Source organism: Micropterus salmoides, unplaced genomic scaffold (genome assembly GCF_014851395.1).
Source record: "Micropterus salmoides isolate LMB-PRFRI ecotype aquatic unplaced genomic scaffold, ASM1485139v1 Ms_hic_scaffold_19, whole genome shotgun sequence".
In the NCBI taxonomy this organism is placed as follows: Eukaryota; Metazoa; Chordata; class Actinopteri; order Centrarchiformes; family Centrarchidae; genus Micropterus; species Micropterus salmoides.
The window spans coordinates 1,450,432-1,578,827 of NW_024041039.1; the positions used below are offsets into that span (position 1 = coordinate 1,450,432).

Here is a 128,396-nt window from a genome sequence, read left to right on the forward strand (position 1 = left end):
CTCCTCTCGGTAGGAGCTCGTAGAGGGAAGGGACCTACACCGGCAGCCTCAGCTGCCTGGGGTGCAGACCGGCGAGGGAGGTACCGGCGGAACGCATCGCCCTGCGTCTAACGCTCCGTGGTTCTGCGAGGCTCCGCCAGATCTTCCCTAGAGGGACCCCCCCTCTGAACCATCTCCTGTAGCAGGTCGGCTTGGTAGGCTTGAAGCACCGCCATGGTGTGCAAGCTCGCACCTGCCTGGCCCGCTGCCATGTACGCCTTCCCACGAGCGTGGATGTGGTGCGACATGGTTTGGATGGTAACGCCGGCTTCTCCAGGGAGGACGCAAGTCGAGGGGAGAGATAGCTCGCAAGCGCATCCTCCACCCGAGGCATCCTCCCATAACCACGGTCCCTAACCCCCATCACATTACTGTAGTTCAGTGATCGGGTGTGGAAAGCCGTGTAGAGAAGGGTCTGCCCCATGATTTACTCAGTTCATCATGTAAATCAGGAAGAGATCGGCGTGGAGGTGGTGCGTGGTGCTTAAGAAACCTTTCATCAAGCTTACCACTAGCCTGTGGTGTCTGCTCCTCCTGTCTCTTGGCCCTAGTTGATGTTGAGCTTAGCCACGGCTCTAGTCACCACCTCCAGCAGCACGTCATAGTCGGGCGCGGCCAGATGTCGCCGCCCCGACACCCGGAAGTCATCGTCCACTGCGCTGAGCAGGTCCGCCTCCTCGGAGTCGGATTGCTGCCGCGTCTCCGGATCCAAACCGCGAGCGGGAGAAGCCGAGAACGGGCTCCCGAACGAGGAAAGGAAGCGTCGGAGCCAGCGGATGAAGGTCGGGAAAAAGCCTCCGACAGATCACGCTGTGAACCCATGAGTGAACCCGCCGGGCCGCCTCAGCGGCCGCATGGCCCGCGCCACGGGGAAAACACATCCGACCATCCTCGGAAAAGAGAGCCATGCTGTACCTCAGTACCCGCACGGAAAGGGCTTCGCAACGGGCGCAGGCAGCCCCCTCGAGAGCTGCCCGGGCGTGCTCCATCCCCAAACATGAGACACACATCTCATGAGAATCTCCATCCGTGATGTACCGAGGGCAAGAAAAAACACACCTTCTGTACATCTGGTTGCCGGACATGCTGGTAGACTTCTTCTTCAGGTAAGACACACTGCTTGTAGGACTGGAGCTTCTTCAAACAACATACAGAGCGCCTGCTGAATAGAAAAAGCTAATGATGAGTGTGTACAGGTGTGCTTTATACTCCTCCGGTTATTCCGTCACACCTTACCGTTCTAGCAACAAGCCAATAGGATTGGAGTGATTTCATTCACGTTCAGACCTGCTTCGCCTAGAGGCGTTCCCATAGTGTCGTAACCGACGCAGTTCGAGTTCCCTCGAAGGGGAACAGGTAAATTCAACACTCAAGAAATTCACAAGGGTGCACAACCAACAACAAGGCGAACTGATCACTGGCTCACAGTCGCCTTGAACTGCAGGAACACAAACTATTTGTAAGCCAGCTGGTGTTGATTGGCGAGTCCTGGTTGGCAGGTTCAGTTGGATCTTCAGCCACACCAATCAGACGCCAGCAAACAGCAACCAGGAAGTGGGTGGGTCCAGGTCCAGAGGAACCAATCCTCAACAGGTGCTCGCAGCGGGGATTTGCATACTGTTCAGAGAACTCCAGAACACAACTACTCTAAGGCAGCCAGCAGCGGCCGTAACAGTGTATGTATATATATATATATATGTGTGTGTGTATGTGTATATATATGTGTGTGTGTATGTGTATACTGTATATATATATATACATACATACTACATACATACATACATATATATACATATGTGTGTACTAGTCCATTTAATGATTTAAAAACAAGCATCAAGATTCTAAAATGTATAGGAAGTGAAGCGGTAATTCAACTTGAAATGAGGGTTGCGAAGGTGTAATCCGCTGCGTCCGCATGGTCCTAAAGCCTTCATTTAAGTTGATCATGTTATCAATGTCTTTTATTAATTATAGCCTACATGTAATTACGGAGGTCCGGACCTCGGTGAGCTCATAGCTGGTTACGGCCATGACTCATGACTACTCGGGTGCACGCTACCTGAGTACATGTGGTTAGTTACTCAGAGTTTACTGATTTAGTCTTCCCTCCTCTTTTGTCATTTTCAAAGGGAGAGAACGGAAAGAGGCCCAAAAGATACTGTGTCAAGAAGTTGTTTAAGTTACTGATTCGTGCTGCACGTTTTGGGTCATTTTATAATCAGTAGCCTTTTTTTTCTTTAGCTGAAGTGCATTTGTTTCTTCTATATTTTAATTGCATTGTGTGTTTTCTTAATGTGCAAATAAACATTTTTAAAGGCTTTTTCATTTGTTGTTTAACGGCAAACTACAACCCCAATTCCAATAAGTTGGGACGTTGTGTGAAACGTAAATAAAACCTGAATACAATGATTTGCAAATCCTTTTCAACCTATGTTCAATGAATACACTACAAAGACAAGATATTTAATGTTCAAACTGAAACTTTTTTGTTATTTGCAAATATTTACTCACTTTGAATTTGATGCCTGCAACAAATGTCGTCCCGACTTCGTTGGAATTGGGGTTGTATATTTCAGAAAGTTAAAAAAATAAAAATAATGGTTTAAAAAGTGGTGGGGAAAAAAATAAATGACACCTATGGATTTTCCATAAAAACACATGTGAAAAGCTTCTAAAATACTCGACTCTTATTCCAGATTATCATTTTTACACTAAAAAGTCTCCGTCAATGGCCCCAGGGAAAAAATAAATATTCAAACAATGTTCAGTATTTTTTTCCGTATTAATTTATTATATAATAATGATTCACTGACCTGAGAGACACAAGACACCCAGTAGGATCCTCTCCATCATCGTGCTGCTCTGAGGTTTGCGTGTTTGTCCATTTAAACCACTAGAGGATTTTTGCATTTTAGATGCAAAAAGCAGTGTGAAGGCAGACTTATGAAAATGTTTGTGTCCACAGTGTGTTTTCAGTCCTTGGCATGTTTATTTGTTGGGGTCAGTTCACCTCAGTTAAAAAACAATTATGTTCTCACTTATCTCAGGTGGGATCAAGCCATGAAGACGGTTTGGTTTTTATTTACCTGCATAGAAAGAGATTTCTGCCTCCATCCCAACACATTGAAGGTGAACAGAATTTATTTTTTAGCGAATTTAAAAGATTCCACAGCTTCCAGAGACAGGGTCCCCATTACTTTGGGGTCCACATTATCCAGAGAATTCACTGTCAGCAGATTTCATTGGGACTATGTCTTCAGTAGAAAGTAGTTCCAGTGAAACCTGTTACAGAGAAGCTGGATGTTTGAAATGTTGATTTATTAATAAAGTAAAAAAAAAAAAAAGAAATGAAGGAAATAACATACTTAATTTGTCACGATAATCCAAGTTGATCTTTAAACACAGAATGTGAGTAAGGAACCTGCAGCCATGCAAATATATTGTATTTGTTATGCAAAGGCAGAGTGAAGAAAAGGAGACTGTGTGACTCCATCTGTGTTTGACAAACAAATATAAGAACATCCTGAGGTTTATACAGGGTGACAAACAGGAAATTAAAGACCGAGATTAATGAAATTTATTTGTTACTCACGCTGAATGAAGGCAACTTTCATTCGGGCGCCAGATGATTTGAATATAAACTGTAATACACCAAAATAACAGTCTAAGATTGTTAAGGTCCACTATCAGGACATGTATGTTCAAACTGGGGTAACCTGCTCCTACATAAACACTAATACACAAAACCATGTGCAGTTATTTACAGGCTCCACTTGATAAATTATAAAGATTACAGTGCCACTCTCTGACTTTACAGAGCTGCTGTGAGATCAGGTGAGTTTTTTACTCCCTTTCAATGACACGAAACATTTTAAAGGATGATAATCAAAAGCATAGTGTAGGCTATTAAGGTGGGCTGACCAAGATCCAGTCCACCCAGCTGCTCTCTGTCACTGACAAAGGTCACAGGTCTGTTACACCCTCTTTCATTTTAAAGGTTCAGTATGTAGGAGTAGGCTCGGCCAGAGCGAGACAGCCAAGGCCACGCTCTCCAGTATAGCGGGACGAAAGAGCTCGCTGCTTCGGTCGGGTTGGTGAGAAGTCATGTTTAAGACTTGCTGCTAAACAAAACGCTCGTTTTTCGGTCCAAAAATTGGAAAAACACCGACTTTTTATGAGGAAAATTCAAAAGAAGTGACCAGAATACACCAGAGGAGAGAAAAAGAGGGAAAAAGGAGAAAGAGAGAAGGAAGGAAAAGAGATGCAGTTTGAAGAAGGAGCTCAGAAAACAGCATCAAGCTGAAGAGAAACAAACAAGAAGAGCAAACTGCTGGACACTGAAATCAGTAAGTTTTTGCATTTATTACCAAAAAACAGTCCCGACTGAAACACTCAAGCTAATAGCTAACAAGCTAACACTGGACTGTGGTTACCTAGCAACAGCATCAATAACAGCAGAACACAGAAGCTTGAAGATCAACACTGTTTCATGATGTCTCCACACTCTGAAACCATCGACTACCCCCCAGCTATCAAAAGCAAAACTGCAAGAGGAAAATCTAAACAAACATTACTCAGAGAAAGACCAGAAATCCTGTTCCTGGACCACTACAAAGATGAAGATCCTGCAATTTAATCTTCTGGACGGATGAACCGTGTACCCAGAAATAAAGAGAGCAGGCATTTGTAATGGATGGAAGAAAATGACTCTGACACCAGCAGAATAACAGTAAACCTGTTCAAACATGGAACTGCCACGATACAAGGAGACCTGAGACAGTTTGAGCTCGACTTTCCTGCTAAGGAGGTCCTCGCAAGCATCGCTCCAACCGTCCTGTTCTGTCCCTGCTCCAGACAGACAGCCTGCAGATGCTGACACTGATCCTGTCCTGCTCCAGCACTCTGAGGCCCTGGACATCATGAGAGAACAACAGAACTGGTCCAGATCAGAGAGCAGCTGGACCAACAGCAGCCTACCTCTCCTACTGTCAGTGAAAGAACAGGACAGTATCAACTCACAGCTGAGAGAGCTTCAACAAGAACTAACTCGTCAGAGAAGACAGCTGGATCATCTCAGTGAGGAGGTGAAGGAACTTAGGAAGGACAGAGACAACTGCACAACTGAGTTGGCTACTCTGAGAGAAGAGCTACAGGACCGGGACAGGCTCAGTCTACAAGCCAGACTGAACTCCACACAACCTCCTGTGCCCGCCTCTCAGATCCAGACCACATCCAGCCAAACTCCCACTACACCTGCTGAAGGAGCCCCCCCCCTCTCACACAGCCTGGTGCAGATCTATTCCCCCCCTGTACCAACCAGCTGCCTCCATACAAACATCCCAAGCCAAGACGCCAGTCACACCCCTGCACCTGTCCAAGGACCGGCCTCTAGCCAGCCTCCAACTAGGAGCTCCAGACCTGAAACCAGCACCACAGCTCCACATCCAGACCCGACAGCTGAGTCTGAACAAACACACAAAGGCAGAAGGGCTGACATTATCCTCCTCATGGACTCTAATGGGAAGTTCCTGGATGAAAAGACCTTATTCCCAAGGCACAGAACGGAGAAGATCTGGTGCCCCAACACCAGGAGAGCCCTGGAGCTGTTAACAGCGCCTGAGCTGGGCTCACCCAGCCACATCATCATCATCCATACAGGCACCGACGACTTCAGGTCCCAGCAGGAGAGACCGGACAGACATCATTGATCAAGCCTCCACCAACCAGCGAGATAGTCCTCTCCACGCTGCTGCACAGGAGAGACTTCCACCCACACTATTCACAGAGTGAATATCAGCCTCTCCAGGGACTGTGCCCTCAAACCCAACGTGTTCTTGGCCCCCCACCCGACCCTGCACCTGGACTGCCTGTATGATAACATACACCTACACAGAAATGTAGTCCCTGCCCTTGCTAGGACCCTGAAGGATGTTGCTCTTGGAAAAGGGTAACCACACAACACAGACCCCACGCAGACCTCTTAAGGACAATTCACACATGACACACTCTAAAATGTCACTCAAAGTTTAATATTTTATTATATTTTATTTACCTACAACACTATTTTCCTCTTTTTACACCTTTTTTTCTCTTTTTGTTTGTCTAGTTTACTATTATTTGTTTTTTAAGGTGTTTAAGGTCTAATTTTTGAACAGATTACACTTGGAGATGAAATCGTTTACAATAACATGTTGGAACATTCGAGGTCTGAGATCATCAGCTTTTGGTTTAAAGAGCATAAATCCAGATTTTAATAGAAAGTTAAAGACTCTGACATCATAGTTTTACAGGAGACATGGTGCAGAGAAGATGTTTCCACTGGTCGTCCTCACGGCTACACTGACATTATTATACCATCAACAAAAAATCCCACAATAACCCAAGGCAGAGATTCAGGAGGCCTGATTATATGGTGTAAATCAGAACTGAGCCAGTCCATCAGTTATTAAAGAAGAAGAAGCTAATATATGGTTGAAAATGAACAAACAGAGCAACATGTCTACATGTGTGCCATCTATATACCTCCATCAGAATCCCCTACTACAACCCAGATACTTTCTCTATTCTTGAGGAGGAACTTAACCATTATAAAACCATGGGAAATGTATTAATGTATTAACGGCGGGCTACGAGGGGACTCTCTGGGTCTGTACAGAGTCGACGGCGGGCTACGAGGGGACTCTCTGGGTCCGTACAGAGTCGACGGCGGGCTACGAGGGGACTCTCTGGTCTGTACAGAGTCGACGGCGGGCTACGAGGGGACTCTCTGGGTCGTACAGAGTCACGGCGGGCTACGAGGGGACTCTCTGGTCTGTACAGAGTCGACGGCGGGCTACGAGGGGACTCTCTGGGTCTGTACAGAGTCAACGGCGGGCTACGAGGGGACTGTCTGGGTCGCTACACTTACAGCTCAGCTCTTGGCAGTAGTACGGTAGATTATTTCATTACAGATCTAGATCCAGTGTCTTTCACAGTCAGCCCCCTCACACCCCTCTCAGACCACAGCAAAATCTCTATCTATCTGAAAAGGGCTCAGTCCAAGTCTGGGGCCTCTAGTGCCTGTGAACTGTTTAACAGATGGAGCCCAGACAGCATGGGGGCGTACCAAAAGGCACTGGAAAATCAAAAGATACATGATTTAACTCATTTATTTCTAACTGAAACATTTTCCCTGAATAATTCTGGTGTAAATTCTGCTTCAATATTCAATATTTCATCCTTTGGCTTCATTGTCTAATTTGAAAGCCTCCAAACCAAAACCTCAACAAATGAACAATAACAAATGGTTTGACACTGAATGCAAAAACCAAAAAAGGAAAACTTTAAGGAAATGATCAAATGAAAAGTGGGACCCAGATAACCACAACATACGCTGTCAATATGAGACAATACAAGTGCACCCTAAAAACTAAGAAAGAACAACACAGCAAGAAGCAGCTCTGTGAAACTGAGGAATCCAACCAGTTCTGGGAGAAATGGAACAACCTAAAGAAAACCCAGCAGGATGAACTGGCGATCCAAGACGGAAATACTTGATTAATCACTTTAGTGAATTATACAGTAATATTACAATAAATTATGATCAGTACAAGATATTCACGAAATGGAAAACTCTGGAGGTGGTGATAAAAAATAACCAAAACCCTCTAGATTCCCCTGTAACAGAACAAGAATTAACAGAAGTCCTCCAGTCCCTGAAAGGAAAAAAGGCCGGTGGTATTGATGGGATCCTCAACGAAATGATCAAATACTCAGACCATAAAATCAGATTGTTTTACTAAAACTATTCAATACTATTCTAGCAACTGCAGAGAAAAATAAACCGTCAAAAGTTTTCATATCACAATCTAATATAAAATAGGTGTTTGAATTGTTAATTCACTGTAAATAATTCATGCAAACAAATACACTCAAATTAAAAAACTTCAGAACACAAGTTAGTAACTTTTGTGCACAATAAATCTTTTTTTCCTCTCGGGCTTTAAAAATATTAAAACTGAAGTGCGGGAAAATCATTTTACATTATGTTTTTGTTTTAATGTCCAGTGTTTTAATCTGTGAGTTTATCAGGCAGAAACAGAACACAGGTTTGTTCTAGTTTTGTAGTTTTATTTATTTAAAAGCATTACATTTCGTTTACAAAGGTCTGTAGGAAACTTTTGTAGGGCTTCTTTTGCTGCAACAACAAATTAATAACCAGTATGTTTTGATGTTTTATGTTGTTACAAACATTGATATTAATGCTGTTTTCTGTAGTTCGTCTTTCTGTTTGAGCACTTTATATAAATGTGTTCAGCAGCTGACGCCACATATCACCAGCAGGAGGCAGCAGTCACTCATTTTTATTTATCTATGTAGAGAATAACTCCAAAATCAAAAAGCAACAATAGACCGAATTTATTTTTTAAACCTATAAATTATTGACTGAATTTTGGCACTAGAATCTATATTACTTTATTAATTTATTTTCCCTCTACAGCTTTATTCTACTGAATACTTTACAGATTTGTTTGCTTTTAATTCCTCCTCCTCCTGTTCACAAACTATTTCTGGCACAATTTCCATGTAAGACAAGAAAGAACAACTTTAGAGATTTGCTTCTTTAATAAATATAAAGATTCAGAAAAACTAAATGCTTAAAAACAAGGAGCCTTATTACAACAACTGATGCAGAAAGACTTCAGTTTCTCTTCTTCAGGACGAGGAAACTCGAGTTTTGGTTGTTCAGGCCGTAACGTCTGATACTTTACATAACTGTGGAAATCTGAGACATTATGTTTATAACGTCTTCCAGTGTCAATTCATTTTTATCATCCTCTAACCGGAAACAAGTTTGACAGTAAGAGGATGAAGATTAGAGGGGACGCTGTTTGGATCCTCTGGACCCTGCAGACCTTCACTCCCACGGAGAGTCTGCTTCCTGCAGCAGCATTTAGTTTACTTTGGTTGCTTTTTGCTCAATTGAAAATAGATTATATAGTAATAGAAGATTTTTGTGGTTTGTCTGATTATGACAGTTTTGTGTACTGAACTAGTTTCTGTTTATTTACATTGTAGAATATGTTCATGTACTATGACTAAAAATGAATAAAGAAATGTCCGTCCACTTGTTGTGAGCGCAGCAGGTAGAGAAAAGGCCACATTCCTGCTTAGTGACGGGGAAACAAAGCTTTCTGAACTTTCACTGCAGACAAAGGGTTGAAAAGGTTCGTTGTTAGGCCGCGACTGGCGCTGACTTATCTCTTAACTCAGGAACCTTAGAAACAGCTGTAGAACCAGATACATGTTTAGACTGTTTTGCTTCCCTCAATCTTTACCAACTAACTTCAATAATTTCTTCATCTAAACCATCAACCTGCCTCTTAGACCCCATCCTGACTAGGCTGCTTAAAGATGTTTTACCCTTAGTCAGCACTTCTATACTAGATATGATCAATCTATCTCTATCAACAGGCTATGTACCACAGTACTTTAAAGTAGTTGTAATTAAACCTCTTCTGAAAAAGCCCAAACTTGATCCGGATGTTTTAGCCAACTATAGACCTATATCTAACCTTCCATTTCTCTCTAAGGTTCTGGAGAAAGCAGTTGCTAAACAGCTGTGTGACTTTCTACAGAGCAATAGTTTTTTGAGGATTTTCAGTCAGGATTAGAGCTCATCATAGCACAGAGACAGCACTGGTGAAAATTACTAACGACCTCCTTATTGCATCAGACAAAGGACTTGTCTCTGTACTGGTTTTATTAGATCTTAGTGCTGCATTTGATACCATTGACCATCAGATCCTAGCAGACTGGAACATTTCATTGGCATTAAAGGAACCGCTCTAAGCTGGTTTAAGTCCTATTTATCAGATCGATTTCAGTTTGTACATGTTAACGATGAGTCCTCCATGCACGCCAAAGTTACTCATGGAGTTCCTCAAGGATCTGTCCTGGACCAATCCTCTTCACTTTATATATGCTTCCTTTAGGCAATATTATCAGGAAACATTCCATAAGCTTTCATTGTTATGCAGATGATACTCAGTTATATCTATCGATCAAACCAGATGAAACTCATCAGTTAGCTAAACTTCAAATGTGCCTTCAGGATGTTAAAACCTGGATGACCTGTAATTTTCTAATGTTAAACTCAGATAAAACTGAAGTTATTGTTCTGGGGCCTAAGCACCTCCATGACGCATTATCTAAAGATATAGTTTCCCTGGATGGCATCGCCCTGGCCTCCAGCACCACTGTGAGGAATCTTGGAGTTATCTTTGATCAGGACATGTCGTTTAAGTCTCACATTAAGCAAATTTCAAGGACCGCCTTTTTTCACCTACGTAATATTGCAAAAATCAGGAACATCCTGTCTAAAAATGATGCCGAAAAACTAGTCCATGCATTTGTTACTTCTAGGCTGGATTACTGCAATTCCTTATTATCAGGCTGCTCGAAACTCAGGAACCGTGTTGGGCAGTATCAACAGTAGTAATATTATTACAGTATTAATATAGTATTACAGTAATGTTACTGCAATATTACCAATCCCAGTAACTAATTGTGTAACGGATTACTTTTCCAAAACAGTTATATTACAGTTACTAATCCACGAAACGCTGTGTTACCTGAACGCACCATCCTTGATGTGAATGCGCGAATGTGTTCAAGTCAGCTGTAAGCAAACAAGCTAACGGAACAATGGATATCGAGGAAGAGAGGCGTTCTTTCCACAGCTGGAAGTGTTGCCATTATGGTATCACAGTCTGTACGATAGTACGGTAGTAACTTGCTTAATTTTTTTATTTCAGTTGGTAGCGTAAAGAAACATTAGACCTGTATGTTTTGTAAAAACCAAACTCCTTGCTGCTGTTATGAATATAATACTAGTTAAAAAGTCGGGAGAGACAGCTTTGTTTGGTATTGAAAGTACTATAGTAACTAACAAGTAACGTAACTTGTAACTTATAACCCAGTAAAGTAAAGTACTAATATTACTATTTTAGGAGTAATAAATAACTAGTAAGTTATTACAATTTCTGAATTATTTGCCCAACAGAGCTCAGGAGACTGAGGATCAAGTCCCGTGTGAAAGAAAGTAAAGTTTCTTGTTGCAGGATATCTTTAAGAACATTTTTAACAAATGCTTTTTAAAAAGCTATTGGGACAAAAATTAGCCATTTAAATAGTGGTGGTGACATGTCCCCTGCGCCCAATGACAAGACCGACATGGTAAATTATATTATGGAAAACAAAATTATTAACATGGATGTCAAAATTATAAACAAAGATGCCGAACAGGTCTAATCAGAACAATCATTATTTCACGTACAAAATCTGCTTCGACGCCGCTTATTTCTAAAATATGTCACGATTTACCCAGCAGCATATAAAGTCATTAAAATGAGCTTAATTTTTACCAGCTGCAGCATTAAAGTGAGGATGCATCAATAATAATAATCCAAATATTCAGCATAATGAGTGCTTCTGGTATTGAAGCTAATACTTAAGTTTTAAATGCAGAACGTTTTCTTGTAACAGAGTATTTCTACACTGTAGTATTACAACTTTTACTGAAGTTAAAGATCTGAGCTCTTCTTCCAGCTGTGATTCAGGAGGAGCTTCAGTGTGTTTTGAGTCTGAGTTAAGATGAACAGCTGATCCTCACACCGTCACACCTCCTCTTATGAAGCGTCGGGTTCAATCAGGTTAACTGACAGATCAGAGAGCAGCTTTGTGTTCAGACGACAGCCGAACTGTGCTGCTGTAAAAGCTTTTCTGATCAGAACAAGACGACGGAGATGTCTCTCCGCCTCCACAACGCCGACTCCGCCGGGAATTCGCCGCCACGACATGCTGTTTGAAATCACTGTTCAAAGGAAATAAAAGAAGTCGAAGCCGATTGTTCCCACATCAGCAGACAACCTTCATCAGAAAAGAGTCGAGACTCAGCTTAAAGCATCAGCAGCTCGACGTCTTGTTCCCTGCAGTTGGTTATTTGTTGGACCTGGAACAGAACTTTTTAAGAAATACAGAAAAAACTCACATGAACAATGTTAAAAATGTGAACTGGAAAGAAAACAAAAACCACAATTGAAAGCTAAACCAAGTACTTTCTCTACGGAGCAGGATTTCATCTTGTAACCCACAGACTTTTATGTTTGCTGTGGTGATGTGGAGAAACTGTTTTTACAGCGATATCGCAGCCATGAAAATAAATGGGTTTAATTTTTCTGCCAAAGTACAAAATTTAATTTCAGTCCGACATTAAACAACATCGGGAGGAGACACGAGATCCCTCGGCCCCGAGAGGCTCGGGTTCTGATGTTCAGATCCATCTCAACCCAAAACTGTCCGGAGACTAAGCTAAAAATACATGAAGCAAAAAGTTCCTAAACAGCCAAAAAGATTCAGCTTCTCCTCAGCTTTTTACACATCAAGCTCAGTTTTTAAAGATAAGTACCATTTGAAAACCGTAACCGAGCCACGCTGAGCCGAACCGGCCAGTGCAGGATCAAAAACACGTTAAAGTCTCCACCCAGTCTTCTCCTCAGGGCTTTTAACAGGCCCACTTATATCCACTCCAGAAAATAGACTGGCCCGACTCTGATCTGCTTAAGACACTGCAGCGCTGCAATTGAAAATCAATTGAGGGATGATGAATGGCGTCCATTAGGCTGCTGTGGCACCGGGCTGGATTCAGTAAATAACGGCCGGCGATAAACAAGGCGTGCTGCGGGTCGGAGACGTTCGTTAGCCGGCAGCAACGTGTCACAGCTGATGAATGGTCCGGCTCTGAGAAGACCCCCAAAGACTATAAATTATATTTCCAATGTTAACTTAATGGAAAAACACAAATCATCCACAGCAGCAGCAGCAGCAGCAGCATCAAGCCCGGGTCACCTGAGAGTCCTGGACCAGAACCAGGAAGAGTTCATCTTCAAAAAACTCCTTATTGATTCACTGTAGAAGAGAGATGTTTCCTCTAAACTGAAAACAAAGATCCAGTCTGTTGAAACCCCAGCAGGATTACTTGTAATGGAGTATTTTCATATTGTAGTACTGTTACTATCTGAATACTCGTAACTTTCTTCAGGGTCATCGCTTGTATTATTGTCTTTGCACTTGTTAAAGCACTTTGTAACTTGTTTTTGAAAAGTGCTCTACAAATAAAGATTATTATTATTATTATTTTAAATTCTAGGCCAAGACCGAACGTGTCAGGCTGAATTTTGGGTCTACAACGAGGTTTAATTTTGTGCCGACAGTCATTATGTCACGCAGGGCTTCGCTTCATCCAACAGAAACACAGCAGGTCTGTTTGAAGCCGGCTCTTTGTGATCTGTAATTTCCATCCAGATGGTGAAAGTTTCTCATTCAGCTCCCTGTCGTACTCTGCAAACTCTCATCAGCAGGTTCCATTCTGAGCTGTCAGTCTGTTAAAATGAGAAATTTCATTCTGTTCGTTCAGACTGAAATCAGACAGCCGCTTCTGTCATCTCAGTTTTTATGTTTTATCACATCTGAATATTAAAGAGCTACCAAACGCCCCAGTTTCAGCTTGAACACGCCGCCTTCACAGATGAAAAAACGCTTTCATCCCCTCCAGATCACACGCTGTTTATAGTCTAGCCCTGTGACTAATTCACAATTATTATTATATATTTATTCATGTGCGTTGATGTCTGCGTCACCAAAACGCTAGTGGGCGGTGGCGTTTCCATGTTCCAGAATCAGAAAGTTGCACAAAGTTGGAACCACCTTTTGGCTGATCTCGCTGATCTCATTTGCCTTCGCAAATGCCGCAAGATCAGCCATTGTTCCAAGTTCTGTGTGGGAAACAGAATGTGTGCCTGACTGGACGTTTTTATACCGCAACCCTGCAGTCGCCGGCAGCTCACCTTTGACTATCAAGTCAGCGAAGGTCAGCGAAGGTCAGCGAAGGTCAACTCAAACTCACCTAATGGCGACTGCATTGATCAGCTAGCTAAAAAGCAGAAACGAGAGAAGGCGTCGGAGGAGATGTTACGCATGAACGTTGAACCGCTCGAGGCAGAAGAAGCTGGAAATGCTACCGTGCCGACCAATCACAGGTCTTGCGGCCTGCGTCGCCACAACATGTAGTTACATCTTTGTATGTCAGAGTGTAAACAGGTTTCTGTCTGTCCCACATCATGAAAACCAGTGCATGCACACAGCTTTATATCTTGTGAAGACAATACATCACTTTATACTCATTAGTTAGAAGCTGACAAAACCAAGTTTGTACTAAAAGTTTTATTTTTGACCTTGTGAGGACCTTTTAAGAGGAGAGTCCCCACAAGGAGATATGAAACATAATGCAGCATGAAGACAGAAAACCATTTAATGTTACATATGGAGTGTATTTATTCATATAATAATATAATAATAATAATATTAACCAGAACGCAGTGTAACCTTCAGTCAGTCCAACTGATCTGAGAATCTATTGCAGAGAATAATCAGTTATAAAAATATCTGTCTTCACACGTCCACAGAGTCGTCATGTTGGTGGCTTTTTAAAAACTTTTCTTTATTGCCCCTCGCTCCCAAAAAATCCAAATATAAACAACACAGACGTCGGACGTGACAATGAAGACGTGTTTTTCCACTGCAGGGAGGCGACAACAGAAGCTTTGACCAGCGGAGGCGACTTTCATCGAAGGAACATTTGAAATGTAGATGAGTTAAGATGTTTTACTGTAAACAGAGATGGGAAAAAATAAGTCTGAAGTCCTGCAATTGATAGAAAGTCCCTCCTGGACCTTATCTTAGAATAAATATGTACGGCAGTCAACGGCGACAGATAATTAATGTTTTTGAATTGTGCCATTAATTACACACATGATGTTTGTAAATTTAAAAGATAATTTAATTCAATAAAGTCGCAGTTTGTCATAAAACAGTAAAGTAAAATTTTGTTTTGAGTGAAACCGCTGAGTGAACTACATCTCTCAAATATGTTAGCCCATAATGCTAAGCTAATGTTCACTGCTTGATTGTTACTAGCTAGGTAGCTTAGCTATGTTCTACACACAGATGTATCTATACTTTCATCACATCATGTGCAAATGGAAGCTCTTGGACGTTAGCTTCAGTGGGGCGGCAGTAGCTCAGTCCATAAGGATTAGGCAGGGAACCGGAGAGTCGCCGGCTCAAATCCAGCTCGGACCACAGATATGGAGCATGGACTGGTAGCTGGATCCTGGGCGCTGCCGAAAGAGGCCTTGAGCAAGCCCCTGACGGATTCATAAAGTATATCTTCTTCTACAGAGACGTTAGCTTGAGTTACTCAGAGAGACAGTTATGACGTCACATACGCGATTTTTGGGTTTGTGGTCTGGTCACAAACTGCAACTTCTTTGACTTAAAGTATCTTTTAAACTGAAAACATCATGTGGACACAATTTAAACAGGGATCAAAACATCAGCCGTCTCTCACCATTGTCTACCAAAAATATTTTTTCCAAAGTTAGGACCCATAGTGGTCCACCCGAAGGGGAGAGACAGGCTCGCTGTAGACTTTTAAGCAACAAGACTTCTGGGAAATGTGGTCTCTAAGTCTGGAGAGACCATCAATCCGTTAACCATCTTGACTTTTGATTATCTGTCTTTTCCTGGCTGTATTTGGCTTCTATACTATTGTTTGTTTGGGTAGGGAGGGTGGGATGTAAGCAACAGCTTATTTCTGTAATCACCCGTGAGTGGGGTTGAATTTGGACACTTTTTTAAAAAATTGCAGAAATGAGTAAATGAATAAATAAACCCACATCAGAGGCGCCCAATCATCCGCTGTGTTTCCACCGAACAGAGTTAATGACGAGGCAGTGGAGGAAAAACTGATACCCAGAGGAGCTTTAATAAAGATCTGATTATCAGCTGCAGTGGAAAAACACAGTGAGAGGAAACGTGTCGCCACAGGGAGGAAAACAAATCAACAAAACATTAAAAAGAATTGATATTTATCTGAGTGTGAGTTATCTAATGGATCCTCGGATGAGCGAGATGGAAATCAGGCTCTGTCATTATTGAGTCGTGAGAAATGTATGATTTTCCTCAAGAAAGACTTTTTAAAGACAGTGAATCATATAAAAACACACTTTTACTGTGTCTCAATTTGCGGACTTCCGTATCACACTTCTGAGTGACGGTTCTGGCAAAACGCAGTGCGCCACGAGTACCCGGATGGTGTTCTCATAACGGTCAAAAGGTTGAGTGTGGAACGGTTTTTATTCAAAGTTAATTGAAGTTAAGTGAGCAAACAAGCCGGCAGGTATTTTGGCAGGAGACAGTCGCGATCACATGTTGGCGATAATGATCCGCCTAGTTACAATTCACAATTAAAAATGCGGAGAAGCGGTCAAACGTTGCAATCTTCATTTCCAGGTAGTGCACAACCTCCGTGTTTGATCTGAGACAACACTACCCTGTTGAAACTAGGCAAGTAAGTTCATTGTGTACTTACATAGTGTACACAGTGTACTGCACGTCTGTATCCGAGGTATCCGAATTGAGACACAGCTTTTATCTTACAGAACCTGAAGTCGCTGTAAACTGTCTCTTTAAATGTCTTTTCAAGTTTAAAATATTATTTTCTCACAGACGCTGTGAAACCACCTGAATCAAAACGGCAGTCGATGGTTTTTCTGTGACAGCATGTTTGCGAGCACAAGTACGGAAGCCCATTTCTGTCACAAATGTCAAATAGTCAGTTTCTGTCATGACCACTTACATTTTTATTGTCCTCACTTTTTTCTATTTTCTTCTTCCTCGGCAGAAATGGGCTTCCGTACGCTACATGGCGCAGCAAAACATTCTCACTCCCAACTCGTCACACGTGGACCGCTTGGTCGAGACCCCTTGGCGTCACTTTTTAATGCCCTGTGTACCCTTTAGTGTCGTTCTTTTGAGCAACAAAACCACTTGGTCAGGTTTACGTATGTCAGTTAATTTCCAGTAAGTAATGTTACTTGCATAACTTACGCAACCTTTAAAAAACATTTAATGTTGACTTTATGTTTCACACAGGAAAACAAACAACCGTCTGCTTGGTTTCTGGGTAACCGTCCATCGCAACCGCCTCTTTACTCTGATTTATCTGTTAAATATCTTTACCATTCATAAATGACGCTACAGGGCTTCCCTCAGTGTATTACAAACTGACGCCAACGGGTCTGGACAAAGCGTCCATATGTGACAACTTGGGAGTGAGAACGGGTTGGGCGCGGACGTGATGAATTTGGAAATGTGTCCTACAGCAGTTTCCATACAGGTGACTCTGTTGAACTAAACATTTGTGTGTTTTTGTGCTTTTTAAAAAAAATTAATCCGTTTAAAACCACCAATTCCCTAAAAAAAAAAACTAAAAAAACATTAACGCTGGATTTTTTAACCTTTAACATTTTCCTTGGAGTTTTTCCACAAAAAAAAACCAAACGACCAAAACAAAGACACCTGAACTTAAAGTCCCACCATCGTTAAAACGAACAAAAGAGATGCGACGTGTAAAGATTCCCCCCCCGCCTTTATAATATAGGAACAATATAAGATACATTTTTCTGTGTTTTTCCAAAATTTGTTTTTATAGGTTAAGGTAACTGATGATCTCAGGTAACGTCAAAGTTCCCGCCTCCTCCTGAAAACTCTTATTTTTAAATACTAAAATAGTTCCGAGAGATCAAATGCTCGAATCCCATTGGCTTAGGGCTGAAAATCGTCCAACAACAGGAACAGTCTTTTTTATTTTTAAATATCCAGTCACACTGATTGCATGTTGTTGTTTAAAATTGTTAAATAAATCAGAGTCTATTTCCTGTCCATGGCTTCTTTGTTTGCTGCTGCCTCTTCTTAACGCCATTCATCATGGCTTCCTGTTTCCCAGAATCCTCTTTTCTTCTTAAGAACAAAACCAAAAGGAATAAAATCTGTAAGAAACTGATTCTCTGCATAATCAAACCGGGAGTTATTTCTGTTCCTCGGTGGTCATTAAGACATAACGATGTCCGAATCTTTGTCTTTTTCTTTTCGACGGCGGTCCTCGGCCCGGCGATCTTTTCCCTCTGTGAGTCTGAAGGCACTTGATGTCATGGCAGAGGGTGAGCTTTCCTCCGGCGTCCGACGCAGACAGACACACGTCAAAATAAAAGTCAGTCCGCACGCTGTAAAAAGTTACCCTCCCCTGACGCCGTTTGTCCGTCAGCTCGTGGTACAGTACTGTTGATCTGTGGATGGGGGGGTTGGGAGGGTTTATGAGTGGGGATGGCGGGACGGGGGGGTCAGGAAAGATGACATTCAAACTGTTATTTACTTTTTTTCCTTCTGACTGATACGCCGTTTTCTTCGGCACTCTGTGGCGTCAAGCTGAAAACAAAAGGTCGACGTTTCGCTGGACAAAATCTATGAAACACCACAAACGGCGATTTTCAGAAGATCATCTGAAAACACGCCGACGCATGATTGGCAGCTGGTCTCTATTTTAACTGTTGTCATGGTGAATAGCTTTAAATCTGAGAATTTGAATTTTTCAGTGTAAACAAGACACCTGGCTTCTGTTATTAAGAGCCTTAAACCTGCATTCTCTCGAACAGCCAGCAGGCTTTAGGGCGGGGCTCCAAGGTGATGGACATGTCACTACCATGGCGACCTGTCAATCAGGATAGAGGCGACTCGTATCCGCTGCTCTGTGTGCGTTTAAACCAGCGAGGCTGAAAAATCGTATCAGGAGTCCGCTGTTAATTTTTTACAGTAAGCACATTTTGTTTGAAGTCTGTTTGTCGCTAGCCAAAACTAGCATCCCAGCTAATACACAGATGCACTTTACCAAGCTAGCTAGCTCCGACCTCTCGTCCAGAAAAGGTCACATCTGGTTCCCAATAACTAAGATGGCGACGACCAAAATGCCAAAACTTGAGACTTGAAAACGGTACTCCGGAACGAACACGTGACATCACGCCGGCTTCGTCTGTTATAACGTCTCCGTTACACGTGCAGAGGGGAAAACCATGTGACCTGCATGAACAGTGTGCTTTTATTAAATTTAATGTACTTGTTGACCTTTCAATAATAAACAGTAGTTACTTTATTCTCATTCTTTCTGAAAGCGAGATAGCATCAGTTAGTCTGGAAGCAGGGGGGGGACAGCAAGTTCTGTTGAAAGTCTTGTTCCAGCTGTTACTACAGCTGAGTCCAGACTTTGTGCTACGCTAAGCTAAACGACCTCTGAAGCCAGACAACCGGTGCTTCTCCATGTGACCGCTTTACCTTTTCGGTCAGCCATCTTGGCAGGAAGTCTCTCTGTAGTTCTAACCGTATCTTTGGTTGTTTGGGTGGGGGTGGGGGGGTGGTGGTGATGGGATTGGATGGGGAGGTGAGGACAGGCAGAAGAGTCAAAGGTCTTGATGTCCTGTAAAGGAGGGGAGGGTGGGTCACCTCTGCCGGCCAATCAGAGCCAGACTCAGAGTGATGCACAGCTGCCATATATGGGGCACGGAAGGCGGGGCGAGCGACCTTAGATCTGTGAGGGATGGAGGGAGAGAGAGAGAGAGGGGACATGTTTAATGCCGCTGGTTCAAAGGAATCAAAGTTATTTCACATTTTCTGGATGGAAACTGCGGTTCCCAACATGAGGTTTGGGACCCTACAGGAGGTCGTGAGATGATTACACTGGCTGAGATCGAACAGGCTGCTGAAACAACTCTGGCTGCAGCAACACGTCCGCTCAGATGAAGTCGTTTGGGGTAATTAAAGGATCAATGAAGTGAACTCACTGTTGGAGGGAGGGTCTTTACATTCGCCCTCCTCGATGGTGACATCATCAATGGCGATATCTCCCTCGATACCAGAACCTCGGACTCCCTCCATCACCATCTACCAGAGAGAAAGACAGGAAACAAGTACTCAGATCCTTTACTGGAGTAAAAGTACTAATACTACAATGTAAAATACTGTTTTGATGTTCATCATAATTTCCAGTGTGTGTGAATGGCGGACTCCATCCTACTAGAAAAATATATACTTATGTACTTAATATAAATAAGAATGACTTTCAGAAACTGGGTTTGATAACTTTAAGAAAAGTAGGGCTGAAACAATTAGTCCATTAATCAACTGATCAATAGTTACAGCTTCTGAACGTAACGCTGCTTTTATTTTACTCCTCTTGTGTGAACGGAAACATCTTTATTCTATTATCTGTTATAAACAAATCTAATCATTTAACAACGTCACCTTGGACGTTATGACATTTTACAACAAACAACTAACTGATCAATGAAAAGAACAAATCTGTACTGAATCAGTACAGATTACAGTTCATCCAACTGTTCTCAAAAGCTGGGCTAGTGGGTGGGGCCTGCAATAAAGGAGGTGTGGTCTTTAGTAAAGGGTTTGTACCTGGAAGGCTGCAGTTGGGTGGATGTTGACTTTGGCTTGCCGCCAGCGGTCTCCTTGGTTTCCTGTCAGACTCCAGACCGAGGTGTCCGTCACTGTCTGACCTTTCTGCCGCAGAAACACGTTCAGACCTCCTGCAGACACAGACCAACAATGTTCAGTACTATTACCTGTTCTATCCTGCGCCCGAGGCTGCCGGCCTACCTGTTCTACCTGTTCTATCCTGTTCTATCCTGCGCCCGAGGCTGCTGGCCTACCTGTTCTACCTGTTCTATCCTGCGCCCGAGGCTGCCGGCCTACCTGTTCTACCTGTTCTATCCTGTTCTATCCTGTTCTATCCTGCGCCCGAGGCTGCCGGCCTACCTTTTCTACCTGTTCTACCTGTTCTACCTGTTCTATCCTGCGCCCGAGGCTGCCGGCCTACCTGTTCTACCTGTTCTACCTGTTCTATCCTGCGCCCGAGGCTGCCGGCCTACCTGTTCTACCTGTTCTACCTGTTCTATCCTGCGCCCGAGGCTGCCGGCCTACCTGTTCTACCTGTTCTATCCTTTGCCCGAGGCTGCCGGCCTACCTGTTCTACCTGTTCTATCCTTTGCCCGAGGCTGCCGGCCTACCTGTTCTACCTGTTCTATCCCGCGCTCGAGGCTGCCGGCCTACCTGTTCTATCCTTTGCCCGAGGCTGCCGGCCTACCTGTTATATCCTTTGCCCGAGGCTGCCGGCCTACCTGTTCTATCCTGCGCCCGAGGCTGCCGGCCTACCTGTTCTACCTGTTCTACCTGTTCTATCCTGCGCCCGAGGCTGCCGGCCTACCTGTTCTACCTGTTCTATCCTGCGCCCGAGGCTGCCGGCCTACCTGTTCTATCCTTTGCCCGAGGCTGCCGGCCTACCTGTTCTATCCTTTGCCCGAGGCTGCCGGCCTACCTGTTCTACCTGTTATATCCTTTGCCCGAGGCCGCAGGCCTAACTGTTCTATCATGTCCCCAAGGCTGCCGGTCTACCTGTTCTATCCTTTGCCCGAGGCTGCCGGTCTACCTGTTCTATCCTTTGCCCGAGGCTGCCGGTCTACCTGTTCTATCCTGCGCCCGAGGCTGCGGGGCTACCTGTTCTATCCCATACCCGAGGCTGTGGTCGTACCTATGTGTTTCCCGTACATGTGGTAGTAGAAGGCAAAGCAGTAGGTGGGGTTGTTGGTAACGGAGGAGGAGGAGGAGCTCTTGGAGTTCATGTTGAAGGTGGGAGACAGCAGCCGGGCCTTGTCTCCGTCCAGCCTCGGCCTCGACGTCTCGATGTACATATAGAAACCTGAGAGACCATCACAAGACAGGCCGGGGTCAAAGGTCAGCTCAGGAGTTAAACTATTCAGACCCTGTAGGGTTTTTCAGAAAAGCTTCTGCAAAATAAGACATTTTAGGCTGCTGAGCTTTAAAAATCCAAATAATTTCAAAGGTATTTTTCTGTCTGTCAATCAATATGATTCTTGTCTCATTAATTTAATATTATTGTACACTTTGAAGCTCCACAGAGTACCATCAAACGCTGTAAAAACAGGATTAGAAAAGGACAGAAAATGTAAAACAAATTACAAAAAAGCTCTAAGCTTTAATTTAATTTCCCAGGCTGTACGGGGAACTGAACCCATAACACCACCTCGCTCTCCTCCCATTTGATGCAGAGCTGCGGCAGAATCCAGATCAAATCCTCCTCCAGCAGAAAATAAAATCCTCACAAATCAAACTGTACATGAGCGTAGAAAACATAGTCGCACGTTTCCTGTCTGACAACAGCTCACCCTGAGGCGCTCTGTAACGAGACGCGACCTTGCAGAGGAAACGAGCTGCAGAGGAAGAAGAGCGGGAGGAAACGACGAAGAGGAGGAGACGAACAACAAACAGCTGCTTAAACTCTGATCATCCTGCTGCCAGCAACTATTTATATTAACACTCTTTTAATATTTATGAGCAGGGGTGGAGGAAGTGTTCAGTAAAACTACTAATACCACTAAATACTACAAGTACAAGTCCTGCTTTGGAGTATGCATCAGGAAAATGTACTTAAAGTATTAAAAGTACTCAAAGCAGAAAAATGTCACTGTGACTGTTATACTGTTGGGAGTTTGTACTTCCTGTAAGTATCTCTCTCTCTCAGTCTGAGCGGCTGTCTCTCTACCTCAGGGCGAGTTCTGATGGCCAGGCGTCGACAGCCAATCACATTTGATTATTTAGCGTCTTCCAGCCTGAAGGAGCTGCACCAGGCGGCCTCTGAGACAACAGGCTGCGACGGACGCTAATTGGACGGTAGCTGCTGATCAGACATTTCCAAAGACGCATCGACCACATATTCAAAATCTAAATAGTCACTTTCTCCAAATATCAGAACTTAGTGACTATATAGCAGCCGAGCTCCACCTTCACCGCTGGTTGATGTGCAATGCATTCTGGGATCTTTTGGAAGTCAGCTCCAAAAGTATCCTGAGAAAACAGGCGGTGCTTCACATCAGGTCATCTGGGCTGTACGTGGCGGATGAGGACGTTTCACATCAGACAGAAAGGCTTCTCGTCTCATGGTCAGCAGGTTCGTATCTCCATAACAACTCCCGCCCTTCAGAACGCCGCTTCAGGTGTTTCATGGTGTAAATGAAGAAATGCTTTTTCATGAACACACGAAACAGTCAGTACTTTATTTGCTTTATTATTTATTTGTTTTGTTAACGGTCAGTTGAAGGTATTTGTAGGTGGAAAACGAAGGTTTGCAGTTTCACAGTGAAGCTTTCTGACCGCCGGAGGCTGCAGCCTGAAGACGGGACTCCATCCTCCGTCTGCACGTCACCACTGTCTTTATGTTCCTTCTCCTCTGACGGATTTCTTCCTTTATCATTGATGAACGTCTGTTTCAAAATGGCAGCTCTAGAAATAAGCTCTTGCTGTCGTTTGGTTTTAACGTTTTAGACGGCGGAAAAGATTTCAGCTGTCGAACTGAAAATATCTGGATGTGACAGCTGACTGTTGTTTCATGAGTGTTAGTAAGAAGCAAATTAACAAAGAAAACTCTCAACTCTGAACTGTCATTCTATTTTTTGCTCCAGGACAGATGCTAAAGTTATCTTTCTCTAACTAAAGGCACATTGGACAGTTTGACAGGTCGGCTTACTACGCCCACTTACAGATCCAGCGTCAGTGTTGACAGTGCAGAGATAATTCAGTCAGACGTTTTCCTCTCTCTAATAAGTCTGCGACCGTCAGCCTGACAGTCACTTCATAGTCAGTTTGTATTTGTGACATCCTGCTTTTTCCTGATAACGTCCCTCTGTCTTTATGCGAGGGAGATGTGCCAAACTCCATTGGAAAATGTGGCGATTTAAGCAGAGTGTGTCCAAGTGTATTTCCCTCTGGCAGCCACAGTGGAGGCGTTATTCTCTCTGTCTCCTTATTTTGGTTTATGATAATTAGCCAACTTCCAGCTAGCTGATGAAACAAAGTACGTAGCGGAGGATAGCAAGCCTAGATGCCTTTTTCTATCGTTAGTTTACAAGTTAACACATTAAGGAGATCAGGCAGGAAAACTCAATGGCCTCTTTGAATCTCTCCTCAAGTCTAACTTTTATCTTATGGTCTTTTTTTTAAATAACTGTTGTATTTAATGGTGTTATTGTATTATTTATTGTTTCATTCATATTGTTTGTTTCTACTCTACAGCACTTTGTGTTAATATTACTTTTACTACTATTACTATCAGTATTATTGTTATTATTTCATTAGCAACACTGGTGTTGGGTGTGAGGAGTAAATTGTCTGTTTTAAACCACAAGAATACAATTTCTACATGATGAGAGAGCCAATAACTCGTTTGAAAACTGACCTCCCTCTTGAAATGGAAATTATACTAGCTGGAGCGTTGATTCTTTTTTGTCTTTTGCAGCAGCATGTTGCACACGTGACGTCATTACGTTAAGTTACGTGTGGTGAAAAATCACGTGACAGCGGGGGGATGGCCAGATGAGTGGCGCCAGAGGAACAACTAAGCAGGTCGTCAGAGAGAGATTAAGAGAAACAGTAAATCAGTAGTTTAGCACAGTTAGCATAGTTTAGTATATAAACTACTAAACTATAAACTAGTTAACACAGTAGTAGTAGTATTAGTATGAAGTAATAGTTGACAGGAACCGCTATGACGACTACCACAAGTGAACATACAGCACGTTTGCAAAAACTAAATAGTGTATATCGTTCAAATAACTTATGGAGTGTTGAGAAATATTTTGTTCATCTTTCTTTCTTTAGAAATCTTTTGGATCAATTTGTTTTGTGTGTTTATTTTTGATAGTTTTAGGAGAAAACACGGCAGAAATTGTATTTATTTATCACACAATTTCAATATTTTAAATTGTTTATTATATTTTTTAATCAATAATTATGGTTTATTGACTTACATAACCTTTTAGCTGAGGTTGTACAGATTTTAGGTAGGTAAAGTATTTGAAGATAGTCGAAGAAATGACATCGCAGTTACCAAAAAACTGTTATTTGAAGATGGTCACTCTGATTTCTAACTTTTTCTCTGTATCAAATAAACAGCCAAACATTTATTTATGTTTTTGTAGCACTTAGTTAACAAATTAAACTAGAAACAAAGTTTTCTGTTAACTTTAGGTTTGAGTTAGATATAACTAGTGGTGGGCATAGATTTATTTTTTTAATCTAGATTAATCTCACTGTAATCTTGGAATTAATCTAGATTAAAATGGCTCATTTGAATTCTGCCGAAGGCATTCAGAATACGTGTGCTTCCCAAATAATGACTAAAAGTAAGTCTTTGAGAACGGGTTTATCAAGCCAGGTGGCGCATCAGACCAGGGGCTCATCTCCTGTTTCCAAAATGCATCACAAACAGCTTGAGAAAACCATTGGGCTGCTTCTTAAAAATAAAATTTCCTTGAAGCAAACCCGGCGGCTTCATAGCTGCATCGTTCTCGCCCCCTACAGTGCAATTCGGCCAGGCTAAAATATCAAGGTGAATGTCGTCATAGCTTGCGTAGTAGGCCTACATCTGCAGCCTGTTTTCCTGGTCTACTGTGAAGATCCTGTTATTTGGCCGATAACGGCCCACCACTAGCTATAACACATGAAAGCAGTAAATGATGGTATCTGTAAAATTCAGTTTTTAAAGGATATTAAAGAGGTTTCGTTATTATTCTGCTCATTTTCAGGTTCAAAATCTTATTTATGTTCCAGAACAGGTTTACATGGTTATATTCAGAGCGGTGAGTTATTAATCTGTAACAAAAGGATCTTTCATCCATAAAGTTTTAACCGAGCTTTATGTCCGCTGCCTGCCTGGAGGGTAGTTAGTGTTTGGAAGGGAGGGAAGCGGCTGGACTACAGACGAGCTGTTTTCAGTTCAGAGCAGAGTTTTCTGTGGGAGATGGGAACTCCCTTTGGGCTGGACTTTGAGCTTTACATGCACAAAAAAGGAATATAACTCAATAAAGGAGGGGGAAAAAGCCAAAAAGTAAAAAACACCTCTTTAAATCCAGATCTCTCAGAACCTGAGCAGTTTTTCCACAATGTGAATATTGGTTTTATCACTTTCTCTGATGATGACTAGGGCTTCAACGAATTTTCATTGTCAATTAATCACTCAGTTGTTTAGTCTATAAAATGTTGGAAAATGGGAAAACGTCCCGATCAGTTCAAGCTGACATTCTCAGATGTCTTGTTTTGTCCACAACCCGTCGTAGAGGAGGAAAGAAAGCAGAAAATATTCACATTTAAAGAAGCTGAAATCAGAGAATAAAAATAAAACATAGACTCAAATTGATTATCCATGCGTATAGTTGGCGATTAATTGCTACAGCTCTAATTATGAACTGATTGTAAATGTGCTCTGGTGTTTTCTCAGTTAACTCAGTTTTTAGTCCTTCAAGTTCATGAGCTTCATTATCTCTCGATCTCAGCAAATCTGCTTTGGATTTAAAAAAGAAATTAAAGCCGGCCTTTTTAATCTGGTAATCCTGTTTTTCATAATTATTTTGCATTTTCTTTATTGTTTTATGGTGTTGTTATCAAACATTATTATTATTATGACCTAAATACCAGCTGAGGACTTGTAATTACTGAGTAATAACGAACCACAGCTGGACGGGTTCTCTCTGCCTCTCTTTACGGTGTCTTCCTGTCAGTCCTGAACACGTTTTCCTCTCTGAACCTTTTCCACTGGAAACAAACAGTTTAATCTGCAGCAGAACAAAAACTCTGCGGCGTGTCTGTCAGGCTGCTCTCATTCAGTCAGCCAGGACTCGGGCTGCTTCACTGCTGCCTTCTTATTTTCAGCCTCTTATCGTGTTCAGGGCGCCGAATCAGTTCAGCGTTCGTCTCGTCGGTCCGGCACGATGATTAACGCTCAGTTATCTGAGAGGCCCTCAGCTCTCCCCCTCAGCTCTCCTCCTCCTGCCAGAGCTGCTGCACGAGACGAGACACAGAAACACAGAAACACAGAACCTGGCTGCTGTCTCAGGTCCTGTGAAACACTCGTGGACATGGAGAAGAGTTCACTTCTCTCCTTGTGACTGATGCCACTCTTCACAATCTACATCTAGCAGCTGGTTAGCTTAGCTTAGCATAAAATACGAGGGGTCGCCAAATAAGTCTGGCATCCGACCACAGTTTTTTCAAATCACAGTCGGTACTGTGTGGGACTCCCGTTAGGGAGGTTGTAAGATCGATTACAAATAACTGTGAATATTTTTTTCTCTCCCTTGTTAAACAAATTTATTATAAGGACACTTTTGCACATGCTCACAATAAAGCATGTGCTGCAGTGTGCACGTGTCCTGGCGTTTGATCCGGATTCAAAAATCTATGGACGTTTATTTTCATTTCTCTGAGGAGATTCAGGGAATCAAATCTCACGTTTACTCTTTCAGAGGTGCGTCAAGCAGCTGCTTTTACTTTTCAAAGTAAAAGCTCTCAATAAACTCAACATAAAGTATTGCTGCAAAAAACATTCTCGCGCTTTTATTTTGTAGGCACCATCACTCAAGAGGAAGTTATTGTGTGAGTAACTGTTGTGTCATGACTGAGATCTATTTCAGCACCAGCCGCTGCTATCAAAGCAGTCTGGCCGCCAGATATTATTGCTGGGGGGCCGTTTCTGGCCGACCACCTGACTCACATGTTAAATCTAGTTTATTTAATCAATACAAAAAAACGTCTTGTTTTTTCAGATTCGGTTTTGAAATGAAATAATCAAAGAACTAACCAAACACGGACTGTGTCTTATGTGTGTGTTAAAATTTTGTTTTATCAGTTTATTATGAAATGATTTTAACTTTGTAAACTGTAGGCTATGTGACTTTGTCAATCTGAAATATAATAATAAATTATAAATTAATAAACCCCAATAACTGCCTCTCTGCTGTCCATTTTTTGTTGGCATTTATGTTCACTGCTGTGAGGTCAGGCACGGGGGGAAAAACTAAAACAATAATCAAATCCAATCAAAAACAAACAAATATTTGAATATTCAAATATTTGATAATAATAATATTTGAATATTCAAATATTTGGGTCCAGCCCGAATTTAATAGTTTTTTCTGCAAAGCCTCGTTCTTATTATTTTATTTCAGTTAAAGAAAATGTTTTTTTTCCACACCTAGTTTTCGTTACTTCGTTAACGGTAATAACCTCGGTGTGACAGACAGCAGCTGGTTGGAGGAACAAAACATTTAAACTCGCTGTAACTAAAGCCTTATTGTTAGTGTGGTTCTGGGTGGTTCTGGGGGGTTCTGTGTGGTTCTGTGTGGTTCTGGGGGGTTCTGGGTGGTTCTGTATGGTTCTGGGGGGTTCTGTGTGGTTCTGTGTGGTTCTGGGTGGTTCTGGGGGGTTCTGTGTGGTTCTGTGTGGTTCTGGGGGGTTCTGGGGGGTTCTGTATGGTTCTGGGGGGTTCTGGGTGGTTCTGTGTGGTTCTGGGTGGTTCTGGGTGGTTCTGGGTGGTTCTGGGGGGTTCTGTGTGGTTCTGGGGGGTTCTGGGGGGTTCTGTATGGTTCTGTATGGTTCTGGGGGTTCTGTGTACCCTGCTTGGAGCCGGTGTGGTCGGAGCTCGGGCCGGTGTTCGGGGTGTATTTGGTGTCTCGTGTGGAGGCGCTGTGACGCGTCCAGTCGAACTCGTCTGTTTTGTCCTGAGAGAACAAACACAACGCCTCGTCCTCGAAACCACACTGGAACTCCCCTAAACACACAAATATGCAGAAATCAGAATCCATTTTTCAAATATGATAAAACATAAACTGATATTACCTCAACGTTACATTTAGAGCTTACTGTGTTGACCTGTGAGAATTAATTAGCTAAACTATAACATCATAAATGTTACTAAATCAGAACCCTAAAGCAGAACTTCCTTTGGAAATCTGTCGTTTTAACCCCCAACTAAACTAAACTTCTGTTGGTCTACAGAAAGACTTGAGTTTCACAAACTTTTAATATTTTAATTCATGTTTACTCAGAACTTTCAGTTACAGCAAACTGTAAAAAAGTCAAATGTAAATAATAATTAAAAAAAGGTGTATACTGTAAATATAAAGAGCTAGACATGCAACTGTGGACCAAGCAATTGATACTTCAAATTACATTCATTTATATATTTCTGAATGGTTTTGCCAAATACATCTAAAAAAAAATTAGAATATCATTCCTGTAATTAAATTCGAAATGTAAAACTTTCATATTTTTAGACTCATTACACATAAAGTAAAATATTTCAACCCTCCTGGCTGAAATCGTTACGGCTTACAGTTCATGGAAATCAAAACTTTAACGTCTCAAAATGTATTTGAATTTTAGAATAAAGAATTTATTAATTTTGAAACTGCTGCTCTCTGGTAGACGTTTCAGGAAAATTAAAACCATAACAAGAAGAAAGAGAAACAGTATTAAGGACATTTTTTACTTTCCTTTTAGAATCTCTCTCTTATTTATATATAAACAGATATTTGTATATCTACTTTATATATTTACCTATTTGCACTTTACTGCCGTTGCACTGATTGGATTGCATCCAATTTTGTTGTACCGTTACAATAAAGATTTGATTCTATAGAACAGAAACGTCGACCTGAGAAGAGCCGTTATTAGATATTCACTTTTCAGACCCGGAGATCCTGCTTTAACTTAGTTATATCGAAATTTAGACTCGGTAAAGACTTCCGAGTCAGCTGGTGCAGCCGGCTCCAGGTGAGTAAAGAGCGTCGGTGTAGGCAGGTACTTACTGAGATGTGGGTTTACGGGAGCTGTGAAGGGACAAAAGACAAGGACTCTGTTAGATCGTCAAGTAAAATCCGTTCTCCACAGAAAAAACCTTAGCAGATCCTTTTTGCTGGAAAAACAAAAAACAAAAGTGACATAAATACAAATGTACGAATGAACGATATATTGTTTAATCCTAATAAATAAGAACATTTTATTCTGGTCCCGATGATGCTGCTCTGTGGACGCAACTCGACTGAATGTGGATTTAAGTTGCTCTGTTCTTTCAACCTATACAGTAGATGAATGTCAAAAAGTCTGGAGTTAAAACATGAGCTTTAGTGCTCATCTAGTATTTTTATTTTAATTTATGGGATGCCTGCTAGGAGATACAAAAAGTCAGCCAACACAACGGATGGGTGTCTTAAAGGCAAATCAGCTGCTCAACAACAAGAACAGAGGCAGTGCTTTATCAACACACACAACAAACAAAATAATGTGCATTAACAGTTCATTTCTCAGCCTGTAAGAAACAAACACACTCTCCCTTGGAAAAGACAAAACAAAAATATATACCTGCTTGAAAACAATTATTATTATTATTGAAAAATCACATTTGGTACGTGGACTCAACGTGCTTCACCAAAAATATACTATAGTTGCACGACAAGGCTGATCTTAAATAGAAGAGAGAATAACATGCATGTAAAACAGTAAAAATAATAATAATAATATCAATAAAGGAAACAAAAGCATAAAATGAGAGGAGTAAGCTGCTACGACTTCTTCTGCCACTTTTTGTGGACTATAAACACAGAGAAAGAACTGTGGCTCCCGACTGTTTGGAAATAAGGCGCTTCCTTTTTGACGCCGGTGGCCGGCAGCAGCAGACGCCTGACTAACCAAAAGGGTGAGCTGGACGAACTCATCACCCACCTATTGGCTATTCATGAAGGGTGAAAGCCTCTAAACATGTAATAAACATGCCGATTTAAAAATATGACCTTTAGATGTATTAATTAATGTCGTCTCCTAACCAGCAGATAATTACAGGTTATCGGCCCTGAAATCCCAACTCGGCGCGTCTTGATGAAAGTCAATAAACGTGGTTTCATTGCACTTTCTTCCTGTTTAAAACAGGAAGCAGAGAAGTGAAGCCAGCAGCAGGTTTGACACAGTCAGCTGTTTTTTAATCTGATTTCACACACACACACACACACACACACACACACACACACACACACACACACACACACACACACAGTGCAGCTGTTGGAAACTGTGAACAGCTGCTTCGTCATTTGGCAACAAGCTTGTGCTCGTTATCAACCAGCACTAATTGATGAGCTCTGGGAGCTGTCTGAGCGCGACGGTACTATTATCATTGTGACAACCGATTTTTAGATCTTGAAAGTGAGGATTTACGGACTGATTCTCTGATTGTTCTCAGAGAAGAAGCAGGAAAAAGCCTCCGTACACGAGCTGCAGACAGTCAGAGAGCAGCTGGTGAACAGAGTGCAGCGTTTCATCGCAGCGCCCGAGCGTTTGTAATAAAATGACCTCAAATATCTTTTATTGCAATTATATCTATTTATCGTCCAACATAAGTAGTTAGTGTGACAGGCCTAATAAGAAGCGTTTTGACACACAAACTACTTAATAAGGTGACAACATGTCAGGGTTCACTTGTTTCTGCACAAACAGGAAGAGCTTCAGAAATCAAGCGGAGATTAAAGTTTCTGCTACTCTGTTGTTTTGAAGTCTTTTCTCATGAACACTGATGCTCCGTGTTAAGTAAGAAAAATGATGACGATGCCACAGCCCTCGACTAGAAGTCTGCACGCCACCGTTACATGAATGAAAAAACGCCTGCTTCCCGTTTTACGAAAGAAAACCCAACTTGCAATAAACCAGGATCATCTTCTGATACAGAAACAACGTGAGAAGCTCTGGAGCTGCTAAGTGACTTAAATCTGACAGATCATCAGCGGCTCGCCGACAGGAACATGACCCTCGTGTTTGATTCACTGTGAGGAAGAACAACAAGTTCACAGCCTCAGAATATGTTAATTTACTGACTACATGACCTTTTACAGCTGAGTGTGAAGACAACAGCCTGCAGCATTAACACACACACACACACACACACACAGCGGTGACACATCTACTAAAACACAGCGCTGATTAAACGCCAACTGTGAGGAGTTTCTCTCTCTGCAGGTTACCTTTAGAAATAAAAGAAAATGAATGGCTGCCTGGAAGGAAGGAAGGAAATCAATTTAAAAGCTGATGGAGGACGTGGAAATGACCTGAGTGTGTCTGCGTGTCCTGCAGACTCGGCTTCACTCCAGAGCAGAGGAGGTGTGTTGTGTGATGTCACAGCGTGTTAGCAGCGCTAGTTTTGAGTTAGCGCTACAGATCTGGGACAGTGTGACGACAGGAAGCCACAAACACACACACAGCAGCAAAATATCAGATTTATATATACAGGTAGTCTGTCCACGTATGTCCACGTGAACTGTGTACGCACTGGGATCCAACAGCAACTCTACTTCTAGGTGCTTAGGGTTGGACAGTGGGGGGGGGGTCGATACAGCATAGTATCATGATATTTTTGGTGGCAATACTGTATCAATACACGGACGCCAAGAATCGATCTTTTATTATATAAATTGTACTTGAGGATTCAACTTTTTGGTACTATAATAATAAAATCAGTTGCTTTTTCAGTCAACTAGGAAAACAGTTTTCCTTTGGGAAAACAATTTGAAATTGGAAAAAAGTAATAACTTCCAATACATCGCAATATGTTTAAATCGTGACATAAGTATTGATGGTGGATGTCACTCACCTCCTCTTCAGAAAGGAGTGAAGAGTGAAATGTTCCCACACTCTGGAGGTTTTAGGTCGTAAGTTACTGATGTTGTTTTAATAACTTCGCTAAGCTGACGGTGTCGTTGCGGCTCGATGACGTCATGAACGAACAGATTATTAAATTTGTTGGCAACGAATGTAATAATAGATTTTTGTGGACTACGTAGGTTAGTTGTTGCAGCCCTGCTCGTCGCCATGTCCTGTCCTCAGAGCACAAACTGCTGCCATCATCTTTCATCCCTCTGTTAGTGAATCTCCTGAACTCAGGAGGTAAAGACGGACTGCGGCAGCCTGAAAGTCCGGGACAAAGTTTTCTCAACTAATCTTGAGATGCGTTTAAATCGGCTTCAAAAAGTGACGTTCGGTGTGTTTAAAGCATGAATTTGAAGTGATTCCTAAAGGACCGGGTGTTTCCTCAAACAGCTGTACTGATGTTTGACAGACTCAAAGGGTCATGTGACCGAGCTGAGCGCCGTCAGGTGGAGGTCTTCTGTTTGGACCTCGCTGCGAGGAGTTAATGTGACGATCAGGAGGCGAGGCGTTCACTGACAAGTCTGTCAAAACCCAACAAAGCAGAGCAGACGAGGTGATGCTCAGATCGTCTCTTCTTCTGGTTTTTGTTTCCTGTGTTTTTGTGCGTCCCGCTGTGAGCTTCCTCTGTTCCGCTGTTAGTCGTCTTCATTTGTCTCCTCTCGTGTTTTGTCTTTCTTTACTGTGACGTTTCTCTGCAGCTGCCGTCTGGATTTCTGTGACAGCTCAACACTTTGCATTTCGTTTGTTCTCTTGTTTTCCAGTTTTTTTGTTTGTTTGATTATATTTTCATTTAACTGAAGAGAGGCAGGAAACACACAGCGCTGCATAAAATAAACCAACATGTTCAGGACGATGAAACAACATCTTCAGATTTAGCTCAGCACAGGTTGAAATAATAAGTTAACATACTGTCAACATTTACCTTCGCTGCACAGCAAACCAGGTCTTTATTTCTACTCATTGAATCTCAGTTCTGGTTCCTTCAGCACTGGTTCCTCCTCCATCCTCCTCCATCCTCCTCCATCCTTCTCCTCCCCTTCATGGCTAAAGTGAAAGGAGTCTCTGTCTCGTCTCATTTGGAGACATCATTGGTTTCCCTTTTGTATAAAATAATCTGTGTATGGTTTCGTTCTTTCGTTTCAAAACCAAATTGGAAAAAAACCCAAGTAGTTTCTTGGTTTTTCTGTTTTAAACCGATGCTGGAAAATAAAGGAGCTGCGTTTTGTTCAATATTTGACCGCGGTTGTATCCCTACAACCCGCTCTCACTCTCCGACTCCTCACATATGGACATTACAGCCTTTTCAAGTGGCACCTCATATCAACTATGGTGAATATGATTGTAGAAGTGAGCGCTACAGGCCTGTTATAGCCACGTCAGCATCAAGGAAGCATTTTGTTTTGGGCTGATCTGAAGCAGCCCGGTGGAGCTTTACTCCCCTTAATAAGACATGAGCTCCCTGAAAACAGGATTCGTAATATTTGGGGGGTTTCTAATGGACAATATGCTAATAGGGCCATTCATTTCTATTTTTCTGTAGCCTATCATCACGGATCAGGCGTAAATCAGTGTGCGTTCCTTCAGATTCACGTCGTGTTGAAGTAAACGCTTCGTTGTGTTGGAGCAGCTTCTTCCCTCGGGATGTGGATCGTTCATTTTTATTGATAACCTTGTTGAAACTGCTTAACGATCCGATTCTTTATCGAGACTTTACTATTATTTGGTAAGCCCCGCCCCGACAGGTAAGCCCCGCCCCGACAGGTAAGCCCCGCCCCGACAGGCACGAGGAAGGCCCTGCACATTGTTATACACTGAGGTGACTGATATGACTTGCGATAAATAAACAAATTTTGAAGTGTGCACATTAGCTGCCTGGTTGTTTTTAAATTATTTATAGGATTAGAATTTAATATTTTAAGGACAACTAAATGTTGTTTCAGCAGCAACATTAATGTTTACAACAGCAAATAAACTCAATATCTGACATCACAATTAGTGAGTGATGTTAAGAATAAAAAACTCGTCTGTATCAGACCCTCCTCCTTTTGAGAAATTCTGGAAGCGGTCCTTTTAGAACCGGGTCTAGATCCCTACTCGCACCAAATCTCCTTACTGCAGCTGGCCTTTTCTCTTTTTTAGTGAAGCTGAGCCAAACTTTGGAGCGTTTACTGCGGTCCGCCACGGTCCAGGACCGGAACCAGAAGGACTCTCTTCTTCATGCTTTGTTGACCTTAGATCGGCGTAGCAGCTCCCGGCAGATCAGAGACACTTTGATGGGCGGTAAAATGCTCACTGCAGTTCAGTCAGGAGCTGAGATATGCAGGAAGTTAGAACCGAGGAGCAGGATCCAAACGCACGGGTCTTATTCGGTCCACGGTTCTTGGAAATTTGGTAACGGCTCCAACAAGTTGGAACAAGTTCGATACTCAACCTTCCAGGCTGCAGACCAAAGGAAATAATCCTGTCCTGCCTTTTTATATGAAACATCTGTGCAGGAAGAGTTTCATTGGCAGGAGCTTGAAGACACCTTCAGGTGTTTTTGACCTTAGTAGCTGCGACTACAGGTGGCGCTAAAGCACAAAAGAAACAAAATGCTGCAAAAAGAAGACAGGCAGCAAGAACATTTATGTTTATTCATTTAACCAACGCTTTTGTCACATGCGACTTACAACTGCTATTTATTTAGGTCAGAGGTCGCACGTCTCTGCAGCAACGAGGGGTTAAGTGTCTTGCTCAGGGTCACAGTGGGAATCGAACCCGGGTCTCTCACACCAAAGGCATGTGTGTTATCCATTGTTCCATCGCCACACGTATGTAAACATCAGCTACAGTACTTAAGTGTCGATTATTGTGAAGTCACCAAACATCTGAAACTAAAGATTTTGAGAGCAAACTAAAAGCAAAGTAGAAGTGATTTAGTGTCAAAGAGAAAATGTTTACAACTCTGATTCTACTGAATTTATCATGTGAGACATTTTCGTGCTGGTAATCCGAGCAGAAGGTGAAGATTCAAGACAACGTACCGCTGTAGGTGATGATGCGTTCGGTGGCGTCGCCCTCTCCGTAGCGGGTGATGGGGGTGAGACGGACCAGGTAGGACTCGGGTTTGACGAGTTCGGTCAGGTTGTAGGTCAACAGCTCCCCCTTCTGGATGTTTCCCTCCATGGGAATCTCCTGCTCCCACCAGCGAGACTGACCCATCTGAAACACGCAGAGAAAAAAATAGTTTCCAGGACGCTGCATCACTTTCAGGTCCTAAAGACTCGAAACCACGACCTGAGTCTAAAACCTCGTGGGGGCATTTACTTTGTTCCCATAACGTCAGCAAGCAACCAGATCTGATTTCAAACAATCGAAGAGTAAAAAGTAAAATACATTTAATTGGTTACATGTAAATAATAAAAAATGTACTGCTACCTAAATTCACACTGTTATATATCAAGTCAACTCCTCAGATATATTCAGAGATTGAAGCGTTTTTTTTTTACTGGATTCTACTTAATGACCAAACAGCTGTTTCTTTTTCCCCTTTTGTTATTTCAGCAGATTCAAAAGTTCTTCAGATCCATTAGTGAAGCCAGCAGGGGAAGAACCTTTATATACGTGTATATAAATATAAATATAGACCACATACACATTAAACTCATTAAGCCTCAGCATGTAAACAACTTACTGCACAACATATCTCATGAATCATATTTATACAGGAACATTAATCATAAGAAATAGATGTTTAAACAAGCTGCAGGTAAAAACCTACAACGAACAATTCATAGTTTTGTCTTTCATTATTACTCTTCTCTTGTGCGTCTCACCGGCTCAGCGCTTTGCAGCTTTGAAAACGCAGCAGTGCGCTGCGGTTTTTTATTTTTTTGTGTTGCTAGGCAACCACCAAATCAGATATCCTGTCAGTCTAATCAAAGATTATAGAGCCGCCCAAGATCTGTAACCTTTGGTATTTTTCAACTTCAGGCGCAGCAGGCGCCCAAAACGCCCAGGCGCATAAACAGAAAACATTCAAAAAGAAGCCTCTCACTGCAAAAAAAAACCCCATTCTGTCTGATCGGGCCCTTAAAGTACCTCTAATAACGTCTTCAGTGTATTTTTGACCTGTTCTGCAGCTGCTTTACGTCCTTCTGTGGTTTGGGGGGATTTACGTTAACGTTGTGGGCGCGGTCTCTTCTGTGATTAACCATATTTGGAAGTTTAACTTCCTTTACGTTCGTGCTGCGGCTGGACACAGCTGAACTCGTCGCAGCGTGGCCATCATGCACGGCGCGGCCGGACCTCCCGCTCTCCATAGAAAAAGGATAAGATCCGTCCACCTTAACGTCCATCAGTGGATCCACTGGGCTAACTAGCTAGCAGCTGATGTGTGATGTGCTTTGTGGAGCATGAACTGGACAGGTGGAGTCTCAGTTCTTACTTCATTTAACCCTCATTCAGACTGCAGTTCCTCAACAGACTCTTACTCTTCTTGTCTTTCTCTCTGTGGTGGGAAGCTGCTGTAACGTACATGTGAAAATGGCTGAATCCTTTGCCGAATAACTCGCTGAGACCTTTACACACGACCTGACGTGAGAGCAGGTTCAGACCTCGGGGCTGTTACAGACGATTCTTACAGGGCTTAACTGATGTGACAGGGAAAGGTAAGACAGGTGTAGCTTAGAGACAGCAGCTCCGGCGTCAGGCGAGCAGATATCAGCGTTCTCTGCGAATCTTAGAAGGTCGAGTCTTAAAATAATGTTTACAAGAAGTCACAGATTAGAGTCCAGCTCGTGGACAGTGATCGGTTCCAACATTACGTAGAAGTGGAGTCTAAACATCAGACAGATTTGTTGTTCTAGGTTAAACCAACAGGAACCAGCAGGAAGAAAGATAAAAGACGTTCTCCTCCAGATTTGGTGTTGGCATTTGAGTCTCCTGAACCTGAACCTGGCTCACGCTAATCCTTCAACAGGGGCGTCTCTCGAGAACCGGATCGGTCTCTGCTGCCTCTTCATCAGCCTGATGCTTTCAGCTCAGCTCGGTTTCCATTTCACCTCACTAGTGAAGGCCGCTTGGGATATTTAGTGTTTAGTTTTCTGCATCTACAGTTTGTTTTTACGTGCAAATTTAAAATGCACACGTAAACGGGTGCAAACCTTCTACCTCTCTGCCGCACTTCTTCTTCTGCTCGTCATTTTCTGTCCCATCAGCACTTCCTCGCTGCTCTCTCTCTCTCTCTCTCTCTCTCTGCAGCACGCCGCTCTGTATGAATGAAAAGACAGGCGGGTTGCCATGGCAACAAGCCCTCTTCCTCCTACCCCCTCAGGTGCTCTCCGTCCTGCCCCGCACTGCGTGCAACAGTCATCGTTTTAACGAGAGCTTCCCTCTCTCCAGGTTTCATGTTGACATTTTTATGTTTCGGAGCTTTTTCCCTCCGTGTTTCTCAGATAAATCTGAAGAAGATATAAATATTATCTGCAAACACTGAGAAGATGCCGTTTAGATGTTTCTCACAATCCTGAGACACAGATTCACACGTTTGTTTTTTATATTCATTCATTTTGTTTGTTTTAATCTTTTATTGGACGTGTCATGAGTGTGTATGCAGCCTACGTGTACGTCTTCAGCTGTTATAGTATTTTATGTGTATTCATTGTGTGTAAAGGCAGCTACTACTCTGCACTACGCAGTCCATGAATATACTATTCTCTTCCACGCACGCTGAAGCGTCCCTGCGGCTCTGTAAAGTTCTGGGGAACTGACGACATTATCGCGTCACGCAGAGAGACGGAGTCGGACGCTCTGAGGAGCGGGAGGAACTGAAGCCGTCGTCCTGATGGACGAGTTGCGGTTTGTTACGTAGCGTTTCCGGGGTTTGTTCTGCGTCCCTGTCTCGGTGTTACGTTTTCTCTTTGTCAGCTATGCATTCGTTCACGCTTGCCGTTTTGTTTTCTAAAAGTTGACGTCGTGCATTCGTGTACAGTTTACTTCTGGTTTTATCTTGCTCTCTCGCTGGTGTCTGGTTTTACTTCCTCCCCTGATCGTCTTCGTCCTCGTCTTGTCGCCTCCCTCTTGGTTATTTAGGTCTGCGTCCGTCTTTGCTGTCCTTCCTGTTTTACGGATTACCTTGTTGGCTCATGGATCTTCTGATGGATGTTATCGTTTCCTGAACTGCCTAACTAACTGCACCTGCTCAGCTGTGTGTCTGAGTGTCTCCCCGTCCCCACGTGACCATAACAGGACGCAGTACTTGTACTCTATCTTTGTAACTACTATCTGCGTTTCTGATGAGATGATTGGCTGATTAATTATCCAATAGATCTGAAATTCTGTTCAACCATTTCTCAACGACATCCTGTTCTAGGTTGACTGTATATATTGTTTGCCTGATGTCTGATGACCACGTTCAAACCAAGCCGGAAGCTTCCGGTCCGAGATGCGAACGCCGAAGTCGAAGGCTCCATTAGAAATGATGGTGAAAATGTTTCTACTTGTCAGCTGATTTATTCCCTCAGTAAACACTTTCCTGATGAGTTTCTGGTCTCAGTCTCTAGTTTCAAGTCTTCTTCAACACAGCGTGATGTTCATTTAGTAAATTATGGTCCCTAGCTAAGCAAGCTAGCTAGCTCCACAGACTGCTGTTAGCTCCACCGCCTTGTGGCCCTGAAAGTGACCCGCAGGCGCAGAAGAATAACACGACGTCACAGGCAGCAGCACAATGTCGTGCAGAAGTAAACACAGCCACAGAGGTTAGCTCCAGTTAGCTCCTACTAGCTAACCCTCCCAATTTTCACCGGAGACCCTCGTTTATCATTTTCCTCTCACGGCTCAGTTATGAACAGTGTTCACAACATTTCTGTCCTTTTCATTACGGTTTCTGGCGCCTGACAACTCACTAACGTTACTCTCTCTCTCTCTCTACACTGTGTTCGCACGGACACGTAGTTGTTCTGCATGCACGTTTTTTTTTACTGACAAGTTAGTAATTTGCATTTTTCTTGCACAATAGTTGAATGACAACAAAACAACCCACAAAATGAAACTGCAGTTTTGTCCAACTGGAACTAATATTACAGGCTACTAACAGTAAACTGTAGTAGCTTATATATTATAGATTATAATGAATCCACAAACATCAGCACTAATCAAACCTTAACCTCAGCGCTGTAGGCTGATATCAGAGAGAGGTTTTATTAGGGAAACAGCTGAATCTCAACTAATAAACTATCTGTAGGCAGATTATCCAAATAAAGTGTAACCTGTAAATATATTATTATACTAACATTATACTTTCTATTTAATGTTATAATATTTATTAATACACTAATTTATACCTTTACTCCTCCATGTTGGGGATATATTGTTTATCAAATGGTCAGAAATAAGAAAATAAAAACATGTCGGTCGTAAGGTAAGTCAGCGAGCTCCAGTCCCTTTTCCCCCGGACCTAACTTAATTAAAAGGCCACTACCATCTGAGAAATATTCAGGACCAAGACCGTTAAAGGGGTACTTTGCGATTCTTATCCAATATACTTTTTGTTAAATTCAGCTAATATTTCCTCCTGGGTCAGTAGCTGTTGGTTTTCCTCCGCGGCCCTGTGGGGGGAGAAAACTTAACAAACAGCGGTACGAACATGCCGGAATCATTACGGGACTTTAGCTGTGAAGATGACAGCCAAAAAGGGAAAGGTCCGAGGCACAAGGTAAATGACCAGGCGAGGGGAAGACCTGTGTTCACATCTGTGCTGGGAAAATCTACGAGATTAGAAAGGACTGAAACTGATGCTGAGGTCGCTCCGTTTCTGCCGGACAGGTGAGTAACGTTAGCTTTGCTGTTCCACGTAAACGACAGCTTCTGTATTACGGTCTGTTTGTTGTCATGTGATGATCCCAGCTGGTTAGCGTTGTTAGCTTAGCTCAGTGTACGTGTGGTGGAGGAGGAACAGACGGAGCGCGTGTGTGAACGGCGCCCCGGTGAATAAAGAGAAACGGGTCGGCGCCTCATTCAGCAGTAAATGTACACTAGAAGTTACAGAGGACGGTGAATACAGACTGCAGCTCCTGTGTGCTGCTGCCAACTGTTGAATAAAGAGTGAAGGTTGAGGTTGGCCCCAAAGTTAGCGCTGATAAACAGTCGCTTCCCAGCTCTTATCAGTCAAAGTGTTTTTGTAAAAACTATTTCCAATAACTCGCTAGTTTTTTCCTCTGTTGTGTTTTGGATGCTGCGTTTGTTCACTAATTGTAATTACTGAAGTTCCTCTCGATAATCCTACCTATAAATAAACTCTGCATCTTAGATTTAGAAAAGTATTTTGCTTCAGTACATATTTAAATATTGTCACACCTTCTACAGTGCTGCTAACGTGCCCTCTTATTGAGGCCAACGTGCTCTCGGACAGCAGACGCTGAATAGGACTGGTTACCGTGGCATGGACCAACGCAGAGACTTTAAATATCACAGTATTAAACTTAAATATGTGATCTATATAAAACTGAGACTGTGGATGTTTTTCTACACACGTGGCTCCTGTTAGCAACATGCTGGTGACACCTAATATAGGCAGCGTTATATTTCCCGGACATGAAGGCGCAGCCTGACGTCGGCGTGTTTTGGCTATGAAAGCGGCCGTTTGTAGGCGGAAAGCAGCTGATGTTGAACCTGCATGTTATCACATCTCGGATGGGTAAAATCGGACTGAAGCAGATTTCCAGTTTAAATGTTGAAGGCTGTTTATCTGCAGAGCTGAACTGTCATCAGGGACCTCACACAGAGAACAATGAGATATACGAAGCAGAACAGCTAAAGGTAAAGACAACCTTCGTGGGTCGTCTCATTGACACATTCCCAGCTCCTTACTCCAACGTTAACCATCACAACTACAGGCCCAACTGTGACCTAACCTGAAGTTTTAAGCCCTTTAAACTTCCCGGCAAAGTTGGTCGGTCCCCACAAGTACAGTAAATCCCAGTTTTTGGACCCCATGAACATAGTAAAACAAACACACACACACACACACACACACACACACACGGTCCTCTGATGGGGTCAATCTGAATATTTTACTGGCTCATAAAGCCTCTGGACCAGATTTACAGCTTCATCAGGTTCAATCGTCTGTAACAGACGACTTCAAAACAAAACAATGATCTCATTCTCGTGTTTTGTCACATTTATGACTTCAGACAAACTGATCATAAAGATTCAGAAAATTACTTTCTGCCTTTCAGTGTTGACATTAAAATATGATTCAGATTTGTGTCGTCACGTCAGACATGAAAACACCTCGACGCTCTTTCTCACCAAAGCGTTTTTGTCTGACGTCAGCGTCTTTTTTTAAAATTCATTGCAATGGGGAGCGTCGCGTTTTTACAACATGGTAAAAACGGCAGCAGCGTGACGAGCGGGTTTTTTTTCGGTCGGCAAGAGTTAAAAAATTTTAAACTTTGAGAAAAACGCTGCGCTCGTCACTGTAACTTTTTATTCTGCTGTCCAATCACAGCAGAGGAGGGGCGGGACAAATACCACACCATAGCAACGGTTACTATCCTGGAACGGGGCTTCGCCCAGCCTCAGCTCTTGGGCGGGGCTTAGCGCTCCCTGCTGGGCGTTTTCAGAAGTGCAGCTGGTGTTTTTGGTGGACACGGGTCTTTACACCTGCATCAAGCTCAGATCCTCAGATCATGACTCTAATCTGAACTGACCAGAGATCACAGTGTTGTTTAAAGTCAGAATAATTAATAATAATAATAATAATAATAATGATGATGAAATAAGTTGTTCTGCAGAGCAAGTGTTTCATTTATGATCTGATCTGGATGGAAACCTGAACATTTATCAGCTATTTTGGATTCAAATCATTTGATTTCCGTCTCTGAATAAAGACTTAAGGAATAAGGCTGCTGGTGTTCTATACATTTTTCTTCTAGTCAAACCAACAACCTGTCTCTGCGGCTCTCAGCTACGAACCTGTAGGTTTATGCTCCAGACGTAAATCTTTAAAAAGACCTCACAACAATAATAACTGTAAAATAAAAACTGTTGTGACCCAGCGCAGCAGCTCTGATGGCTTCAATGGTTTCTGTTGCTCAGAGGAAGACGAGACGATCGACTCTGGTATTTGTTGACAGTCGCTTGTTGTGCACTGACCTGTCTGATACCGAGTCTGTAGGCCAGGATCCGGTCCACGGCGTTGGGCTCCATCTGAGTCCACTGCAGCTTGAAGCCGTAGACTCGAGGTCTGTTCTGCCACAGGGCGCTGTAGGTGTCGTAGTAAAACTCTGGGGCGTAGGCCTTCCCTGAGGAGACACACGGGGTCAGAGGTCACACGGGGTCAGAGGTCACACGGGGCAGGGCAAGTTTATTTGTGCAGCACATTTCAGCGACAGAAAACATAAAGGCAACACGGGGAAATATAAAACAGACATTTTATAAGTTTTTAAAAAGAAAATAAAAACAGGTTAATTTACATGTTAAATCTATTTGTTTACCCATAATTCAATTGGGTTACGAATAATCAGGCTTTTCACCCTGTTTTCTTGATTTTCCATCTCTCACACCAGTCAAACCTTAATATTCCCCCTCAGTCACGATCGTCACCGTGAAACCAGCCGTGAAAAACTTAATTCTGCTCGGCCACGTTTCAAAAGCAAAGAATGTCTCAGAAAACAGGACGGTGAAGGTTGCAGTGTAAAATACTAATAAAAGAGTTAAATGGAAAATAAAAAGAATTAGAGACAACAAAACAGATGCTTCACTGTTAGGCCGGACTTCACTCGCTCCCACGGTGAACTTCATCGAAAATGCAAAATGAAAGTCTTCCTAAAGAAATATTATGGTTAATAAAATGTGTGTAGTTTACATGAGTAGACTCTGCTTTAACATTACCTGTTTAATTTAATAATTTACTTTACGTCGTCACGTCCATCTTGCTATGAACTATGGGTAATCTTTTGAGCAAAGTCTGGAGAAGTCTGCACCCCAAACTATTTTTATAATCCAAAGTTCTGCTCAGGGTCTGAAAATAACCTCTGTGGCAGGCAGGGTTTTTTACCAACCACTTTCAGCTCACTTGTTGTTAATTATGTCATTTAGTGTTTAATATATTAATCCATGAGTTGCATGTGTGCATGCACAAAAGACAAGACGACCCCCCCACCTGACTGAACAACCAGGTATATTATACAGTCAGTGTTCAAAACAAAACCCACACTCAACCACCAATGCAGGAGTCCTTATCTCAGGGGCCTTTCACACCTGCCGAGACTTTCCAGTTTGGTCCGAACCAAAGTTGCAGGTGTGAAACCTCCCCTGGACCAGACAGACGAAAACAAAAAGAGGCGGTCTCGGTCCGGATCAAACTGAACCAAGGTTCGGTTCGTTTCTGGTGTGAAAGCGTTTTTTGGATGGTTCGGACTTTTTACAGGAAGTTCGGCGGTTGACGTGTGAACCAGAAACAAATAAATGCACTTTTCAAGCAGGCGGCCGCTACAGAAGCCCTCTGCCACAAACGTCTTTGGTTTCTCCTGAGACGGATCGCTTGGCGTCTTCTCCTCCTGTCCTGTCGGCGGCGTTATAATGTTCGCACAGCGAGGACGTTTAATTACGACGAGCCTTCAGGAATAGTTGCTGCTGCAGGTAGTAATGCCATAATAATAATAATATAGTGGCAAATATGCATCTGTACATTTTTTTATTCATTCATTCTTGCTAAAGCTCCCCGCTGAACTGTTTAATAAACCAATCAGTGTCAAGTACAGGGAGACGCAGCCCACGCAGACGATGACGACAGGACGCAGGTCTGTCACGTAAAGTCCTTTAGTGCGTTGACGCGTCCGGCCCGAAGTCGACTTCCGTTCTGTTTGTTTATCGCTGGGTTTGTGTTTACTGGCTAACACGGTGAGTGACATCCAGCACAGTGTTTCCCATACATTCATTTATTTGTGGCGCCCCACCACATCATCAGCGCTGACCGCCACATATTGATTTCTGTTTTTTTTTTTTACTATTTAAGATGGAAAACTTGTATTTGATTCGCTCAGCACCTCCTCTCTCTCGCTCTCTCTCGCTAACACGCTGGCAGCGGACCAGTCTGCGTATTGAATGGTTTATGGATTGCTTGCAGAAGTCTGCCGGAAGTTCAGTTTGGGCCGTTTGTTTGTTACCGTTGAAAGCGTCTATATGAAAAGTGCAGTGAGATAACTTCTGTTACTAAATAAATAAAACTGAGCTAAGCGAAGTCTCTGGAGGGCCACAGAAAGTCAGCGCACAGACTCACCGACTGTGAATCGGTCGATGGTGGTCGGACATTTGAAGTGTCGGAGACTGAACGACTCTGCAACGCCACTTCCTCTGTGACGTCTGCTGTTAAAACAGCAGTGTGAGATTCAGGGACGACTTTACTTTAGAGAGCTGTGTTAGAAAAATATCTGGTTCTTTTAATTAAAGGTCGGAGCGACAAGAAGCCCGAGGACGTAAAATCAGAAGCTGGTCAAACATCCAGCTGCGTAAAGCAGATTCAGAGGTCAACGCCAGTTTGGTCCAACGAGAGACAAGAAGAAGGAGAGAGAGAGAGTTTATCTCACAGGCGGCAGGATGTGTGTGTGTTCCTGCTGACGTGCAGGTCGCAGGATTAAACCACTGAAGAAGAAGAAGAACTTCCCGGACTGAACGCAGCCTCCAACATGGACGACCAGATAACACACAGCTGAGTCCTGATTGGCTGACTCAGCTCTACGGCTCAGTGATGACGACTCTTTTTCTAAAACTTCACTTCAGTAGTTTGACAAAATGACCTTAACTTCAACAATGTGGTCACATTTTGATTGAGAAGACACTGCTGATGAAGACCATGACATGTGGTCGAAAGCTCCATAAAAAACACCAGAATCAGCATCGGCTTTATTACCAAGTAGTTTCTACACACACACAGAATCTGCTTTGGTGACCAGGTGCAATAAATATAAAATATATAAAATTAAAAATATGAAATAAGATATAAAAGAATAATAGAGACTATGTCCAAACTGGCAGTTGATTATTCACGTGTGCGTCAAATTTGTATTGTGCAAACATTTACAGGATGCACTGTGAGGAGGAGGGATCAGCCACGATCTTTCCTGCTCGCCTCAGAGTCCTGGAGGGATCAAAGGTCCTTCTCTGCAGAGCGGATGACACGAGATCCCGGGTGGTGACGGAGGAGCTGAGGATGGACTCGATGATGGCGGTGTAGAAGTGCTCCATCACTGTCTTTGGCAGGCTGAACTTCTGCAGCTGTAGCAGGAAGTTCATCCTCTGCTGGGCCTTCTGGTGAGGTTCAGCTCCCACTCGGGGTCCTGGGAGACGATGGTGCCCAGGAAGAGAAAGGGACTGTGGAGTCGCACAGGGTGATGAGGGCGGCCTCTTCCTGAAATCACCAACCAACCATCTCCGCTGTCTTAAGAGGTCATAATTTGCTCATTATCAGATTCATGATTTTATAATTTATAATATATATATATAATAACCTATTTAAGAGGTTGTACCAGAACACGTTTACACGGTTTAATTTTCAAAAAAACACTGTATCTTTGTCAGACTGCAAATTGCTGCAGCTCCTCTTTTCACCCTGCGCAGGTCTCGACAACAACGGTGGCGACATGTTTGAGTCTGTTAGTTTGTTTTGTTTCAAAAGTAAATTGTTTGTTAACATTTTTATTTTTTTATAATTTTAACTGTTTCACTTTTTTATATATCCTGATGTATTTAATAAACGATTAAACATGTTAACAGTATAAAATAACTAAGTCTTTGGTTTTATTGTAAAACTTTCGAACCCACTGGCCCGGCGGCTGTGTGTTGAACGCTTCGTTTTAGCTACCGAGTGAAGCATCTCGCTTCTATTTGATCTTTGTTGGGAGTTGCACATGTGCAGTACCTAGTTAAGGACTGCTAGCCAATCAGAAGCAGAGTAGGGCGGGTCCTGATGAACCGGTGTTACAAACTGACACAGATAGGTTACAGAAGTAAAGGCTGGACTACAGTCGAGCTGTTTTGAGTTCAAGAGCAGTGTTTTCTGTGGACTTTGGGCTTTTTGGCTTTGCAAATGCACAAAAAAAACAAAAAAAAGCACAATAAAGAAAAGTGGAAAAGGCTGAAACGCTGAATAGAACTCCCCCCAAAAAATAAAGGACCCAATATTGGACCATACCAGATCTAAAACGCCACAAAATAAAGACCAAAAAAGAGACAAAAGGGATAAAAGAACCAACAACTTTGGACTAAATATCGGAGGAAACCGAACATACGGACAGCGTTCACACCAGAGTGAGTGTTGAATTGAGTTGTGAAGATTTCCTCCAAGAAAACAGAGAAATCTGGATGTTGACGACGAGGAGGCGCATTAGGAGAAGGAAACGTCAGAGTGAATAACGGAGAGGCGCCGAAATGTCCTTCAGTCTGAATCTCAGTGACTCAGCTGTGACCTGAAGTCATGAAGCTGAAGCTTTTCTGAGAGACGAAGAAAAACTCTAGTTAACTTTAGTTTTCTTGTTGTCGCCCGGTGAAGGTGTGAGGAACCGTCTGACAGCTGGCAAGTTGTCTCGCAGTTTCACTTCTGTCAGTTTTACTCTGAAGCGTCTCATTGGCCGCCCCGGGATGAGCGAGGTTTAAAATGCCACCGGCTTGTTCACACCTGATTAACAACACAAACCTCACCTCAGCAGCGACAAGCCCGACATAATCGCCGTCATTTTCCATCAGCTCTCCATCCCGAGCTTACAACTCCCCCTTTTAACCGCTTTCTGCTGCCGCCTGCAGAACGCGCTGCTGCTCGGCGGCCGGACGTGATAAGAGGCTTAACGCGGCCGGCGCTTCTACAGGAAGAGCCTGGCAGCGCTGACAGGGCGTCTCTGCAGGGGAGCTTTCATCAGGAGAGGACGGCGATACGAGCCGACTCAGCCGCCACTTCCTCTGTGACGTCTGGTGTTTAGAGTTAAAACAGCAGTGTGAGATTCAGGGACGACTTTACTTTAGAGAGTAAAACCAGGCTTTTATATCCACAGAGTACAGATGCACTGACGCTGGTAACCAAAACTCAGAGTCTCAGCCAACACCGAGTCACTAATCCAACACCGGTGCTCTTTGTTTTGGCAGTGGATATATGATTTTAGCAGATCTACTAATAAATCCATCTGCTGGTCCTGAACTAGTTTCTAAAGGTTTGCTGTGAGGTATTTCGTCACTCACTCTCCATCAGAACTACAAACCCGGACACTGCGCCCGTCTTGCCTGCTGCTGATACTTCCCATAAATGCTGAACTTCAGCCTGAACACGCCGAAAAATACCGAACAGACCACTTGAGGGAATTCTGGTCTCGCCAGATTTGTCAGACTGTAGACTCAGACTCGTTAGCCTCTTGATAATATTCGTGCTGCCTGTGGAGGCGAGAGTATCTGCAGACGTCTGGTTGATCGTTGGAAAACGTTTTAATAATAATTTTGATTAAAATACTTTTTATTTTGTTGTTTCTTGTTTGCTGTAAAAGTAACACGGGGTGGTGATGGAGCAGTGGACAAGACACATGCCTTTAGTGTGTGAGACCCGGGTTCAATGCGTCCCTGAGCAGGACACTTAACCCCTCGTCGCTTTGGATAACAGCCTCAGCTAAATGAACAAATGTAACCACAAAAAGAAAAGTTAAAAGCTGATGATACATGAGGCAACTTTTTGAGCAATGTTGCTGGTGATAAGTCCAACTATGCGGATTACAGAAGTAATCTTTACTTACTACCATGGCCCAGCACCATTGCTCAAAAAGTTGCCCTGTGTATCATCAGCTAAACACTTCTTGAGTTACTGAGTTCATAAGTTATCAGCTTCATGAAGCCCCCGTCTCCATATTTTGGAGGGTAATGAATGATATTGCTTTGTTTCCACCTGACACCAGTATATCCTGTCAGCAGCCTGCACTCTGGTGGCTTCACAGTTGCGCAACATTTGAAAGTAGGGCTGCAGCTACCAATTATTTTAATTATCGACTAATCGTTAAGTCTATAAAACCTCAAGAAATTGTGAAAAATGCTCATTACAATTTCCCAGAACCCAAATTGACGTCTTCAAATTGCTTCTTTGGTCCAACCAACAGTCCAAAACCCAAAGACTTTTCATTTACGGTCATAAGTGACAAAGAATAGCAGCAATTCCTCAATCTAAGAAGGTGAAACCAGAAAATTCTGAAGTGATTCTGAAGTGATTAATCAATTATCAATATAGTTGTCAATTAATTTTCTTTCCACTGACTAATTGAGAATAATCAACTAATCGTTGCTCTATTTGAAGGTTTGACATCTTTAGAGAAGCCGCTGATACTTTTTGGCTCTAGATTTCATCTGGGAACCTTTGCTGCACGTCTTCCTTCCTTCTCTCTGTCTTGCGCTTCCAGTCTTCCTGCACCGTCACACCATCAAAGGCAGCAGTGCAACAAGATAAACATGTAAGTTGTTAAAAACACAGCTTATTCTGTTCTTGGAGGCAAAAACAAGGTGTGGGGGAAAGAAATCGATTCTTAGATTCATCACCAGTCGGACGTGGACGATTCTGAATCGATTCATAAATGTCTAAATGTTAATTGATAACGTAAAGTTGACGGAACGCAAAAGGCAGAACTCAGAATTGCAGAATTGCAGCGCCGGGCAGTGAGAGTAAGGAAACCAGCTTCCTCTCCTCATTCTTCAAACTTGACAGGAGCTTTTATTAGAAGTACTTTAAGGAACAGGGCGTAATGAGCGTGTAGCTGCAGAAAGTGACGAGGAAAGAAGAAAGGATGGACCACGGAGCGGAGGTTTGGATTTTTATGTGCAAATGAAATGCTCAGTAATTATCCAGAAATCCGGTCTAGAAAAAAGATTCACTGATAATCGTTTTATAAAATCAAGTCGTGAGGTCTATAGACTTAAAACCCCTTAAAAAAGCAAGGGATTGTCAGAACATTCCTTGCTAACTGCTGCATTACAAACTTTGGCAATCAAGAACTTAATGCTGACGGTGATGGAAGATTTGAAAACATTGAGGATGTAAAGTGAACTAAATACAGTCCTTTAAATAATGCAGAGAGGGTGTCAGAAGTCAACAATATGCAGCAGAAGTTCCAACCCGACAGATAAATCTTTCTGTCACAGAGTCATGAACAGGTCGAACACAGAGACCTGACCTGTTAATTGAGCGGAGGCGGCCAGGTATTAAAGGCAGGGCGTTCTCTAACCTTCCAGCAGAGAGTAAAGTGTTTGTTGTCAGCTTGAGTTCAGACGTGTGAGACGATGTGAAGGCTTCCTGACGCTCTGAACATTACTGTGACGCTCCAAACTCCCTCGAGGAAACTCTGTGATTCTCTGCTTCTGTCTGCCAGCACGCCGGATTTAAAGATGAGATAAACTCTAATTAATCACCATGTTTAGAGCTTTGGCTCCCATCAGACCTCAGGCCTGTTGACAAAAGGCCAGCAGACTGTGGGGTAACTCGAGAACCGGTACTGTGAGGCTGTTCAACCAGCTGCTGAGGAATAAAGGCAGAGCCGGTTCAAAGATGTCAGAGCAGGTCCACGTCAAGTCTCCAGTACAGGCTCTGTGCATCAGATGTGTTGAACTGTAAGCCCTCGAGTCGAGACACGTTCAAGCCAAGTCTCAAGTAGTTAGAGACAAGCTTAAGTCCTGAGTCATTCCAGACAGGTCCAACCAAAGCCTTCAGAAATTTAGGACAAATCTGAGTCATGTACAAGTTAAGTCTCAAGTCTTCAGAGACAAGTACAAGTCTCAAGTCGTCCGAGACAAGTACAAGTTAAGTCTCAAGTCATCCGAGACAAGTACAAGTTAAGTCTCAAGTCGTCCGAGACAAGTACAAGTTAAGTCTCAAGTCGTCCGAGACAAGTCTCAAGTCGTCCGAGACAAATACAAGTACAAGTCTTCAGAGACAAGTACAAGTCTCAAGTCGTCCGAGACAAGTACAAGTTAAGTCTCAAGTCGTCCGAGACAAGTACAAGTTAAGTCTGAAGTCATCCGAGACAAGTACAAGTACAAGTCTCAAGTCGTCCAAGACAAGTACAAGTCTCAAGTCGTCCGAGACAAGTACAAGTCTAAAGTTGTCCGAGACAAGTACAAGTCTAAAGTCGTCCGAGACAAGTACAAGTTAAGTCTCAAGTCTTCAGAGACAAGTACAAGTCTCAAGTTGTCCGAGACAAGTACAAGTCTCAAGTCGTCCGAGACAAGTACAAGTCTCAAGTTGTCCGAGACAAGTACAAGTCTCAAGTTGTCCGAGACAAGTACAAGTCTCAAGTCGTCCGAGACAAGTACAAGTTAAGTCTCAAGTCTTCAGAGACAAGTACAAGTTAAGTCTCAAGTCGTCCGAGACAAGTCTCAAGTCGTCCGAGACAAATACAAGTACAAGTCTCAAGTCGTCCGAGACAAGTACAAGTTAAGTCTCAAGTCTTCAGAGACAAGTACAAGTTAAGTCTCAAGTCGTCCGAGACAAGTCTCAAGTCGTCCGAGACAAATACAAGTTAAGTCTCAAGTCGTCCGAGACAAGTACAAGTTAAGTCTCAAGTCGTCCGAGACAAGTACAAGTTAAGTCTCAAGTCGTCCGAGACAAGTACAAGTTAAGTCTCAAGTCGTCCGAGACAAGTACAAGTTAAGTCTCAAGTCGTCCGAGACAAGTCTCAAGTCGTCCGAGACAAGTCTCAAGTCGTCCGAGACAAATACAAGCCTCAAGTCGTCCGAGACAAGTACAAGTTAAGTCTCAAGTCTTTAGAGACAAGTACAAGTTTCAAGTCTTTAGAGACAAGTACAAGTTTCAAGTCTTTAGAGACAAGTACAAGTTAAGTCTGGAGTTATCCAAAAAAGTTAATGTCCAAACTCATTCAAGCCAAGTCCAAGCCAAGAGGTACTTTGTGCATGACAAGTACAAGTCTCAAGTTGTCCGAGACAAGTACAAGTCTCAAGTCGTCCGAGACAAGTACAAGTCTCAAGTTGTCCGAGACAAGTACAAGTTAAGTCTCAAGTCGTCCGAGACAAGTCTCAAGTCGTCCGAGACAAATACAAGCCTCAAGTCGTCCGAGACAAGTACAAGTTAAGTCTCAAGTCGTCCGAGACAAGTCTCAAGTCGTCCGAGACAAATACAAGCCTCAAGTCGTCCGAGACAAGTACAAGTTAAGTTTCAAGTCTTTAGAGACAAGTACAAGTTTCAAGTCTTTAGAGACAAGTACAAGTTTCAAGTCTTTAGAGACAAGTACAAGTTAAGTCTGGAGTTATCCAAAAAAGTTAATGTCCAAACTCATTCAAGCCAAGTCCAAGCCAAGAGGTACTTTAAGACAAATCAAGGTCATGTCTAGCCCGAGACAAGTACCAAGTAAAGTTCAAGTCATTCAAGACAAGTTTAAATCCAAATTCATTCACAACCAAGTCCAAATGAAGGCTCAAGTCTTTCTAGACGTCCAAGCCTTCAATAATTCAAGATAAATCCCAGTCAAGTCTTGCCTGAGACAAGTACAAGTTAAGTCTCAGGTCGGCTGAGATAAGTCTCAAGTCATTCCAGACCAGTGCAAATTATGTAATTAAAGTCTTGTTCTCTCAAGTAATTGCAGATAACCACGTGTAACTCCACACAGAAACCCACCGTGCTCACACCTTCAAGTCAAAAACAATATCCCATCATGCCCCCGTCAAGCCAACTCACCTGTGACCAGGAAGGTGCAGCGCCCTGCCCCGGCCTCGTTGGTGATGTCACAGGTGTACTCGCCGTAGCCCTCTCGGTTCAGAGCTTTCACCAGGTAGTTGGTGTCGTCGCGCTGGTCACTGAACTGTCCGACGGTGAGGAGGCGGGAGCCCAGCTTCCACTCGTATCGCAGGAGGCGGGCGGGGTGAGCTCGCAGCAGGCGGCAGGTGAGGCTGAACGCTCGACCGAGAGCCTGACGGATCTCCGTGAACACCGGCTCCACGTTGGGAGGGACTGGAAATACGAGACAGCGAAGAAGAAGAAGATCAAATGTTATAAACCACAGAACTTTATTGTAAAATTTCAAATCTATTGAGTGAGTTTTGGGGAAACGCGTCTCAGAGGATGAGCAGAGTTGAGGTTCTGGATCCACGATCAATTCTGGTCATCAAATCTGAAACGTTCAGCTTTCAACGTTTGTACCTAAATAAATTACATTGATTGGTTTCTTAGTTTTGTTTGCTGAGACGGCAGAAATCGTAGCTACGGCATCCAAAAACTGGAGGTCCTGATTCACACACCTATGGAACTAATCAGATTAAGTTATTGATCAGGGCACGTCTCAAGTCTTTAAGGGCAAGTCTCACACCAGGTTTCAAGTCTGCCACCTTTCACCAGCTACTTGATCCAAATACTGGAGTCTAGGCCGACTTGAGTTTTAACTTGTACTTGTTTCACATCTATGATATTGATCGGATTCAATTATTGATCTGATCTGAATAAGAACTGAACTGGCAAACTCCAGAAGCAGCTGTGAAAACCCAGACTCCACCTGTGTCTGTGTCTCAGCCGCCGGCCTACAAAGAGCACATTAACCAGACAGGTTTCATTCTTTCAAGCCATTTTAGCTTACTGAGACACAGCTGGTATAATCTGTCGCCTGTGATGAGCATCATCACCTGAGTGTTTTCTGCCTTTTGCTAATAACAAAGAGTGAAGAGAGAGAAAACACTTCAGTGGCAGACTGGTTAGCCTTGAAGCTCATCAGAGCTTTTTATAAACTCAGCCATAAGCACCAGACATCTAGATTATTTCTGGGACGTGCAGACAAAACATCACAGAGCTTTAATGAAAAGCTGCAGCGTCCACTGTCGGACAGTTCAGAATCAGAATCACCTTTAATCTCCAGGTATGTGTTTTACTGTCAGTGTAAATACTCAAACACACATAAACAAAAACAACAACATTTGAAGACAGAGTGTGGTGAAATAGAGCAACGGATGCTGGAATAAATAAATATTTTTGTCATTATGCAATACTTTGTGTTCATGAGGTAAGTGGATAAACAGTATGTGCAATATGAACAGTTTGGGGGATAAATGTGAGAACTAAGAGGGAAAAATCCAAACCAAACCTTTTTATGAACTACCCTGCAAATTTTCAGAAATAAAAAAGTTAAATTATTTTCAAATGATAATATATATTATTAAATTGCTTGTGTAAAAGGGAAACAGAGCAAGTGATAAAAATCTTAGAGTCAAACGAACACGTCCCTTTTGGCAGCTTTTCAGAGCACAAATAAAAACATATTTTCATTTAAAAATTTGCGGTGTTTTTTCTTCAGACTGGATCCTGTTATTGTCGGAGGCTCGAGAGACACGATTTCTCCACAGGGATCAATAGAGTTTAACCTAATCTTATTTGATCTAATCTAATAATCTGATCCGCAGTTGATCTTGAAAATTAGGTTTGGAGATTTTCAGACCATCTGGGAAATTATCTTCTGGTTTTCACACACACACGCACACATACACACTTATTGGTATAGGTGTACTTATGAGGACCTCGAACACAGCGGGTGTAAAATATCAATCATACCATCAACTACATACAATAAAAAATTATCAAATAACTCAACAATCTCTTTCTGTAAAGTTTAAAATTCAACATCTGTTAAAAATGTCTGAATAAAATCTGTAATTTTCATCACTTTAACGTCCGTTTTGACCTGAACGCACCTTAAACTTGGACTCACTGTTCAGACTGAATGGGACTAAATTTAACCGTCATGGCGGCTGCGTTTCATTTCCTGCTCTCTAACTTTCCTCTTTAATGAAACCAAAATGCCTCTAAAATAACCTTAAGCCTCTTAAGTATCTGACATATTTAAAGTCAGACGGGCGTTAACCTCGGCGCCGCGGCGCCCTGGTAAAGGGCACGAAGGCAGAGTCTGATCTCTCTTTTTAAATCCCTCCAGCAGAACTTCCTCAGAGGACTTCAGCCACATTACAGGTGTCACTTCACAGATTAACGTCGCGCTGTCAAACACGGATCAACGGACGGAAACCCGGCAGCTGCAGGCGACGGCCCTCTGACCTCTCAGCTGCAGAGGGAGGAATCACATCAAGCCTCCTGCCTGGCTCCAGGGACGAGGCAGCGACGGAGCCACAGAGTCAGAGTCAGAACTAAACAGACAAAATCACAAGTTTAAATGGAGTCTGAAGCCAAAGACCTGCAGACTCCCCAAAACACAGACCACAAGAACTGTGATTGGTCAGCTTGGTAGCATCATTTTCTCCAAGCCTGCAGAAAGTGCTCCGTGCTTTGAAGCTCATTTCTCTAGCGGCCAAACCAGCGCCTGTAAAACAGCGGATACAGTTTTTTTTTTAAGCATCACATTCCCCGCAGCATGATCAGAATTAGATCCACTCAGCCCGATAACATTCGGAAAGAGCCGCACGATCATTATTTTACCCCCATTCAACATTAATATATATAAGAAAAAATACGTATGTTTGTTTTGTTGAGGAAAAAAGCTTTTGCTTAATTTTACTCGTGCATATTTGTTGACAAAGATTTTATCAGAATTGTTTTGATTGTTCTGCCTCAGGTTTGTGAAGTGATCCACTGTTTGACCATCAGGTTTCTTCAACTTTCACTCGGGAGCAGAAATCAGCCTTTAAACTTTAAACTCGTGATAATTATCGATATCGAAAGATATGAAACTTTTTATGGTGATAACATTTTTGGCCGTATCGTCGAGCCCAGCGGTTAGCCAAGTAAATCGGCCAGCGGTTCCACAGGCGGAGGTTTAGCTGCTAGCACGCCAAATACCTGGAGGAGTCGGCCGACATCCACACCCAGCCAATGAGAGCAGGCGGCTGCTTTTTCGCTGTAAAAACCTTTTTCCTCCCCTCCAGCTCTCTGGAGCTCAGACTGCTGCTGCCTGCGTCTGCCGCATTTTTGTGCCGCAATTCTTTGTCTTTAGAATAACTAACAACTGTTTCCTGTGTAGGTTCGCCTCATTTCACATTTCACGTGTTTTCTTGACTAAACGTGGTTTGGAGACCAGCGCCGGGTGACTCAGCCGCCGTCAGCTCGTGTAGTGCGTGAGCCCCCGTCACCGATCAGACACGTAGCGTGAACGCCACGACGACTCAAGACTCCCGTCACAAGGGCGTCACTTTGCGTTGAAAAGTGTTGGGGGCCCAGATGACGGGATGATGATACACCTGAGACCTGATGATGCTCAAAAACAAGATGAGAAAGAAATATGAAATACTGAAATATATTTTGAGCATTAAACACCTAATTTCCTGCATTCTGGAGACATTTTCTGCTTCACTTTAGGGTGGAAATTCAGCAGGCAGCTGACAATTCATACAGTAAATAGAAAAATACAACAGAATGTAATGCAGCAACCAGCAGCCTGGTACTTTTTTGCACATTTGTTTCTTCTATATTTAAATTGCTTTGCATGTAGAACTCTTTTTCTTTGTCGCTGTTGTCTGTGTTGTTTCACCGGCGCCCCCTCAGCGCGCGAAGCGTGCTAGCAGACTAACCAGCTGATGTTACGGACAAAGTTTTTTACGCGGAGAGGTAAACCTGACCGGCCGTTCACAGAGAGAAGCAGCGTCGCAGCTGTAACACTTACCTTCACTAGTTAGATGTTATCAGGTGATATTATCTCTCTATTAGAGAGACATTGTGCCTGAGCTTGTATCAGATGATCATCTCAGGGCGTTTTACAGCTGATCTCGGCACATTAGTGGGATAAGAAGATGAATAATTGAGAAATATGGCGATAAAGATTAGAAAGAGGACATTTCTTCCTGATGACAAATATACCAAGTAGCCTACAGGTGCATCTGCTGGAAAATAATTTAGTTTCTTTCATAATTTAATTCAAAAATATCATCTTGTGAATATTTCAAGCCTTTTTTCATTTTAATCTTGATGATTAGGGCTCATAGAATCAAAGTATCATAAAATTTATTAGAATTTCAGAACAACTTATTTATTATGCGCGGTGGTGCGGTGGTTAGCACTGTCGCCTCGAGAGCAAGAAGGTCGTGGGTTCAAACCCCGGTTGCCCCGGCCTTCTGTGTGGAGTTTCCATGTCTCTCCGGCTTCCTCCCACCATCCAAACACATGCAGACTAGGTTGATTGGTGACTCCAAATTGGCCTCAGGTGTGAGCGTGAGTGGTTGTCTGTCTATGTGTGGCCCTGCGATGGACTGGCGACCTGTCCAGGGTGTCCCCCGTCTTGCGCCCGATGTCAGCTGGGATTGGCTCCAGCCCCCCTGAGAAGAGCTCTTATCAGCTAATTAACTCAAATGTTTTTAAAGTCTTTAATCTCTCAGTCTGGTTCTGCTGCTCACAATTAACTTTTCCACCATATTCAGATTTTCTCTTAGATTTAAGATGCTCCTGTACTGATGTAACAAATGTAAAATAGGCTAGTTTAATGAAAATCACTGTCCAATCACACGTCTGAATCTCATAACCATCACCCGTCAGGTTAACCCCAACCCTTTCTGACTTTTATTGCACACGAGACTAAAATTAAATCCCACTATCTCTATTTATATTCTTTTGCCTTTTGTGCAATGTGTGCAACTGTGACACAGAATTTCCCCTCTGGGATCAGTATTTCTGATTATGGTGGCGTTTCAGTCCCAGTCTGAAAGTGCTGCTATAAGTTTTACACGCCATCAGATGCAGCTTAAAGCCCCAAAGCTTCATAACGCTTCATCCACTCATCACTAGCGAATGTCAGCTGATCAGACTGTGTTTGAGGGACTGTTTTGTCCGACGGATGAGTCGGCTGGGGAACAGGAAGGACGGGCGTCACAGCAGGTGGATTAACTGAAATTAAATGTGAAACAGGTCAAATGGAACGTTTAGAAGAAAGGAGTGAATGGAAGACGAGTAAAGGGAGCACAGATGCCAGAAGTAAATGTGAGGGAATCAGTTTTTCAAAACATTTTTGCATCTGAAGTTCCTGATCAGTGGTGGTGAGAGAAGGACGGCGGTGACCATAAAGGAGCTAAGCTCTTCTAAGCTCACGAGGAGACTTTTGTTTTGGATTTCAACGTGCAAATGAAATGCTTAGTAATTAATAAAAACAGATGCATCAAGATGAAACGATAATCGTTTTATAATCGCATCACAGCCCTCTGAACCGTAATCAAATCAGATCGTGAGCCCCCCCCCCCAATGATGAGCAGAAACCGTTAGACTGTATTTCTACTGTGTCTTCGTTATGTTAGTTGCCAGGAGTGAAAATGAGTTTCATTTGTTGCGTTTTGGATAAACTAGTTAAACTACAGTTAAATCAAAGATAGACTGTGGCTCTACAGGACGATTATTTCCAAAGAAACATTCATCTTTTTCTCCAGATAGAATCTATAAACAGCATGAAAACATTTAGCCGGCTTAAGGTGAAAAACATCTCCCAGGGGTGCACGCCCCCGGACCCCCCTAGATTTGGGCTACGCCCCGAATGTTTGCGGCGTCTGGCTCCTCCCCTGCTCAGCTGCCTCTGTGGATGTAACGTCAGCTGACGGCAGAAGAGACAGAAGAGGACGCTAAGAAGAGACAGAGAGAAACGAGAGGCTTTTATAGGACGGCCCTGTTTTAACTGTTTTCTTAATTTTATCCTATGTTTTTTTTTTGAGTGCTGTATAAATAAAGATGATTATTATCATTTCTGTTGGACTAGTCAGTAACGTCGACGTGTTTTGGTGCCTCACTTTCTGGATGGCAGTTTTTGATCATAAATCAGGCACAGCGTCGGTTCAGGCGGGAAACAAGTCAAGCTCAGCTCATTCCAGCACATCAGCTGACAGCTCAGCTGATTCCTCTCTCAGCATTCATTGGCAAATTCCAGACAAGGCTCCTATTTAAGCCTCCGTAGCCTGCCCGCCTGTCCTCGCCGCTTCCTATGCAAAGCTCATATCTGATGGGCTGCCTGATAATTATCGAGCCACACAGACGCAGTGTCTGCACGCTTCACTGCAGGTAACAATGTGCAGACGGAAGATAAACAGCATCTAAGCTTAAAAGTTAGACTTCAGACAGCTTTCATTTAGCTCGTTGTACATCTGGCTCTGCCGAGCCGGCGTTGGCGCCGTGTGCTTTAATAACGGAGGACGATCGGTTAACCCCTTCTACAGGATGTGCTCGTTAGTGGATCCATCGACAAAGTTGTCTTTTACTCTTGAGGTTTTGTTGCACTTACTGCAGCAGCTGCTTTCACACCTGAACCAAAGTTCACGTTTTGATCCGTGCGGTCAGTTTTGGTTTCGCACTAAAGGACTTTACGTGACAGACCTGCGTCCTGTCGTCATCGTCTGCGTGGGCTGCGTCTCCTGTACTTGACACTGATTGGTTTATCAAACAGTTCAGCTTTGATCCGGACCGAGACCGCCTCTTTTTGTTTTCGTCTGTCTGGTCCGGACCCCGGTCCAGGGGAGGTTTCACACCTGCAACTTTGGTTCAGACCAAACTGAAAAGTCCGGACCAAACGACGCAGGTGTGAAAGGCCCCCCTAGAGTTCCCTTCACTCTCTGCGCTCGCCACTGGTCGTGCGTGCATCCCAGAACAGATCCGTACCGCCAAATATAACTTTGCAATATCAGTCTTTGATGGTTGTCCTGACTGAACTAATGTACAAACACACGTGTACAGCTGTCCTTATTTCCCACAGCGCTGAAATGCTTACATTATGCTGCTTTAAAGAAAATGTACATGACTTCAAACTAAAATGAATCTGCAGACGTTTTGATGAAAATCTGTAAAAACTGAAGCAAATATATGAGCGGCTGATTAAAACATTAGAAAACAGACACGCACACTGACAATGTGCGCACATACACTGAAATACAGGGGTATCTGAGTGTTGAAGTGTAACAGGAAGCCTTAGATTCCTGTCCTAACTTTCAAAATAAAAGCGTAGCTAACATGATGAAACATGGATTTCAGTGCGAGTGTTATTCCTTGTTCAGAGAGATTGTTTATCTCAGCAATTATATGAACAGTTAATCATTTATTATATTTATATATTTAGTTCAGCATCCCTAAACCTACAGGGAGGGATGTTTATTGTATGTCACATTTAATTTTTGCTCCTCACCTTCAGATATTTTAGAAACTTCAGCTCTGTCTTCTTCTTCACATGAAACCTACAACACTTCACTTTATGATCTACAATATGCAAAGATTTGCTGAGCTTATTAAACACATTCTACATGTATTTTGACCATGAATATTGAGCTTGTTGCATCAGTGACTTCCAGGCACTGAAATGACTTCACAGACACACACATGTAGCCTGTATCCTACTCTGTGTGACGTTTGTGTGGTGTGAATATTTTCAGTGTGTTTGTGTACTTTGTCAATGAATGTGTGTACATGCACAGTCGGTGGTGTGTGCCCTTTTTAATGTGTGTGCGCACATTTTCAGTGCGTGTGCTTGGTGTGTTGTTGGTGCACGTATGATCATTTTCAGTGTGTGTGCGTCTGTTTTTCAATGTTTTCACCCTAAATGGCCTCTTATACAAATAAGCCGAAACATCCAGGCCTGTTTAAGTCGACTGGATCCGTGGGCAGAAAACTGACACACACACACAGACGCATGCACGCACACACACAGATGCACACACACACACAGACGCATGCACGCACACACACACACGCACACACACACACACACGCACACACACACACGCACACACACACACACACGCACACACACAGAGATGCACACACACACACAGACGTACACACACACACGCACACAGACGTACACGCACACACACAGATGCACACACACACACACACACACACACACACACACACGTACACACACAGACACACACACAGAGACGCACACACGCACACAGACGTACACATACACACACACACACACACACACACACACACACACACACACACACACACACACACACACAGACACACACACGCACACACACGTACACACACACACACACACACACACACACACACACACACACACGTACACACACAGACACACACACACACACACAGAGACGCACACACGCACACACACAGATGCACACACACAGACGTACACACACACACACACACAGGTTACAGAGATAAAGGTCTGCGGTTCATCTCGACCCCCCAGATGTGTTTTCAGGACTTTCCTCCGGGGACATCGAAAGGTCAGCCGGACACCTTTGCTCCATGGCGACCTTCGGCCGAGCTCTGCGATTGGCCACAGAAGACTTCTGACCCTGCCGTTTAAATCCCATAATGCACTGCTGAGGCTTTTCTACAGTTTTTAATCCTGATAACTTTCTGTCTGCGGCTCCACGAGGACACTTCAGGACCAGACGAGGAATAAGTTAATTTATATGATAATTTAATTCAGTAAATTAAATTACCACCAGGGGCCCCTGAGGGCCCCAGAAAAAAAAGGACCAATAATTTTATTTCCTTTATCTAATTTCAGTTCAGTGACTCTGAAAGGAGCAAACGGCTGGTTTTGGATGTTTAATCTCTTTCATTGCAGCATTTTCCAAATGATAGCTTCACTTTGAATCTTACAGATTTTTTTATTCTACGTATAATTCCACGATATTTAGCAGCAGCAGCATTTTTTTAGATTCCTCTCAACTCTCGCGAGAGGCGAGTTGTTGCAGGAAGACGCCGGTAGAAACGAGCAACAAACTCCTCTCCCTCGTTTCCACCGGCGTCTTCCTGCAACAACTCGCCTCTCGCGAGAGTTCAGAGCGAGACTTCAGTTTCCTGTTAAAAACAAAGGGGGTCACCGGGAACCCACGATGTTGTCAGGTTAACCTTATACTGTAATAAGAAGATCCTTTTTACTTATAACTCCCTAAAAAAGTTATAATATTACTTTGGCTGTTGTCACCCTTTCAAAATAAACTTTCAGGCAAATTTATTTAAAGCTTTACAAGGTTTCTCAGTCCTGATAACAAACTTGTGTCTCATTTTGAAACCATGTTTAAAAGCAGGTCAAATAATTTCTTTGTTTTTCCCTAAAGAAAGTGTTTATTTTAAATAAACGTGTTCAAAAAATGAATATTTGTGACAAAAATGTACTTTGTAGGCAAGCAAGTTTTTTTTGTTTTAAAGGAGACTGAAATCCTTCATCAATGTTTTTATCAGGTAATTTATTAAACTGGCCAATCATAAGAGAAAACCATAGTGGATTATCTTATTTTTTAATAAATAATTTAGTAACAGGAATGAGCGCTTGCAGAAATATTCAAATACTCACCTATTTATACCAAATGCAAAGAAATGCACGGTACCAATGGATGCATTAGGTCATCTAGTTTCATACGACACGAGTTTCTTCACCCTGGATTTAGAATAGAGCCCCTGAAAAATCTGAACGGTCCCCTCGGGACACGGTCCAAAGGAGGTGAAGAGAGGTGTTCAGGAGAGGGAGCGAGCGAGGAGGTGCTGCATGAATATATGCTCCTCAATCAAATATGATTTGAAATACGGCCACTAAAGAAAAGAGAAAATCAGTATGTGGCGGTCAGCGTTGATAATTATCCAAATTATAGCTTAATTATGGGAAACACCTCCTTCACTACCTCCCCCCCCCCTTCACCTCCAATCAAAGCGTCTCTCCCGACTATTAACCAACATCATCTCCATAACAGCAGCAGGAGTGTGTTTTTTACAAAGCACACAGCCTGGGCCCAACGTTTCTTAACACCGCCGGCTGAAATAGAAAAAGAAAGCAAGTAAATCCCACTTTTAAACAGCTGTTTCTGTTTATAAGAGCAGTTACAAAACGTTCCGTTAACGCCGCTCTCTCCCGATGAGTCCGAGCATCAGTGACAGACGCTGCTGGAGTTTCTTTCTCTAAGTTTCACGTCGCTGCTTCAGCAGACGCCGGAAAGAACGCCTCTCCCCCTCGTTCTACTTTCTTCCTTTAGTTTTGGCATGAACAACAAGTCCGGTCCCGCTGAGCTGCCGCACAGTCGTGTATTCACGTCGAGGAAGGTGCGTTCAGTAACGAGTAACAGAGCGTTACTTGCCTTAGTTTTAGAAAAGTAATTAGTTACACTACTAGTTACTGGGAAAAGTAATATTACAGTAACGCGTTACTGCTCAACACTGCTCGTACAGGACTTTATTACTTTTACGCCCTCTTTCCTAAAAAGTGACGGCCAACCTGTTTTAGGAATGAATCCACTTTCCTGGAACAAATCAGAACCTGAGGAGTCAATAAACTGAAAACACTGCAGCCCCTCAGAGCAGATGATGCTGAGCAGGAAAGGTTCTGGATATACAGGATTTAATTCAATTAAAAATAAAGCAAGTCTCTCCCAACTTTTTGACTTTGAAAGCATTTTTTACCAGCTGGAAACGGCCAGCTGGGAGCGCTTTGGAGGCGCAGCGGTTTTTTGGAGACGCTGTGGTTGCTATGATTCATAATATCCTAATATCATATATGGAGGTGATGTAGGCGGAGGGAGAGAAGGCTGCAGGATGTGGAGCGAGGGCACGGACTCGCCGTTCGTGGGTCCATGAGATTTTGCGGGCAAGGAAATCGTTCAAGAGCTGAGATGGCTCGGTGTGGTGTTTGTCCCGCCCCTCCTGCACTGTGACTGGACGACTTGGAAAAGCGCAGCGCTCGTCACTGTCACTTTTTTCCCAAACTTGACGCTTCGTCACGCTGCTGACGTTTTTTACCATGTTGTAAGAAAGCGGCGCTCCCATTGCAATGAATCTAAAAAAGACGCTGGCCTCTTTGGTGGACCTGGGCCCTTAAACAACCCAAGGTCCGGATTCTGGAACGGTCCCTGACCTGCCGTGCACTCACGTCAAGGATGGTGCGTTCTGGTAACGCAGCGTTACATGGATTAGTTTGGGAAATAGTGATCTCCCTTTCACTACTCGTTCCTGGGACAATTAATAATATTACAATAATGCATTAATGAGTAAAGAGTTCCTGCCCAACTCTGGACACCTGGTGCAACAGTCTGAGCCTTTCTTTTGACGGGCGCAACCGCCCTGGAAGAACATGTTGCAGCCGCTGCCGGCTGAAGCCTCTACTGCAGGATTCAACACCAAAGACAGGGTCCAGGTTTACCCATTACTGACGTCCCCGTGATCCCTGTAGAAACCAAGTTTATACAACAGCTTCCATAATCAGTTTGCCTTCTAATTTTTCTGTCTGTTGTCAGTAAAAACCTTCCCATAAAATCAGTTCTGGGATTTTGGGGACGTAACATGAGAAACACCACTGAACAGACTTCAGAAAGCAGTCTCTACATTACAGTCTGTTCTCTCCTTGAGGAAAACTTCACTCAGTAACGATTCTTTTTAAATCAACACTCACCTCAACACATCAGTGCACCTCTGACGTCCCTGTAATCCCTGTTGAAAAACTGCCCCTGAAACCTTTAGTTCAACACTTTCTGGTATTGTGAGGACTGCTTCACTGACGTCCTTGTAAACAACAGCTACAGTACAGTCTTTCTCGTTTATTCTAATGTCTGTTCTCTACTTGGAAGAAACACTTTCAGTCAGTGTATAAATCCTTGTTCTGGGCTTGTGGGAACTGTAACACGTCAGCGATGTACAAAACAACCTCAGCAGGATGTTACACAACAGCTCTCGCCGTCACTTTGGATTTTTATTTGTGTTCCTGCTCAGTACTTTGAAGAAAACAAAAATATTTTTTTTCTGGGACTGTGAGGACCACAACATCCCTGACTTCCCAGAAATACAAGGATTTTATCCAACAGCTCCAGGACTGACATTTTCACATGCTGTCAAGCCACACATTAATTTTCTCACACAGTGGAATACAAATGCATAACTGATAAGAGACACTGAGCCGTATCTACCATATGGGCAACCTGGAGCCCAGGGGCCCTTGGGCAGAGAGGGGCCACTCTGTGATGGAGGTTGTTTATCATTGTCTGCTTTATATGCCAGTTTGATGACCGGCCAGGTGATGATTGGCAGCAGGCCACTGGCTGCTGATAAAGGTGGGCGGCCACACAGCGGGTGGTTTTGTAAGAACAAGTTTAGATTAAAACGGTGGAACCAATTTGTAACTGAGCGATGGTCAGATAAGCTTGCATCTACAACGTTAGCAGCAACCGAAAGCCCAGCGGAGCTGCCGAGAGAAGGAAGCAGCTGCAATAGAAACTGTCCCGCTAATAAGTAGCTTTTTCAAAAGAAGCAAGACATGAAGAGCAGGATGTCGAGCTAGCCAGCGTTAGCTTGGAAGACTCTACCAGCTGTGGCTCAGCCTCAGTAAGCTAACGTTAGCTAACGTTAGGAAAGAAACGGAGAAAGACGCCGGTCAAGCCAGAACGAGGCAAAAACTACCATCATCTGCACCTTGGGGATGGATTACAGAGAGCGTCTCAGAGGGAATTCATCCTTTCAGAATCTAACCATCCGGCATCACGGAGCGGGAACGAGGCCGGCGGAAAGACGCACTATTATTATGATATAGTCACCGTCCACCAGAAAAATAGACTGCTTTGCTTGTTGCTCGCTGGACACTAAAGGTGAGAGCTGTAGTGCCGTCTGTGAATCGGGAAACTTAATATCTAATCTGATTGTGAGACCACATAATGATGTCTTTGCTGAATTTATAAGCTGTGTGTTGCATCATTATGGTGTGATGCTGCTGTAAACATGTGTGAGAGTTAGTTTGTCAGTGCAGGATATGTTGGCTTTTAGAGTGTGTGAAGTCGCCCAGCTCACTCAGTGACTCAGCATGTTGTGTTGTTGTATGTTTCCCCTGGGGAACTAATCCGGCCTAGTAAAAGGGGATGAAAACGTAATGCACAGCAGAGTAAAGGGCAGGTTAGGTAGTTAGTCTTGTAATATTCTGCCTTTTCTCTTGACCTGTCAGAGAACACAGATATGTGGGAGAGGAGTTTCTAACGGAATTAAAATTAAATAATTTATTACCGTGGTGAAAAGTATGTGTCAAAATGTCGTCTTGTCTCGTGGATTAAGTGTCTCCTCACACCCCTAGTGTTGAAGCAAAATACTTTTCTAAGTCATTAATACAGTGACTGACGAGACGTTTGTATCAGATGCAAAGTGAACACGGAACGTAACATCTCTGGTAATATCAGGCTACCTGCTGTAGCATTTCATATTATTAATAAACCCAAATAATCCCACCGTCCTGCTGTTTTTAGGTCTTAGTGCCCTTCACAAACAGTTTACGGACTTCTGGACAGCGCCTGGAGTCCATCAATGAATCCAGCATGTTATCATGTGCCGGTGTATAGAACTCTCTCCCTCTCCCACCAGCCTACAAAGATCTAAATAAGGAGTGTTTGGGGTGGTCAGGTGGGACAAAAACTGGACTTTCAGCCAGGAGACTGGAAACAAAACGCCAACACTTTTTAGTGATATTCAGTTATGTAACATATGTAAGTAGCGTTACTTCATTTAGTATTTACTTTAACCCAAACTATGATCTTTTCCCAAACCTAACCAAACTGAGACGGCACCTAAAGGGTACCCTGGGTGTTAGAAAGCGACGCCTTGATAAAGTGGTTTTCCTACACAGAACCAGGGCTATGTAGGAAAACATCTGTTGGATTAGAATCACTTACTGTCACTTTAAGAAAGGAAACAGGATTTTATTCAACAGCTACATCACCCGTCTCCTTTTTCTTTCTTCTGGCTGTTTGTTACTTTAAAGAGGTGGTTTTCTGCTCATTTTCAGGTTCAAAATCTTCTTTATGTACCAGAACAGGTTTACATGGTTATATTTTTGTCATACTGCACGTTGCTGCAGCTCCTCTTTTCAGCCTGTGTTGAAGGCTTCGTTTTAGCTACGGAGTGATACATCTTATCTCTACATGATCTTTGTTGGGAGTTGCACATGCTCAGTTCCTAGTTAAGGACTACTAGCCAATCAGAAGCAGAGAAGGGCGGGTCAGCGAGAAGCCGGTAAACAGCTCGGGTTCAGCTGTACATGTTGCCGACCAGCTTGGCAACACGGACTGGAGCGAGAGTTTCAGAGCGGTGAGTTATTAATCTGTAACAAAAGGATCTTTCAGCCATAAAGTTTTAACCGAGCTTTACCGAACTTTATGTCCACTGACTGCCTGGAGGGTAGCTAGTGTTTGGAAGGGAGGGAAGCGGCTGGACTACAGACGAGCTGTTTTCAGTTCAGAGCAGAGTTTTCTGTGGGAGATGGGAACTCCCTTTGGGCTGGACTTTGAGCTTTTTCACTTTGCAAACCTTTAACATGCACAAAAAAGGAATATAACTAAATCAAGGAGAGGGAAAAAGCCAAAAAGCAGAACACGACCTGTTCAAAAAAAGGCCAGTAGACAGTCTGGTCATTTCTATATGAAAGCTATGATTGTGTTTTGTGACATTACTCAAAAAAGACCCTGGAGGATTTAAAAACAGCTACTGTCAGCTGTGTTCCTCCTTATTCTTCTGTCTGTTCATTACTGTTTTAGAAGTGTGTTGGTGAAATGTTCGTCAGAGGGATTGTGGGTTCGTCACCGCTGCCCGTCACTGTCGTCCCTGTAATCCAAGTGAAAAAACCGACGGACTGTGAGGGATTATTGTCAAAGTAAACCCTTAAAAAATACTACTAACAGCTCACTTCAAATGTTGCTCCTAAGCTTTTATCTGGGAGCTTCGTGTGGTCTTGATTAGCATATTTATGAAAAGTCATTAAAAACTCAGCTGGACACAAACTGTGGAGAAAGAAATGCATTTAGTGTTTATACACTTTGTTTTTACAGCTTTAACTTGCTCACATGGCAGCTTGACTTCATATTAAAGTTTGTTTTGTGTTCGTGTGCAGCTCTTCTCGGGGATTAGCGAGGTTTCTTTGCTTCAGTACAGTTGGAAGTTCAATCTGTGTCGTGTGTGACTTGAATTTTGTTTCACTTATTTCAAAATAATCCACCTGTACTCACCGCTCACTTCTGCTTAGTGTTGCTGCACAGTGAAAACAGCAAACATGCCGCAGGACGTGCAGAGAAGAGACGATTTAAAGAAGACCGGAGTGAAAACATGCATTTAAAATGTTTGTAGAAAGTAAACAAGTGTTAGCAGTAAAAAAAAAAAAGAGTCTTTGTTAAGGCCCGTTTTCAATTTCACTGAACGTCTGTCTGCTGGTTCAGCTTTTGTTCCCGAGGCTGCATCCGCTGTGGACAGAGATAGTTTCTGTTTAAAAACAATGCAGCTGCAAATCAGAATTGATCTCAGTCTGTATTATAGCGACTGAAATCGCACATCATGTGGCAGCTTGACTTCATTTATTTGTGTCTGGGGTGCTGGTCAGGTCTCTCTCCTGACATATAACATATTCAGGTTTTTGGTTCATACAGTATGTGATGTCCTTTAGTCAAATGTCACAAAGGACCCATTTATCAAAACATGGCGCCTCACGTTGAATGATTGACAGGGTAATAAAAATACCAACTCAAAAAACAGCTTGTACTTCAATAATGACGTTATTATCCGCTGCCCGCCAGCCAGGAAGCAAGTGATCCAAAATGCTGGATGGTTGTTGGTGCACTGATCGAGGAGGAGACACGCCTGAGCCGTGTTAGGGTGAGGGATTCCCCACAAGGTAAAAGTAAACATCACCGGAGTCCAGCGGCGGCGGGGACCTGGCGCTTTTTAACGGTAGAAATCCAAATAAAATTTCACTGCTTTTGCAGCGTCTCTACGGGGGAATTGCGGTGTTGGTCTCTTGTTTTGCCCTCCAGGTCAGCGCGCATGTCACGTGACTGAAAACTATGAAAAACGCTATGTAAACAACTCAGATTGTCCTCTCTGGGTATCGGTTCTATGTTCAGTATTAAAAACACAAAACTAGGCTCTTTCAAAGTAACAATTCATTTCATTCAGTCCAGCAAAATCAATAATTCAATTAAACAAAAATGAATGTTCAAGTCAGCAACAAGCTTCAGTGCACTTCCGACCGGGGCGTCTCCTGGGCAAAAGAATCCTGGTCTGGACATTTGGTTTTGGTGTTAAGTAGCTGAGGATTATTTGTAGAGTGGTGACGGACGATACGAACAGTACGGAGGATTGTGTAGGTGATTGAAACGATACTACCATGAAGGTTTCCTTTCGCGTCAAATAACGCTTTGTCAGCCTTTCTGAAAGACGCCCTGAGGACAGGCACATTTGTGGTCACCTTTGGCAGACAGAACCGCTTTTGCACATGTGCAGAGCGGTTCTTGCTGGTGGAACGTATTTGGCACTGACAGACGGTTCATCAGTTCGCAGGAAGTTGAGAAGAAAGATTACCCATCAGCCTTTGGAGCAGACGAAAGAGTTTGTATATCTGTAATTATTATTTATATGATTATTTCAGGTTGCCTAAAAACAACAACGCTCATATGAACCGTTTTATGAATGATGCTGCAGATGTTGAAAATGAATCCAATCACATTCAGCCACATTTTAATAGAATAGAAATGGTTAGAAATAAGTTTTGTAATTGTATCAGTTTGTTTTTAATACATATTCAATATTTAATTTCAGTAAACGAGGTGTTTATGTCGCTGGCGGGTGCTTTGATGATGCTGCAGCGTGTTCCGAGGGAAGTTCCATGAGCAGGAAGTGCCGTTTGTGCACGCTGTGGATCGGAACGCAGCCGTCGTCACAGTACACTGAGCGTGTGCGTGTAAACAGGAAGCAGACGGGCTACTCCGCAGCGGCAGAAGATTCGGCTGAAGAAGAACAGCGACGGTGAAGAAGCCCAGCAGGGGTCGGCAGCGTTTGACCTTCTCCTTTCCAGTCTGGACGGGAGGCGTAAAGGTAGCAGGAGGTCTCTAAAGGCCAATTTCTACTCCTGCGTCGAATCTACGGCGTAGCGCTCAAGGGTCGTAAATCTCATCGTGTTTGTCGCCTTCTCTCGTTTCAGCGTTTTAGTAATTTCAGTAAAAGTAGCTCCGACGTGTCAGTCGACATGTTTGTGGCAGCCTACACCAACGAAGAAGAACTCAGTGGAACACAGGAACCCCACTGTGACTGCAGAGCGACGCGGAGCCAACGAAGCATAAACGTTCCCGACGGCACGAGACCGTCGGCCAAGGCGTAGACTAGAAGGAAAAACCGCCTTTGCAGTGTAGGCGCTTCCTCGTGCGCCCTGATTGGCCCCTCCCCTTTAGATTCGTCTTCAAACCTGTTTGAAAACTGACTGACTTATTAAAGGAGTGTCCTCCTTCCTGTATAGTATAAATAGGTAAATATTTATTTACTTCTGTCGTTAGTTAATTCAATTATCATGCAGCGTTTTTCTTTGTATTTATAAGAGTTACTGCAGCAGGTTATTCTGGTTTTAAACACGTTTTAAAGAAAATAAAGCTTTTTAAAGGCAGTTTACTTCTGAAGCTTGTTTCGTTATATTTATTGGAATTCTATTTACATCCTGATATAAATGAAAGGTGGCTGTCAGGACGGCTTTAACGCTGTGCCTCCTGTCTGGCTGATTAACCTTCTCTCTTAATGTAAAGGGCCGGTTAAAGTTTGGGCGAGTTGTTTGTTTGCTTGTGTTTGCAGTCTGTGTCCTAACCCGCTCGGCTTCTCTCTGAGTTTCTGCATCGATTCTCCGGAGAATCAGAACGAGCTGCAGAGGAGATTCGCTCTGACAGCCTTTTAGTGCAGCAGGAAGCCGCGAGCGGTGTGTGTGCAGCTTCCTGTCATATCCTCTGATGGTATTTTGTGCGACACGGCGCCCTGCAGGTCAGACGGAGCGTGACTGCGAGGCCGCGGACTGGATCCCGGGCCGCTGACAGACAGCATGTGTCCGTCAGCGGAGGCGTGGAACCGTCTACCTGCTGGTGTCCGTTTCAGCTGAAACGCTTTTAGAAACCAGATCTGCTGCCGTCTGCTCTGCCGGACGTGATGCACTTTGATTGGATGATGTGACACATTCCTCCACCGGGCTCAGGAACTGACGTCACAGTGCATTCTGGGTATTTTAGAGGCCAAAGCAGCACAGTTGTTGCCCGCTGGTGTTTGTTTACATCTGCAGCAGATGTTACATTTGGTTTCAGCTTGAAAGAGACTTTCTGACAGGAAAGACAAACGGAGGACGTGACGTCCTGAAATCTTTTCTCCCGTCACCGGAAACGTTGTCAGGGGACGGCGTGGGGGGGGGGGGGGGGGGGTAACACGACTTCTCAGACCCACGGAGGCCAGTCTGACCCGGAGAAGACGTTTCTACTATTTGTAGTAGCTTGTTTCTTATTTCACCGCTTTAACTGGTCCGCTCTTGTAAAATCTCCACCGCGTTGTGACTTGTGATGTAATCACTCTGTGCAGCCGTCAAAGTAAAGCGCGTGAGGGAAACAGCGACTGAACCGTCGTTCTTCTTTTTACAAGCCAGGTCTTCAGCAGTGTCCACCGGTGTTCTTTCGATTTACGCTACGCAGTAGTAGTGGTGCAATATAAAATGATTCTGTGGTGGGAGCATTGTGTGATGGGGGATATTAGTCGATCAGAAAATGTTGCCCCTGAAATGATGTTAAAATATAATCAAAAAAACCTCATAATACTGTGAGAGTTAACTTTATGGGATTGGAAAAGGGAACACGTATGGTAGCATTTTTCGTCAGGGCAGCGTAGCTCGTCAGAACACCGGACTGTGTTTGCCTCTGTGTCGCGCAGAGGGAGGGGTGGGGCTGTGCGAGAGACGAGCAAACGCTGGCAGGACTTTAACAAACAAATATTAATTAACTCAACATTAAACTATATCACGGCGTTGTCTAATTTTATATCGGTATATTATATATATACACAGCCTCAGTAGAAGCACCAAAAGTGCTGATAAGCACTCAACTAAATTTCAACATGTCAGCAGAATCAGTCAACGCGCTCTTATTCTGAAATGACAGGCTGTGAAGCACAAAAATAACAAACAAGTCAATAACGTGGGGCAGGCTGCTGAAACGCTTCTCAGACGCTTCCGGTGGACGGTGACGCCGCGCTGAGGGACGAGGAAAACTGTGGCACAGCCGTAACTCTAGGCAGCTGGACTAGATTTCAGCTTAGCGTTTTGCTTCAGCGCATCTTTAAATATTGACAAGCACGTTGTCACGTGTTTTTTGGGAGGAGGAGCTTCTGAGTGAGCAGAATCTCCATCACGACCTCATTAATGTCATTTCCTGGAGTCGCATGTTTGAACAAGTAGCAATAAGTAGGGATGCAGCAAAATGAAAATTCTTGGCCAAAACCGAAGATAATGAAAAACTTTCCGATACTGAACAAGTACTTTCACATTTATTTTGCCTTTTTTTCTCCATCCCATAAATTAAATAGTCAGAATGAGTTTTTTCCTCAGTGTTTCCCACAGGATGTGCAGAAACTACGGTGGGGGGGTCCGGGGCCCGAGAGGGTCCGGTAAAGTAAATCACGAGTCCATTTCCTTTTAATGGACGCGTGTAATTTCTTTCTGTGAATATAATCCAGTTAATCTTATTTCCATCCTGTACAGACGCCTTATTTTGAAAACCGGACGTTGTCACATGTGTTTCCTCCTCGCGCTAAATCCATCCAGTCCGACCCGGTTTGATAAATAATGTTGTAACATGAAGACTTCACAGCCTCTCTTCACACTAAAGAGACAAACTGACAGGATAAAGTCTCTAACCTGCCCGTCAGCTCGCTCTGGGCCGCTACACTTACCGTAAAGGCTGGAATACGTGCGCACTCCAAATGTAGCTTCATCTCCTCACAGACGAGTGACAGAAACACTCAGAGTGGTTCTTTTCTAAGAAGTCAGTCACAGATGGAGACAGTTCAGCAGAACAGCAGAGAAATTCATTTTGGAGGCCGAACGTACGGTGCATCCCGACCATTAAGTATTAGCCTCTGTGTGTGTGTGTGTGTGTGTGTGTGTGTGTGTGTGCGTGTGTGCGTGTGTGCGTTACCCACACTGCACCACCAGCTGGATCAGCGCCTCCCTGGGTTTCACGTTGAAGCCGTTGTATTGGCTCGTCTGGCAGCGGTACGTCCCGCTCATCTCTCTCGTCACGTTGCTGATCCTCAGGACGCCGTCGTAGCTCTCCGTCTCAGCCGAGCCGTCCGGCATCAGAGCCGCCGCCGCCACCGCCGCCGCCCCCCCGCTCTCCTCCACCCGGGACCACAGGATGATGGGTTTGGGTTTCCCTGAGACCAGACACTGCAGGTCCACAGTGTCGCCCTCCTGAGCGATGAGGTGAGAGCGCCCCCTGGGGACGGTGAGCTCCGGAGGAACTGCAGGGAGAGAGACAGGTTTATTTATTCCAGCTTTCACTTGTTGCATCTTCCTCTGAGAAGTTCTTCCCTTTAATGACGCCTTCATTTAGATTTCAAAAGTCTGACTTTTCTTTGAACAAAAGGAAAATGATGAAAGGGTGAGAGGTCGCTGCAGGGAGGATGACGTGACGCTGCGGAGAGAAATAAAGCAGAAGCAGGAAACCTTCCACGTTTGATGTGGAGTTTGTCCTTCATTTAAAGACAGAGAGAGAGCGAGCTGGCAGAGAGGCAGAGAGAGGCTGCTGGACTGTTTTAGCATTTATTTTCCTTATGGGAATGCAGCAGCGACCCGAGTGTGACCTTCTGCTTTAACACGAAACATCCGTCAGCGGGCGTTCAGACTGCGACTGCAGCGACGCTTCGATTTAAAACCTCCCTGCCTCCCTGCCTCCCTCCTCCTCTCAGGCTCTCTGAATGTTTCCTCCCGTCTGCCAAGGTCACAAACAAACAGGAAGTCCACCGCCGGCAGCAGACGCTCATCGACATGACGTCCGTCTGAAGGAGAAGTTCTGCTTCTTTTCTCTCGGCAGAGTTTTGAGAGAGTTCAGGCGCTGCTGCAGTACCAGAGGAAGGAAGGAGGCGTCCGCATCACAGAGGAAAGTTTTTTGATGCCCGGAGGAAACTCTGAGAATCAGATATCCAGCGGTTTTTACTAAAGTGTCAGTTCTTCCTGTTGCTGAATGAGTCTCCCCGAGCTGCAAACAGACGCCTCAGATCTTACGGGCGTTTGGACTGTGCTCAGGTACAAATTCGAGGTACTTTGCTATATTTCCTTTTTGTGATACTTCTACACCACTACATTGTCGTGGAAATTACATTCCTGGTGAGGCGCTGAGCAAATAATTGAGTTCAACGAACCGTTGTCTTTGAAGAATTTGTTTAACAAAAGAGAATAAACAGAGAAGAACTACAACAGAATGAGCTGGACCAGAGGTTCTGTCTCCTAAGACGGTCACTAACGTCTGGCCCCGAGCAAACGGCTGCATCATCATTCACACGGTGTGAACATCTCTGATTTGGGGAACAGAGATCCTCTCTGAGCCTTGAATGAACATTCCAGGAGAGGAACGGCCTAAACCCCAGTAAACAGACTAAGAAGAGAGCAAAGGTTAAGGATAAAAACACAATATATAATAATAATAACAGTAAAAGATTGAATGTAAGAGGACACAATTTTCTGCCATAACACACATTTCAAAGAAAAATATTGTACTTTTTACTTCGACACATTAATGCATCAATAATCATAATCCAAAAATACAACATATCGTTCTGCATATTTTTATACTTTCAATACTTTAATTATATATAATAATTATTTGACGCTACTACTTCTTTTTTTTTTTACTTTTAATATTGTGAATGCAGGACTTTAACTTGTAACAGAGTACTTTTACACTGCAGTAGTTTTAAGGCCAATTTATAAGTAGACTACGGAGTTTTTATGGCGGTATTCGGAACCGCCTACTAAATACTACAGACAACCACAGTGTGCAGTATGTTCTGTATACTGCACACTGTATGCAGTATGAAACTGTTTAATTGATTTATTTTGCCCTGTGCTAGTTCAGCTTCTGGTTTTCAAAATTGAAACAATATTTTTAATTATATAATAATAATAAAGTTAAATATAATATAAATTAATGTAAGTACCACTTTCTTTTTTTAATCTTATCTAAGGAGAACGAGGCTGCAGCCGATCTGTAGCAGATGTTTGCTTCGGTATATTGGTATAAAATAAAAGCAAGTACTGTAACCAAAACTGTGAATGTCTAAATAACAAAGCAACAAGAGTTCCTTTCTGAAGTGTTAGTGATGAAACAGCGTTTGAAAATTGTAAAACTACTTCTGTTGTTGTCCTCTACACAACAGACCGGTTGTTGTTATAGTTCTAGCGCTTTGCATTATGGGAAACAGTACGCCGTACTACTAGCACAGTAGGCGGCCATGTTCCACTGTGTGGAGTTTCTTCTTCGTTGGTGTGGGCTGCTAAAAACGATGGCGACTGAAAGCGACCATGTTGGAGTTGGAGCTGATCGATGTTGAACAGCAGAAACAAGAGAAGGCGTCGGAGGAGGTGCGACCCTTCAACTGGTCGAGGCTGAAGGAGGAGGACGAGCCGGAAAAGTGACGCCACCAAGCCGACCAATCACAGGTCTTGTTGTGTCCATCGCAGCGATGTGTAGTTGGAGAGGTGCGCGTCAGGATAAGATGTCCCCGCGGCGTAGACTCAGTCGGCCTGTACTCAAGTAAAATATCTCAGCAGCTTAATAAACGCCCAGGTCTGTCTTCTTCAGGCGAGGTGTGTTTAAGCCCCGCCCCCAGCCGGACTCACCTGTGGTGGATGAGATGTTGACGTCGATGCTGATCTCGGGGGTCCCTCCGTTCCTCAGCGACGCCACGCAGGTGTAAGTGCCGAAGTCGGTGAACTTGAGGTCGATGATGTCGAGGTTGGTGGTTCCCGGCGAGACGTCGGCGTCGGTGTGGGTGATCACCATCCGCTCCGAGCTCCTCAGCGGCCGGCCGTTCTTCAGCCAGCTGAACTGCAGCTCCTCGGGCGGCGTGGCCTCCACCTGGCAGCTGATCTTCACCTCCCGGCCGATCTGGATGTTGTCGTCGTTGTGGTACGGGTCGGCGTGATCCAGAACCGACCTTTACGAAGGCCTGAAAAATCAAAGAGGAGAACGAAAGATCAGGAAAGGCGAAGAAAACATCCCAACATACGGTTAAATCAAAAGAGCAAGAATCCGGAGATGGCATCTGATGAGTCGGGATGTCACGAGAACAAATACTTCAGTACCCGAATTTTTAAAACAGGAGTGTAGGGTAACACGGGGAAAGACGCCGCCCCCACGGTAACTAACGGAAAACACAAAATGTCACAATGTGTTTTTTTTGTTTTTAAATTATTTGATCAAAGCCATTCTTCAAAGTTTTTTAAAATAAGGTATCATTTTTTTTATAGTCCGTCCATCGTCACCCGCTTATCCTGCGTACAGGGTCGCGTTTTTATTGTGTTCAATGTAAATATATATGTTTACTTAAGATAAGTTTGTTTAGAGAGAAAGATTTTTATAGTGTTTGGTTAAAGTAGTAAAATGCTAGATTAGTATGTTTGGGGTAAGACGCCCCCCCCCCTTTATTTTATCTGTAATTTGCACATATTAAAGTGATTTCACACCATGGGGGGGGGCATGTGGAAAAGGACTGAGCATGGCCTACTTAAAGATACAAAAAACCCTATAAATTATAATTTCATGAGTCAGCCAATAGACAGCTGTATTTTCTACGGTAATGCTGCACATTTGTCGGTTCTCGCGGCCGTACCTTGAACAGCTCCGTGTCGAAGCCTCAATTTCTCCCAGTTTTGGGATATTTCGGAGATTTAATTCAGGCAGACATTTCACTGTACGGATCAACTCAAATCACCAAAGATGACGTTGCAGTTTGCAGCACAGAGAACTGAATGTTTGTCCGACTCGCCCGTTACTGTAGGAGGAGTCAGGGGCCGTCTTTAAAGTGCAAACCCTGCCGGCGTAGACGGAGACCAGCTGTGAGTTTGTAAGAAAATGGATTAGTTATTAATTAATTATGCAAAGGTTGTTATTTCGGACATCCTTTCACAGCTGTTAGCTGTTCTGTGTAATGTTCTTACCCATTAGGCAGACACTGGGGGGCAGAGGTGTTCTCGAAGCTAGAGGCTGCGTTCGTTGGAGGAGCGCAATGACCAAAAGGAACCGAACGCAAGCTTGTATTTTGGAGTTTGGGTAGATGGTGCAGACCATAGGGGTCATTTACACTGGGGACACTGGGACACTGGGACACTGGGGACACTGGGACACTGGGGACATGTCCCCACCGCTTTTTGAAAGCATTTGTTAAAAGGGTTCTGATAAATTGCTTGCAACACGATATGTTAAATGAGAAAGGTTTATTTGCACAATAAGAAACATGCAATGCAATTTAAATATCTAAGATACGAATGTGCAGGAAAGTAACTGATTACTACATTATATTACTTTATATTGTGTTTGGTCAACTTACACCTGAATTTTGTGTTTCTCTTTAGATATATATATAAAAGATAATTCAACCATAGATTGGTCTGGAAAATGTCTCCAGAATGCAGGAAATGTTTCAGGCTCTCCTGGGGGAGGAGCACCAGACCGCCAAATCATAGATCACAGTAGGGAACCCAGGAGTCACTCTGTATGCAGCATTAGTGCCACGGGGAGCCGGTGGAGGTCGCTTAGTGACGGAGGGACTTGAGTCCTTTTGGGCGGATCAGAAACCAGACGGCGTTCTGAACCATTTGTAGGGGTTTCACCGCACATGCTGGAAGGAGGGCGTTGCGATGGTGAAGGCGAGAGGTAACCATGGCCTGGACCAGGAGCTGGGTGAGGTAGGGCCCGACTCAGAAAGGGGCGCAGCCGAGAGACGGCAGCAACACGGTCTGAAAAGGACAGCTGTTTTTTTTATTTTTGATATATATATATATATATTTTTTTGATACTGATGTTTTAGTTTTTTTAAATAAATCTTTTTTCTATTTATACACACACACACACACACACTTACTGTTTGATTTACTTATTTTTACTTTATTTTTATATTTTGTCTTATGTTATTATTAGTATTTATATATTAATTCTTAACACTTTTCCTGTTTTATTTACTTTATCTAATGAAATGTATGAAATTAATTGTGCGTTAATTTATGTAATTTGTGTAATTTAGTTTTGGCAATATTGTTGTTTTACATTCACGCCAATAAAGCTGAAGTGAATTGAAATAAAAAATGCAAAAGGTTGAAAGTTATATTTGATAAAGGATAAACTGCTCCAGGGTCAGAGGTCAGGTCGACTTGCTGGTTTGAATCCTGCAGCAGAACGTGGCTGGTTTCTGACTGACAGCTGAGTTTGGACTCTCCTCATATTTTAAATTATTACAATTACCCTTCCTGCTGTGGAGAAACTAATCCGTCCAAATGGAGCTTAAATATTACTGAAGCCATTTGTTCAGTTTAATCCCGCGACCGTCCTCGGCGACGTGCTGCCGCTGCTTTACTTCCTCCACTTTTCATTTAACGGACTTAACTTCCCAGCTCGGCGGGAGTTCGTCCGGCAGGATTTCTGAGTTCACACCTCTCCTCACTGTCAGTCAGATCGTAGGAACAGCTGACTTTATTATAAAAACCTCCGCTGTGACAGTTTGAACGTTGTTGAACCGGATAATTCAATCATTTGTGTGTCAGTTAATCCATCTGTCTGTCGTCACGTTGGTCCGCAGCTACATTTCTTAACATAGATATAATGAACATCTCCTGTAGCTCCACCAGCAGAAAACAGAAACAGGACAGTTTGAGCTCCAGGGACCCAGGGGCCCAGGGGCAGAGGGACCCAGGGGCCCAGGGGCAGAGGGGCCCAGGGGCCCAGGGGCAGAGGGACCCAGGGACCCAGGGGCCCAGGGGCCCAGGGGCAGAGGGGCCCAGGGGCCCAGGGGCCCAGGGGCAGAGGGGCCCAGGGGCCCAGGGGCAGAGGGGCCCAGGGGCCCAGGGGCAGAGGGACCCAGGGGCCCAGGGGCCCAGGGACCCAGGGGCAGAGGGGCCCAGGGGCCCAGGGGCCCAGGGGCCCAGGGGCCGTATTACAGAAAGTTCTTATCTTAAGCCTTAAGTCAAGATAGGAAGAGTCTAAAATAGGATTATTCCCAATTTGGGATTAGGAAATATATTGGGAAAAATCTCTTCCTTTCCAAACTGAAGACCTTTTTTCTAAATCAGGTCCTGACCTTTGTTACCAAGGTTACCAAACAGTTAAGATTTAGACCAGGAAGTCTCTGTAATATGGCCGTGTGTTCAGTCGTCTCAGCTCAACGCTTTTGGTTTTCACCTGTTTTTTTTTGTTTCACCTCGGAGCCAAAAGGTGACGTGAAAACGACTGGTCAGAGAGAAGGTCACTGTTCGCTGCGCGCGCCAGACGAATCCGACATTTTTTAAAATGCTCTATCCAGAGATTGCAAGATAGTAACTGTAACGACGCTCTGACCACGTTCCCGTTCGTGGTGTATGGGTCGAGCTGGTACCAGCAATGGTTAAGCGGCAAGAGTCTCCAGCCATGCTAGGAGCTCTGAGCATGTTAGCATGCTAACGTTAAAGAACTCATTTCTTTGGGGAAGCCATTAAGATTCTTATGGATCGTATCAGCTCAAATAAAGCAGATCCAAGTCATTGAACTCTGGCGCTGGGGTGATTTGCATCGCTTTGTATAACTCACTTGAAACAAAATCATCCCGCAGCTCTTGTCAAGATGGCAACGCACATCCCGTTTCCTTTTAGCCTCCACGAGCGGCGAAATCCTGGAGTGTTTGAATATTCCATCGCTGTTCTTCCCAAACACAGGAAAGGACCAGAGGCTCCCTGGTTTTAGGGCTGGGGGCGATTAGTCGGCGTGATCGATTACGTAAATACGTCGACTCGCATTACGTGCGTCGAAGCGTCGCTGCATCCAGTGTGAGCAGGGATTCCCCGGACAAGCTGCAGCTACCAGAGCGTCTGGGAGTATTTTAGACAGACACTGTAAAATGTATTTTCTAAGTACTTCTTCATGGTAAAAGTAATTTCTGCCCCCGCTGCCGTCATGGTAACGTAACGTTACACCGTGTCATCTAACGTTTGTCTGTTTTACGTTTTCTGTTTATTTAACGGCCACGTCTGAGCGAGAAAACAGCTGGAACTGCCATTACAGACAACAACAACAACAACAACAACAGTGCAGTGTGTGAATCCTTTCAGGTCTGATAATCTTACTGCATCACTAAACACTGAAATCAATCCAGGTCAGTAAAGTAGCCTGATTAATGTCGTTACTGTTGTCATCACAAACTGGATTCATTTTAAGATCTGCTGCTACTTTCATTCTTCTAATGTGCTTCATCAGGACGACTGAATAAAATATTGATTTAATGATTAGACATGTTTTTGATGTTATTTTGGATAAACTGGTTTGTTAATCTAGTTTTAGGCAACATTTCTTTTCTTTAGATACATAAAATTAGTCGTTAGATTAATCATTGTTACGCACAGCTCTACCTGGTTTGGAATGGTTATTGTCAAACATGGTTATACAGATTCTGTCTGTACCCCTCACGCTACAGGGGTATCTGTCAATCGGACCCAAAACCGGCCCAGTTAGCCTCCAGGTGTGCGGCCGACGTTAGCTCAATGATGGCAAACACAAGAGAGAAATCAGAAGCAGAAGAGCTTCGATGTCGATCTTTCTCAGTAAGTTACAGCAGGAGGGGTCGACGCTGTTCGGCTGTGGACGTGACGGCATCGCCCACGTGTGCCAGAAACAAGTCCTGAACAGACTGCGGTAAATCGACTGCAAACACACCAGAAGGTCGTAGTTCAAATCCCAGGGCTGAGTGTTATAAATAGCTTCGGTGCACGAGGCGAGCAGCTGATTGTCCTTGTTCATTAAGATTAAAGCAAGAACGCCTCGGAACAAAACCCTGCGTGTGTGTTTTTCACTGCGTCAGTAAAAGGTCTGTTGCATAACTCGAGGTGGATGCAGTCGCTCACACATGAAAGTCACTGCACACACACACACACTGGCATGGCTTCAGTACTGTCAGTACACAGTAGTACTTCAACAAAGAGCTTCATACGTGGCTGAAAGCTCCAGAAAAAGCTCCAGAGGCAGTGACCTCCCACAACACCCTCCTCCTGCGTGAATCAGGCCTTCGCATGTGCATTCAGCAGAGCAGAGCTGCAGTCTCACACGGAGCGGGATGAAAAAGACGAGCGGCCGTCACGCTGATTCACTCGCGTCACGGTCACCTGGAAATTCTGTTCATGTAGGAAACACAACGCCGGCCAGATGAACGAAACGTATCAGGCGACGAGTTTCCTCTGCAGGAGTTCCGTCAGCTGCTGTTTCCAAAGTTCTACACCGACTGTACAGAGAGGAGTTTCTGACTAGAAGTCACCTGCTGGACACAAACACAGACGCTATTTCGACATTAAAACTTCTTTTGGGAAACCACAGAGATAAGCCGATCCGGGTTTATTCTAATGGGTCGGCTGAAATAAAGCAGATCCAAATCTGATCCTTTCTTCCCTGAACTCTAGAGCTTGGACTCATCGATTATGAAAATACGCTTCGCTACACCGGGTGTAAGAATCCGAATCAGAAGGAGCTTTATTGCCAAGTTTTACACGTAAGAAGAATTAGCTGTGGTGATGAGGTGCTACACGTAGACAAACATAAATAAATGCAGAAACACATAAATATGGAACAAACAGATGCAAGTTATATAACAATAATAAAATAGAGAAAAATAATACAGCTACTGCAGAGAAAGAACAACGTGGCAGATATTTAAATGTGCTTTATTGTGTTGTGCAGACGTGTTGCAACGTCAGATATAAACGTCAGTGTCGTAGAAATTAGACTCATTTTAACATTTTAACTGTTTATTATCGTCATTCTAATGAATCTTTTACAGGATGACTGAATAAATTAGGGAGACACCGAACGTTCGATCACCGAAATTAATCGGCCGAAAATACCAAAAAAAAGAACTTTCTGTGTTTCGGCCTAATGAGTCGAAAGACTGATTACATTTTACCGAACAGTCACGTTGCCATGTCGACAGTGTGGAAGCAGACGCTGTTCTGCTGAACTGTCTCCCCCCGACCCCCCCACCATAGTCTCTGCACATCCTGCGGGAAACACTGAGGAAAAAGCTCATTTTGACAAAAAAAAAAGGAAAAATAAAAGGAAAAAATGTGAAAGTACTATTCGGTAAAGTTTTTCATTATATTCAGTTTCTGCCAAGAAGTTTAATTTCGCTTGAATAAAATATTTAATAACGAATGAGAGTTTTTGATATTTTGGATAAATGATTTGTTATCTTAATGGAGTAACGAAGAATAAGCATAAATAAATCAGCAGTTAGATTAATCGATAGGAGCAGCCCTGCTGTCGCCTCGGCCTGCAGGTGTCGCAGTGTTTCCTGCGACGGTGAAATCTGACACATTATCTGGATCAAAGCTGAGAGTAGAAAACGCTCAGGCTCCCGTCAGCCGTCACTAATCACTGCTAACGACAGACAAACACATTTAGAGAGCGGGGGAACATCCATCCTCCTCGCTCTCCGTCGCCTCCTCCACATCCTCCCTTTCTTTTCATCACCTCCTCATCCTCGTCTGTCTTCACCTCCTATTCTTCTGTTTCTCACCTCCTCCTCCTTTATTCCTGCTTCCCTCCTCCCCCTCTCTCCAGCATCACCCCCCCCCCACCTCCCCTGTCCATTACAATAACATGCATCCTCTCCATATAACACACACACACACACGCATGCACACGCACACACCGGGTCCATTAGCAGCAGTGTGTGTCAGACTGGGAGGACTGGCTGCCTGGTGGAGAGACTACTGGCTAACATGAGAGAGAGAGAGAGAGAGAGAGAGACAGGTGCATGATGGGAGTTAAATAAGTAAGGAGGGAGTCGAGCTGACAAGCTGCAGGGTCAGCAGCTAACACACACACACACACACACACACAGGTGAGTCATGCTGAGGTCATGACATCCTGTTCTTAAAGGGGCAGTTCAACATTTAGAGAAAGCTTTTCATCCTCACTCGTTCAGGGAGTCAGGAGTTCAGACGAATGTCTCAGTCGGGACGCGGTTAGCCTAGCTTAGCATAAAGACTGGGAGCCGGGGGAAACGGCTAGCCTGGCACACCCACACACCGGTATTAACGCAAACAGAAATGTACAAAACACAGCGTGTGGTTTGGCCTGCTGGAACTCGGGGCGTGCGAGACGCGTCGTCCACGATAATATCTTAATTGAGCTCAAAAAAGTCTAAAAATCAGCAGATTTGTTGCTCCGAGTGTCGGCGCGCGCCATCTTGATTATTGCGCAATACCTGTGCGCTGTGCCTGCCTTCTCTCGCCGTTTTCTGCAGAGAGGAAACGTGCCGCTTTGGAACACACCGTTGTTGGGGGGGGGGGTGCTTTTGGAGACAGGAATGTTGATTCACTGTTTTTATCAATACTTCAATGCTGTGTTATTTGAAACGTGGTTATATGGACAGAAATAGTGTTTTAAAGTGAACTCCCAATAAAACATTCGCCTGGTATACTTTGAAAATGTTCTTTTCATCAGATTTCCAGTTACAGTAGTATTTCAGGTGGATTAGAAGATGTTCAGGTGCTTTATAATCTTCCTTATGATGGTTTTGATGGTTTATTGCATTAAAATAGAGCTTTTTTTTACCAGGCGAGGATTTTTTATTTATTGCATCTCCATGTAATGGTAAAATAAATATGTTAATGTACAATGGATTTATATTCCTTAGCTTCTGACCTTTCAAAGGAACCAGAATTACGCATCTAGGCCTGATGGTTCAGAAGATATTCCTGATTTATTTTGGGCGTTTTTCCTGGAAAAGGGCGGCTGTCCCCAACAGGTTAATTGTCGTTTTAACGATGTGAGAGCAGACTATCAAAAAAACGCCTCTGCGTCATGCACACACTGCAATTAATATTGATTTTTAATTAAAAACATTCACAGTAATCCGCCTGCTTTTTACCTTAAAAATGGTGACATATAAACATGGCGACGCCAACAGGGTGTAATAGTGTAGCTCGTGTACAGTCGGCAACAGGAAACTATGAGGAGCCGCAATCCTGTAGTGTGAAGGGTTTACAGACATGATCTTAAAAGTAAGAAACCTGCAGCAGCCAATGAGAGCGAGCTGAGCAGGAGGCGTCCCCGGCGTGTTGGGTATTTATAAAAACGTAGAAACCTGCCGATTCCCTCGTCTCGGCCTCGACTTCATCCACAGTTGGATTCACACACACAAGGTCGACCAGCTGACGACGGCAGTCCGCCTCCACGTTGGTTTCTGTCTGAAGTCACGTTTGATCACACGAGATTCTGTGAGATCCCAAGCCCGCCGCTCTGAAAGCGTTTGGTGTAAACGCAGAGTGAGTGTTCCTGAGACTGGACCGAGTGCGTTCTTAAGATTAAAATATTAAGGATTGGTTCATCTGTGGGATCCCACGTTTTTAACATCGGTTAAGATCTGAAAATCCTCTTCTGATCAATGGTCTAATCACAAATAAAGGAGTTTAGATAGCTCCCTTCAGCAGGATCACACCTTTATAAGTTTGGCTGCTCCACTTCTTGAGGAAATAAATACAGTTTTAAAGTTAATTAAAGCGTGTTTTACTACTTTCTGTGGTAACGAATGTCTCTAGTGTTTATAAACCCTGCTGTTTAAATGAAGTGCTGAGGATGTTCAGGACGCTTCATCGTGACGCTGCAGGAAAACGCCGACCCGCAGCAGAGGAGGAGGAGGAGGATTTATAAAGACTGAAATAATCTGAGAGCTTAACGTCTCTGCAGCGCCGCAGATAAACGCTCCGTTTGTTGCGGGTGAGTCGGATCTATTCTGGTCTGTTCTGCAGCAGCTTGTTCGTTCACAACAACAATAAAAAGACACGAATGTGCCTTTGTGACTGCAGAGAGCAAAGCTGAGGACTCACTTGTTAGAACTCCACAGGCAGAAACACAAAGCAGAGGAAGCACCTTTCAACAGGTAGACGGCCGTCTGAGCTGCAGCTAAGTCCCAGAGGAACAACATGAATCTGTTTCACTTCGTTTGAGCATCATGCAGATGAAGAAGCAGAGAGGAAGAGCAGCCTGGATGAGCAGGACCAGAGTGACAACGTGGTGAGAGGTGTATCGTAACGAGGGCTGCCGGGTAGAGGGTCATTCCTGTGATGCAGAAAACTCGGACAGAATTGCAGGATTTGACAGTAAAATGGAAATAACTGTAAATATCCGGGTTTTTAACAGCCACTGATTCTCTCCTCCGCTCTTTGCTACCGGCAGAGACTCGAGTTAGAGACTCGGACTTGAGTCCGACTTCAATGTAAATGCTCCGTATTTGTATAGCGCCTTTCTACTCTTTGCAACCACTCAGAGCGCTTTTACACTACATCTCATTCACCATTCACTCACATTCATACACCAGAGGCAATTTGGAGTTCAGTATCTCGACATGCAGCCTGGAGGAGCCGGGGATTGAACCGCCGATCTTTCCATTAACTTCAGACTCGTTTTTAGGAAACGTTTGATGAGCGTGCGGTTATCCCCCCCCTCGCGTTACCTATAACCTGTCTACGTAACACGTAGCATCTGCTGCGCGCGGCCGCACGTGTGAGAGGACAACAAACAGCGGCAGCTGCTGAGCCGTTCATCATAAACTTTGGCTTTAAAACTTCATACAACAAGACCCAAACAAAGAAGCGCTGAACGCTAAATAGGTCAGTAACCTGAGGTCAGTGAACATGTTTAGCTCAGCATCGGCCATCTAACTGTCAAACTTGTGGTGGACGATTAACGTAATCATTTACGTCCCGCTGGCTGCCGTCACGTTAATTATTAACGTCGGCCTCAAACAGGTCACAGGTTTATTGTTGATCATGTAACGTTACAATTTTATTGTTATAATGTTACCCTGGTTTGAGAGTCTTGAGAGACTTGTGACTTGACTTGGACTCTAGCTCAGTGACTTGAGACTTGAGACTTGGACTCTAGCTCAGTGACTTGAAACTTGACTTGGACTCTAGCTCAGTGACTTGAAACTTGACTTGGACTCTAGCTCAGTGACTTGAGACTTGGACTCTAGCTCAGTGACTTGAGACTTGAGACTTGGACTCTAGCTCAGTGACTTGAGACTTGAGACTTGGACTCTAGCTCAGAGACTTGAGACTTGACTTGGACTCTAGCTCAGTGACTTGAGACTTGAGACTTGGACTCTAGCTCAGTGACTTGAGACTTGACTTGGACTCTAGCTCAGTGACTTGAGACTTGGATTCTAGCGCAGTGACTTGTGACTTGACTTGGACTCTAGCTCAGAGACTTGAGACTTGACTTGGACTCTAGCTCAGTGACTTGAGACTTGACTTGGACTCTAGCTCAGTGACTTGAGACTTGGATTCTAGCGCAGTGACTTGTGACTTGACTTGGACTCTAGCTCAGAGACTTGTGACTTGACTTGGACTCTAGCTCAGTGACTTGAGACTTGACTTGGACTCTAGCTCAGTGACTTGAGACTTGACTTGGACTCTAGCTCAGAGACTCGAGACTTGACTTGGACTCTAGCTCAGAGACTCGAGACTTGACTTGGACTCTAGCTCAGAGACTTGTGAGCATCTCTGACTTGAACGAAGTCTCAGAAGTGCAGAAGCAAGACACGAGTTCATGACAGTACAGGCAGAGTCAGATATTACTTCTCATATAAAATGAAGCTCCGTCTGGTCCAGCTTTAGCACTTTGAGATTTCCCTGAAATGTAAAGTGCATTATAAATAAAATTTATTATTATTATTATTATTATTATTAGCTTTGTAAACAAGGAGACCACGTGAGACAAGCCTCCGTCAGATCCTCTTTTACTGTGTGTTCAGCTTCTGTCAATCAAGAACCGTTTGACAGGGCACAACTCACAGTACTGCAGCAGTGCATTCATCGTGATCTGCCCCCTGTATTTTAATATCCTGCTGTTTCAGTACATTGTGAATTATCTCCACTTATAATTGCACATATTTCTATATGCTTATTTGCATGATAGATCAAATTCATGTTTTAATTTGAAGGACTCTCCTCTTCAGGCTTTGCTGACGTAACACATGAGGTGATGTCAGGTCGGCGTAGCAGCTCCTGGCAGATTGGAAAATTCTCACTGCAGTTCAGTCAGGAGCTGAGATATGCAGGAAGTTAGGAACCGAGGAGCAGAATCCAAACGGTCGTATTCTTTGATATTTGGTACCGGTTCCAACTTGGATCAGGTTCTAAAAGCCCTAAAAGCCGATCCCCACATGGTAAACCTTTAAAATGTAGGTTTAGGATTAATCATGAGTGTCGCACCTCTGACAAGTATGGTGGTGGATTTCTTGGCAGGGTTGCCCACGCTGTTGGACGCCACGCAGCTGTAGGCGCCACCGTCGTCCACGGTGACGACGGGGATGGTCAGCGTGCCCCTGCTGACAACGCTCCTCTTCGGTAGCTCCTCCCCTCCCGGTCTCACCCAGCTCAGGGTGGGCTGAGGGTCTCCGCCCGACGCCACGCACACCAGAGTGATCGTCTCCCCCGGGTTCACCACGAGGGGGTCGTCCAGGAGGAGCTTAATGGAGGGAGGAGCTGGAGGGGGAGGAGGAGGAGAAAATGTCAATTTCTTCATTTCACTGTTAACGTTCATCATTTTTTCATTCATGATTTTGATTAAATTTTTTTCAATACAAAACCATAAAGATTAAAAACAACAAATACGTAAAACAAAAAAGAAAATGAAACAACAAACTGAATGAAATGAGCAACTTTCTGCAGATGCTCTGCGTCTCCGGTCTACGAACGAGTCCCAGACTCTCTCTTTTATTGCAAATATTAATTTTTGAGCTAAATAATAATCCAGACTGTCGGCTGAGAGCTGAGGCTTCCTCTAAACGGAGCAACTCATGTGAATAAAACTTTATTTGTCCCTCCTCAAGTTACATGAAACTCCCCAAGTCAACAGAACTTCAGCCCCAAAGGAAGCTCATCATCAAAAATACATTTTACAACTTTTTTAAAAGGAGTACGGCCGCAGCTGATTATTAATATGTGGATTCTTTTCTTAAAGCAGTTGGGAATAAAGTCCTTCAGTTTCTCCAACATGACGTCTAAAAGATTAAAAGATGATCAGAATCGTTGCTGATTAACTGATGAATTAATTAACAAACTCTGATTTAATGTCCTCCAGTCCTCTTCACGTTTAATGCTCTGGGATATTTGGATCAAATCATGAACAGGATTCATTATTTTAATCTTGGTACAGTGCTGGATTATTTTTTAACTGAGTTTTCTGTGAAAGAGATTAAAACAGTTTCTGGAAGTTTCTGTTGTTGGTCAGATCTTAAACAGGCGGATCAGAGGGGTTTTCATAAGACTTAAACGTGTAAATAATCCACGGCGCTCTCCCTCCTGCTGCAGAGAAGAAAAGCTGCCTCGGCCAGCTGCACACGACGAGCTGCAGAGAAGCAGCCAAATGCAGAAATAATAATGAGGCGGATAAAAATAGCAGAGTCGACCTCTGTTAAGCTGACATCATGTAAATCCCATCAGCCCCTGGGGCGGGGAGGCAGGATCTACTGTACAGGTCACAGAGCGCCGCAGCCCGAGCTCAGAGAGGGAAATTATTTATTTATGATTCACGTTCATCCAACCGAACACGCGCAGGTACAGAATCAGAGAGTACTGTAAGATCCACGCAGATCTTCAGAATCTGAGTAGGATTCAAGGTCAAAGTTTGAACTCTGCCTCTTATTGGTTGGTACTCGTTGCCTCTCTTGGTTCAGGGTAGGGTTAGGATTAGCCAATCAGAGAGAGGGCAAGGACTCGACGCAAAGCTGGTTTCTGTCAGATGAGAGTTTGACTGGCAGGGAAGAAGATAAAGCGCCGGGCATTTTTTTTATCTTTAACAGACTTTAAAGAAGCTGGTAGAAGGTAAAGAAACTAAACTGAACTATCTCCAGCAGATACGTCACCCCCGTGGGTTCTGCATGCTGAGCAGATCCTGGATCAGTTTTAACCCAGCAGCCAGCATCATTCATGGAGTTGTTGAAAAGACGTAGAAGTACTTAGGAACACTGTTTGACTGCAACCTAAACTAGCGCTGGGTATCGAGTTCACGTTCTTGTTAACGTCAATGAGCCAATAAGCATGCAGCGTGCTTGATGTGCCCAAATCTAAAAGTGATTGCAATTGGCTGTGGTGATGTAAACGCTAGTTCACGCCGGTTCCGCACAGAGACGGGGCTTGATGCAACAATATTTGCAACGTAAGAGAAAAGACCGGCGACACGACAAACCCGGTGAAGCCGTTGACTGTGCATGGAATAAACTTAAGAGCAGAAAGTTGCTCCGTCTTTGACTGCAAGAAGACAGAGCCGGTCATCGTCTCAGCGCCCTCCTGCCGCCGAGCCTGCTTCAACACAACGAGCTGTGTTGGCAGTGGCGTCGCTGTTTTCTGAATCAAATCAAAGCTCTTTTATTGACCGAGTAGCGTCCACACACGCTACGTTTCCCCAAGCATTTCTGAAGGATCAGTAAGTGACGGACCTGTGTGAGCCGGTAGAAGCGCTTCCTGTGACGGTGACATCACGTACCGATCCTTGGGCTGATGCCTGCGACTTTGCTGCAGGAGAATAAAGACACGCGCGACAGAGTTCACTTTCTATTGTGATAGTTGCTGCCTGGACAGCTCGTCCTCTAGCGGGGAGGAAACTTGTAGTGGCAGAAACTTGATTCCATGAGATGAGATGAGATCTCTCTCTCTTGCCAGAGCACAAGTTCACATATAAACAATAAAATATATCTAATTAATAATGAATGACATTATAAAAACTAAAGACAGAGGAATAAAAACAACAACTTCGAAGTCTCAAAGTCGAGGTCTCAAAGTCGAGGTCTCAAAGTATCGAGGTCTCAAAGTATCGAGGTCTCAAAGTATCGAGGTCTCAAAGTCTCGAAGTATCGAGGTCTCAAAGTATCGAGGTCTCAAAGTATCGAGGTCTCAAAGTATCGAGGTCTCGAAGTATCGAAGTATCGAGGTCTCGAAGTATCGAAGTATCGAGGTCTCGAAGTATCGAAGTATCGAGGTCTCAAAGTATCGAGGTCTCAAAGTCTCGAAGTATCGAGGTCTCAAAGTATCGAGTCTCAAAGTCAAAGCCAGAGCAAAACAGTAAATCCATCCGTGAAACAGAAGCCGTGATTCCATCAACGTTTTTTAATGCGCATTTTGAAGCGTCGCGTCAGAAAAGGTCGATGAAAACGGCAAAATTCAAAAAACAAATCATTAATTTCACAAAACAGTTTTTTCGCTCGCTTGAGGTGTTTTTTGTGGAAAAAGCTCACGCTAAACGGGAGCTGGAAACACTTTTTCCGCGTAGGTTCTGACGTAGCGAACTTGTAACTTACGTCTGATCAGCTGTTTCTGCTGTCGGCGTCTCACCCGGTTGTGCGGAGTTCTGCACGCCCGCCGAGAATTTACTGCAGCTCTCTGGACCTCTCTCCATTTTTGTAAGATCAGTGGCCCTCAGGTTCATGCGACTGGTTTTGTTTCTTGTTTGGAACCCAGACATAACGTAAACTACTGACGTAACGACGCTCGCCGTAGCCTGGTTTATTCACTCCAAACCAGCTGATGGAAACGCGCAGATTTCACAGTTTCTATATTTTCTCTTTTTTGTGACATTTCAAAAGTACGCTTAAAATTTGCATGACAATTGGATGGAAACACGACTGGTAAGAAGTACTGAGTACGTGCAAAAGTCCAAGCACACATTGGAGAATAACGGGATATCGTCCCGATAAACATAAGACAAGAAACAAGGGCGATACGAAATCCAGAGTGAAGGAGGTCATCACGACCACAGGTGAAAGCAGTCGACCATCAGCGAGGAAACAAACACCGGAAGTAAAACAAGACCAGGACACAACTACAAAGTAAAACAGGGAACAAGAAACACAGAACGACACCAAACCAAGATATTCAGAAATCTTAGCTGGCGACAACTAATCGATTATTAGATTAATAATTGCAGCTCTACTCAGACACCTGGTTTGGTTTTCATAGAAGTTCTCTGGATGTAGAAAAACTCTGCTTGAGAGAGAGAGAGTGTGTGTGTGTGTGTGTGTGTGTTACCTGTCCTGTTGTTCAGGCGGAAGTGGGCGGTCTTGTCTCCGATGCCGCAGACGTTCCTTACGGAGGCGATGCAGGTGTAGTCGGCGTAATCCTGAGGACGAAGGTTCTTCAGCTTCAGGATCTTCGTCTCACCCTGCAGCAAACACACACACCAGTTTTATAACCCGTGAGGACCCTCAGCGACGCCCCGACACAGGCCTGTTCACCATTTACTAAATAAAGGAAATTTACAGTGTGTCCGGTAATAAAGGTCCGTCTGCCCCTGGCTAACATCTACCCTGGCTAACATCTGCCCTGGCTAACATCTACCCTGGCTAACATCTGCCCTGGCTAACATCTGCCCTGGCTAACATCTGCCCCTGGCTAACATCTGCCCTGGCTAACATCTGCCCTGGCTAACATCTGCCCCTGGCTAACATCTACCCTGGCTAACATCTACCCTGGCTAACATCTACCCCTGGCTAACATCTACCCTGGCTAACATCTACCCCTGGCTAACATCTGCCCCTGGCTAACATCTACCCCTGGCTAACATCTACCCTGGCTAACATCTACCCTGGCTAACATCTACCCCTGGCTAACATCGGCCCTGGCTAACATCGGCCCTGGCTAACATCTACCCTGGGCTTCAGACTCCGGTCCGGATACTTAGCAGGAAAACTAACTTTTTTGGCTGCTTTGTGTCGTTTGTATTGACAGGAAGTTACGTCAGCCGCATGTCATTACTACTAATTCTGTATAGAAGTAAAAGATCCTTTTGTAATCACATCGTAGGCGTCTGAATCCCCGTCCCCTGATGTGTTGCAGAATAGATCTGCTCCAAATATGTCAGATAATCACCGCTTGTGTTATTATAAAATTAAATGAAGCTCACGGCCTAACAGACGGGTTTCTGTGCAAACATCATCACGAGATGCAACCAGGGGCGGAAACGCGCTGTGTCTTCGTGGCGTATCAGTTTATACGGCATATCACGCTGCAGTGTTTTATTTATTTATGCAAATCACTCAGGAATTGTAATGACTAACTTTTTACTTATTACTCATTTTAAAAGTAACAATTGTTGTTGTCAGTTGTTAACGGGAACAACACATTTTAATCAGGGTTATCGGTTGCATTTGAAGCAATAAGTTTTACATCCAATCAAAGTTCGGATGTTAAATAAATCAGACAAAAGCAATTTATTGATGTCCCCAAAGTTCTGGTCTTGAAATAAAATCCCAAGTCCTACAGAGACGGACTCTGTTTATTACTGAGTCGAAAAGAATTTACAAACAATGTAATCTGTAATCTGCGTAGATTCCAGCGGTGGACCACAGTCTTTTGACCGGCTACCGAAGCGCTGTTGTATACTACATAATATGTATATTATTATATTATTGTTATATATACGTTGTATATATAATATTACAGAAGACCTTTTATTTTCTTTTACAATTACAGCGAAATAAAAGTTTAGAAAATGTCAAATGTTTGCTCATTGTGTCAGGTGTTTTTACTTAATGCTGTTAACAGGCCCTAACTTTCTGAAAACGTGGCCCCCTGAACAGTACAGATGAACACCCTGAATCTAAAACCTGCCAAAACGTCCTCACAGTGCAGAAACGTCCTCCTACGACGGTTTAACCTGAAAATCTGCATCTTTCACACTGAATCCGTCTCTTACAGCTGGACAAACGTCTGGCCGATTAAAAATAAAAGTGTTGCCTCTGTGTTTAAACTCTTCAGAGAAGTTTCTGAGGAGATTTTTCTGTTTTGCCCCGAGCTCAGATTATCATCGGTCTAACTGGGACACAAACTAGATCCTGCAGTTTTCACTCCTCCTGTTCGCTCTCTGCAAACCAACAACACCAGCATCGTCATCAGCTGAGCTACATCTCATGCACTGTGATCTTTATTCATTATGACTTCATTTTAAGTTTCCTGCTCTCAGTGTATATTTCATTCATTCTCATTTTGTGACTCAGCTGTTATGATTTGCACCTCGGGGCGAACACAATACAAAACCTCACTTAGTTTTTGATGCTTTTAAAACCCAAGATCATCTTCGATATTCAGCAGATTAACAGCTCTGTGGCGGCCTGAGCTCCTCCTCCTCTTCATCTTCACCCCCTTTCCCCCGTCCTCCTCCTCCTCCTCCTCCTCCTCCTCCTCCTCCTGTCTCCACCTCGCTGCCAGATCTCTCTTATCTTCTCTGGCAGCCTCGGCGCTGCCTTCCGCCTCACGGACAGATGAGATGAGATTAGATGACATTTAAATAGGATGTTTGTGCAAAGATGGCGCCCAATTTCTTGGCAGATGAGGAGGAGGAGGAGATAAGTTCCTCATTAGGGCCTACGAGGAGCGAGGGGGGGGGGGTTAACAAGTTCAGAATCTCTGCGCTGAAGGCATTACAGTCGACAGCGTTCAAATCTGGCGTGAATGTTATCTTTGCTGCGGTATTACACGGCCCGCTAACTGGCCGCCACGGCCAAAAGACAAAAAAAATCTGGACTCTTCATCTGCAGAGGATTTTAATCCACAGGAGGACGAGGAGGAGGATTTAAGAGTACAGGATGAACTGCTGTTGAACTCGCTGACAAAGAAATATTTACATTTACAGAAGAGCAGAAAGAAGCAGCAGGTCGAGTTTCTGTAAGACATAAAAACAAATACAGAGGCAAAAGTTCTTGAACTGGAGTTTCTCCAAAACTTTAGTTTAGTTAGTTCAGATTAAAACTAAACAACTTTTTCATGTGAAAAAATAAAGATCCATCTTTAACGTTTAACGTTAAGTCCTGAGGACGGAGAGATCCCGTATCTTGGACTGAGAATGGGAGAAGTGGTTTTATTCTGGCGGCCTGTGCAGTTGAAATAAAACCTGATATAAGAAGGAACCTGCCCGTCACTGTAAATATTACAATATATTTCCCATACTCGTGCCATATATTTAATAATCTTGAAATACCATTTCTGACAGCCCTAAAATGGGCCGTACCATTTCCTAACCTTGACGTCAGTTGAACGCTGCTGCTCCAGTCCAGACCACCATGCACGCATGTCAGCAGTTAGCTATACACTCAACTTTCCTACCTTCAGAGTGAGACTGAACAGAGTGAAGGAGGTGGCCTGACTGATCTGCAGGACCAAGTGGGTCCAGAGTGTAACTGGATCAAAGTGGCCCGCGGACGGGACGTGTCCTGGTTTCTCTGTGGTGTCCGAGGGTTTTCGGGGTTTCCAGCTGATAAGTTGGGTTTGCAGAGCGAAGCCTCAGACACGACCAAACTCAGTGGACCCAAATATGTCTATGGACCCGAGTCCAGACCAGCTAGAGAGAGTAGATCCTTCTGTTTATTCTCTTTTCAGAGACAAAAAATAATTGTAACTGAAGTATTTGCTCATTAACCCCTCAGCCTGGTTTTATTTTCTATTTCACCCTTTTTAAAATAATATAATAATAAATACATACATGTGTTTCTTTTCAATTTCCCTGTGTTGCTTTTATCTTTGATGTAAATCACTTTGAATTGCCTTGTTGTTGAAATGTGCTGTACAAATAAAGTTGCCTTGCCTTTTGTAATTTGCATTTAAATGAGCTATGTGATGTTAGCTAGCTGAGAGCCAACTCAATCATTTCATATTTTATGTATTTGTTAGCCATCACTGGTGCTCAGGCATGAGCAGTGAAACTGAGGATTAGTTAACGTAGATACACATTGTGACATCGATATATAGAGTTTTTTATTTCTTTTTAAATATTTTGTGAGCCTAGTGCTGCTCTTGGTGGGAACTGTTGGGCTTCTGTAAATAGCATCACAGAGTACGGTCTAGACCTGCTCTTTATGAAAAGCGCTGTGAGATAACTGTTGTTGTGATTTGGCGCTAAATAAATAAAGTTGAATTGAAAACTTGAAATGATAAAAATTAGGAATTAGATATAATCCCTGAGGGCCACGTCGAGTTGACTGATTTAATACATATATCTACATGCAGCGCACTGTTTCCCACGGACGATTCGTACCGTCGCACAACGCTCGAGAGTTGGTGGCGCTGTTTGCAAAGAGAAGGAAGAAAGAGAAAATAGCGAGGGAGAAAGAAGAGAGAGAGAGAGAGAAAGACCAAGTGTCCACAGTCTGGGATCAAGCTAACAGGAAGCAGCAGCTCTGTCCAGTTAGTCTGCTGTAAATCAGCACAAACGCAAAATGTACCAAACACAAATGTTTTCTTAGGTCTGTAGAATTTGAGGTCAGTCACATTTTGCTAACTAACTAATATTTAATTAATACTGCCCCTCCTGTGATTAGAAAATTACAGCAGGCCATTTTGCAATTTTGATAAGATTTTGATTAATTGTTCAGCCGTCGTTTCCACATGTCTGTAACTAAAGTTATAAAAACCACAGGGAGTGTTTTTCCTCTCTTTGCTCTTAAAATATCTCTTTTATTGTTACTTTTCAATAATTGAGCTTAAATACAATCTCTAGTCCACCCCTCACATTTCTGTAAATATCTGATTATATCTTTTCATGTGATGACACTGAAGAAATGACGCTTTGCTCCAGTGTAAAGTAGCGAGCATACAGCTTGAGTGAGTGTGCAGCTTGTATAACAGTGTAAATCTGCTGTCCCCTCAAAATAACACATCACACAGCCGTTAATATCTAAACCGCTGGCAACAAAGTGAGGACACCCCTAAGAGAAAATGTCCAAATTGGCCCAAAGTGTCAATATTCTGTGTTCCAGCGCTGCCTTAACCCTCTTGGGCCTGGAGTTCAGCAGAGCTTCACAGGTTGCAAAACGTGAGGGGTCTACTCACTTTTTTGAGATTAACATGACATAAAAAACATTATATAATGGACTTCATTTTAGCTATAAAGATGCAGATAGATGTAATCTGCACTCAGTAAGGACTGCTGTTTACACTGTGTGTGATGGAAAAACTGACATTTTCCATGACGAATAAAGAAAAAAGATCGTCGCCCTGAAATTCCACACGATGAGGACGCAGTCACATCTAGATCTACATCAAATTAAGTATATTAAAATCGTTCTGCTCAACAAAAAGAAGTAAAGTTAAATCGTTGTTATTCATCCGCCCTTCTGTCCGTCTGCCTCCTGGCTCATAAAATAAATTCATTTCAGACATCTGAGGATTTAATGAACACCAAATGGAAGTAAACCTGTCGACGGGTTTTGGACATAAATCAAACTTTCTAACTATTTTTGGCCACAGCTGATGGACCAGCGCCCGAATTAAAGAAGCACCTCGAAGTCCTCATCACACTGAGAGTTAAACCGGGACTGAAAGACTTCAACGCTTCAGAGCGAGGCGTCACTCAGACACAAAGCAGAAAGCATCAGACGAGTTTCTGTCTCTCTGGCAGGTGCGATTTGGACACTTACACTGCTGCAGAAATGTGTTTGTGGAAATATAAAAGCCAAAGAAGGTACTCAAGTTGTATCTGGAAGAAGCGTCGGGCCAAAATGAGAAAATAGCTCAAATCTCACGGGCATGTGATGACGGCTTTGGAAACAAACTGGAGAGAAGAAATGTTTTTTTCTGATTGCGTAACAAGAACTCCGTCTGCTGACATTATGTTTCTACACAGCTGAAGGTTTCCACCATTTATCCAGGGAAACGTTTTGGTATAAATGTATAAATCTCACCTGATGTTGCTTCAGGTATTGAAACACAGTTCAGAAAAGACGGAGGTCATTCGGGGAAGGTTATACGGGAGGCTTCTTCAGCTCTGACTGGCTGGCAGCGAGTCCCGGCTCTTTAACCTCTGGCGGGTCGTTATCAAGGTGATGGACGCCTCTTGGCTCGTTCGTGCTCCTGGCAGCTGTCGTGGGAGTCACGCGAGGCCAAGTCTGAAGTGAAGAAGCCTCTTGGAAGACCTTCGACCTAGTCCAGTTCCCCGGGCTATTTTAACCTCCCTTGGATGGGGTTTCTGGCTAATGGTTAAGGGCGTCACTTACTGCTGAAGGGCTCAGATTAGGGGTGTGACGATAAACTTATGCTGCCTTACACTGTAGCAGCTGAATGACGTCACACAACAACGGCAGCTCCTGTGGAAGCACACCGTGCAAATGGTAAACAATAACCTGAACATAAAGCATATTTGCATGTATTTAATTAAAAGTATAAATACTATGATATAGTAAAACCTGTTTGATGTAGAAATATGTTGCTAGGTAGCTGGTTCTCTAAGGCGCCTTTCACACCTGCCTCCTTTGGTCCGAACCAAAATTGCAGGTGTGAAACCAAACAGACGAAATTTGGTCCAACGAAAAGAGGTAGTCTGGATCTGGATCAAACTGAACCAAGGTTCGGTTCGGTTCTGGTGTGAAAGCGTTTTTTGGTTGGTTCAGACTTTCAGACTATTTACAGGAAGTTCAGCGGTTGACGTGTGAACCGGAAACATATAAATACACGAGGAAATGCGTTGAAATGAGGACACGATCATAAATCTCCCCTGACAGCTCATCTTTTCAAGCAGACGGCCGCTACAGAAGCTCTCTGCCACAAACATCTTTGGTTTCTCCTGAGACGGATCGCTTGCCTGTCGGCGGCGTTATAATGTTCGCACAGTGAGGACGTTTAATTGTGACGAGCCTTCAGGATAGTTGCTGCTGCAGGTAGTAATGCCATAATAATCATAATAATATTGTGGCAAATATGCATCTGTACATTTTTTTTATTCATTCATTCTTGTCAAAGCTCCCCGCTGAACTGTTTAATAGTCTTAAGACCCCTTTTTGATGGTCTTGGTCTTGTCTCGGTCTCGGGATTTTATTTCAAGACCAGTCAAGACCATAAATTAGGGAAGAAATTGCTTTTGCATCGTCTGATTTATTTGTTAACATCCTAACTTTTGGATTGGATGTAAAACTTATTGCTTCAGATCCGACCAATAACCCTAAATTATTTCTTGCACGTTTATAATGATGTGAAGATTTTCACATTTATGGTGATGTTTTATTTCCTTTTTTTCTAGAAATTTTATAAATTTCATTGTTAGTTTACATCAACATTACTGAAGTATGAGATTGTTGTTTCTTGCGATGGACTGGCGTCCTGTCCAGGTTGTACCCCGCCTTGTGCCCGATGTCAGCTGGGATTGGCTCCACCCCCCCGCGACCCTGTACGCAGGATAAGTGGTTGTTGACGGATGAATGGAGATTGTTGTTTTTTGGGTCATATATGTCATGTGTATTAGTTTTTTTCCTCCATGTTTATTTGAGTTAGGTTATATAAGGCACCAGTAAGATTTGCGAGAGCATTTTATTGTTTTGATGTACATGGATACAGAAATCTACATTCATCCCATGGAAATATGAATGAATGTTTTGCAATGGCTGTATTTTATGAGGAAGTAGGTGACTGGTGTAGACAAATAAGTCACCTCCTACAAAAGACGGCGTCTCTCTATGTAACACCATTGTAAGTTAGACAGTGTGCAGGAGTTTTTTCTGTGTCTCGCTATAGAGGTGCGTAAGTTATTTACTGTTCTGCATACTATTTTCATGAAATCTTAAATGCAGAAATGTGTGAGCGGGCGGTCTGACGGTCCTGCCCCGAGGGTTCTGACCATTAAACTGTTTATTTATATAAAAAGCTCGGCTGTGACACTTGATGAAAACAGGCCCTGGGTTCATAATAATAAGAAACTGGGAGGTGTGTTTCTTCACCTGGGTGAAAAACGGTTCGTAGATCTCCACCCCGGAGTCGGAGCCTTGCGTCAGCGCCTCCCGGCCTCTCCTCCAGGTGTAGTGAACGGGTGGGTTGGAGTTGGCGACGCAGCGGAGAAACACCGTCCTCTCAAAGTAGAAGTGCTCCTTCGCCTCGCCGACGCTCTGATGCACCGTTATCACCGGGTCGTCCAGGTCTGAGGAGGAGGAGGAGGAGGAGGAGAGATAAAGGGGGGAAAGATGAGCGAGTACACAATCATGAACTCTCTGTGAAGTAACTTCCTGTCAGCTGAAGGCGAGGCCAGGTGATGTTTGTCTCCTCCTGCAGCGTCTGAATTTACAGTTTCTGTATTTTCCAAACAGTGGGTCACTTTTCCTGCAGTGGGGGTAATTACTGCTGAGCCAGAGGCTTTTTAATTGGCTGGAAACACAGCGAGCTGCCCGATCAGCTGACGGCGGCAGAAGCAATGAGGCTCCGGCGCGGTAATGAGTCCGGTTAAGAAGCCGCCGCCAGCAGAGAGGCTAATGGTCGCTAATCTACTTCCCACAGAGCGAAGACAAACTCAGACCTGCACATTGAACACATCAGGGCCCGAAAACAGCCGCTGCACGTAAACAGAAGCCAAAACAATCTGCTCCCGCCCGCTGGTAACTCCCATAATGCACTGCGAGTGCGTCTGTACGGGCTGCAGGTCAGGGCGTGGCGGTGAGTTAATGATTTATTCTGTTTCCTGCTGCAGTTTGATGGAGAGGGAGGAAATGTTGTGTAAAAGCCTCCGTGCCCTGAAGGAAGCACTCAGCCGCGATGCGTTCAGGTACCACTTAAATCCCTGTAATCCCAGTAAGAAACACGCTCCAGGACATTCTGGCTGTTACACAACAACGCTCGCGGTCTGCTCGTGTCACTTCCTCCTGCTTTCTGTTACTTTGGAGGAAACTTTTCAGGCGACACACACGAGGGATATAAAAACACCCCGAGGACGTTTCTGTACTGGGATTACTGGGACCGTCAGCATCCGAACATGAAGGTGAGCAGAGAGAAACATCCCGACTCGTGTTTTACTGCGACAGATCTTCAGCCAGCACAGCTGCGGGGGGGAGAATCACAGCTCGACGCCTCGTTTCCACACATGCAGGTCGCCAACAATCAGCCGCAAACACCGACGCACAGTGTTTGTCACATGTGGCGAGGAGACGTGTCCGGAGGAGGATTTAATCTGACAGCTCAGGATCGCTGCAGGAAACTAAAGTGGGAGGAAAACCGGTGTGTGTGTGTGTGTGTGTGTGTGTGTGTGTGTATTCTTACAGTAGACGTCGACCCGTATGGACCGGATGGCGGGGGATCCCAGTCCGTTGTCTGCCTTGCAGTAGTAGCGCCCCCCTGGTGGCGGCTGATGTTATCGATCTTCAGAGTTTCGTTGAGCAGCAAGGAGTCGCCCTGACGGTCCGAGGCTCCGCCCACCGTCTTCGTCCAACGGATCTGCACAGAGATTTGGGGGGGGGGGGGGGGGGGGGTTATTATACACAGCAGACTGACCACTTTAAACTGGTTTGGACATGTCTTAGATTAAAATGTGTAAACTGGTTTGGACCAGTTTGAACTGGTTTGATTTGGACCAGTTTAAACTGGTTTGGTTTAGACCAGTTTGAACTGATTTGATTTGGACCAGTTTGAACTGGTTTGATTTGGACCAGTTTGAACTGGTTTGGTGTGGACCAGTTTGAACTGGTTTGGTTTAGACCAGTTTGAACTGATTTGATTTGGACCAGTTTGAACTGGTTTGATTTGGACCAGTTTGAACTGGTTTGGTTTAGACCAGTTTGAACTGATTTGATTTGGACCAGTTTGAACTGGTTTGATTTGGACCAGTTTGAACTGGTTTGGTTTGGACCAGTTTGAACTGGTTTGGAGTGTAGATAAGTTTACACTGTTTTGAACTGGTTTGGTTTGGACCAGTTTTAACTGGTTTGGAGTGTAGATAAGTTTACACTGTTTTGAACTGGTTTGGTTTGGACCAGTTTTAACTGGTTTGGAGTGTAGATAAGTTTACACTGTTTTGAACTGGTTTGGTTTAGACCAGTTTGAACTGGTTTGGTTTGGACCAGTTTGAACTGGTTTGGTTTGGACCAGTTTTAACTGGTTTGGTTTGGACCAGTTTGAACTGGTTTGGAGTGTAGATAAGTTTACACTGTTTTGAACTGGTTTGGTGTGGACCAGTTTGAACTGGTTTGGAGTGTAGATAAGTTTACACTGTTTTGAACTAGTTTGGTTTAGACCAGTTTGAACTGGTTTGGTTTGGACCAGTTTGAACTGGTTTGGAGTGTAGATAAGTTTACACTGTTTTGAACTGGTTTGGTTTGGACCAGTTTGAACTGGTTTGGAGTGTAGATAAGTTTACACTGTTTTGAACTGGTTTGGAGTTGAACTGGTCTGGAGTGTAGATAAGTTTACACTGTTTTGAACTGGTTTGGTTTGGACCAGTCTGAACTGGTTTGGAGTGTAGATAAGTTTACACTGTTTTGAACGGGTTTGGTTTGGACCAGTTTGAACTGGTTTGGAGTGTAGATAAGTTTACACTGTTTTGAACGGGTTTGGTTTGGACCAGTTTGAACTGGTTTGGAGTGTAGATAAGTTTACACTGTTTTGAACGGGTTTGGTTTGGACCAGTTTGAACTGGTTTGGAGTGTAGATAAGTTTACACTGTTTTGAACTGGTTTGGAGTTGAACTGGTCTGGAGTGTAGATAAGTTTACACTGTTTTGAACTGGTTTGGTTTGGACCAGTCTGAACTGGTTTGGAGTGTAGATAAGTTTACACTGTTTTGAACTGGTTTGGAGTTGAACTGGTCTGGAGTGTAGATAAGTTTACACTGTTTTGAACTGGTTTGGTTTGGACCAGTCTGAACTGGTTTGGAGTGTAGATAAGTTTACACTGTTTTGAACTGGTTTGGTTTGGACCAGTTTGAACTGGTTTGGAGTGTAGATAAGTTTACACTGTTTTGAACGGGTTTGGTTTGGACCAGTTTGAACTGGTTTGGAGTGTAGATAAGTTTACACTGTTTTGAACTGGTTTGGTTTGGACCAGTCTGAACTGGTTTGGAGTGTAGATAAGTTTACACTGTTTTGAACTGGTTTGGAGTTGAACTGGTCTGGAGTGTAGATAAGTTTACACTGTTTTGAACTGGTTTGGTTTGGACCAGTCTGAACTGGTTTGGAGTGTAGATAAGTTTACACTGTTTTGAACTGGTTTGGTTTGGACCAGTTTGAACTGGTTTGGAGTGTAGATAAGTTTACACTGTTTTGAACGGGTTTGGTTTGGACCAGTTTGAACTGGTTTGGAGTGTAGATAAGTTTACACTGTTTTGAACGGGTTTGGTTTGGACCACTAAACGGATTTGGTTTAGAAAAGTTTAAACCGATTTGGACAGGTCTTAGTTTAAACTGGTCTAAACTGGTTTTGACCAGTTTCAAGAGGTGAGTCATCCTGATTTTCAGGTTTTAATTCTTATCTGAGTGAACTGAACAATTTCCTGTTTCTGAGCCAGACTCTGGGTTCAGTACCGAGCCCAGAGGCAGCGTCTGTCTGTGTGTGTGGTCCAGATTTGTCCTCGTTCTGCATCTGTTGGTCAGTTTTCCATCCGCCCCTCCCACCAGCTGTCCCTTCCTCTCTCCTCCATCATCATCCTCCTCCTCCTCCATCTGTCTCCCTCCCCCTCTCTCTCAGATAGAAAACAACCAGGGATTTTTGTTTTTAATTACTGATTAATCATTAATCTGGAGCGGACTGTAAACAACTGAAAAGGCAGCACAAATAAATAAATATTGACATGTTTTAGATGTTAGACGCTTGTTATCGGTGTCGTTTCTTGTTACCATCTGCTTCTTATGTCCAGATGTTAGTAGACCTCCAGCCCTCAAACTTTAGTCTTCCTCTGTTTTCAGTTTGTGAACTTTTCCCGCCCTGGGTTTCGCCTCTCAGGCTACGTGCAGGCTGCCCTAACGCTCTGGCTGGTGGAGGTTACTGGGTCAGAGCCCTGAAAGGAAAACCCTCTGTGCCCTCGTCTGTATATTTTTTTAGAAAAATCCTTATTGATCCGTGGACTTAATGTGTAGTTTCAGTCTTTATTTGTCCCTAAGGGGCAATTCAATTTGCCACAGTAGCAATAAAACTAGACAAAACATGACAACAGCAGCAGCAGCAGCAACGACGAGGTGAAAATCCATCTCCATGAAAGTTAATGTGAAATGTGATTTTCAGTAGATTAAATAACAGACTTACAGGAAGCACAGAGACGTTTTCACAGCCTTCAAACTTTGTTCTGAAACCAAACCTGCAGTCTCGCCTCCATCAGCATTTTTCCTGCCCTGATTCTCTCTCTCCCACCTGCCCTCCCCCCCCTCTCTCTCTCCCATGGTACAGTCCTCCCACATGTCGGTCGCCCCGCTGCCAGCTGGAGCGAGGCTGACTCTTTATCCGTCTGTGCAGGCAGACGGTTAACAGCCCCAAAACCAGCGACCTGACGATTACAGAGCTAAAAATAGTCTCCGTGCACAGACCCTGGATCCGTGTGACGACGCTCTCCGCACGGCGTCTAATTAACACGACGCCACTGTATCTGTGTTGAGCTCTCGTACGCTCACATATAAAAGAGACAAAACACTGCGACAACTTCACGAGTCACAAACCACAGCGACAACAAGCACCTTTCAGGGCCCCTGGAAACAGTTCCTGTGTTGTTGTTGCACCACGTTTCTGTACTTGCTTTGTTTTCTAAGAATGAAATAAACAACGCAATGTGTTGTCAAAGTGGCGGAGATGTTTATTTAAAGCAACATAATGTTAGATGTGTAATTCAGTGTAGATAAGGACAGCTGCACACGTGTGTTTGTTATGATCGCATTACTTTTGATCAAAAACCAATAACGTCTATTTAGATTATTAATCACAATATTACACAAGGCCTCTTATCAAGCTGCCAGCTTTTAAATTAAGCTCGAGGTTGTTTTAGGCCTGTGCCAAAAAAGAACAAATATAGAAACTGTGAAATCTGTGCGTTTCCGTCACAAATGAGCGTCACCGGCCGCGAGCTGCAGGAAATTCTCAGCAGGCGTCCAGAACTCTGCACAACCGGGCGAGACGCCGACAGCAGAAACAGCTGATCAGACGTGAGTTACGAGTTCGCTACGTCAGAACTTATTCAGAAAAAGTGTTTCCAGCTCCTGTTACTATGACCTGGATGACTGAGAATCTTCATAGACATCTTTCCAGCTCCCATTTAGCGCCTTTACTCTTTTTCCACAAAAACCACCTCAAGGGAGCAACAAAACTGTTTTGCGGGCTCTCTGGTCCTGGCGGCAGCCTTCAGTATTGCGCACTAGGGGAGGGAATCTCTGGGCGCCTCACGATTTGATTATAAAACGATTATCGAGGCATCATTTTTTCTATACAGCTTCTCTGGATTATTACTAAGCATTTAATTTGAGCATTAAAACCCTAAAGAAACTTCTCCTAATTAGCTTAAAAGGACTAGTTTGTGTCCCTAATTGAGTTCATTAAGCTCATTTCTTCAACAACCAGCTGTCAGACTCTGCAAACTGAAATCTAATAATCAGGATGTTGAGTCTGTGAACAGGACAGAGCTGCACACCAGTTCAGTCTGAGCTCGTCCCCGATGTTCTCAACCCTGGACAAGTATGTAGGTTAGTACTGACGACATACAGCTGAGCTAATGAATATTACTCTGTTAATAATTTAACGTTACATAAATAAATAAATATTTTTAGCGCCTTTCACGGGACCCAAGGAGGCTTTACACGTAGTTACAGAACAACATAAAGTCATTCAGGAGTGAATTTCTTGCTAAAGAGCTGGGTTGTTGGGAGCATTTCGGATCTCTGGGGGGGATGAGGTCCAGACGGGTGGGGGGCTGTGACGCTGAAGGTTCTGGAGTCTGGTGTGGGGGACAGAGAGCAGGTCCTGGTACAGGGAGAGGTCGGCTCGCTTTTCCAGCAGTTGGCGAAACTAAACGGTGGATCAAACAGTATGACGTTAACGTAGCAGCTGTGTGCTCATTAGGGACAAACAATCAATCCTTAGATGCATCGACGACGTGGAAGATTATGAATTAATTGACAAATGGCTAAAAATCAGTCTGGTGTCAAGTTTCAGTCTGGCGGTAAACGTGCAGCGCAGGTCGCTGTGAAATCCTCGTGATCCGACCAATGCAAACCGTTTCAAGATACAGTCACCACAGCGCGTCCAATCAGCGCCTCCGTCAGACCAGCCGGGAACAAGCGAAAGCGACTCACCGACGAAGCCTCACAGTAACTTCATCCACCGATGGATTATATTCCAACAGAAACGGTCTTGTTACGCTGTCAAAGGTCCAGACGATCCAATCTAGTAAAACATTTAGTCCGAAACACATTATTCCATCAGGAAATCCTCAGAGACGGCTGCAGGTAGGCGCACCTGATAGGTCATTATAACCGGAATAACTCCAGTTTGGAACTCTGACACCAAATCCGACCCAATAGGCGCTCACATGTCCCTTTCACAGCCTCCAACAGCCAATGAGAGCCCGCGCTGTAAGGAAGGGCCGGCCCCTGTTATTTCCTGGGCAGGCCGAGCCAACTGTGCCGATGACTGGCGCTTCCTGTAGCTCAGACCTACCCTTATCAAAACCTGTGTAAATGGTATTGCTCTAAAATTAAAAGTTGGACTAGGTGAGGCTTTCCGCTGTGGCCCCACAGTGTTTTCCAGCTCATGGCATGCAGGTGCGGAAATGAAATATGTATTGCTTTAAGTCTGTTCAAACTTGCACTCATCACTTGCAGTGATGCTGACTGTTAGACACTGCAGTGTTCTGCAGTTCTGTTCTCTTTCAGATTCTCCAACTGGTTCAAGGGCTGCATTCAGTTTACTGTTGGCTTGCCTGGGATTGGCGTTTTACAGGAATGGTAAGAAGTTAACGTTTCTGCTGCAGCAACATGAAGTTCCACTGAAATCGAATCCTGTCATGGACCAAACATGTCAGAAATAACTGAGTGTGTGGTGCGAGAAACAAGACATATCATTTACCCAGTGAGAGAGGAGCTTACATGCCGGTACTGCAACCCGCCGGTACTGCAACATGCCGGTACTGCAACCCGCCGGTACTGCAACATGCCGGTACTGCAACCCGCCGGTACTGCAACCCGCCGGTACTGCAACACGCCGGTACTGCAACCCGCCGGTACTGCAACCCGCCGGTACTGCAACCCGCCGGTACTGCAACGCGCCGGTACTGCAACCCGCCGGTACTGCAACGCGCCGGTACTGCAACCCGCCGGTACTGCAACGCGCCGGTACTGCAACGCGCCGGTACTGCAACACGCCGGTACTGCAACCCGCCGGTACTGCAACACGCCGGTACTGCAACACGCCAGGACAAACTAACACTGTTTTATACAAACACATAACTTTGTGTGTTACATTAGTCGAATTTACAAAAGGGAACAAATAAGGATTTAGCGTTTCACAAAGTTTATAAAGTGTCCTCTTCTCTTTCTTTAAGGGAGTCACCTCACGCACAGACAGAAGACCCGTTCGCCGGCGTTCTCTGATCTTGTGCACTCGGCAGCAACACTGTGAACGTCGCCGTGAGCGATGCACCGTTCCTGATTGTAAAGTCCGGGCACATCTGGATGGAAACAGGACCGTTGTTTATAATAATTACTCTGTACGCCATTAAACAAGAGGGAAAATGTATAGAAATCGATTATTTCTTGCTCAAGACAGAGCAACATTACCGACTAGTCCAACAGGAAGAAAGTACAAAGCGCAGGTGAGCTGACAGCTTCCCTCTGTGTGTTTCTGTCATTCAGTCCCACCTGAAACAGGCAGACTAATTAACACCAGGAGCTAATGTGCTGCGTTCACTGTCACTAGAGACGCAGGTGTGAATGTGTGTTCGGAAAAAATCCTCCCTCACTATAACAGAACGTTCATTGTGTTGAAGTGTCTGATCACTCTGCACAGGCAGCGCTGCAGCTAATGATTATTTATTTATTTCATCTATAAACTGACAGGAAATGCCCTGCGGCCGAGCTTGTTTTATTCAACCAACAGTCCAGAACCAAATAAATCTGATTTACTGATCGCAGCTCTACATTTACTGATTTATTACAGGCCCGCTGTGTTAGACTGCAGTGACCAACGGCGGTACGGTGGCCCTGAGAGCTCAAAACGCCACAACTTAAAGCATCATTATGTGGTAATTTTATCTTAAAATATCATCATATCATTTTGACGCTGCACTGATGTGCTACAGGCTGATCTGTTGTTACCACTCCGACGCAAACATTTTGATCGCGACAACGGCGTTAAATCACTGTTCTGCAAGCTGTTAGAAGCAGCAACAAGTGATTATTGTTCTTTGGAAGAAGCAAACTCGGTGAAGAGACGGAAGAAGACGAGGAAGAGAAAATATCAGACCGGCTTTTAAGGATGCAGCACTGATGTCGAGCAGCTGCTGGCAGGTAAGAGAGATTTTATGGACTGTAAAATTCTCACTGCAGCTCAGTCAGGAGCTGAAATATGCAACAAGTTAGGAACCGATAAGCAGAATCCAAACGCACGGGTCTTATCACCTCCACGCTGTAGGAAATTTGGTTCCACCTTGGAACCGGTTCTCGATCTCCAACCCTCGCTTTCAGACTAAAACCATTTTCTCGTCCACACAGGTGGACGGGTGTTATTATCATAACAGAGTTTTTACTCCTTGCGTTTAAAAAAATGTCTTACTACATGAAAAGCCAAGGTCGGCGATACGACCCTAACCTTAAAGCCACGTTGGCCAATCGGAGCCGAAGGAAATCGTAAACAAAGCAGGCAGCGGTGCACAATCTGACATCAAACACAGCGGATAACGGCTGCGCACTCGCTCTAGCGACTGGTGTCGAAAAAAGTGATTGTGCTTCTAAAATAAAAACGCAAGAACGTCTTTTGCAGAAATGCTTTATGTCAAGTTTATTAAGAGCTTTTACTTTGAAGAGTTCTGAAGCACATTGAAAACGCCTTCGGTAAACGTGTCATTTGATTCCCCTCAATCTCCTCAGGGAAATGAAAATAAGCCTCCACAGGTTTATGAATGCGGATCAAACGCCGCACACACGCTGCAGCGCATGCTTTATTGTGAGCATGTGCAAAAGTGTCCTTTGATTCAATTTGTTTAACAAGGGAGAAAAGATGGAATCGATCTCGCTATCTACCCGCAGAGTCACGACTGAGCTAAACGCGTGCACGATTTCGTACGGTTTGACTTTGCTCTGGCCCGCCATATAACGGCTTGGAAAAAATTCGGTGACCTGGTGCTGCGTTTCTGTCACGGTTTTGCGTAGACAGGGCCTGAATGTTAAAACTTTATTGTTAATGACGTGATGTCAACGAGAGCGAGAGGCTCCATCCACGCTCCCACAGCCCGTGACGGCAAAGATGGCGGTTATCCCGCCCCTCCCGCTACAAAGCCAATCGTCTGCTTTTAACAGCCAATGCGGGAAACATATTTCAGCCAATCGTGCGGCTCCACTGATGTAAGAGTCTGTTTTACTTCTACTGCGCATGCCTGGTAGAAGTAAAACCGGTCGGGAAAAACGCTTTTTAGACCTTATTTTGGGGCAAAGTCATCAAAGTTTTTCAGCTATTTTTTCAGATTTTATGTCCTGGTGACCCGTGAAAGTGCAGCTCTGGCTCTCTGCCCATTCTTTCAGACAGGAGCCTGGTCATGTTATAATACCGTTGCCAAGATGGCGGCCGAGTGGCGGGATTTGCCTGTAAGGACTTTGACACTTTCTGCGATGTTTCCTCCCGTCCGGACCGAGACGGTCAAGTCTGACCAGTGCAAACCATTTCAGACTTCACTGTCTGGTTTTAACCTCCGGGGCGGCGCCTCCGGTGGTATTAAAATACTTTGTACTGTGCTTTGCGTCGCCTCCCAGTCTGTTTCCCGCCGCCACCGTCTCTTTGCTTTCAGTAACGGTTCCACCTCGCTGTCGCTCCAGCAGAGAAATCTGTAGGTGAACGGTCACGTGATGTGTCTTTGTTTTAATAGAGACGGAGATCAATTCTGACACACAGCTAAAACGCTGGAGTGGACGGAGATCTATTTACAAAAAACGTAGTAGTGTGGATGCAGAGAGAGAGCGAGCGAGAGCGAGCGAGGTGTTAAAGAAGAAGAGGGGATGTAAGAAAAGATGCGGTGAAGCTGAGCTCTGCAGTGACGCAGAGAAAGTGTGTGTGGGATTCAGACTGTGTGCCAGCAGCAGCTCTATTTATAGCCTGGACACTCTGACAGCAGAGAGACTACAGAGAGATGATGATGATGATGATGGAGAGAGGAAGAGGAGGGGCAGCATGAGAAGAAGAAGAAGAAGAAGAGTGGAGGACAGAGACGCTGATCTAACCTGAACTGGATATTTTCCACATTTCTATTCTAAAAGCTCTGTTTTCTGTTACACCGGGACTCGTTCCTCGTACGTGAGGAATCATTGAATGTAAAACAATATTGTCAAAGCTACAAATAAATTACAAAATTAAATAAAGTAAATAAAACAGTAAAATTGTGTGTGTCAAAAAAGAATAAATAAATACAAATAAATATTAAAAATAAAAATAAATAAATAAAACAGTAAAAGTGTGTGTTAAAAAATAAAATAAATATTAAAAATAAAAATAAATAAATAAAAACAGTAAAAGTGTGTGTCAAAAAAGAATAAATAAATAAAAATAAATATAAAAAATAAATAAATAAAAACAGTAAAAGTGTGTGTGTCAAAAAAGAATAAATAAATAATAAATATTAAAAATAAAAATAAATAAATAAAAACAGTAAAAGTGTGTGTGTTAAAAAAGAATAAATAAAAACAGTAAAAGTGTGTTAAAAAAGAATAAATAAATACAAATAAATATTAAAAATAAAGTAAATAAAACAGTAAAGGAACAATTACTAAAATAACAAACAATGAGAATAATAATAATTTTTTAATAATATTATTATTATAATAATAAGTCAGTCTAGTCTGAGTTTCCACTGTTTCATCCAAGTTTCCAACATCGGAGTAATGAGCAACTGGAAAGCTCTGATATTTATGACTCGGTCAAAGATGGCCACCAAGACGGGACTGAGAACTGAAGTTAAAACCGTTTTAAAGTGTGTGTGTTCAGGAGCGGTTAAACCTCCTCTGGTGATATTTAAGCGTTCAGTTAATTGACAGTTAATTAAGCAGCAGCTTCCAGCCCGCAGCAGAGGTTTTAACGAGCTGCTGGGAAATAAACATCAGCGGCGGCAAACTCCCCGACCATCACGTTTCACGCCGTTTCTGTTCCACTCTAAAACACGGGGATTTTTAACTTTGAGCTTAATTTTGTCCCACTTTCTCTCCGACACAGTGAAGTAAACGCAGCATGTAAAGTTCAGGTTCGGATGGATAGAGCGAGCTGTCCACGTTTATTTAAAGTGTTTCTGGAAAATAACAACAAGAAAGGTTTTTAACAAACGAAAGGTTTATTTGCACAAGAACAAAACATACAGTGAAACTTAAATCTGGAAGAAACAAAAAAGGAACTTAAGGAGTTGTTTATATTAAATCTTAATAACGTTAATGACGACGGCAGCTGTCACTTCTTCTTCTACCGTCTGCTTCTTCTCGTTCCCAGACGGTGGCGGCAGCTCTTCTTCCTCTTCTTCGGGTGCGTTTGAGTTCACGCGGCGCTGCGCAGCGCTGACTTCGCCTGATGCATGCTGGACTTACAGTAAGGCACGCTGGTGAGAAATTGTGTCCGACTTTTCGCCATGTCACGTGACATTAAAAGCTCGCAGGAGCAAAGCGGCTGCAGTTGCTTTTCTCCGGCGGCACATTTTACTTTGCAAATGTTGCAAGATGACTCACTGATCTGAGCTCACGCAGGAAGAATGTGTCCGACTTTTTATAGCACGCCTGTAGCTCACGTCACGTTAGACTGTCAAGTCTGCGAAAGTCAGCCGTAGCCATCTCGAACGCACCTTTTCTTCTTCTTCTACTTTTCTTCCTCTTTTTTCTCTCTCTTCTGCTTCCTCCTCCTCTTCCTCCTCTGCTTCTTCTTCTTCCTCCTCCTCTTCCTCTTCTTCTCTGTGAAATTGCTCTCACTTATGAAACATTAAGGCGTCGGAGCAGCTCAGCTCAGCGGGAGCTCTGGCACTTACAGCATGCCGCCGGGGATGATGGGAGGTTTTATTACTGTATGTGCTCTGCAGAGTCAGTAGGGATTAAGAGTGTGTGTGTGTGTGTGTGTGTGTGTGTGTGTGTGTGTGTGTGTGTGTTCACTTCCTGCTCTTTTGCAGCTTCACTCTCCATCATGTTTCTCTGGTGTTTTAATCGGCTACAAAGACGCTGAAGACGTCACGTGTGTTTCTGTTTGTCAGTTCTCAAATAAAGGCCCGCCCCTTTTCAGGCAGGGGGGGGTTATAAATTAACTTTCTCTGGTTAACAGTGATCCTGATTTCCAGTCGCTTCTACATTCTTGATTTTGTCGTGTATGTACACATCCAGTATCTCACAAAGTGAGTGCACCCCTCCCACAACATGTGACTATATCTCTTTATGCTTCAACACTGAAGAAATGACCCTTTGCTCCAGTGTAAAGTAGTGAGCAGCTTGTATAACAGTGTAAATCTGCTGTCCCCTCAAAATAACACATCACACAGCCGTTAATGTCTAAACTGCTGGAAACAAAAGTCTCTAAGAGAAAATAACCCGTGTGCGGTTCGTTCTTTGATTATTTCGTTTCAAAACCAAGTCGGTTTTTGTACATTTTGACCTGTGAAACCAGTATAAGTACCCAGTAGAGTTCCCAGTGTACCCAGCATGTTGTTACCTGAGGTCGGGGGTGTCCTGTCACCAGACACTGCAGCTCCAGAGTCTCGCCCTCTCTGATGGTGTAAACTCTCTCGCTGTAGCGCTCCTCCTCCACGTTACACGTCTGACCTGAGTGCACGATGCGCACAGTAGGGGGCGCTGCGGACCACAACACAGAAACAACACGTTCAGCGTGTGTCACGCGACTTTCAGCACAAAACAACACACAAGCGGGAGATTGGGTCAGTGACGGAGAGCTGTTACCTACAGATCCTAACCACCTGCCGGCCAATCACAAACAGGCGCTTCATACGACCACGAGGTAAAAATACATTTCAGTTTCCTCTGAAAGCAGCAGAGTGCAAGATTCTTCCTTTAACTTCACTGAAATGGGTCAAACTGAGAAAATAAAAGACAGTTCAGTACAGTGTATAACGGTGTCGGCTGCAGCGCAGCTGCCTCATGCAGACAGAGTACAGAAGCCCGGGTGTGTCAATCTGGGCCGTTCATTTAACGACTTGCTTTTCCCTGAGCCTGACGGTCTGAGGCCCAGAAGGAACGTAAGCTTGTATTATGGAGTTGCAGACCCAGTAGTCACTCTGAGTGCAGCATCGGGGACTTGGATTGGATTCTGGAGGCCCCGGGGAGCCGGTGGAGGTCACTGACTTGTGGAGGGACATGAGTCCTGTTGGGCTGATCAGAAACCAGCTGCGTTCTGAACAAGTTTCCGAACCCGTCAACTTTTTCTTTGTGGGAACATGTGATCCACGTTTTGTGATCCAACATCATCAGTTTAACTTCCCCACCAATTTAATTCAAAACTTTCATATTTTCTACATTCATTACACATAAAGTCACATATTTCAAGCCTTTTTTTGTGTTTTAATCTGGATAAATTCATCTTACAGCTCATGGAAATTAAAATCCATGTTTTAAAATATTAGAATAAATAATGTAAAATACAGAAATGTCGACCTTCTGAAAAGTTCTGAAGAATATTAATTTATGCTCTCAGCACTTGGCTCCTGTTGCATGAATTACTGCACGGTGGCAACCAGCCTGCTCAGGTGTTCTGGAGGCCCAGGTTCTTTGATGGCGGCCTTCAGCTTGTCTGCGTTGTTGGTCTCTCATCTTTCTCTTGAAGCTTATAGATTCTCTATGGGGTTCAGGTCTGGCGAGCTGGCTGGCCATTTAAGCACAGGAACACCATGGTCAGCAAACCAGCTCCTGGTGGTTCTGGTCCCGTGCCAAGTTCTGCTGGAACAGGAAATCAGCATCTCCATAAAGCCTGTCAGCAGGTGAAGCATGAAGTGCTCTAAAGTCACGCTGCTTTGATAAAACTCAGTGGGCCAGCAGAGGACCCAAATAATCAGACTGTGGAAACTTCAACTATATATATATATATAATATATATATTGACTTAAATTACAGGAGGAAAGGACGTTTTTCAGGATATTCTATATTTTTTCGGGGCACCTGTTGTGTGCAGGTGATCTGGGAGCTTTATGGGGAAGTTGCAGACTAAAACCAGCTGAAGTCTGAAAGTCAGTCTGTCTGAACCAGTTCAGCTAATTAAAGTTGTGAAATTATACATGAGCAGCGGCGGAAAAAAGGTCAGCAGGAAATTAATTTTTAATTGAAGGGAGGTTTGGCGGCGTGAGGCCGCGCAGACGGGCCGCAGACTGGACCACTAACCCTGATCTGGATCGGGCTGTTTGTTTCTGTGTCAGCAGCTGCGAGGCGTGATCAGCCGCTGCTTCTCTATTTTTACACTCCTTCGTCTCTATTTCTGCCCGAGCGGCCTGTGAGATAAATGTAGTGTTCAGACCCACGAACACAAACACTCACCACTTACTGCTTCAGCGTCTCTAATTTAACCCTGAATCAGCTGTTCTTCCTCCCCAGGGCGATCTGTAACCTGCAGCCGTGAGGAACAGCTCATTAGCCTCATTACTGATTCGTCACTCAAGCAGTTTTTACTTACTGATGGTTAGAAAGCACCGGCCTGACCGTCGTCTGGTGACCCCGATGGCACAAATTTGGGCCGAAGATGCAGAAGATCCACATTTTAACCAACCGAGAAACAGAAACTCAAAAATATCTGCTGGCACTCGCTTTTATCGCCAAGTGTTCCGCCATCCATCCGCTGTGCGCCACCTGGCGTTTCAGAAGGAAACGGACAGTTAAAATCTGAGAAGAAGCTGTTTCTGTCTTTGTAAGAGTCGATCAGGTCAAGGTTATTAAAGTTTTTACATTTTTCAATAGTTTTTATTTTGTTTTGACTTTTTGTTTTCAAGTTCAGTTTAAATTTGTTTTTGTTTTTTTGAAACTGCTTCATTTTAGTTTAGTTTTTATCAGCTTCAGTGTCACTTTGTCTTTTTGTCAAGGGCGAGGTTCAATAAGGTCAGAAAAAGTATTGTGTTATAAAACCTCAACAAAACTTTGTACAATTTAAAGCCCCTTCTCCACCGCACGGTACCAGCTCGACTCCACTCTGTTGAAAAGCTGCACCTGTACCTGCTACCAGGTACTTTTTCTCGTATCACCTCCGTCGAGGTTCCAGTCGAGCTGAGGCGATACTAAAATGTGACGTGAAAACACAGCAGGCTGCTGATTGGTCGGAGAGAATCGTCACTATTCACTGCATCATCATTGCTGCACCAGACAGAGGCCAGCAGCAGGAAGTTTAATATTTTACAGTTTTCGTATGGAATTTCATCACTTAATCCACTTCTGAGAAGTTTTGAGGTGAGCCAGGTTTCCCGTCTTGCGTGAGCTTTTCAAATGGACGTGAGAATTGTTGCACATATTTCCTCACCTTCCACTGCAGAGCTCCAGACTAACTTTTGCACTAGTTGCACTGGGGCGCCTACATTTTTCATTTAGGTGCACGGCCACAAAATATACGTGCGCCCAAATTTTTTCCAGCACCTTTAGCACCATAACAGTATATTTCCCACGACACAAAACAAAACTTTTCTGTCCCGGCCTTTCAATAAATGACCAGTGTTTTTGGCTGGTTGCATTTTCTCCAAGCTCCCGCGACATGGCTCGTTTCGCTTTCAGAAGTTCGGTCGATAACATTTGGAAAGCCTCGATTCATAGATTACCCTCATTCGAGTAAGCGGAGGGTGAAAGTGGAAGTTAGCCAGCTCACCAAGTCAGAACAGTGACAATTGTAAACCTCACCGCCAGCTAGAGTATAAATCCAGCACCCCTTCTGGGCTCTACAGTGCGACCATTTTGCACGCATATGCCCCTAAAAAATCGATCCGTGCGAACCGGAAAAATGATTTATGAGCAAAATGTGCGAGTAACAACCATAACTATACAACCTACAATAACCCCCCCCCCACCCTGCTCGCCGCGCTGCACTGCGCCGCTAATGGTTAAAAACATCCCGCCCCTGGTAGCGGGCAGGACGCGACGCAAAGCTGGTGTAAATCAAATGAGAGTTCCCGGTGGGCCGCTCGTTACAAAGATGTCAGCAGCTGGAGCGGCGGGACAGAAGACAACCGGGGGAAGATAAGGAGGTTGTTGGTTTGGCGATCTGGCTGTTAGCAATATCAGGTGCCTTTTGTTGAAAAATGATCAACTTTTTATAAAATCGATGAGCTCGTCAGTTTCACTGTTCGTCAACTGACCGATCACAGCCTGGATGGGGCGGGACATAGAAATGGTTTGATGCGCTACAGTAAACTTTTAAATGTTGAATGGTTGTGACTACTGATGAGACAGCAGCATTAACAAATTAATGACTGAAAACATGAAACTGCTGTTTTGTCCAACTGGAATTAATTTTAGACTAGTGGGAGGCTGTATAGTGTACTAGTACATAAAATGATGAATATCCTACATATAGTAAAATTTTACTATTTATACATTAACACACTGCCAGTATACTATTAGATTAAATTATCTAATGTTAGAATATCACTCTAGTTTCTCCTCCATGTTGTGCAAAGAGCCTCTGCAGTGGAAAACTCCTTCTAGCCTCCTGAGAGCAACACGTGCCCCCTGTTCTGTTTTCCTACAGTTCCTGTAACACTGTTCAGTAGTCCTGTTTCCATCAGGGGTGGCGTGGGTTGTGTGGCTGCTGCTGGTGGATCGTGAATCCGCCCCTGGTTCAAAAACTACACAAGCGCCAATCACAGTAAAGTTTGTTCTGATGACTGAGCAGTGTTTTAAAAGCTGTTTTCAGAGTTACACAAGCTCAAAACATCTGGTTCAATATTTTAAAAAGCTTTAAGAAAATATTAAGGCCGATGCCGCGGCGTGCAGATACAAGGGTCTTCACTTCACGTCCTCCAATGGTTAAACACAAGGACCAAAATACTAGGCTTACGAAATATGAAATAAACTGACAAAAATAAAGACATTTGCAAAGTTTCAGTGAAACGAAAATATTTTTTTAAACCTAGTTTTCATTATTTCGTTAGTTTTCGTTAACAATAACGACCTTGCTTTAGCGTCGGTCTCAGCTTCACCTTAAAATTTTACTTTTACAAGAACTAATAGAGAGTTCGTCAACACCGCCAGTAAAGAACTGCCTCCACGTCAAGATGGATTTACTGGATACCACACGCAGGAGGACGGATCAGCTGCAGCTTTACGGATCAGAACCACCTCACTGCAGCCGGCGAACCGCAGGAAGCTGCTTAGTGTGCTGAATATGTCCAGAACCTCAGGATGATGACAAGAAGAGGAAAAGGAGCTTAAAAAAAGCAGGATGAATGAGGAGAGAGAGATGAGGAGCGAAGCAAAAGAGAACGAGGGGAAGAAGAGTAGAAAAAGATGAAGACGAGGAGGAGGAGGTGTGGATGATCTGGTTGTCCTACTTTTTCCTCTGTTTTCTATTTTTAGATTCTCCAATGACTCTGCTAGTGTTTCCTGCTGTTGTCATCAAACCCCAAAACACCCCCCACCCCCCGTCGGACTGATTCCTTCCCAGCATGCACTTCAATCAGAGAGTCTGGGGAGCCCTAACACCTCCCACAGACATCAACTACAACCAGAATGGAACTGGGAGAGCGCAGAGCAACAGTCCAGTTTCTGTGATGTGCATTTCCAAACTGTTAGCGTTAACGTGTCAGCGGCAGCGACACAGCCGATCATGTGACAACGTGTTTGCACTACACCTAAATAAAATAACACGTTTACACGGTGTGTGCCTGACGCCTGTGAGTCTATGGAGACCGCAGGTGTGATGGCTGAGGTGTGTACGACTCACCCCTCATATAAACAGTGGCGAGGACAGAGAAGGAGCTACCATAAAGCATCTGCATGATTATTAGGATGGGTCACATCTTCAGGTCGCAAAATCCAGAAAACCCTGATTTCTTCCAGCCATGCATTTGTTTCTGTAGCGATGCTGGATGTAGCTGTTACGTGTTGTTGTATGTTTAGTCGTGGCACAACGTTCATTTTATTTACGACGGCCCCCGGAATTTGGATCAGCTCCAAAATTTTAGGGTTTCTTCCTCAGCACATGTAACACCCTTCTACCAAGTTTCTATATTAATGGCCACTCGGGCATCTTAATGGCCATCCAGGTTTATTTAAGACCCCCCGGGTATATTAACGGCCACCCGGGTATATTAACAGCCACCCGGGTATATTAACGACCACCCGGGTATATTAACAGCCACCCGGGTATATTAACGACCACCCGGGTATATTAACAGCCACCCGGGTATATTAACGACCACCCGGGTATATTAACGGCCACCCCGGGTATTTTAATGGCCACTCTGGCATATTAACGGCCACCCGGATATATTAACGACCACCCGGGTATATTAACGGCCACCCCGGGTATTTTAATGGCCACTCTGGCATATTAACGGCCACCCCGGGTATTTTAACGGCCACCTGGGTATTTTAACGGCCACCCCGGGTATTTTAACGGCCACCTGGGTATATTAACGGCCACCCCGGGTATTTTAACGGCCACCTGGGTATATTAACGGCCACCCGGGTATATTAACGGCCACCCCGGGTATTTTAATGGCCACTCTGGCATATTAACAACCACCCCGGGTATTTTAATGGCCACCCGGGTATATAAACGACCACCCAGGTATTTTAATGGCCACTCTGGCATATTAACGGCCACTCTGGCATATTAACGGCCACTCTGGTATTTTAATGGCCAGTCTGGCATATTAACGGCCACTCTGGCATATTAATGGCCACCCGGGTATATAAACGACCACCCCAGGTATTTTAATGGCCACTCTGGCATATTAACAACCACCCCGGGTATTTTAATGGCCACTCTGGCATATTAACGACCACCCCGGGTATTTTAACGGCCACTCTGGCATATTAATGGCCACCCGGGTATATAAACGACCACCCGGGTATATTAACAGCCACCCGGGTATATTAACGACCACCCGGGTATATTAACGGCCACCCCGGGTATTTTAATGGCCACTCTGGCATATTAACGGCCACCCGGATATATTAACGACCACCTGGGTATATTAACGGCCACCCCGGGTATTTTAATGGCCACTCTGGCATATTAACGGCCACCCCGGGTATTTTAACGGCCACCTGGGTATATTAACGGCCACCTGGGTATTTTAACGGCCACCCCGGGTATTTTAACGGCCACCTGGGTATATTAACGGCCACCCCGGGTATTTTAACGGCCACCTGGGTATATTAACAGCCACCGGGGTATATTAACGGCCACCCCGGGTATTTTAATGGCCACTCTGGCATATTAACAACCACCCCGGGTATTTTAATGGCCACCCGGGTATATAAACGACCACCCAGGTATTTTAATGGCCACTCTGGCATATTAACGGCCACTCTGGCATATTAACGGCCACTCTGGCATATTAATGGCCACCCGGGTATATAAACGACCACCCCAGGTATTTTAATGGCCACTCTGGCATATTAACGGCCACTCTGGTATTTTAATGGCCAGTCTGGCATATTAACGGCCACTCTGGCATATTAATGGCCACCCGGGTATATAAACGACCACCCCAGGTATTTTAATGGCCACTCTGGCATATTAACAACCACCCCGGGTATTTTAATGGCCACTCTGGCATATTAACGACCACCCCGGGTATTTTAACGGCCACTCTGGCATATTAATGGCCACCCGGGTATATAAACGACCACCCCAGGTATTTTAATGGCCACTCTGGCATATTAACGGCCACCCCGGGTATTTTAATGGCCACTCTGGCATATTAACGGCCACTCGGGTATGTTAATGGCCACGGAAACACAGAGACAGATGTTATCTATTATCTATTAAGTTACAAGACGCGGACATATTTTACCAGCACCAACCAGGTAAAGCGACAGTGAACACACCAGTGCAGGTGTCATTCGTTAGCTATCACGATGGTTTCGATAGGCTACGTCATTAACAAGCGCCCTCCACCTGCTGCTGCTTAAAGCGGAATAATCCAGAAGACGTGTCTTCTCTGAGACTTTACAAAAATGCTGCTGATGGAAAAAGACAGCAGAGGCATTCAGGGAGAGGCACACAGGAAGGGGCGGGGCCAGCAGGTGTGTTTGCAGGAGACCACAGCTGCAGGTGAGCGAGAGTCAAGAAGCGAGGAAACACTAAAACAATAAAATAATCTGGAGAATGAAGTAAAAAGGTGAAATAAGGAATAAGGCACCCCATTCAGATAAATACTGACGTCTTTACTAACAGAGAACTCAGATCCCATCACAGATCAGAATGAAAGTTTTCTGTTTCCTCCTACTCGCGTCCAGGACGTCACACACACGGTAATTAAATGCTGATGAGTTTTAGGATTAACCAGTGTCTTGTTATTTTCCTGCTCCCAGTGCATGATGGGGTCAGAGGTCAGGGAGAGATTTGTCTCAGCGTGGGGGCCACAGCTCAGATTAAAGAGCAGCTATAGGAGCGTCTGATTGGATTAAACTCTGTCCTGGTTATTAAAGATGAGCTTCATGTTCAGACTGATGAACTTTGTGTGCGTGCAGGTGGATTCACACGCGGAAACATTTAGATTGTTTGATTCTGAAGAATGAACAACCAAAAGATTTAAAGTTCAACACTGATCCCTAACATACAGAAACCAATTGAATAAAACAAGAGATAAGAAACATGATTTTATATTGAACCGTTCAAACAAAAGAGAAAGAGTGAAGCTGAAGCTCGGCACCGTCAGCGCCCAGTAATAAGAACGACGACTCGGTGTATAAACTGGATGTTACAGACTGACAGTTTCATCTGTATTCCCCTCACCCCTCCACCCTCTGATCCTGTTCTGGCTCAGGTATTTTCCATTTCCCCCCATAAAACCAGGTATTAGTCTAATCCCTGCGCTCTCTGCAGCGCCACAACCCGTCCACGTCCTAATAAGTGATGAATCTCGCCTGAACCCGGCAGACCGGCTGATCCCCGCGGTACGAGGTGCAGCATACAAAACACACACACACACACACACACACAGCTCCTAAACCCAGGAATTACTCTGCCCCCGCAGGGTCTGTACAATTGCTGCTAAACCAGGAATTAGATCCAATCCAATCCTCTCGGATAAACCGCTGCAGGTGAGGGCGCCGGGGTGAGTCATGGCGTTCGTTTACGGTGTCAGAAGGTGGAGAGCTGTGTGTTTCTGGCTTTTAACTCCTTAACTACAAGCGTTCATGCTACAACGTCAAAATGTCAATATAAATATTTATTTAAATATAATAACATTAGCTCACAACATGCACTAGATCGATCGATCACTGATCAGTGGACCATATACGCAGAAACATTAATAACAACTACACTTAAAGACAATAACTGGATCAGGCAGGTGAGAGAGCTGCAGCACATTAACACAACAAACTAATAAACAAACAGCATCCGAGGCTGAAGCACAACGTCCTCTGAGTCTCACCTGGTTTCTGTTAAACGTTAGTGAGCTAAACTGCACTAAAGGGCTGAAATAACTGTAACACACACAACCTGAAACTTCATTAACTCACGATCAGCATCTGCGTTCATTAACGGCCGAGCAGTTCACACGTTCAGCTACAACAAGATGAAGGAGGAGAAAAACACGACCTGCTTTGGTGCAACATCATTATTTTCCTGCATCTGTTGTTGCTCTCATGCAGACATTTAAAGGCAAAGGAAGAAAAACAAAGGAGCAACACAGAGTTTAGCAAACTATTTATTATATAGGCTACATATTTATACTACGCGCGTGTTCGGGGGCGGAGCTAGGCTCTCAGCACAGTGGGGGTGTGGCTTCAGCACAGGGTCCACCTGCTACAAAGTCATTTAAACCAAGTTTACATGACCTTGGACTCACTCCAAAAGCCGAGGGGAAAGGGAGTTTTGTTAAAATGTGCTAATAAGTTTGTCATTTGTTTGAAATAGAAATGTTACTTTACTTTATTAAAACGTGTCTCCTTATAATCTAGTGTGTTTGTTGGTAGTTGTCATTCTTGTGGTGGTTAACCATTGAAACCTGGAGTGAAGAGACTGGTTCATTTGATAAGAGCTGCTGAATGTTGCTGTCACAGCAGAGCTGCATGCACCACTGCAGATGTCACTCAGTACCACGCTGGTTTCAATCAAGGGGGTAAGCCACAGTTTAAACAGTGGAGCCGACCAAAGCCTGCATGGAGGGATGCAGCTCAGTGACTTGAGACTTGAGACTTGGACTCTAGCTCAGAGACTTGAGACATGACTTGGACTCTAGCTCAGAGACTTGAGACTTGACTTGGACTCTAGCTCAGAGACTTGAGACTTGACCTGGACTCTAGCTCAGAGACTTGAGACTTGACTTGGACTCTAGCTCAGAGACTTGAGACTTGACTTGGACTCTAGCTCAGAGACTTGAGACTTGACTTGGACTCTAGCTCAGAGACTTGAGACTTGACTTGGACTCTAGCTCAGAGACTTGAGACTTGACTTGGACTCTAGCTCAGTGACTTGAGACTTGGACTCTAGCTCAGAGACTTGAGACATGACTTGGACTCTAGCTCAGAGACTTGAGACTTGACCTGGACTCTAGCTCAGAGACTTGAGACTTGACTTGGACTCTAGCTCAGAGACTTGAGACTTGGACTCTAGCTCAGAGACTTGAGACTTGACTTGGACTCTAGCTCAGAGACTTGAGACTTGACTTGGACTCTAGCTCAGTGACTTGAGAATTGGACTCTAGCTCAGAGACTTGAGACTTGACTTGGACTCTAGCTCAGAGACTTGAGACTTGACCTGGACTCTAGCTCAGAGACTTGAGACTTGACCTGGACTCTAGCTCAGTGACTTGAGACTTGACCTGGACTCTAGCTCAGTGACTTGAGACTTGACCTGGACTCTAGCTCAGTGACTTGAAAATTGGACTCTAGCTCAGAGACTTGAGACTTGACTTGGACTCTAGCTCAGAGACTTGAGACTTGACTTGGACTGTAGCTCAGAGACTTGAGACTTGACTTGGACTCTAGCTCAGAGACTTGAGACTTGACTTGGACTGTAGCTCAGAGACTTGAGACTTGACCTGGACTCTAGCTCAGTGACTTGAGACTTGGACTCTAGCTCAGAGACTTGAGACTTGACTTGGACTCTAGCTCAGAGACTTCAGACTTGACTTGGACTCTAGCTCAGAGACTTGAGACTTGACTTGGACTCTAGCTCAGAGACTTGAGACTTGGACTCTAGCTCAGAGACTTGAGACTTGACTTGGACTCTAGCTCAGTGACTTGAGACTTGACTTGGACTCTAGCTCAGAGACTTGAGACTTGACTTGGACTCTAGCTCAGAGACTTGAGACTTGACTTGGACTGTAGCTCAGAGACTTGAGACTTGACTTGGACCCTAGCTCAGTGACTTGAGACTTGACCTCTAGCTCAGTGACTTGAGACTTGACTTGGACTCTAGCTCAGAGACTTGAGAATTGGACTCTAGCTCAGAGACTTGAGACTTGACTTGGACTCTAGCTCAGAGACTTGAGACTTGACTTGGACTGTAGCTCAGAGACTTGAGACTTGACTTGGACTCTAGCTCAGAGACTTGAGACTTGACTTGGACTGTAGCTCAGAGACTTGAGACTTGACCTGGACTCTAGCTCAGTGACTTGAGACTTGGACTCTAGCTCAGAGACTTGAGACTTGACTTGGACTCTAGCTCAGAGACTTCAGACTTGACTTGGACTCTAGCTCAGAGACTTGAGACTTGACTTGGACTCTAGCTCAGAGACTTGAGACTTGGACTCTAGCTCAGAGACTTGAGACTTGACTTGGACTCTAGCTCAGTGACTTGAGACTTGACTTGGACTCTAGCTCAGAGACTTGAGACTTGACTTGGACTCTAGCTCAGAGACTTGAGACTTGACTTGGACTGTAGCTCAGAGACTTGAGACTTGACTTGGACCCTAGCTCAGTGACTTGAGACTTGACCTCTAGCTCAGTGACTTGAGACTTGACTTGGACTCTAGCTCAGAGACTTGAGACTTGACTTGGACTGTAGCTCAGAGACTTGAGACTTGACTTGGACTCTAGCTCAGTGACTTGAGACTTGACTTGGACTCTAGCTCAGAGACTTGAGACATGACTTGGACTCTAGCTCAGAGACTTGAGACATGACTTGGACTCCAGCTCAGAGACTTGAGACTTGGACTCTAGCTCAGAGACTTGAGACTTGACTTGGACTCTAGCTCAGTGACTTGAGACTTGACTTGGACTCTAGCTCAGAGACTTGAGACTTGGACTCTAGCTCAGAGACTTGAGACTTGACTTGGACTCTAGCTCAGTGACTTGAGACTTGACCTCTAGCTCAGTGACTTGAGACTTGACTTGGACTCTAGCTCAAAGACTTGAGACTTGACTTGGACTCTAGCTCAGTGACTTGAGACTTGACCTCTAGCTCAGAGACTTGAGACTTGACTTGGACTCTAGCTCAGAGACTTGAGACTTGACTTGGACTCTAGCTCAGTGACTTGAGACTTGACTTGGACTCTAGCTCAGAGACTTGAGACTTGGACTCTAGCTCAGAGACTTGAGACTTGACTTGGACTCTAGCTCAGTGACTTGAGACTTGACCTCTAGCTCAGTGACTTGAGACTTGACTTGGACTCTAGCTCAAAGACTTGAGACTTGACTTGGACTCTAGCTCAGAGACTTGAGACTTGACTTGGACTCTAGCTCAAAGACTTGAGACTTGACTTGGACTCTAGCTCAGAGACTTGAGACTTGACTTGGACTCTAGCTCAGTGACTTGAGACTTGACCTCTAGCTCAGAGACTTGAGACTTGACTTGGACTCTAGCTCAGAGACTTGAGACTTGACTTGGACTCTAGCTCAGTGACTTGAGACTTGACTTGGAGTAGTTCTGTGCATGCTCATGAGTTAGACTATCTATTTTCACAATGGTAGCAGTTTTTGATAAGGCAGCATAAATGGTCAGCGGGACAGGAGCCATGTCGGCCCTGCTCAGACTTCTAAAACTATATTATTTTACTGGATGTGTTCCAATATATATTTAGTCATCTGTAAAGTTCTACGTGTGAAGCATGAAGCGACTAATTAAACTTTCCTTGTACAACCTTGTGTTGAATAATGATAAATAAATGAGCTCGATCCTTGACGAGCACGTTCCGAGGACGTGATCTGTAGGCCTCTTCGTTCGAAATGGTTCGTTCTGACACAGTTCAGCTTTTAGGAATTTGGTTATGTGTGTTTTCAGAAAACATTTAGCTGAATTGTTCGGCCATACACAGAGCTGTACATAACCATTACTTTTTTCATTAGTCGATTAATTAACAACTAATTTTGTGTATTCTAAAAGTTGCCTGTTACTCGATTAACAAACCAATTTACCCAAAATAAACGTCAAAAACGTGTCTAATCAATAAATCAGTATTTTATTCACGCAGACAGTAATCAGGCTGCTTTACTTTAACTGTTCCTGGAGTTATTTTCAGTACTGAGTGAAGCACTCTGATAATCAGATGTTTCTGCATCAGCGTGGAGCAAAGAAACACCTGGAACAGATCGTCTGTAGAGTTGATTCAGCTGTTTTCTCGCTCAGACGTGGCCTTTACATAAACAGAAAATACGAAACGGCCGCATGTTAGACGACACACGGTGTAACGTTACCATGACAGCAGTGGGGCAGAAATGACTTTTAGTATGAAGGCGATGAAATAATACATTTTAACGGACCACGTGTCCTCGTGCTGATAACGCGCCGTGCTCGTGTGGAGACAGAAAGTAAACAGGACGTGCGGTGCTGCCGTCAGCGCTCCGGATTACTTTGGCTTCACGTGTTGGCGGACAGCAGTTGTGCTGCAGCGAAGCAGCACGTCATTGAGCGTCTCAACAAATACTCCCAAACTTTAGACGGTCGAAGGCGAGGTCCGGGGGAATCCCACTACCACCGGCGAAGCTTCGACGCACGTACGGTTACGGCGACGGATCGGCTCAGCCGTACAGTAAGCTCACACGGAAGGAGAGGCTTGGTGCATGTGTCGTCACTGTGCAGCACAGGACCGCAGCTCCCTCCATTATTTAGCTACACACACACACACACACACACACACTGACTGTGCGATGCGCTCTCAGGTGTGAGCTGAGGCAGGTAACAGGGACGAACACTGCTGTTTGTTTCCAAACACACTGACCTCCTGCAGTGAAGATCAGGGATCTGTTTCCTCCCCTTTAACACTCTAATCTCCCATCCCTTTAATTTGGGAAGTGGTTTAAAGCTGCACACACACACACACACACACACACGCACACACACACAAACACACGCACACACTCAGTCAGTCAGCCTCAGGCCTGTACAGTAGAGCTGCAAGAGCTTGTCCTGATTTAACCACTGTGTGTGTTTCTATGTGTGTGTGTTTGTGTGTTTATGTGTGTGTTTCTGTGTTTATGTGTGTGTGTGTGTGTGTGTGTGTTGTAGACACACAGTGAGTCATCCTCCAGCAGAGTCGACTGCAGTTTCATCCAGTGTGTGTGTACGTTTTCTTCTTTGTGGATGAAATCAGGTTTTATAAATGTGAGACCCTCAGACCCAAAGACCTCAGATCTCAGACCCTCAGATCTCAGACCCTCAGACCTCAGACCCTCAGATCTCTGACCCTCAGACCCAAAGACCTCAGACCCTCAGACCTCAGACCCTCAGATCTCAGACCCTCAGATCTCAGACCCTCAGACCTCTGACCCTCAGACCCTCAGATCTCAGACCCTCAGATCTCAGACCCTCAGATCTCAGACCCTCAGATCTCAGACCCTCAGACCTCAGACCCTCAGATCTCAGACCCTCAGACCTCAGACCCTCAGATCTCAGACCCTCAGACCTCTGACCCTCAGACCCAAAGACCTCAGACCCTCAGACCTCAGACCCTCAGATCTCAGACCCTCAGACCTCTGACCCTCAGACCTCAGACCCTCAGACCTCAGACCCTCAGACCTCTGACCCTCAGACCTCAGACCTCTGACCCTCAGATCTCAGACCTCAGACCCTCAGACCTCAGACCCTCAGACCTCCAGACCCTCGGACCTCCAGACCCCCTGATCTGGTCTCTAGTGAAACCTAAAGTCGACCTGAAATGAAAGAACTCATTCATTTTTCACTTATTTTCCGGTACTTACTGACGATGTCGGTGCTGAAATTTGATTGGTGCAATGAGCGGAACGCTAAAACTTGTTATATCCCTTTATTTCTGAAAGTAAACTACAACTCCCAAGGTGCAGTTCAGCAGGAATCATCCAGAGCTCCAAATGTTAACAGAGATGCCTTCACTTGTAAGTGATGCCTTCTGAGGCGGCGAGGCAGCTGCACACAGCCACTGTTACTTTGAGTTTGTTACTTTTGCGTTGCCAAAATGCTGGATGGTTGTCGTGCTTTCGGATGCACTGACCGAGGAGGAGACGAGCCTCAGCTGAAAACTGTCAGTCGGTCTCGTCATTTCAAGTAAATCAACAACTTCAAACTGAGTCCAGCAGCCATTTTAATTTAAGCACGGACTGAGCGGAGAGAGTCGCACACCTCCGTGAAGCTAGGAGGCTCAGCTAGCACCTCAAACCGACCATTTTTATCAAGCACCGAGCATCTAAGCATAAATGGCTCTGCGATCCACACGTCTCTCCTGTTCGACCACTCCAGAGCTCCAGCTCTGATCAGCTGTTCATTTCACTCAGCTCGCAGAGTTATCAGCCGACTAACAACAACAACAACAACAAAAGCAGCAATACACATTTACGGTTACAACCGCTGCCTTATTTTTTCTGTATTCAGTCCAAAAAGAGCGGTTTTCTGTCTCTATCTTGCCGCCATCTTGGTGAGGTCAGTGAGCTCTTAGGTTTTGTTTCTCTCGTCAAATTGAAGGAGAGCAGAAGGGTTGTTTTGGGGGAGGCGGTCTTTATCGGCCTCTACTGTCTACACAGGAGGAGGAGCTACACAGACGCCCTGCAGGATGTTCTGTTCTCAAGCGTTGGAGTGCTTTTGGTCACAGGAATATTGACAGTTTTTATCAATATTTCAATGTTTTGGAAGCTTTCTGTTATTTGGAACGTGGTTGTGTGGCCAGAAATCGTGTTTTAAAGAAAACTCCCAATAAAAGTGAACATATAAACAGTAAATGTGGCCGAAACATGGACATTCGCCTGGTATACAGTTACAGTTGTATTCCAGGTGAATTAGAAGATATTCAGGTGCATTATAATGAGTTGGATGATGGTTTTAATGGTGATATTGCTGTTGAAATATAGATTTTATACAAAGTGAGGATGAAAATATATTTTCCTTTATTGCATCTCCTCTTTAATAAAAAAATTTATTTAATTTCCAGCTGATCCACACGCTCCAACCAAATGGTTAAAAAACAATTCCTACTTTGCAGATTCTTAGTCAGAATCAGAAAGATGTTTATTTGGGCTGCATCCCGGTGAGCTGCAAGAAAGAACCAAGGCACGCTGGTTTAACTAGATAATATAACTAAATCCTGTCCAGCATCAACCACAGTCAGCGACAGAATCCAGCGTGGGTCAGTTTGGGTCTGCTGTCTTAACCCGCTCGAGGCCAAGTTGGATCGAGTGTTTAGGATTTCCTGATGTAAGATAGGATAAGTTAGGAGAATCTAGACTCTTCCAATCTCAACTTCAGGCTTAATATAGGAACTTCCTGTAACAGCTGGACCTGATTTGATCTGAGGCTCCAGAGTAAAAGCTTCCAGGCTGCTTTCCCTCCTCAGGTCTGAGAGTTCATTCAGGGATCAGGACTGTCTCTTCTGGTCTTCATTTATTCATGTCAAAGAGCGGAAGTGCAGAGAGAAGACGGGCAGACATGAAACTAAATATTAAAACCACTATCTGTCCCGGATCCAAATGTGTCTCCGGCTCACAGAGGTTCTCTCTAAAACTCTGATCTCAGGTCAGATTTAACGTCACTGTTTAATTCATGTCAAAGGAAAGATTTTTACATCCCCCCCCCCCCCCTCTCTCTGTTATGTAAGCTCTCTCGCTCTATTTCTGGAGCGGAGGATTTCTCTGAGGAAGCTGCCGAGTCAGTGGGGCGGCTAAAAATAACTGCGTGCATCTGATTGGCTGACAGCACGGGGCTCCTTCTGCATACGTAATGAGGCCGAGGAAGACGAGGGATGAATGAAAACCAGCAAACAGGGCTGAGACTTCCTGTTCAGTCAACACATCTGTGATTGGGCCATCTCATTTATATGCATTCCGGGAAAGACCAATCACTGTGAGGCCGCACGTGTCTGCTCTCTCTCATTGGTTGCTGAAGTGGTGATGCAGCACAAATAATCTACAAGTCATTGGGAGGTTTTAGACACCCTTGAGCTGTTTCTAGAAATCCTTTCTAAGGTTCCAGGGATCCGTGAAAAGATTTTCGTGGTCCTTGAAGAGGTCATCAAGCACGGGGTATTTGAGAATGTCGTAATTGTCCTTGAGGAGGTTCTAAAGATCAATGAGGAGTTTCTAGAGGCACTAGAGGTCATTGAGGATGTTCCAGGCTGTAGAGGTGCTTGGGGCTTTTTCTAGAAGTACAACAACATGTTGTACACCTCCTTGAGAGGTTCTAGGGGCACTGGAGCTCCTTAAGAAGGTTCTATCAGTCCTTAAGGAGATCCTAGTGGTACTTAAGGATGTTTTACATCCTTGATGAGGTACTACAGGCCCCTGATAAGTTTGTAGAGGTCCTTGAGCACATCGTAGACCTCCTTATGAAGGTTGCAGGGTTACTGAGGTTGTTCCAGAGATCCCTTGGGAGGTTTTAGAGTTCCTTGGTGAGA

The 128,396-nt window shown here is 44.0% G+C and overlaps 1 protein-coding gene and 1 pseudogene across 2 annotated transcripts; one reads left to right on the forward strand and one right to left on the reverse strand.

Annotated features, from left to right (window-relative positions):
* Positions 1 to 14,286: 14,286 nt before the first annotated feature.
* LOC119910778 lies at positions 14,287 to 111,440 on the reverse strand (annotated as a pseudogene).
* Positions 104,395 to 106,396, forward strand: LOC119910918. Of its 2 annotated transcripts, none has more exons than XM_038729768.1 (3): positions 104,395 to 105,216; positions 105,342 to 105,667; positions 105,813 to 106,396. In XM_038729768.1, the coding sequence occupies exons 1-3, from the start codon at positions 105,096 to 105,098 to the stop codon at positions 105,987 to 105,989; spliced, it is 624 nt and encodes a 207-aa protein (XP_038585696.1). In that variant the 5' UTR covers positions 104,395 to 105,095; the 3' UTR covers positions 105,990 to 106,396. The 2 variants fall into 2 exon arrangements, with proteins under 2 accessions (XP_038585696.1, XP_038585697.1); XM_038729769.1 differs by having other exon boundaries at positions 105,342 to 105,635.
* Positions 111,441 to 128,396: the final 16,956 nt, after the last annotated feature.

Bases quoted from the DNA above. Each gene is read 5' to 3' on its own strand.
- LOC119910918 (XM_038729768.1), top strand. From the start codon at position 105,096: ATGCTGACTGTTAGACACTGCAGTGTTCTGCAGTTCTGTTCTCTTTCA. The intron at 105,217-105,341 runs GTAAGAAGTTAA...TCATTTACCCAG, and splicing joins ATTGGCGTTTTACAGGAATG to TGAGAGAGGAGCTTACATGC. The intron at 105,668-105,812 runs GTACTGCAACAC...TCTTTCTTTAAG, and splicing joins GCCGGTACTGCAACACGCCG to GGAGTCACCTCACGCACAGA.